Raw genomic sequence first — 112,909 nt, forward strand, 5'->3', positions numbered from 1 at the left:
GGGGTGTCTGTCCATCATAGCCAGGGTTCACCATTTGGGTCGTGGCTCTCAGCCCCCCCACCCCATATTGTTCCAGCCCCTCTGCCAGGCTGTGTGTCAGTCTCTTCCGTGGGATCAGGTGTTTTTTGGGGCGGTACCCCCAGATCTATCCTCACCCCCCTATTCTCCCTTCCACTCCACAGATACTCTTGCTGCCAGCTGCTACTGTGCATTGTTGGAACACACACACACACACACACCCCGGCCTGGGCCAGCGGGGTCCCTCATATCCAGTGAATTTGGGGGGGCAAGGGGTTCTGTGGAAGCATCTCCCCTTTTTTAAGGTGGAATTTTTTTCCTCTCTGCCTGCTTTCAGCAAGATCTAAAATCCCGCAGTGGGGCAGGCGGTTCTCTTTTCCGTCCCCGAGAACAAGACCCGTCCCCTGCTGCCTTAACCTTCACCCCCCTTGCGCCCCACTTTCTGGTCGTCTGTGCCATGTGCCACAAGTCAGGCCTCCTCTCCCCCTCCCCCAGCCTGCCTCCGGCTAGGCCCAGCTCCCAGACATCTGCTCACGGATGCCGCCTGGCTCCTTGCGAACAATGAGATCACTGGCAGGTTCTCAGCTGCCGTGTGGGGCTGCCGGCTGAGACTGATGGGGGCACAGGGAGGACACAGGGCCCTGTGCGGTGCTGAGCACCGGAGAGTGGCTTTTCCTGGCTTCTTTGCTCTCCACCCGCCCCCACCCTCCCCGGCCGCAGGCTTCTCTTGCTCAAGCCGGTGGCATCCGCCTGATGACTTCACCAGGCCTATTCTTGTGCCTACTCTGCTGCCCACCATCTCTACTCATCCGCCAGCCTCTGAGCATGTCTCAGCATAGTAACCCCACCAGGCATAGTAACCTGGCATCAGCCCTGCGTGCCTGGCAGGTTTGCCCTCCTGCAGGACAACTTCCTGCCCTGTCTTGGCCTTCCCCTTTCAGGCATCACCTGGGCCCTCCGAGGTCAGCAGAGGGGCAGCGAGGGGGAAGGTTCTGTCCAAAGGACAGTGACAAGAGCTGCCCCTTCTCCTCCAGCAAGTTGTGAGTCAGTGGTAGAGCCAGGACAAGCAGCCCTCCCTGCCTGCTGATGTCCAGCCCCTGTGGCCCTCCGAGTGGTTAGATCGTGTGAGCCCCGCTCCCCTCCCCGCCCGGCAGAAATACAGTCCCTGGGTTTTGAAGACGAGAGACCTGGGCCATTTTGTGATCAGTGACAAGAAGGGCGGAGAATTGTGTGTCTGTGTGTGTCTGTAGCTGGGATCTACTCAGCCCACCCGGGGCTGGGGTGTTCTCCACACAAACGCAAGGGTAACGTGTGTGGAACATACCAGCTCTTTTCTCTCTCCCGCAAGGCTCTGCTCCGAGCACCCCACACTGGGGACAGGAGAGAGGGGCAGTAGACCCAGCTCCCAAGGGCGAGTAGGCACCTAATTCACTGATGCCTGAGTTCCGATCACCTCCACCTCACCCTGGGCTGTTCTGAGCGGTGGCTGCCCTGGTAGTTAAACTGGCAGGGCTGCGGGGCTTAGGGGGGGCGGATTTTTCACACACCCACATGACAGAGCTATATTGATCTCAGCTGGAAGTGCAGCCAGGCCTCTGAAACCCTATCAAAAAGTGGAGTCGCCCCCTATCCGCAGCCTGTCCAAGGCCTGGTATCTATTTGAAGACACCCCAGCAGAATTCGGTGCTTTTTTGTGGAGAAAGCCACATCTGGGTTCTTCCCCAAGCGAAATCGCCCAGTGGCATGCTGATACATCCCACCACTGCCTCCAGAAGCCATTGGGAGGCTACGGGCGCAGGGGAGCATGGAGGCCACGTCCTAATTGCCAGGTGGGGGGAAATTCAGGGGGTGAACGACTAAGAGGCAGGACCACGCCCCCCGCCACTCCAAACGAGAGGCGGATTCTCTGGTTTGACGCAGCCCCGGGCGGAGGACGTGTCTTACAAGCGTCACTGCCCCCAGTGCCAAGCAAAGGGCTGATTTACAGCGCTGACGAGCCATTTAGTCCCATCCGTCAAAGCCAAGGGAATTAAAATGCACCAGAGCCCCTTGTCTTGCTTCAGTCATCGCCGAGACAGGAGGCTTTTTACGAGACGTCCCTGGCAGGCGTTGGTTAGATTCTCAGCCTCCAGCTGCTCCTGCTGGTCTCAGGGGCGCGGGGGATTCTACAGCCTGGGCCCTGGAAGCCTTGGACAGGCCAGTCCTGGGGGGTCGCAGCGAGCGCTGCAGGATTCGGACACTCTGGGACACGCAGCGTGCTGGGAATCTGACCCCTTGGGCCCCAATCTGCTCCCCTCTCCCTATGTGGAGTAGCACCCTACTCCAGCAGCCGGCCCAGGAGAATGGACTGAATGGAGCTCCCCCCTCCCATGTGTAGATTTCAGGGCTCTAAATCTCCTTAGCCCCAGGATAAACTGGGGAGAAAATTCTTCTGGCTTGAGCTCCAGCCCAACGTTCCGGGAGAGCCATGTGGCCTGGAGCAAGAGACTCCGCCATGTCCTTGGAGGCGAGCGCCCCCGGCTGCCAGGAATTTGCCATGTCTCCACTGCCTGCATTGGTCACACACTGGACAAGGCGCAGCTGGATTCAGGGTCAGAGCGGAGCAAGGCCTCCTGCAGTGGAAATATTGGGGGGAGGGAGGGGCTATGTTCCCACCCTGAACATGTCACACGGTCTTTAACTGCTGCTGGCGCCAGCTGGGCAACCGGCCAAGCCAGGGCCCAAGAGAGAGACCCCACCATGTCCCAGGCAAGGCAGCTTTGGCTGGAGTCGGGCTCCATTGCTCCTCCATCGTGCTCTGCTCCTGGGCTCCAAATGCAGCAGCCTCCCTTGGAGGGAAAAGCTCAGGCAGCGGGTGTGACGGCGCGTTGGGGGTCCCCCGTCTCCTGCACCCCGAAATGGCACAAACAGACTGAACCAGCCGGTGGAATAGAGGAAGTTTATTGCCTCTCCAGGATACAGCACAGCACAGATGTAGTCTGGTCACAGAGCTGGGCTAGGATGCCTCAGGCCCCCTTGAGATGGGGGAGACCGGGCCCCTAAACTCCAGCCCCTTCTCCTAGGCTGTCTCCTCCATGCTCCCAGACAGCAACTAACCAACACCCTTTCAGCCCTGCCCCCCAGCCAGGGCAGCATTCCACCTTCCTTTGTTCCTCTCCATGGGGGGTGTCTGGCCATACTGGTTTGCATAGTGACTCATCCTGTTTTGCTGGGTCGTGGTACCCACGGCAGCCAGTGGGGGTTACCCCAGAGCCAGCAGCATAGAAACCAGCCAGGTACCCCCACTACGTCACAGCGGGTTAACAGCCCCCGGAGTTCGACCCATTTGGTCCCTCGTCTCTCGCGCGCTCTCTGCTCGCTCTCCCTGCCGGCGAGCGTCAGCCGAGGGGCCACCAGAGCTCAGGCTTCGCTCACAGCTCGTCCGTCTCTTCCCGCCGCTCCCCGGCATCCCACGGCCTGGCCGGCAGACCCCGTTCCCAGGCCCCTCGCAGAGAGATGGGCACAGGCAGCAGCTGCATCTGGCTTTGGAGCCGAGAGGCGTTTTCTTTCCTGGCGACGGGGGAGGCCGAAGGTCTCCATCCGAGCCGGGTAAATCCTATAGAGATGCCCCCATGGGCAGGTTGTTCTATGATTGTCCACTGGGGGGGGGGGGCGGGTCTTGCCCCTTCCTCTGGTGCTGGGGGCTGATACAGGCTGGCTGTAGAGTTGCCACCCAACCAGATTTTCCCAGGACTGACCCTTTTTTAGGCAGCTGCACTGGGCAATCAAGTCGGCTTCCCAGGCCCTTAAAAGGCCCAGGCTCTGTCAGCCACACCCCTGCTGGCTCCCCCAGCTCCTCCTGGCCTGGGGAGCATCAGCTTGGAGGCAGGCAGGCCCCTCCCCGCCAGCCCCTTCCTTGGTGGCTCTGCTGCGAGCCAGCGGCGGGTGTGGGGCTATGGGGCAGGGCCTGTGGGTTGCAGACAGGGGCAGTGCAAGGGGGGTGTACTGCCCCAGCTCGGGCCCAGATGCACCCCGCCCCCCGCTCCCAATGGAGGGCGCCCTTCCGCCGCAGGAGGCGAGCGGGCCGGTCCCAGCCATAAACTCCTGGGGGAGGAGACATCCCCGCGCCCAGCTCCAGCAGGGGCGTCTGAGCCAGACTCCCCGGGGGGGGGGGGGGGGTTCTCCCCCAGCCGGGCTGCAAGCGGGTCACCAGCGCCGCGTTTGCTGCATCAGCACCCGGCTGGCGTCACAGGCCCGGCAGGTGTCAGCGGAAGCGGCCCCCGCCTGGCTACACGGAGCCGCTGCCCGAGTTATACCCGCGGCTTGGCAACTGCAGTGCAGCCTCCCGCAGACAGCGGCCGAGCAGGGCCGGGGGGACTTCGGGGGCGGGGGCGGTGCAGCCCAACCCCCCCCCCCCCCGGGTGCAATGGGCATCGGTCATAACACGGGCACGTCCAGCTCCTTCCAGCCACGGCCCCCCACGCAGAGACAAAGGGGCGGAGTCCCGCTCGCAGCATCTCCTGCAGGATAACAGCTGGGCTGCCCAACCCCAGCACCCCTGAGCGACCCTACCATAACAAACCGGACCCCCCGTCTGCAGCACCCGCGAGCGACCCTACCATAACAAACCGGACCCCCGTCTGCAGCACCCGCGAGCGACCCTACCATAACAAATCGGACCCCCGTCTGCAGCACCCGCGAGCGACCCTACCATAACAAACCGGACCCCCCGTCTGCAGCACCCGCGAGCGACCCTACCATAACAAACCGGACCCCTCGTCTGCAGCACCCCCGAGCGACCCTACAATAACAAACCACAGCCCATCCAGCACTGGTGGACTGTCTGCACTGGAAGCTTTTGGAAAAGGGGAGCTGCTCTGTGGAGACGGAGGACGAGTTGGGAGCGGGGAGGAGCCCCGCCAGGCCAGCGGTTTGAACTCAGCCCCGGCTGGCAGCAAACAGTGCTGCCCCCTGGTGGCAGGAATCAGGGCCCTGTGCATGGGGGGGGGGGAGCAGCATTGCCCCCTGCTGGCGGGAATCAGGGCCCTGTGCATGGGGGAAGGGGGGACGACAGCGCTGCCCCCTGCTGGCGGGAATCAGGGCCCTGTGCATGGGGGGGAGGAGCGCACAGCGCTGCCCCCTGCTGGCGGGAATCAGGACCCTGTGTGTGTGGGTGTTAAATGAGGTGGCAGCCAAACCCAGAATATCTACACCAGGCTCAGGAAAACCCCATCCCCTCCCTCCTCCTCCTCTTGCTCTTCCTCCTCCCCCCCATCCTCTGGTTGAGAGCAGGGGCCCATTATTCCAGGGGCCACAAGGCAATTCCCTGCTCCAGGGGCTGAGCTCTAAATAGGCAGGAGAGCAGGGGACAGACTTGCCTCCCTGGGTCAGAGGCCAGGCTGGGAACAGAGCCCTGGTCTCTGTCTCCCCGGCCATGCTGCCAGTTACGGTACCCCTGCCAGCTCTCCAGTCACCCACAGAGCCCTCCAGGGGCAGCAGGCCCAGCATTCCTCATGTAGAATCCCCTCCCTTCCTTGGGAGGGCGAACGGGGCTCCCAGGCGCTGCCGGTGTGGGGCTGGCCGGGGCCTGGCGGGCACAGCTTAGCCATCTGAAGCCAGAGAGGTGCTGGCTTGATGCCCCCTCCCAGCAGGCCAGAGAGAGCGGGGTGGGCACTCTGCAGCCCCAGGGGTCACAGCCACAAGAGTAGCCCCTCGGTGGGGCAGTCCAGGGGGCCCAGAGACCCAGCTGAGCCCAGAGTCCAGTCCCGCTGGGCTGACACAGCTGGGGAGCGTGGGGAGCCTCCATGGAGCCACATAATCCAGCACAGCCTGGGAGCCAGAGGGAACCACTGGGCCTGTTTGCAGCTGAAGCCCCTTGTGCATCCAGAGCAGCCCCAGCGTCCTCTCCTGCAGGGAACACCCCGAAATCAGCCTTGGGGCTCCAGGCTCTTATGGAGTCTCCAGCTTGGCTCCGGGCTGCCCCCCACGCACACACACCCTGCCTGGCTCCAGGCTGCCCCCCACGCACACCCACACCCTGCCTGGCTCCAGGCTGCCCCCCACGCACACCCAGCCCCTGCCTGGCTCCAGGCTGCCCCCCACGCACACACACACCCTGCCTGGCTCCAGGCTGCCCCCCACGCACACCCAGCCCCTGCCTGGCTCCAGGCTGCCCCCCACGCACACACACACCCTGCCTGGCTCCAGGCTGCCCCCCACGCACACACACCCTGCCTGGCTCCAGGCTGCCCCCCACACACACCCAGCCCCTGCCTGGCTCCAGGCTGCCCCCCACGCACACCCAGCCCCTGCCTGGCTCCAGGCTGCCCCCCACGCACACACACACCCTGCCTGGCTCCAGGCTGCCCCCCACGAACACACACCCTGCCTGGCTCCAGGCTGCCCCCCACGCACACACACCCTGCCTGGCTCCAGGCTGCCCCCCACGCACACACACCCTGCCTGGCTCCAGGCTGCCCCCCACGCACACCCACACCCTGCCTGGCTCCAGGCTGCCCCCCACGCACACACACACCCTGCCTGGCTCCAGGCTGCCCCCCACGCACACCCAGCCCCTGCCTGGCTCCAGGCTGCCCCCCACGCACACACACACCCTGCCTGGCTCCAGGCTGCCCCCCACGAACACACACCCTGCCTGGCTCCAGGCTGCCCCCCACGCACACACACCCTGCCTGGCTCCAGGCTGCCCCCCACGCACACACACCCTGCCTGGCTCCAGGCTGCCCCCCACGCACACCCACACCCTGCCTGGCTCCAGGCTGCCCCCCACGCACACACACACCCTGCCTGGCTCCAGGCTGCCCCCCACGCACACCCGGCCCCTGCCTGGCTCACCTCTATGGGCTACTCCCTGCTTGTGGGGCAGAGGACTGTCAGTCTGGCTGCTTTGGGGGAGACGAGTGTGCCGGCCTCAGCTGCATTCTCTCCCTTCCTGGGGGGGGGGGCTTCCAGCTGTGCAGGCCTCCCCTGAAGGATGCAGGGAACCCAGAACCCTCCCCCCAGATCATGGCTAGGGCTCGTGTTTACTGGAAACAGGGCTTGTGTACAGCAAACATTGCGGGGGGGGGGGAGGAGTGAGATCTGCTGCCCTTCTGGGCCCAACCCCTAGCTAGGGGCAGGGAGGCTTAGAGGTGGGGCTGTGGGGGAAGGGAGATGCCCCCACCCATGTTTGAAGTGGGCAGAACCAACTCTGCAGGGGACGGGAGAGGGGGGATCTGGCCTGTGGTTGGCAAAGGAGAAGTGGGGGGAAGGGAGCAGGGCAGGAGGGCTAGAGCTGTGGGGGAGAGAGCTGAAGACATCCCCCCCCCCATGCTGGAGGAGAAGGAGCCAATGGTCTGGGCAGGGGTGGGGTGGGCTATGGGGAGCACTGGCAACTCCCTCCTGGTTGCTGCCACGGGGGGGGGAGCGAGGGGGCCTGACGGGGTCTCCCACCCCCAGGATTCTGGGCTCCAATCCCTGGCAAGCCTGTCGTCAGCCCCGATTGTGAAAAGGAGCCGGGGCACCAAGACAAGCCCCACCCCCCGCAGGGGGATCCTTAGCAGGGTGGAGAACCCCCCGTCCCCCCCATGGGCTGAGACCTGGGACCGGGGGGGGGTCTCAGAGCCACCGAGCCCCGCGCCACCCAGTGATCGAGGGACACACAGCGTGGGCGGCGGAAATCCACCACCCACTGCCCCCCTGCAACCGCCCTGCCCTCCAGGCCACCTCCAGTGGGACCCCCCTGCCCAGGCCCTGCTCACAGCCTGCGACCCGCCAGCCCTGCCGGAGCTGAAACGAAGGGTTCTGCACCCGGGGCAAGCTCCTGAACTGGGCCCCCTCCCCCGCCCCCCAATGATACATTCGTAATTGTTGGTGTTAATTGTGTTCGCGGCGCTTGTGCCGAGATGGCGACTAGACGGTTCGGATAGAAATGACCGAATAGTTCAACTTTCTAATTTTGCGCCCCTAAAAGTGCTGCCCCAGGGCCGAGGGCCCCACTTGCCCCACCCTTGTTACGGCTCCGCGCCCTGCCCTCCGGGGAGCTGGCTGAGGGGTCTCCTCTCTGCTTGGGGGGCCGCTGGCTGGTCTGAGCCCTCCAGCTGGCGCACAGCCGAGCGCAGGCCCTCTCCCCCGAGTCGGCCCTGTCCGGGGCCCGGGCTACTTGAGCCCCGCCCCCTGGAAATGTGGGGGGCGGACGGAGTTGTACTGAGCCCCCCTCTGCTCCATGTGTGGCTGTGTCAGGGGCCCTGCACTGCCGTGTCTCAGAGAGGAGAGCCGCAGCCCGGGCTGTCCTGCACCAACTTGGATCACGAGCTGCCCCGGTGCAGGGCTTCGTCTCCCCTCAGTGCCCTGGGCATCGGGGGAGCTGGTTCCCGGGGAGACAGGACTCCCCACAGTAGCAGGTAGGGCCGGTGGGTCACTGCAATGGGAGGCGCTGCCCCCTCCAGCCCCCCACCCCGCCGCTCTGCAGTGGACCAGCATGGGGCCAATTAGCCAGGTACCTCCCCCCCAGCCCTCTGCTCTACCGGATCAGCCCAATGGATCCCAGCCCCCCGAAGTCCCTCTGGCCCCTGGGCCCCCCAGAGAGCGCACCCCAGCTGCACCCTCCTGATTTTGTCTCCCCCCCCCTTCAGCGAGCGCCGTCTATTTTGACACCAAACAGGCGCGTCTCTGCGGGTTTCTGGGACAGCGTGTTACCGCGGGGGCTGTGTCGTGTAAACACGGGCGCGGGGAGAGGCGGGGAGCAGGCGGCTTGCCCCCAGCCAACCGGCAACACGCCCCCGGGTTTGTGCATGAACACCGCGCGGGCCGGGGGGGGGGCGGTAACAGGGCCGGGGCCTCGCCGGAGCCAGCTCACGCCCAGCTGGCTGGAACGGATCCCTGGGACCAAAAGGACGAAGACGAAGCATCCGATGGAGGGGGCCGGGGGCTCATCAGTGGTCTCTGGCTCATTGGCCGGTGCCAAGGGGGGGCCCGAAAACCTTGGCACAGGGGCCCCCAGATTTGATTTCCCTGGCTCTGGGATCCCCCCATATCGGAGACTTGTGGGGCAGGGTGGCGGGGGGCAGGCGGACAGGGCCGCTCTCACCATCAGCAGGGGCCGAAAGGGCCGCGGACTGTGCTGGGGCTGGGGGTGCAGGGCCGGACGCAAGGGGGGACTCAGCCCCGCCCGTTCCCCTCGCCAGGCTCCCGCAGGCAGCCACCGCCGCTTGGCGTTAGCCTGGTGCTCCCCCCACACTCCTGCCCCTGCTCCCCCTCCCCCCTCCCCGGCCCCAGCCCCTGGGCCAGCCACATCTCCCAGCCCCGGGGGAGACAGGCATTGCCCCAGCTCAGCCACGTAACGGGGCGGGGGGGGGGGGGGTAGCCCGGGCTCCGCCTGTTTTCACAACAAACCCCTGCAAAGTGTTTGCTGTAAACCGGCCCTGCCCCACCCCCAGCTGCGGGGGGGCGGGGGGGGGCAGTGGCTCTTCCCAGCCCCCTCCCTGGGGCAACCCTGGGCTCTCATTCAACCCCTCCCCCCCACTTTGCCATGTAACCCCCGACAGCTCCAGCCAGGCCAGGCCCACGGCTGCGGGCGCAGCGACACCTGCCCAGGGTGGGAAAAGACGAGGCCCCGGGGGCTGGTGGCGCTGGGAACTGGGCCCCCGGAGCGCACACGGAGCTGAAAGCCGGCGGCTTTGGGGGGGGGGGGCGGTGGTAAAAGCCCCGCGGCAGCCCAGAACGCGGCCCCGCTAGACGGTGCCCACAAGGATCCCCTCGGGTCCCCCTGGAGAGCCCGGGCCGAGAACCTTCCCCCCGCGATTCCCAGGTCTGGCCCGAGGCTCCCAGCAGCTCACCCCAGTGCCAAGGACCGAGTCAAATAACCTCCGATTCCTGCGTCCGCCCCCCGGGATGGTAGGAGCAGCAGCGCTCCGGGACCCCCCGCGCCCCGACACTGGGGAAAGGCGCCGAACATCGCTTACGGGTCCGGTCCTAGCACAACGGCGCCCTGCCCGGCTCTTTCAAGAGCTCCCTGCCGGCTTTGGCTGCGCACCAAGGAGCCCCCGCTCCCTTTCGCCTCTGCCCCCCGATCTCAGTCGGCACCACCGCTCCCCAGGCTGGACCGCCCCAGCCTGCCTAGACACCCGCCCCGGGCAGCAACGCGCGTAGGTTTCGGGTCGGTGTCGCTGCTCCTGCCCCGACCCATGGGCCGCTGCCTGGCGTCCCCACTCCACCCGGTCGGTTTCAGACGCAGGCCGGTCCAGGTCAAGTTCGGTCCTGACTCTGCGCCTCGGAGAGGAGACAGCCCAAGGAAAAGCCGTTTAGGCAGGGAGCAGGTGGGAACCCGGCCGTTCCCATGCGAGCCAGTCTGCGTCCCAGCTTTGCCAGGCATGTGCTGCCTGATGACCCAGGGCCAGGGGGGAACGGGCTACAAACCGCAGCATCCGGCAGGCACAAGGCCCGGGGGCCGATGGCGTGTCCGAGGCTCTAGTGCCCCCGCACAGCCTGTGGGGGGCAAATCCCCCCGCTAGAGACACTTGTCCCTGCTAGCGGCTTGGCCGTGGGATCGCCTGTTCCCTGCACCTCCAAAGCAGGCATGGGGGGGAGGGCACAATGCGGCTGCAAGGAGAACCCCAGGGATGGCTGGACACGGCTGCGCTTTCCTACGTGGGTTCTTGCCACGCCCCACCCGGGCCTTGCTGCCTCCTAACGCTGCTCCCCTGCTCCCGCCCCTCCGGGGTGTGTCCACCTGCACAGAGCCAGCTGGACCCCGGCCAACCCTTCAGCGCGTCCCCCCCGCACCTCCCCTCCCGGCGAGCCCAGGGCATAAAGGCAGGTGCCAGGAGCAGGCGCCGTCTCTCTGGACAGCAGCTGCCCCGGAGCGCCCCGCGCTCAGACCTGGGCCCCTCTCCATCCAGCCGCGCGCCCGCACCATGCTGTTTTGGCACAGCCAGCCTGAGCACTACTGGCCCGGGCCCGGGGAGATGTACCCCTGCTCCGGCGGCAGCCTGCTCAGGTAAGCGGCCTCTTCGCTCCCCTCCCCCCGCACTGCCTCCGTGCCTCAGTTTCCCCCCGCCAAAGGGGGAGCTTGAGTTTTGCTGGCGCTCCTGGCCTGTGACGGCAGCGGCTGTGCAGGCTGATGGGGCGGGGGGGGGGGGTGCGAAACGGGCGCACAGGAGAGGTGGGGGCTGGCCTGGGGGCTGCGGAAATGCAAGTGAGCGAGGGCGGGGAGCAGTCCCGTGTCCGTGCTCTCTGCAGGTGCGAGGTGCTTGGAAGAGACCCAGGCGAAGCAGTGGGCAGGCTCCACGCCCGGGCCGGGGGAAGGCCACTCGGGTGGGGTGTCTCCGCTCCTCCCATCAAACCTTAGAGTTGCTTGCTGGCCGGGTCCGGCGGTGCTGGGCTGCCTCACACGGTCCACACGCGCCCTGAGGGGAGACAACCGGCCTGACTGGCTGGGACCCCGCGCCCGGCAGGCCCTGGGGTGGGGAGGCCTCGGGTTCCCCGGGCCCTGGGGTGGGGAGGCCTCGGATTCCAACAGCAGGCTTCCAGCGGGGATCGAACCCAGGGCTAAAAGGCCAGGCTGGCAGCCCCCACCCCCAATCAACCTCCACCCTCTGTTTAGCCCCTGGCTGGGAGGAAACTGCCCCCGGGGTTAATGCTGGCACCTGCCCAGCGTTTCCAAGCACTGGCCCCCAGCCCCCTCCCCTGCGCCCAGGCAGGATTCCTCCTTGGCTGTCCCAGCTGGACATCCCAAGAGACCATTCCGGGGGCGGGGCTGCTTCCCTGCCGTTGGGCCCAACTAGTCCTGCCCCGGCCTCCTAACCCCAAAGAATCCCCCGCGCCCCGCTCCCTCCAGGGCGAAGCATTAGCACGTGGGCCCAGGATCATGCTGCTGAGGGGAAACTGAGGCCCAGGCGTTCTGTACCCAGGTGGGAGGAGCTGGGAGGAGCATCCTGGCTCCCAGCCTGTGCTCAGCGCGGGAAGGGGGGCAGGAAAACTCCACTCCCGTCGGTGCAGGGTTGGGCGATGGGAAGGGGTCACCCCCTTCCCGCAGGGCAAGCTGCCCCCACCGTCCCGTGCTCTGCTCTGCTCTGCGGCAGGGAGTCCCTGGGGCCGCCCTTCCTGAAGCAGGAGGAGCAGAACATCTCGACGTCGGGCGAGCTGCCCGGCCCAGCCTTCCAGGCCGTGCTCTGCACCCCCACCTCGCCCGCCACCAAGCAGCACGAGGAGACGCTCACCTACCTGAACCAAGGTGAGGGGGGGGGGGGGGGAGAGGAGGGCTCCGTGCAGCGCCCGGGTCCCTGCCCACGTTGCGATCTCCCAGATCCAGCCGGCGAGGGGCTGCCCACGGCAGGGCACCGAGAACTCTGCCCACGGCCCGGCCGCGCCAGCCCCCGCGGTCACGCCCGCTCTCTTCCAGGCCAGTCCTATGAGATCCGGATGCTGTGCAGTCCCAAGCTGGGCGACGTGGCCGAGGGCCGGAAGCTGCTGAAGGTGAGGGGAGGGCGGAGAACGGGGGAGCCCCAGCTCAGGGGCTGTGTGGGCAGCCCTGGCCTGAGACCGCGCCCGGTGCCCTTCTCTCCTGCAGAGCGTGGCCAGGGTGGTGTTCCATGACCGGCGGCTGCAGTACACGGAGCACCAGCAGCTGGAGGGATGGAGGTGGAACCGCCCAGGCGACCGCATCCTGGACATTGGTGAGCCCGGGGGTGGCCCGCTGCACCCAAGAGACAGGGCGTGAGGAGGGCGGGGTGGGTACCAGGGCCACACCCCTAAGATCCATCACACACTCGGGGCGCAGCGCCCCCCCCCCCCAGCCCGGCCGCAGGGAGAGTCCCAGCCCGGTGGGCAAGGAACCCAAGAGTAGCACGGCCAAGTGGGGGGTGGGGCCGGTGCTCCCGGGGTCACAGCCCCCCGGGGTCTGGAGCAGAGAGGAACCGGAACCGGACGCGAGGCCCTGCCCAGAAGGGACTCGCGGGGCAAAAGGAACCCGAGCTGGACCTCGGTGCTAAGCCAGGCTGTGCCCTCCTACCTCCACCGCGGGGCACGTGGCACCCCACAAATGGGATCCCAGGCCTGGCAATGAGCGGAGAGTTTTAGGGGAACCCCAGGCTCCCCCGTGCTGGGCCTGGGCCAGCTCCGGCTGCCCCCCCAAGGCCATGGAGAGGGAGGAAGCCGAGGATGCGCACAGGGCTGGGAGCCTGGATGTGGGTCCTATTCTCACCCTTGGGCGGAAGCACGGTCCAGTGGTCAGAGCAGGCGGGGGGGGGGGTGGCTGCCGTGTTCCAGCACAGCTCTGCCACCCTCTCGCTGCAGGGCCGTGGAGGCCTCATGTTCCCACTGGAGCTGGGAAGCTGAATTCACTGGGGGGGCCGAGGGCTCTGTGACCTGGGTGCACGGGCGAGGCAGCCAGCAGGATGCCTGTGGGGCTGGGCAGAGACTCCTGCCCCTGGACCACTCAGCTCCTTCTCCTCTGCTGGGCCCATCCCCCTGGTGTCTGGGCACCTGCTGCCCCCCCCCCCGGATGCATGGCCCTGGCCCCTACCTGATGCCTCTGTGCCCCGCCTGCAGACGTGCCCCTGTCCGTCGGGGTGCTGGAGCCGCGCATCCACCCCACCCTGCTGAACACAGTGGAGTTCCTCTGGGACCCCAGCAAGAGGACGTCCATCTTCGTGCAGGTCTGTGCGGGGGGCGGGGGCAGGGTGGGTGGAGGCGGAGCGGGGGAGCCCCCCCCTCACCCTCTCTCCCACTCCCGGCAGGTTCACTGCATCAGCACCGAGTTCACGCTGCGCAAGAACGGGGGGGAGAAAGGGGTCCCCTTCCGCATCCAGATCGACACCTACAAGGCCGGCGAGCCCGCGGAGCACCTGCACTCGGCCAGCTGCCTCGTCAAAGTCTTCAAGGTGCCGGCGCCCTCCCCTTGCCCCCGCTTTGCCTTCCTGCCTGGGCTGGGGGGAGGCAGGGGAGACGCAGCATCGAAGCAGGCAGGAGCGGTAACGCTCCTCCAGTGCCAGGGCCTGGCCCCCCGGATCCCGTCGGGGGCGCGGACGCCAGGAGCCGGAGGCGCCCTCCCCAGCCTCGCTGTCAGGCAGGGAACCCAAGAGTCCTGCGCCACTGTCCCCTGCTCTAGCCACTAGGCACCGCTCCCTCCTCTCCATCACGGGCCCTCGGGCTGCTGCTCCAGCTCTTGCCCTGCGGGCGGGGAGCAGCCCGGGGGCCGAAGCTCAGCTCTCCTGTGCTACCCCGGGTCTTGGCTTCAGGGTCCCTCTGCCTCCCACCCTCAGCTTGGCAGGCAGCACAGAGTGTCCGGTGGGGGAGGGGGCTCCCACAGGCGAACAGAGGCCGAAGGGGAGCCAGGGGCCCGCGTTCAGTTATTTATATTTTCTCAGCACTACTGTACGGGAGGCAGTGTGGTCTAGTGGTTAAGACACTGGTGTAGAGGTTCTAGGCCCTGTTCTGACCTGCCACTCCTGTGCCTCAGTTTCCCCACCGGGAAAATGGGACTGCGCTCCATCCTGACGGATCTGTTGCTGGGACTTTGTCAGGCAGCCTCCTGTCCGCACGGCCTGGGGGAGGATCCCTCTCTGGGGGGCCGGCTGGACTCAGCGGGGGGTGATTTTTTTCTTCTTTCAGCCTAAAGGAGCAGACAGGAAACAAAAAACTGACCGGGAGAAAATCGAGAAGCAGTCGCCCCAGGAGCGAGAGAAGTACCAGCCATCCTACGACAGCACGGTGCTGACAGAGGTGGGCCCGGGGTGGGGCCACCCCACACCGCCAGGCTGCCGGTGTTCGAGCTGCACCTTGGATGCCCCAGCAGCCCAGCTGTGGGGCGTGGCACTCCCAGGGGAGCACAGCTGGCATGAGAACCAGGGACTTTGTCCCTGGCTGGGATGGGCATGAACATCCAACCCCGTGTGTGGGGTGGGGGTGGGAGTGGGAGGGGCAGTGGCTGGGTCCCACCCTCCTCCCCAGAGGTGGCTGCATTAAGGTGGTGGTGGGGGGGGAAACAACTAGAGAAGTGGAAACTAGCCTCCGCCTAACCCTCTGCCCCGTTTCCAGTGTGCCCCCTGGCCAGAAGCCTCCAGCAACCCCCACAGCCCCCCAGCCACCCCCGGGCTCCCCTCTCCTCACGCCTTCAAACTGCTGACCCCCGAAAGGTGAGCTGGAGAGACCCCCTGCTCTGATCAACCCCTGTAGCCCCCCCTCCCGCCCTGCCTCAGGCTAATCTTGTCCCTTCTCCACGGCAGGGCTTGCGCCTCGCCCAGCTGCGCCTCCGACAGCCTGGCCGAGAGCACGGCGGAGGTAGGAGCCTGCCCAGCACCTCCCTGTGCCACCCCCACCCGGTGCCATGCCCGGCTGCCCTCGGGTGGCAGGAGGGGACCGTGGCACGGCCCGGGGGTGCATCTCCGGGTGCTGCGGGGTGGGTGTTCTTGCACTAAGGGGGCAGAGAGATTGAGTGCCGGGAGCAGACGCCCCGCAGCAAGGCCGGGGTAGAGCTTGGCCCCGAAGCCAGGAGTCCAACTCCCCGGCTCCTGCTCTAACCGCCCTGCTGGATTTGCTGGGCTGGCGCGGAGGAGGCTGCGGGGAGTGTGGTCGGACCCCTGCAGCAGGAAGAGGCCGTGGAGGTACCCACGCTCCGGCCAGCCGGGGGGCACCAGGGTCAGGAACCCAGGGTTGACCCTGCCTTGTTCCTGGCTGGGCCAGGGGCTGGCCAGAGATTGCCCGGCCCAGCTCTGCAGCAGGACGGGCGAGCTGCAGCGGTTAGATCCCACGCCAGGCTGGGACACGGCTGCATTTAGTGCCGGGCCAGGCCTGGGGATCTGGGCCCAGGAGGAGCAGAGCCTGCAGGCATTCGGGTTCCTGGTGGGTACCAGCGTCCCTTGGCTGCCCACGCAGTAGCTGTGCTGGTGGTGGGCTCCGAGCAGGCAGCCTGACGGTCCCCGGAGGAGCCCTGGACTGAGGCCTGCTGAGTCCTTGCAAACTCGTGACTGGTGTCTCCAGCCCATCTGTCCTGCCAGCCCCTGACTTCCCTCTCCGCCCCTCCCTCTGCCCCAGGCGCTCAGTCCTTGTGCCTCCATCCTGGAGACCCAGCAGTGGCTGCACAGGAACCGTTTCTCCAGCTACAGCAGGATGCTGGCTAATTTCACAGGTGAGGCTGCTTCACCGCCCGGGCCAAGGACTCCGGGGCGCAGGGCTGGGGAGCGGTAGCGGGGGTGCTGGGCTGTGGGCCAGGCTCGCCAGCGCTGGCCTGTCTCTGGCCGCGCTCACAAAGCAATTCCCCTCCTAGGCGCTGGAGCCGGGCTGAGATGTCTGGCTAGTGGCTTGGGCGATGGAGAGGCTGGTGGGGGGGCGGGGAGCCCAGAACAGGAGTTTTGACTTACAAAGGGACATAGCCCAGGTGACCGGTACCGGCTCTACCAGCTGAGCTCCGGACTCGTCCGACGACCCCCGCTGATCCAGGGGATGGAGCCGCCGGCTCTCCGCCGGTCCATGCTGCTGGATGTGCTGGTCTGGCGCGGAGGCGGCTGCCTCCATCCCCTGCTGACCCTAACGCTCCTCCGCGGGGAGCCGGGCTGGTGAGAGACAGACAGGAGCCGGGCCTGGCTCAGTCCCACACCGGGGATGCTTCCCTTCCCGGGGCAGGGCCCCACAGGGAGCGGCTGCATCCTGGGATGGTCACACCAGCCACCTCTCTCTCCAGGAGCCGACCTGCTGAAGCTGTCCCGCAGCGACCTCATCCAGATCTGTGGCGCCGCAGATGGAATCCGGCTCTCCAATGCGCTGAAAGCCAGGTGCGAATGGGAGCCCTGCAGCCAGGGCGGGCAAGTGGGGGGAGAACATGGGGTCCTCTCCTGCAGTTTTCAGGCCGACACGGAGCCCACTGATTGCAGTAGCTCCTGGCAGCCCCGGGTTCCACTGCGCTAGGTGCTGTACAAACAGAAGGAAAAGCCCCACCAGCTTTACAATGTAAGTGCTCCCTTTGCTGCACCAAGTCACAGCTCTGCCTCCTCCAGCAACAGCTTAGAGGGAGGGTCCCTGTCTCCTCTGTCCGTCGCTGGAGCCTGGGGCAAGATCCTCCGCCCTCCTGGGGGGCAGGATGCCGGGGTCTCGACAGCCTGGCTTGCAGGGGAGACGAGCGAGATGGGGGCCAAGTGTTGGCAGCCAGGGAGCGATGGGATCCCTGCACGTGAGTTCAGGACACGGGGCGTGGGAGTGCCACGAAGAGTCACACCCAGCCCCCCTCCCAGCCTGGGCAGGAGCCTTCCTTCGGGCCCACGGAGCCTGGTCTGGGCGAGCTAATCGGAGCGGCGCTAAGCTCCCCAGTTACCATCCTTCCGCCTGCTCTTGGGACGGGCTCAGCCGGCGCCGCAACCCCTCGGTTCATCCCCGGGCCCTGGCTGCTCCGAGGGGCGTGATCCCGGCCCACCCCCCTCCCTCTGCTAGGCCAGCCCTCTTCAACCTGCGGGGCCTGGCCTGCTCTTTGAAAACCGCTGGGCGAGTCCCCGGTGGCTCTGACACCGCGGGAAGCCCAACAGCCGGTCCAGCTCCTAGATGGCGGAGCCGGGGGGCTCTACACACTGGCTCCGCCCCAATCACCAGCTCCACACATCCATTGGACAGGAACTGGCCAATGGGAGCTGGGGAGCATGCCTGTGGGTGAGAGCCGCATGGAGCTGCTTGGGCACCAGCACCTTGGCGTCAGACCTGCTGCCGGCTGCTTGTGGGGCGCAGCCTGGTCTGCGGTGTTGGGAGAGGCAGGAAGCTGCCTTAGACCCCCCTGCTGCACCGCTGCCCGGGAGCTGCCGGAGGTAACTCCGCACCCCAATCCCCTGCCCTGAGCCCCCCAAAGCCCAGAGCCCCCCTCCTGCGCTCCAGGGCCAAGAGCCTGAACCCCCAGCCTGGAGCCCTGACCCCCCCACCCCTCAATCTTGTGCTGTAGCACCTTCCATACCCTGTGCCCCTCAGCCCCAACCCTCTTCCTCCTCCCAGCTCCCACCCCCAAACTCCTCACCCCAGCTCCACTGGGTCGTGGCCATCAACTATTTTCTTCAACTGGGTTGCCAGAAAGTTTGAAAACACTGACCTAGGCAACGTTCCCACTACCCCACCCAGCCCCCAAGAGCCCAGCATGGACCCGGTTAGCTCGGTTCATGCAGCGCCACGTCCCACCGGCGCACCCACAATGCCTAGCAGGAGGCGAAGACGTCACTCTCCCGTTGGCAGGCCCCCCTCCCGCCCCTGGGCCCAGCAACACAAATCTGGACGGCTCACTCCGAGCCGCAGGGGTGGCCTGGACAGGGCTGTCCCTGAATTCCTACAGGAGGAGAAGGGAGGGGCGCTGTTTGATGCACGTTAGGCCACAGGTCCACTACACTCCGTAGGCAGCTACCACTGCATCACACGCCTTGTGCCTCGGTTTCCCCACTTGTAAAAGGTGCGTATATGTGCCCATGCAGGCCTCATTCGGTCGCTTCTGTGGCCCCTTGGGCTTAGTGCAGTACACGTTGGGGGAGCACATCTCTTGCAGCCCTGCTGCTTATCAACACTCGGAGCCCCATGCCGATACTCCAGTTCACACGCTCTCCTCCCCGGCAGGTGCGTCCGCCCTCGGCTCACCCTCTATGTATCCAGGGAGCCCCAAGCCACCGGCAGAGAGAGCCCCGAGGACTCTCGCCCAGGTAAAACCAGCGGCTCCTCTTCGCTAGGAACGCTTCCACGGCAATGGGCAGCCAGGTCCAGGGATCCAGGCCAGGTCTCCTGTGGCCAGGACTCTGGGCACAGCGTGTCCTGGAGGCACAAGAGCCTGCCCCAGGCTCCAGCTCTGCATTTCTGTGCACCCAGCCGTGCAAAGCTGCCCCAGGCCAGCCACCTGGCTCAGGAGGGGCTGGAGCTGGGTTGGGGGGGAGGGTGTTGGTCTTCACTGCAGTGCCAGGGGCCCTGGAGGTTGTTTCGTCGCCCCACAGAGTGGGGAGGGAGGGACATCCCGGCGCTGACTCATCGGCCTTTTCTGGGGGGTTTCTTGGGAAGCCACGTACCAGGAGGTCTACCTGGGAGAGCTCACGGCTGCGGAACTGACCAATAAACTGGCCGAGCTGCTCAGCCTCCCGGCCAACCAGATCCAGCAGCTTTCCAAGCAGGGACCGACCGGGATTCAGATTATCATCAGTGACCTGGTAAGTGGCTTCCGTGCGGGAGAAGCTGCCCCTCCGCCAGCCACACCATCGCCTCCCCTAGCCCGGCAGAGCCCGCTGGGTGCCAGACTCGCTCATAAAAGATCCCTGGGGTTGGTGAAGGGGGAGGACAGGAGATGGGCTGGCAGGCCAGGAACAAGCTAGGGGGGGAATCAACTGGGGTCACCCATCCCCAAACCCGAGTCTTCTGCTCCTTTTAGCTGGGGGTGAACGTTGCACCGAATGACTCACCATTATGTGCCCATCCCACCTTGTGAGACCTGGTGGGGAGTGCACTGGCCTGGGACTTTGGAGAACTGTGTTCTAACCCCAGCTCTGCCACTGCTCAGCTGGGTGACCTTGGGCATGTCACTTTCCCTCTGCCTGCCCCATTTCCCCCAGCTGTCATATGGGGCCAATGAGGGGGATTGTGCTTTGAGAGCACTTGTCAGTGGTAGATATCTAAGAGCTGGATATTCTACAATCGCTCCTGCATGGCGACTGAGCACTACCCCAGCAATTCTCACCTCGCCTCATCCCAGCCTGCCGCAGCCGCGCTGAAGAATGAGCAGCTGACTCACGCTGCAACCTACCCCCGCGCTAACCTTGTCTCTTTCCTCTCTGGGGCATTGCAGATGGTCAGGAACCTGCCAGATGAATCCTGTTTCATAGCAGCTGTTACCAAAGGTACACGGCTTCCCTGGGAAAAGGAAAGGGTTGGGAAAATGAGAAGCAGCCAAAAAAAAAAACCCACCTATGACGGGAACCTCCAGGCAGCAGCTGTGATGGCCTTGGCTCCTTCCAGAATGGGGGAAATGACTCATATGAACATCAGCCATAAAAGAATAGGGAGAAAAAATAAGCGATGCAGGAGGTGGGAAGAGGGGCTTTTCGATCCTACTCACTCTGATCCCCAAGCGTTGTAACTTACAAACTACCTCCTCTGTAAGGCAACTTCCTTGGGGGAGGGGAGAGGCCGCTGAGGTGCACCCAACACAGTCACTGGAGGGGGAGGGTAATTTGGACGACTGATCCTAACCGTTCAGCTGGTTCGTTGCTACCAGTGTAGCCGCACAGCCGCCTGTGACGGTGTAGTCGGGCAGGTGTGCGGGGGAAGCTTTATTCTCACACGTTGCTGCCGCCACGTTCCTGTATTGTGCCATAACAAAGCATGGTCCTAAGCCTTTTTGGATGCACTGAGACGCCCCTCTCAGGCCGAATCGGAGAAGCGTTGGGACCTCCTGCCTGACCGGGGAAGTGACGGGTGCGTCTTTCTCTCTCAGGCCAGACTCCAGAAGGCTACCACCTAATTTTGAGATAGTACAGGACGGCGCCGAGCTGTGCAATGCGAAAAGTGATGCCAAATCGCTGTCCGGAGCCAGGGGAGGTGTTTCCCCACAAAGCAGCGGGTGAAGAGGAAGCTTTCCCAGAGAGGCAGACCCGCCGCAGGACTGGAGTGGACGTAGGCCAAGACAGCCCTGGCGTGAGACATGCCCACGCGCCACTTTCTGAACACACGGTCCGCTTAGACTGCACGCGTTGTTTACACCGCTGCTCCACGGTGGCACTGACATGCCCCAGCCAGCGGGCTCCGGCCCACAGGGGCGTGGGTTCAAATCCAGCCTAAGTCAGGAAGGAGATCCTGCCACCCGGAGGCCTCTATGTCATGAGGCTGGTGGGGGTGTGTGGGGGTAAATATGTGCACAGAGGACTTCTGGGCAGAATTTCCAAAGCACCCAACTCCCAGTAAGCTGGGCACCCAAACCCCTTGGGAGGCGTGGCAAATCCCTGCCTGCCCAGCTGCCCCGTCGCAGACCTGCTGTGGAAGTGAAAGCAAACCTCAGGCAGAGGCCTGCAGATGCCTTTCATCATCGTCTCACCTGCCTGAGTGTGAACACGGGACCCCAGCTGCCATGTTTCGATCTCTCGTTCCATGTGGGTGTTGTATTGTCCAATCCCTTTTCTATTAAAACCAGCAGAGTGGAAGGTTCAGTCTATTGCTGCCATCTGCTAGGTGGGGGGTGTTAATGGGATTTCAAATCCCGCTCTGCCCCTGCACCGTTTGGTGCGTAAACAAACCCCTGGCAGCCGGTTTGACGGGCGTGTGCGCGGATGGACCAGGCCCCTGGCTGGCGCAGATGCAGTCCTGGGCCATAGTGCACACGGCCCCGCCCAGGGCAGAGCCAGCCGAGTGGGCAAGCAAAGCGACGCTGCAGCGCCACGCTCTGGCCCTGCATTTGGATCCACACTGGCCGAGCCTTGCACAAGCGCACTTGTCAGTGGTACAACTGCAGACATGCCCCCCCAGCCAGCCTCGGGGGCTCAGACAGGGCCGTCCCTCGATGTTTCGGTGCCCTATGCAGCAGCACCTCTGCGGGGGGCAGGAGCAGGGAGGCAGCCCCAGCCCACCCCACGTTGCTCCAGGGAGGGGGCGCGCCCCCCCAACTCACTGGGAGCCAGTGGAGCAGGCTGGGGCTGAGTCACTCCACTTCCCACCGCCTGCTGGCACCAGCCCCCCACACCAATTCCTCACGCCACTCGGGGGAAAGGGAGGAGCAGGAAGGGGTCAGCATCTCCCCAGGGATGGCCCAGCTGGGCAGAGCCCGCAGGGGAGCCGGCTGAGGGATGAGCACGTCACGTACTGGTAGCCATGGCCCTGGGACCCAAGGCCCGGCAGCTTCAAACGCCTCCCCCAAACCCTCGGTTCTGCTACTTGCATCCAGAAAGGGAGCGTCAGATGCGCATTTGAGGCTCTGCTGCCGAGACGGGGCTAGGATTGAAATGCCTAAGCCCCCCTCGGGTTAAACGGCCACATTAGGCTCAAAGCAAAGCGCCCCCATTGCAATGCCCAGACCGGGGGGGGGGGGGAATATTTCACAAATTTCGGAAGGGGCCGTGGGCTAACCCAGGAGGGGCAGGGCCTCAGGAGGAAGGGTCAATAGCTACTCTACTGGGAGCTTTGCTTAGCCTGGAGCAGAGGGGATGGTTCTGAGGGCCAGCCTCTTCCCCGAGTTGTCTGGGATGGAAGCTTAGATTTCATATAACAGGGCTGGCTGCTTCTACCCTATTGTCTGGCAGCCGCCCGGCAGGCACAAGCCCTTTGAATAGAAGCAGCTGCAAGGGCTTGCACCTCCTGGGCAGCTCCCAGGCACCGGGCCAGTGGCAGTGGGAGAAGGGGAGGACAGGGCGTACCTCCAAGTGGCAGCGCCGTGTGGAGCCTGGGGCCAGCTGGGGTGTCCCCAGGCTGCATGCGGCATTTCAAAGCGGCAGTGTCGCATGGAGCCTGGGAGCAGCTGGGGACTCCGCCGCTGACCCGGGCTCCGTATGGTGCTGCCGCTTTGAAACACCACGCGAAGCCTGACACCGGGCTCCCTGGGGCGTTTCAAAGCGGCAACGCTGCATGGAGCCCGGGGTCAGCGGAGGAGTCCCCAGCTGCTCCCGGGCTCCATGCGGTGCTTTCACCTTTGAAATACAGCAACAGCCCCGGGACTGGTGCGCCACTTCAAAGGCGGGGGCGCCCTATCGACTAATCAATGCAAAATGCATCGACTATTTGATCAGTCAATTACTCGATATTTAACATCCTTAGTTAAGGGCTGGTGCCTGCCAGGCAACACAGCCACCCCAGCAGGCGAGCCCTTTGAATAGAAGCAGTTGCAAGGGCCACGTCTCTGGCTCCCTAGCAACACGCTAGAGGCACCGGGAGCTGTGAGCCCTTTTAAGTGCTTCTATTTAAAGGGCTGGCGCCTTCCTCGCGCCTGTCAGGCAGCGTTGCCTAGCAGCCGCAGGGCACACAAGAGCCCTTTTATAGAAACAGCTGGAAGGGCTTGCAGCTCTCGGCGCCTCTAGTGCATTGCTGGAGACAGCGCAAGCCCTTCCAGCTGTTTCTATTTAAAGGGCTCTCATGTTCCCTGCGGCTGCTAGGCAGGGGCGGGGACGACATGAGTCTGTGCCCCTCTCCCACTCCACGGCAACATGCTAGGGGTGGGGCCTGGGACTGCCTCGCGGGCCACATCCAGCCTGCTGAAAAGCTGCTGCCCACCCCTGCCCCAGACTCTGTTTCATGCACCTGAATCGGGACAGAGGAAAAGCAGCTGAGGAGCTTGGGTGCCTTTGCTTTCTGCATAGGAAAAAACGATTCTCAGAATGAATGTGCAGTCATGTTCAGGGACAGCCCTGCAGCCCAACCCGTGCCACCCCCCCCCATTTTTACACAGGCACATCTCAGTTCCCAGAGAGAGAATGAGTGTATGTGTGTGTTGCATAGCTCCCCCTCCCCGCACACGTAGTCACCTCCTTGGTGTAGCTTGGTGGGCACTCTGCTGATCAGCTGGGCGGCATTTGAATCTCTCCTGGGTGTTGACACAAGAGCTCAGCTTACAGGGAACCTTGATCCCTTATAATACCGATGAAAACAGACCCAAGGTGACACCATGTTATCTGCAGCACAAAACATCTTGCGTAGGACACCGAGTTCTCGCTGTATCGAGGCTCTAACAATGATCTCTCACTTTCAAGGGCGCCTCTCACCCAGCTGAGGAATGAAAACCTAAGCGGGAACCCAGGTTTCTTTAACGAGGTGCCCGTTATCCACCCCTTCCACAGGCAGGTGAGAAGCGGCATTAATGGACCAGAGATATTTCACTTGCCATAATTATGGGTGAAACTTTCAGAAGAATCGACACAACGTGGGACACGTCTCCCACTAAAGATGACCAGAAGTCCTGATTTTGTAGGGTCACTCACTCATTACTTGAGGCTTTCTCTTCCATAGGCACTGATCACCCTCCCCCCATCCCCATTTTTCTCACTTGCTATCTGGTCACCCTACTAGCTTAGCTACAATCTCATCTTAACAGGCTGGTTCTCTTTTCTGAGCATCCGTCTCTTTTTTAGTCACAGACAAACCCAAACCCGACTATGGATTGGGGAGGAAAGCTGGTAGTGAATGAAATACAAATGAAGCTATTTTTGTGACGACGCTGGGTCTTGTCTGTCGCTCTCACTCCATTTCTTGTGAGGACGTCTCACCCGGGGGATGCATGTTTTCTCCTTCACAGGCTTTCACTAGAGGGGCTCCAAAGTCCTGCAGATTACAATGTTAGGATGCTTTGAGTAGGCACTGCATACTTAACAAGAACAGTATGGGGACTCCCCACCACAAGCCATGGGAGTATGAAAGGGGGAAGACCTTTTGGGCCTTTTGTTAGTGACATCCAGCTGTTACTAAATACATTAACTCTTGGCCCTTTAGTAAAGTGTCTTCCACACAAGCAGCTCAAAGCATTTTACAACTTAAGCCTCAACATCCCAGAAGATTAGATCAGTATCAACCCCATTTTACAGATGGGAAAAACAGGCACAGAGCAGTGACTTGCTCAAAGTCACACCGTGCATCAGTGACCAAGCCAGGGCTAGAACATAAATCCCCCAGATTCTGAGTCTGCTCTCTGGAAAAAAGAAAGTGAGCCATTGCCTTGAAAAATAATGAGATTCAACAAATGCATTAACCAAGCAGCAATAACAAGGACTGAGGACCAGCCAGGACATGTAATCCTCCCCGCAAACAAGTAAGAACCTCTAAGTTTCATTAATGGGATTTCAAAAGCATTCAGAGCTGGCCTCCCTCTGCTCCTGAAGAAGGCAACCTTGAAAACCCCCCACCTTGAAAGCCGTATCCCAGTGTTTCCCAACCAGGGTTCCGTGGAACCCTGGGGTTCCGCAGACTATCGTCAGGGGTTCCGTGAGAAATCGTGGAATAAAACATTGAAGATGTCTTGTCTGAAATACTAAAAAATACTAACTTTGCTCTCCAAGTCGACGAGTCAACAGACATAACAAGTAAAACCCAGCTGTTGGCATTCGTACGATTTGAAAACGCAGGTGAAATTATGGACCGTTTTCTTAGGTCCTTGGGATATGAACAATTATTTTAGGGGTTCCTCCATGGGAACAAGGTTGGGAATCACTGCCCTAGCCTATGTGTTTAAGAAACAGAGCCTTTGGCAGACGATCCCTAGGTATTTTGTGTACCCTCAAAATTCAATATTTGTAGGCATTCCTTCACACTAGCATCACAACAGTGCAACCTCAGTGTTAGTATTATGGTATATCACACAGACAAAAAAAAAGTACAATTTAGCTACATATATATATTTTTACTTTTCATTAATTGGCATTATTATATCCACACTTAGTGTCCAGGAGAGGGAAAGCACAGATTACAATATCATTAAAATAATATTTTACAGATCTCTCTATATAATATATATAATTAAGGGAGTGTATGACAAGGTTCTAACTTGTGTGTCCAGTAATTTAGTCTAATGGACATGATACATCCATCAAAGTTAAAAACCAATTAAAAAATACTAAAAGAAACCTTTCCAATACATACTAGTACACTCAACAAATCCAAAACTGCAGCTATTTGGACTGGATCAAGGTAAGAGGTGGTTGGGGGAGGAGGGAAGGAAAGGAACGGTAAGTCAAGGACATTAGCCCAACCCTGAATGCTAAAAAGCAAAAAACGAACAAAACAGTCTTCTCATCACAACAAAAACGCCGCGTTCAAAATGACGAGCCTCGCCCTCTGGAAAGTCACATCAGGTTTACACTACAAAGTTATGCCAGCGTCACTATGCTGGTGAGGAGTGTGTGTGTGTGGGGGGGGGGAATCACACCCCTTAGCCAACATAGCTGTGCTTGCAAAGTACCCAGTGTAAATGCAATGATGCCGACAGAGCCACGTGTCAAAGCGGCGACGGAACTCCTCCTTCTGTCTGCATATGTGCGTCTAGACTCCGAATCACGAATGGGCTACTCTGGCATAGGCGTGGAGTGTAGACAGGGCCTTCGATCAGGAATTTGCTCCGCTGCAGGAATCCACAGAGGTTAAAGAATTGAGTGTGGCGGGAAGGGCCTCGCTGCTGGGGGTGATGATGCAGCAGGGATCGTCATGTCTCCAAGAGCCTATCTACAGCCAACGTAAGCACCTTGCCTCAGCGCACAAGCCGATGATGGTTGGACAGAATGGTTGAGGCCAAGCTCAAGTATCAGCTGCTACACACAAGCTAAGGAACGGTGCAGGATGAGGGGAAGAACAGCGTCCATGTGGCTGGGGAAGGGGATGCACGTCCAAAGGGCCACGAGGCAGATTGTCTGTGGGGACAGTAAACAGAGGGGTGCTGGCGGATGCCAGCAATTTCACATACCTTGGCTGGTTCTTTCAAAATCACGGTCCAAGTGAAAAGGAAGAAAAGCCAGCTCATGGTGTGGAAAGCTAGACCCACTGGATGGCCGCAATGACATGGCAATATGTGCTACCCTTCTCCCTCCCACCTCCCTGCCTGCTGGGGTGGGTGGGAAGGAACCAGGGGAGAGTTATGCCCTGTCGCAGAGACAGGCGCCCCCATTGGGGAATCCAGACGCTGTTCCCTGCAGCGGTAAACGGCAAGGGAACCGAAGTTACGGCAGGCGGAGTGTAAACAAGAGGAGAAGCGTTTAAAAAACCCAGCAGACTTCATGGGAGACATGGGATTGTGCTGAGGAATCCGCTCTATACCTGGGCTACTGCAAGTGACCCCCATTGTGCAAGCATGAGGGTTTTGGCGTGGAATCCAGGGACAGGCTCTCCCCGACGGCAGGAGCAGAGTGGGAAATGATGGGCTGGGAAGGCAAGAGACCAGATTTTTGAATGTGGACTGTGAACATTTTGGCCTGCAGCTTTGAGAGATAAGCACAGTTTTGGGGTGTGCCTGGGAAGCCCTTCCGAGGGCAGACATGGCAGTGGGGAGCCCAGAGTTACAGAACAGGACAGTGAGTTGTCTGGTTAACCTTGCAGCATTGCTGGCAAAGCAGAACCGAGAGGGAGTTGTGCAGTTTGGTCAAGTTGTGTGGATGCTCCATATAAAACAAACATAAATGTACACTAAGCCACACGCTTTGTGGACAACGGATCACACACAGTCAGTTCAACCTCTTCTCTGCCCCCCCGCCCCCCCACTAATAGGACACTGTAGTGAAGAACCTTGTCATACTGGTCTCCGCTGCACCCCCCTCCCAAAAAACCAAAACAGAACACCATGGGCCAGCCATGAACAACACATCCCGATTAAAATTAAAAAAAGGAAGAAAGGAAGAATACAATGATGTTTAGAAAACAGGGATTTTCTTTAGGGTTTTTTTTTTTTTAAATATCATGACAGCTTGCTGCACCTTTTTGTCTCCACCCCGTCAGGAACAGCTCGAGAATCATGATTGAAAGTACTGCCGACTTCACTCTTATTTTTGGTTGTGTGAGACCTCCTCGCGGCACTCCTCCTGGACGATCTCAAATTCCATTAGTCCAAAGGTTCTCTCTCTGCCTAGTCTCTGAACCACATTGTACGAGACGCAGTTTCTTTACCGTCTGGTCGGTTCTGAAGGTTGCCCCACTCTGCCTCCCCAAAAGTGCACAGACTGGTGCAGTTTTAAGAGCCACTGCCCAATCTCTGGACAATGCCCAGCTGCACAGACCGCGTGTTGACAAGACAGACACAGATTACGCAGAGCATTTCCTCTCAAGGAATTGAAACATGGCTCAACCTACACCACTACCATTGTGAATCACCAGGATTTCCATGGAATCAAACCAGCAATTCAGGCTGTGTAGGTGGACTTTGAGTGCGTGGGTAAGGAAGGAGCCAATAAGTAAATTCAACAGTCAATGGTCTTATACATCACTAAGACCTGCTCTTCCAGTTGCCGAAAACAACGCTAACTGAAAGAAATCTGGTGTTCTTAATTTAGCTGACGTATTTGGCACAAGTAGAAGTCCTCCAATCAGACTGGACATTCAGCGCAGGCCTTGCTCCTCGCTGAACCTCTAAGAAGTCCCGTTACTCCCCCCTCAAAAACCTCCACACTTCTAAAGGATGATCCCTTCCATCTCAATCCATGATACCTCCTGTGGGCATCAGGTCAATCCATGGTGCTGAAGTCTATTACCATGTCTGCATCAGCAGCACTTAGGCTGAGACATAACCCTGCCCCCATGCCTAGGGACCCCATTTCTCTGACCGATGGCTAACCAAGACAAAGTGGGAATGCACCTGGAACCTCGTCTCAAATTCCAAACCCAGGGCCTGCCCGATACACCAAACTGCTGAAGGTCTTGCCCACCAAAGGAATTCTTCTGACAAGACAAAGCTTGGGAAGTGGTTATTTGTGGGTATTTATAAAAATACAAAACATACAAAAGAAACCATGTAAAGGGATTCTTGACAAACGGACTCTGTCAAGTAGTTTGGGATACCACAAACTGTTACCCTGTTGAAGAAAATGCATTGGATTCTAAATTCTTAAATTTGTCCTCCAAAACCAAACAACACATTGCCAAGAAATTAAACAGCCACTCTGTAGCTGGACTTAACCCCGCCCCCCAAAACCCGTTTTTTCTCCTCTTGCCCTAGCAGAAATTAACTAAAAGATTATCCCCAGAGCTGTGCTAATACTGACCATTTCTTGTGCCCAAACTGACTTACATCTGATTTGTCCAGGAAGTCAAAAAGCTGCAACAATATAAACCAGTAGCCAGACACATTCTGCCACACTGAAATCAAGGGAAAATAGAAAGTTTTGCAAATGGAATTTGAGCACTGCTGTTGAAGGAGAAAACTATTTCAGCTTCTAAAAAGGGTTTAATTAATATGACATAAAAAAATTAAAATCTATGGGGAACCAGTTGTCAGTATCCTTTTAAACAATGCACACTTGGTTTCTTCTACATGCCTTTCCAGCAGATTCACAAACATATACGGATAGGTTGATGAAATGAATAGCAGATGAATCAACATAGCTTATACAGTGCTAAAAATGACCCCTTTAATTGCCTGAATTATTCAGGTTGTGATGACAGTCTGGGGAAGGTAAAACTGCCTTCCACATAAATGTGCAGGCAAAAAAGCCCCCAAACTCTCAGAGCTCTGACATCTATTGCTAGTGCTTTATAAAACCCTCTCTTCTTCCCCGTCTCCTGTAATTCTTCTCCATAAAGGTAGAATGCCGCTTCTACCTTCTGGGTCTCTGACAATTATGATGATTAAGCACGCTCATTCCTCTGTGTCTCAGTCAGCTGGGAACAATTCGCAGAACGTGTGCTTTCTCTTCCATCCCAGAATGCTGACAGCAGGGAAAGAGCATTTACTTACACCTGGGCTCTCCTGCCGTGAACCTGTTACAGTCTGACGGCAGCCCCAGAAAGTCCACAGAGCCAGCCCATCTGTTAGCATCTCTCCTGCTGGGCAATCTGGACTCCTGGTATCAAAGGATCAATGATTACCTGGAGGCTGGCTCAGGCTCTTTACATTCCCAAGAAACAGCAGGATTAAGCTTGCCTGAATCACTCACAACACAGCTGCTACATAGCTGGACCACGTCAATGTGCCAGAATACACCCTTTTGAGGAGCTGGGAGGAACTGGAAGCAAGACATATCCTTGTGATGTAGAAGACGCTCCCATTTCACTCAAATGGATGCTTCTCGAGCACAAGACTTACCTGTGGCAAATGCAAACGTCAGCGAAGTTGCTGAGAATTCACAAACTCAATAGACAACAACGTGGCGACACTCAGGGACAGATTTTCAGGTCTGCTGACCCTTCTACTTCAGAGGAGTCATTCCTGGACCAGAGCAACAAGCAGTAATGCAATTCCGATTTCCCTTTTTTTTTTGTTTTGGATGGGGGGGCGGGCGCCAAGGAATCAATATTAGTTAGACTGCAGCTGTGCCCCCTGTATTGTGAGCTATGTTCTCTTTACTAGGGGAAAACTTGAAATGCAAAAAAGAGTTGAGACCCAACCATTGGTAAAAATGGGCAAATAAACTCTAGCTTACGCCTCAATCTATTTAAGATCTTTCCATCAGCCAGGCAGTTTCAGGCGCAGCCTTCTAATGGTAAAAAGTGTCTTATTTTTATTGATAAATAACTTATGTTCAATAATCTCAAAAAAATACTAAATTAGAAATCTGTAAAAAAAAAAAAAAAAGAGGGGTGGGTGGGGTAAAAAATTGAGCCTCACGTTACAGATTTCAAGCTATATCATCACAACAATCTAGGAAGCCTCTGAGCCGAATGCTACAAAACACAGAAGAAACTGATGAACCTTCAAGTGAGCATGCTCAGTGTGTTAGCATGGAAACAAGGAAGTACCGAAGCACAGGAAATCAAGTCTCACAATGGCTGCTGTTTTCATTCTCTTACTGAAGAACAGAAAACAAAACCTCTTTGTTTTTTTGGACAGTGGATGCAAGGATAAAGCATGTTCGTTTCTCTCCCTCCCCTAACTCTGAAGGATTTTGGTGCTGTTCCAACATTAAAAAACAAAACAAAACAAAACAAAAAAACCAAAAAACCAGCAGCAGTCGCTTTGGGTTTGCACAACCCCCTCCCCTGTAGTTTCTTCTGAGCATGCCCAGTAGGAATGGTTCAGAAATATACCAATCCACCTACAGCAAAAGACAACACACATCCAGCTCCCACGTCACAGAGTTCATCAGCTGGCTGGAACAGGTGGTGCGTGTGTATGTGCGTGTGTACGGGTGGCTACAGGGGCCCGGTGCCACAGCCCTTTTCACTGGCCCTTGCAAATGACACTGGGATCGCATTCGTTGAAGATACAGGTGTCCGCTGTAATTCTAGAAGTGTAATTAAATACTCAGTTTGCAAGGATGACCAATTCCAATGTCATAGGATGATGCAACATCTGCAGAAGCGCTGTCTGCTGCCCCCTACTGATGGAGGTGGAGTCACAGGAGCGAAGTAGGCATGGACTTTAATATTGGGTAAATGGGTCTGAAAAGATAAACACAGTATTTAAAGAACGAACTGCTGTGACAGTGCAAGTCGCAGGCACACACAGGCAAGCAAGTGAAAAGCGTGCGGACACTGAAAGGCCTGCTATTTTTTCTGAACTTGGCCACCTAAATAAAAGCAGGCTTCCTCTTTCACAAAATATCAAGCCTTTAAACGATTGGAGTGGAAGGTTGGAATTTTATTTTCCTGGATTGTTACTGAGTTCTTTCTCTCAAGTACAATTTCTTTTTTCTGCCTAACAAGGGTGGCCTGGAAACCTCTCCTACTCCAGCCGAATTCACCGAAACCACATTTCCTCACCCAACAAAACCCTTATTGGATGAGCTATGGTGCAGCAGCTATTGTACTAAATCAGGGTTTCTCAAACTGTGCTCCGCAGAGCTCCAGGGCTCCGCGAGGTTGACAAACTGGAAACATCGATAGGTACAACACATACAATCAGAGGACCGCTAGGGCTCTGTATAAATTTTTATACATGTAAAGGGCTCCGGGGCCCAAAAAGTTTGAGAACCGCTGTACTAAATAATAGTTTAAGCCCTTCTTTGGTCCAAGATGCTATAGTTTACTTATGCCAAGCTACTGATGTAAAACTGTGTCATGAAATAACAGGCAAACTGCACATTTGTACTGTGATTTGGGGACAAACTGCAGATTACCAAATTCTCTGAACGAGCCAATAGCTTACAAAAGCAAACTGTAAAGAGTAAGGTATCAAGAGATGCTCTTCTTTTCATGTATTCCCCAAGTGCAAGAGATTAGACTGCATTTACTAGCACATGAGGAAGGATCGCTATGAAGTGCTCTGTCATCTATTTCCGCAGATTATTCGATCTGAGCGGTCGATCTAACACAGGCTCAAGTTATTTCTTTGCTGAGAAGTGAGGCAAGACTCCCAGGTTTCGAGGGGGCATCCTCAAGCTTGTGGATCTGTGAAGTGAGCATTAGTGAGTGGGTGTCTCCTGGCCTCCTTTTCGGGTGCAATTACTGTTCCCGCTGAACAGATCTTACATGGAGGGAAGGGAGCGTTCCTTCCCAGCTATCCCTTTCACAGATGCTGTCATAGTAGCGCTCTCTCTCAGGCACCTTAAGGACTTGGCCTAGATTATAGTGAGTCTGGATCCTCACTACCACCCGCTCCCCATCCAGCCGTTTAGTAACGGGTAAGTAAAAGCCTTAGGGCTTGTTGTTTTTACCCTGAGTCTCTTGATCCCTGCCCGCGTGATCTGTTGACAGTCATACAGTTCTATCCTCTCCAGGCTATGGCAGCTCTTCAGGTGTTCCAAGGAGGCATCTGTGATCAAAGGGCAGTTGTCCAGCTCGATCACTTCCAGACGGTCATGCGCACACGCGCCGTTCCCCAAGTGACGGATCCCATCATCGGTGATCAACTCGCAGTGGGACAAACTCTGCAGCCAAACAGAGGTGGTTAGTGGTGCCTGGAAACACAACGGTCCAGCCATCGAGCACAGCCAGCTAGGAAGCTTTCTGGAAAGGTGACGGGATGAACTGGGACAAAGCCCTAGAAGAACAAACCACACTGGAGCAAACTTGCTACATCCCAGTTCCGGGCAAGTGTGCTGTTGTCACATGACTGTGGAGAGAGTTGAGAGCCATGATGGGAGCCCGTGTGCCTCTCTCTAAGTAGCCAATACTTCCATCGGCCACAGGGGAAGTTCATAAAATGTAGATGTCATGGGGATGGAAGCCAGTCAAATTACAGAATCACAGAAATGCAGGGATGGAGGGGACCTCAAGATGTGATCAAACCCGGCCCCCTGTATTGAGGTAAGAGCAAGAAAACATTGATCATTCCCAGGTGTTTGTCTAGCCTAATCTTAAAAAGTTTCCCATGCCAGGAATTCCACAACCTCCCATGGTAACTTATTCCAGGGCTCAACTATCCATACAGTTAGACTGTTATTCCTAGTATCTAACTGAAATCACCGTTGCTGCAAATGAAGCCCATTACTTCTCGTCCTACCCTTCAGTTGCCATGGAAAACAACTGATCACCGTCCTCTTTACAACGATCCTTAACACATCTGAAAACTGTTCTCAGGAACCCCCTGCATGTCGTCTCTTCTCAAGACTAAAGATGCCCAGTTTGCTATTAGCCTTTCCTCGCAGGCCAGCCATTTTTTCTAAATTTCTGATCATTCTGCTGTTCTTCCCTGGAGTTCCCATCTGCCCACCTCTTTCTCAAAGTTTGGTGCTTAAAACTAGACACACAACTCAGACCTCACCAGGGCAGAGGCAGGGTGGAAAAAAAACCCCTGCCTTGTCTCACATACTATATTCCGCAAAATGAAATCATGGGAGATAGAAACGTAGCCGCGTAATGTCAAAAGAAAAGACAACAATGGTACCATTTACCTGCTCTCAAGTACTGCAGAATTCTACAGTACCCCAGTCCCAGTGGCTATACTACTGTGAGCTACTGGAACTGTTAGGCAGACAGACTTTCACACCATTTGCCGGCTGCCCTTCTATTTAGCTATTTCCTAATTTTAAAAATGTGGAACTGAGCTGTGCCGCGACCTGGGAGACCTCACCATTGCACCAGCGTGAGTATGTCAGTCCAGTCCCCGGGCACTGGCATAGCTCATGTATCATTTAGCTGGCAGAGGAGCTAGGAACAAGAGCTGGTGTACAGACCGCTGTGGAAGAGAGCGGAACGGGCGAGCATGCAAGAGACAGAAACGTTGCAGCTAAGACAATGAAGCCCTGTGCAAAGCAACACCCTAAGCTGTGGGATTTTCCTGCCCAAAGGATGTGAGGGAGCACAGCAGGCAGGCCCGAACACTTCAAACCCAGAGTGCCAGCAGTGAGGGAACTGCCATTTTAGGAACCAGGCAGGGTCAGCGCAAACTGCCTCAGTGAGCGCTCCCTTCTGCAGTGGCCTTTGCCGTCTCTCCCCTCGCAGACGGAAACATTCTGTTCAGAAGTGAGAAAATGTGATTTGAAGTGAGACTCCCACTCAATGTGAAACCCAATTCAGTGGGGACTGCTCCCGGGCCTCTCGGCTTGTCATGCTTGGATTCAACAGGTTGCAGGCCAGAAGCATCCATGCTCCAGACAAGGGAAGAGAAGCCATGTAAACGCTCTCGTTTGTGCCCGTTATTCTACACATACGACCTTGCAGGATGGCCGCCAAGGCTGTTAAACGCAAACCCACAGGACAAACTTCCCATATGAGAGTGGCAAGGCACATTTCACACCCGGCGTATGTCAGGTTCAGGGGGAAGTGCGGTTGAACTATCCATCAACACAGACAGCTTCAGGGGTGCAGTGTGTGAAGAAAGGAAGCAAGGGCAACTGCAGTCCCCCTCGGTGAGGATTTATCTGGCCCACAGCACTGCAGTATCTGACTAGGGATATTAAAAAGCGGGTAATTGGGTAACTGTGTAGCCAAATAAAATCTTAGCGGTTACATAGCTACACGCTGCGGGCTCTGTGGTATAAAGCTTATACTGCAGAACCTGCAGCGTAGCTGGCTCCCCGGGAGCAGAGCCGGCTGGTCCCTCCCTGCAGAATAAGCTTTATACTGCTGCATCTGGCTCCCCGGGAACCAGAGTGTGCCAGGAGCTAGCTTAAAAGCTGGCTGCCAAGCACGCTGGTTCCCACTTGCAGCCTCTGATACAGAGACAGCAGCGTGGGGTGGCAGCTGGCTCCCTTGGCACTGGGTGAGAGCCTGCATGTAACTGTTCACGGAAATCGATAAGCCCAGGCTTATTGGTTAACCGTTTACGTAGTTATCCTATTACATTTCTATATTCAACCTGTCTCTTCACAGCATCTGTGTGAGGCAGGGCAATGCTGGAACCCCCATTGCACAGATGGAGAATGGAGGCACAGAGGATAAGAGATTTGCTCAAAGTCACACCGAAAATCAGTGGTGAAACAGGGACTCAAATGGGGCTCTCCCAAACCTCAGACCCATCTCTGTTCTTCCTCCCAGGATGGACTGATAGCCCAACCCCTTTATGAAATATATAGATGTCTATGATCTAGGGTTGTACTGAACACAATTAAACCATGCACCAGGATAATTACTTTCCAAGTTATATAAAGTCTGAACAGATTAACGCCATCATAGATCAAACATCTTGCTTTAAAAACACAAATAAAAATCCAAACAGCATATATATTACTATTTTTATTAGTATTTTTGTAGGGATAACTGGCAAAACCGCTAAACTTAATCCTGGATCAAGACCTCTTGCTTTCAGGCCCCAAAGTGTGGGATCACCTAAACAGCCTTCAAAAGAGCAGACAACTGCAATGCAGTAAGGAGATGTGGAAGAATTTCTTTCTGGATGATCTAAAGTGCGATCAGAGCTGTGGAATCAGAAACGAGCAGCAAGCTCACTGAATGGAAGAGAGGATAAAATGCCACGGGAAAAGGAAAGGTGTGTGAAGGGTTGTGGCAGGGAAGCCAAGTATGAAAGCGAATTACAACAGTGCACTGGGATATCCATAGAACCGACTACGCTGTGGTCCAACAGTTGCATTCAGAGACTGCCTACGTGCCTCTCCCCCCAGCAACTGGACCCAGGACAGCATGTTGAATTCTGGAACTGCATTCTTGTCTCCACCGGTCATAGCGACATGGGGCTGCGCACTGCTCCATGTTCTGCAAACTAGATGCAACAATCACATGGCTGTCAAACGGCAGAGGCAATCTTTATTTGGGCAAAACCTGGAGGCTCTCATTTCAAAAAGTAAGAACATGGAAAACTGTTGCCCAAACAACACTTACCAACACCTGAAGCCGTGGACAGTGTATGGAAAGCTGGATTAATGTACTGTCTGTAATCTGGAAGAGATGCAAAGCCATTTAGAATTGAAATCTTTTTACTGCAATGGCATCCTAGCCAAAGCATGATCGCAATTTAGTATCTTAAGCATTCAATATGTTTCTTCCCCCTCCGAAACGGCAATTGCTCTCTTGAACATTGCCAGAACAGGTCTGAGACCACACTTTAGCCAAAGGTTCCTATTCATTCTTAGGTGGTGACCAACAAAAGGATTTTTAAGAAGCCTGGTCTGTGTTTTTTGTTTCGTTATGATGGGTGGGCTAAAAGGTGCTTCTTTCCCCCCCTCTTCTCATTTAAAACATAAGGAATGTCTGGTCGTCCCAGGTTTTGCAGGAGTGAGCAGAATACTTAGATTCATTTCTCCAAAATTTGTCCATTTATCCCTTAGATTTTGGTCTCCAGCTCCTGAAACATCCTCACTTCACTAGTTTTCTAGTCATTAGAGACTAGGACGGGGTGTTCCAACTCAATTTACCTTTGGGCCAAGTGCCAGTCCTCAAATCCTCCTAGTAGGCCAGCAGACACCCCCGTCAGGGCTCAGAGGGGGAGGGGTGTCTTCCGGCTTCACCTGCTGGCCTGCACATCCCCTAGCTCTGCCTGCCACCCCAGGGACACCCATTGCCACTACTGACAGCATAGCGGGGCTAGAGCAGCTTCCAGCTGCTAGCTCTGCGCTGCTGGTGGCAGGTCCCTGTGGTCTGGGGGAGGTGTGTGCAGAGCTGTCCTGTCCATAGGACGGTTTGGGGCAGCCACCCCAGACCCATGCTTTGAAGGGTCATTCCAACCATCCTATGGACTGGGCAGGCCCAACAGGGCCCTGGGGTGGCCTGGGGCTGATAGCAGGAATCAGGACCTCCGCACTCCTGCAGCGGCAGGAGCCACGGGGAATCGAAGTGACACAGCAGTTTGCTCTGCTCCACTGCCATCTCCCAGGCCAGCCCGGTCACTCTGCTCCCTTGCGGCTCCTGCCGCCGTAGTGAGTGCGTGGGGAGCCCCTACAGCCGCCTCCCGCCATGGCCTCGTCCCTCGGGGAAGGGGCCTTGAGGGAAGGGGCGGAATGGGGGAGGGACAGGGGAGAGCAAGGGCTGGGCTTGGGGAAAGGATATGGACACACTCTACCCCCCTCTGCAGGACCTAATGTGCCAGCAGCCTCATGTGGACTGGACTGTGGAACTGCTTAGACCATAGATGACCCATGGGCCACGAGTTTGACACCCCGGGTCTGGGTCAGCTGACTGGGGTTTGCAGGGCTCAAAATTGCAGTGCAGCAATTTGGGCTTGGGCTGGATTCTGGGTTCTGAACGCTGCCCCCTCATCACAGGGTTTCAGAGCCTGGGGACCAGCCCACATCCGAATGTTTCCACTGCACATTTTAGCCCTGTAAACCCAAGTCAACTGACCCAGGCACCGAGTCCCAGTGCCCCAGTTTTTATTGCAATGCAGATAAACCCTCCAAGGTGAAACAAGACATGAATTTCTAATCTAAGAAACATTAGCATTAACATTTTGTTTCCAGATCATGTTTGTACAGAGCAGCAACACCGGACACAGCTTTAAATCACTTCCTGTCTGGACTACTGTAATTTCCTTTTCTGTGGCCTTCCTAATTGTCAGCATGCTGAGTCCAGTCTATTTTCTTATTGCAGGAGGGGAGACCCTATTACCTTTATGGTCTTCCTATCCATTCTGAATTCAAAAACTGCTCTGCTCTTACAGTTTTCAGTCTCTTCAAAGGCTTCCTTATTTCGTACCCATTTAATGCAGTCTCTCACGTTCTCTTTAAATCTTACCACTCTTACAACCTATGTGCTAAAGGATCGTGTTCAGTCATACATGAAGGGCATAAAACAAAGCCGCTGAAGAAGTCTGTGGCACCAAGTTATTAGGAAAGCCAGGGAACAGACTCAAAATCTGGTGTAGAATTACAGCCCACTGACTTTTGCGGAGATATCTGGTTGGAAGGCATCTCATCTTTATTTGTAGTTACTTCTCTCCAGCTTCGCATACAAGATCACAGTTGTTCAAACACTTCAGCTGCAGCAACATTTAATATCTGGAAATTACCTTTCCTGATCTCTATCAGTTTATGTACCAGAGATCTTTCCATGTATTGGCAGCAAAGATCTCACCCCTGGCGCCTGTATTTCTTACAACTGCCAGGTTTTTTCAAAGGTGCATAGATTTGAAGAACTATGCCTGGTCTTTATAGACAAACACACAGTCTTAATTTGATGGAATCCTCAGATTATTTTAACTTTTTCGATATTCTTTCACTATAATCCTCTGTTGAAAATTGGAATGGAGGTGATCAAATAAATGCAAGTAATTCACCCTGTCCAAACTTATCAGCTCCTTTTCTTGATCAAGGGTTCTGGAACAATCTGTCTTCATTTAAAAAAATGGATTTGGGATTCTGTGCTCTGAGCCTTTCAGTGTTACTATTAAAACCTAGACACATTTGTCACAGACGATGTTTCCGCACTGCGTGCCTTCCTGCATGAAACCCCCACAATCACAAAGTTGTACTCTTACCTGAACACATTCTTCCAGGTCCATTTTTTCAAGCTCATGACAGTTCTGTATAATGCAGACAGGAAATAAAAGCACAAGCAAATGAGATAAAAACACAGGCAGTACACGTACCCTCCTTTCTCAACACAGATGAAGTGCATCTGAAAAGGAAGTCTTCCATCCAAAGCTGGTCATGTTTACAGATAATTTGTTGCTCCCTGGAGGCCAATGCTACTGAAAATAAGTGTAATACTGACTATCCATCAAGCCTCCCCACTGAAACACATTTATAAAATATCTACTAACTTGTTTTCCTTTCTGTAGATAAAAGGAAAAGATAAACAGTGTTAATTCAGTGATACTGATATAAGTGCAGGCTGATCCGTCTGAGGCACAAAATTGTACAGGGATTTGCATCCAGCTAAATGTTAACAGTTTCACTAACTTTAGATGCATATTACTCATTACAGTAATTGGGTGTTGTGTGGCTAAATACAACGTTTACAATTTAAGGAGTAATGAACAATTTAGAGATCTACTCAGCCTCTCATTTCCACGCCACTTCCAAGCCAAAAAGAGATATTTTGAAAACTATGAATTCATGGGAGAGAGTTGCTCTTACTTTGTGCTCCCAAGAAACTGAGATGTGCCACAAAGAGGAATGCAGAACTTACCTTGGCCAGAGTGGTAAAGCCCACATCTGTTAGCTGCGAACACCTTGCAACTTCTAATATTCTGTGCAGAAAGAATTAAGAATGTGCTAACGATGGTGTAATCATTTTGCTTTATACAGCCTGTTTTATTAAAAGGGGTGGGGTAGGGAGAGACTCAGGTCTACACTAAAGACATTACTTTCTGCGAGGACTATTTCCATGGAAAAACTTAAACAACAAATAGTGTAGCAGCACCTTAAAGACTAACAATACATGTAGATGGTATCATGAGCTTTCGTGGGCTTTTCGTGCTGCAAGACTATTTGTGGTTTACGTTTTTCTAGGTACACACTAACTTGGCTACCCCTCTGAAGCTTTTACTTCCATGGAGTATTCCATTCCAAGGACACTGAATGGAGTTCTCCCTCTATTCCATTTGATAGTCTCACCACAATGTAATGTGTTACATGAAATAGCATTTCATAAGGCAGCACAAGTCCTGTAAGAATAAAGTACTTAATGCCATCAAATATGGATTTAAACTTTTCTGGATAGCAAATTGCTCATTCCCAGTTGAGATGACTACCAGAAAATTCTTTGCTTCTGCTACTGCAGTTTCTTGATGCCTCCTTCACTTTCCTTATTTGTTTTATAAGGTTTTATGTTTCAATGCTATAATACTGCAAGAGAGAGCACTATTTCCATTTCCAAAAATGGAAGATCAGGACTTTCCTTAAATATAAGTGATACTTTTGTTTATGGCATTTTATGCATTTGATTTGCAGGCAGAGCTGAACCTAAACATGGGATCCGCAGTAATTTATCTTCTTTCAAAGTTCAAACTGCATATATGTGAAAACTGACAATGTATCCATAATCTTTTACTTTATTTTTGAGATTACAGAAATTCCATTACATTTGTCTAAAGTAAGAATGGAAAAGCAGGGCACATAGGTGTAACAGATGCCAGATTATACTCATTTTATTTCCTTTTCTCTTTTCCTAACTATGCTTTCACATTTTTATTTGAGATGCTTTTCCTAATAAAATATGTATTAAAACAATTTGGAGAGATGGCACTTGAAGCCCATTCTCTGCCCGAAATAGATTTTTTTGTAAATTTTCACTATCTGTTGCTTCACCTGCTCCATAACTATCCTCAACACACACTGGTAACTAGGCATCGAGGCAGGGAATAACAGAGTTTAAATCTTACTTCCAGTTCCGAGCACAAAAAGTGGTGGACTAATTGAAATAAGCTAATACGCTGACTGAAAAATGCAGTTGTCACCAATGCTACATAAGCCCATCAGAGCAGCACACAACACTGCTGCACCAAGATATCCTGCAGGATTATGTTTTGTGGAATCTTCTCACTGAACAGTGGAAATAACTTCAGCAGTAAACAAATGAACTTCCAAATCGGACTAGGAATCCTGATCTCTAGCATAAAAAATGCCTGGAGTCCCCTCATCACCTATATCTTTACTCAGTCCCCATTGTATGACTCCAGACTGAAACTCACCTAAGCCGTGGGCAGTTTTGTCCCAGGGCATTCAAGATGGCATCTGTAATGTTAGAGCAGCCTGAGGCACACAAAGATTGCAATTTATGGCATCCTCTGCATATTGTTATGAGACCATCATCTGTGATTTGCTACAAGAAAAAACAAAACATCAGGACTATTAGTAGTGATGATTGAGATCCAATGCATTGCCCAATTCTACCCTTTGAGACAAGCAAGGAGGCAAGTTACACTAACCAGCAAGACATTTGTTCCAATATTTTTATGCGATAGCTGAAGCAGCACAAAGCACCCTGAAATGGCTTATAAATAGTCTGCAGCTGATTCCCACAGACATGAAAATATTTTAGGGGCTGCTGGCGCTACAGAATCTGCTGGCTAACGCCGCAGCATGATGCCTCAGCTTTTCAGCAAGGCCGACAAAGTGACACTTCGCTGAAAGATTAATTATGGAAGTCTGATAGAGGTCACAACACCACCTCCCATAATATAAATGCTTTTTATTTTAGTCACAGTTTGGCTTTACAAACAACTTCTAAAAACCTCAATCTGCTCAAGAGAGAAGTGCTCAGACACAGGTCTGAATTCTCGTCCAATTCAGTACCCGTGTAACTTCCCTGAGTTCAATAGAGCTGCACCCCCTTTGGCCAGGGACACATTTGGCTCTTGGTCTGACTCCAGGAACCATTTTGGGATGGCATCACCTGAGGCAGAATCTGTCAGAAGAGCGATGTGCTGGCTGACAGAGGCAGAAGTAACAGGGCTCTGGAGCTCAGTTTCGCCTGCCGGCGTGATGACAAGAGCAAGATATCCAGTGGGAGGAGAGAAAAGACGGGTCAAAGGAAAGGCACAGAAACAAGCTGGGCCTCATTGATTTTGTGACTTGACCAGACTTGAGTTCCTACATGGAAAGCATCAGCCTGGAGACTGGCAATAGCCCCAACTGCTCAAATGGGGAAAAAATGTATGGTACAGGGGGTCCAGATCCCAGGTATGCAATGTCAATACTGAAAAGTTATTGTTGACACCATCCTTGTGCCAATCATGCACACTTCTCCCGTCAGCATGTAAATACTATTCCAGCGGTGAGGGACCTTAGGCCCACGGGCTGGATGCGGCCCCCAGCTTGCCTGGATCCATCCCCCAAAGCTCAGCCTGCCCGCCCCCCACCACTAGGGAGCCCGCACAGGCATTCCAGCCTCCCACTACCCCACCACAGGGCTGGAGCACACAAAATCTACTAGCCTGGGCCCCCTAGGCTCTGGTGTGTGAGGGGAATGTGGGGGGGAGCATCTTTCTCATTCTCTGTTGGGGGCCACATCAGCGAGGCTTGTTTGTTTGCTTCTCCATAGTCTGCGGCCCCCGAGTGATTTTTCTGTGGGTTAGCAGTATAGAATGAGTCACAGATCTGCAAATCTCCAAGCCTCTTACAACTTTAGTGGAAAGGGCAGGGACAGTCTGTTAATGCTGTCCTGTCAGGATGATGTACACAAAGAACTCTGCCCAGTTCCTCTTTTGGTTCAAAAACACATTTTTGGCATTGCTGATACTTGGTTCTTTTTGTAGAGGAAAAAATGCGCTGCTTGATTCCGTTTTAAAGGCTACTGTCAAAGTCTGGATGCAAACAAACTTGCATTCTCGCCCAAAGGAAAGAATTTTTCCACCAAGTCCTGCAGATGCACTTAGGAGCCCCATGGGCAGAGCAGAGAGACACAAATAGTCTTGTCAAACCAAAGCTAACACAGCTATTTTGAGGGCTTGTACAACTCCATCAAATGCCACCACAAAAAAAGTTAATTTGTTTTTAGAACTTGCCAAAGTACGATTTTCCAGTTCGCAAAGATGACGTTCCAAAGGTGGAGTAGGTCTTACATGATCCTGTTTAGAGATGCCCTTTATAGCTACATTGCATGTAAAATGGGAATCACAGGAAAGATTACTTACTAAGCAGGTTTGCAGGTTTAATGTCACTAGTTCAGGACAGTGTGCTCCAATGTATTTGAGAGCTTCATCCTCCAGCTGGAAAGAATAATTTATAGACTGAAACAATCTGTTATATGCCAAGTGGTCTCTATGTGAAAATATGAATGATCACTCTCTGAATTTTCACTGGGGCAAGGGGAGAGAGCCACTCAGTTCTCAAAATGTGTGTATTGGCAGACTATAAACACTCACTTCTTATCTTCCACTGTCTCACAGACTGAGAAATCGATAGATTTGCAAGGTTAGTTTATTGATCGCAATCAATTATGCTCAGGTCAAAAATACACAATTAACAGAATGGAAGAAATTACTATGTTTTAATTTTGATATACTTTGTTTCTAATAAATTGATGCTTCATAGAGTTCCTCTAGGTCACTATTTCCCCTCCTCTTTATCACTTGTGAAGTGCTCTTTAAAAACTTTTTTTTTTTCCCCAGTGTAGGAGCCACAAAAGCACCCAAGTTGCTTTTGGCTTCTAAAAAAAGGCATCGTCAGTCTTCCATCCAGCAGAGCAGATGGCAAATAACTGATAACAAGGATGTACTCCCATCAATATTTCACAGGAGTCCATAAATAACCAGAAGTTCAAGCTGTTTTTTAGTGAGTTAAATTCTGAAAATAGACTTGGATTGTTAAACCTCTTACTAGTCATGTATGTCTCTCCTAGGCTATTAAAAACCACAGTAACATAAGCTTAGGAAACTATTGGCAATGGTCCCAATATTTGGGTTTGTTTTGCATGTAGTGATACATGTACTATTTCTTTGCTCAACATACTAAATGTTTATCGCTTTCTATGTCCATGTACTATGGGACTCATCTTTGGGAAAGTAAACATTATTGAAATTTACATATCAGCAAGTAGGTAAATACTGACCTCATTTCAGAGGGGGGGAAAAAACAAACTAACACCAACCCCTCTATGAGCTACAATTGCAAGATTTAGGCAAAAGCGAACCAAGTATGTCCAAGAAGATGGCTTAATGGTTTAATCTTTGGATTTTAATCGTGTAAATTTCCTGGAACCACAGATTGGAAACACAGCAGGGACAAGTCAGCAATTCACCATCCCAAGGCAGAAAAGCTAAGCTCCACATGCCTGTTGCTCTTTCATTCCTTCCTGCCTGGTCTGCATGTGCATTCAAGATACGACAGCTCCCGGATTTTTTTTTTTTTTTAAATAAGGAGCAAGGGGATTTGTTCTCATGTTCTTAGGCAAAATTTCTTTAGACACCATTGTTCTTCAGCAAGCAGGGTGCTAGTTTTCTGCCTAAGTACCATTCTCTCACCCCAGAATTGGGAGCTCAAACATTATATCAGGTTCAACAGTGTCATTCTGACTTAGACAGGAGCATGTCTGTCTGCACAAGACAATCAGACATTCAGTCTGACACCGGAGCTTGGTTCAGCTCTAATGCTACAACCAAGAGTACTACAGAAGCTACTGTCTTTTGGATGATGTTACACTGGGGTCCCTCTAGCTTGTTTCTGGTTAGCAAGCATGAGGACCTGTAACCTGGGTATGAACCTCTCTCACATTACAGAGAGTAAGAAAGGAGCTATGTGACTTTCAATCTAGTTTGAAGCATGGGTACTTTAATGGCTGAGCATGTAAAATAGGAAAGTTAAAGAAAGTTAACCTCAAACAACAAACTTTAATGTAACACTGTATATTCTAAAAGTGTCGGGGTTAAAGATCCATGTAGTATCTTCAGAACCTCTTACTCCTTGGTTTGGACACCATCCAAAGAACACCATGGTACATCTCTGAAAGGATGCTACTAAGTATCTAATTTGTTATGGGAAAAGCTTTGAAATGAGACAATTACAGTTCCAATTTTACATTAGCCAGCTGGAAGATTCCAGAGAGTCGATAACTTTTATCGTGTGAGGCCAGATGCAACTCAACTGGGCTTTCTACTACTGTCCGACCCTTCTAAAAAAGCCAAAATAAGTCTAAGGACATAGCCAGGATGTTTTATCCCTCGTTAATACAAATGTTAACATGAGCATGGTTTTGCTTAGTATATCCTTGAAAAAGGGGAAAAGAGGGGGGAAGATTCCACTATTAGATAGTTTTTATTATTCAGCGATTCATGCTGGACTCAAAGCAAGTAAAGACCACATTTAACGTCTAGTTGGTAGATCCTGAATAGTCATTTGAATAAGGTAATGCTTGGAAATACGAGATCTGCAATACTTCACACTCACTGCTGTACCTAAGTTGAATACATAAGCAACTCATTGTTGTGGTTAGTTTAATGAACATATTCTCCACAGTCATACCTGTGTGCAGCCTTTCAGAAACAGGGCTTTGAGTCCTCCACAACCTCTCACCAGAGCCTGAATGCCATCCTTAGTCACTTGGTCGCACCAGGAGATATTCAGCTGTTCCAGCAGTGGGCATCCCTCACTTGGGAGGCAAAAGGAGAAGTGGGTGGAAACTTAAAAGATCCTGCTTCATGCCCGATCACAGGAAATTCCCATTTCTGGACTCCAACTGAGCACAGGAAGCAGCACCCACACCCCACACCCACACGGAACATTCCTTTATTAAACACAAAAATCTCCAGATGAGAGCAGCTCTCCAGTGGCAGGCTCCAAAACCAGTAACTCAGTCTTGTGGCACTCTGAGAAAAGAAAGCTGATCTACTGCAGCCAAAGTCCATCCCAGGGCTGAGTCCCACCTTCTTGTCCAGAGACTGGGAGCACTCACAGCGTTAGTGGAGGAGAGGCCTAGATACAGCCAGAGCAACAGAGTCGAAGGGCTTCATTTTCAAAAACACACCCTCTGATTTGTCAGGCACCAATGTGTGCTTGAAAATTTCCACCAAAGTGGAAATGCTATCAATTGTGATTGCAAATAATTGCAGGCACAAAATTGAGCCTATACAATTCGAGGCCAGGTTGAAGTCCTTCACAAAAAAATTGGGCTGAAATTGCTGAAAGCTAGCTACAAAAACAAGCCTCTCTGTTTTCTGATACCTCAATCTAGCCTCTTCACTACTTTGTTTTCCTTTAGATTCGCCTTTCTATATTTTTATCTTCTTTAGATAGATCAATTTATTAGGATTTAAAATTCACTTTACTCAAGTTTTGTTTTCATATTTTAGGCTTTACTCCCTACCATTACCGTCAGTGTTCTTTTTTGCCTCATTTCCTCTGTCCAGATATCTTGCCACCATTGCCTGTCATTCCCTTCCGTTTCCAGATTACTTGGCAATTACATTTAGTAGGGTTAAGTAGTCACCATGTCACCTAATCAGTTTAAGACAAGTAATCATGTACTTGCCTTTATTTTGCAACTGCGGGACACTTGTTAGCTATGCAGTAGGAGTTATGTCATTCACAAGTCAAACATTAACAAAAAGGTATTTACAAGGCATGTGAACTGAAAACTCTGCCAGTCACTTAAATAAAAATCAACCATCAGTTTGCAATCCAATTATTTTTACTGCGGCTAAACATCATGTGGACAAGACACCTTCCATTTCTGTCTCTTTGCAGACCAGGAGACATTACCCAGAAGAGCTCAGTATTCATACACAGTAAAGTGCTGTTATCCAGCGTTCAATTCACCAGAAAGCTCAATTCACCAGCATTTTTGATGTCACCCAATACAAATCTTCAACTGAGTAATCTAGCGACTAGTATATTGCCCAGCACATCAGGAAGTTGCGTATTCTACACGCTCCTTTATCGCAGAGGAGGCAGAAGATAAGCAAGCTGAAATCAGGAATTTAGTCATAAAGTAACTTCCAGAATGGGTCACAGGGTCACTGAGAATTCAACCCAATCTCCTATACCTTCTATATCTACTGATAATTGAGGCAGATAATCATGGCCTTGAGGCACTGTAAGATCCTAACGTGCCTTCTGAATCATCAAAGAAAGATTACAGTATGCTCAGTATTATTTTAGTATTAAGTGTATTTTTAGTGATCTGGGTGTACGCCTTGCACTGCCCATAGTGATATGTAGTGACATAAGATAACCTACGGTATAGCAAACCTTACTTGCATATACCTAAGTGCTTCAAGAAACCAACCACACTGAAGTGCCGCACTACTGCTGGATCAGAGGGTGCCTGGGCACTATTTTATACTTGATTCTTGTTATTGCAATCTAACTCTTTGAATAACTGGCATTCCATTGGTAAAGTATAACGCTCACGTTACCCAGAATATCCCCACATTCCCCCCAACAGGCCAGACAACAGAGCTTTTACTGTATTAGGGTTGGATTGCAATCATAGTAACCTACCCACTCATTTCCAACTCGGCCTGGGAAGTTCAGAGAACAGTGAACATAAAAGAGAAAGCTATTGAGAATGAAATTGGTGCACAGGGTCTCTGTGATGCCAGGTCCTACCTCAGTGCTTTTAGAGACAGGTTGGTTATGGAAGTGCAGGAAGCCAAATCAAGGTGCCTGAGTTTAGAGCAGAACTTACTAAGGCTGGTGCATGTCCTGAAAAAGAATATATAGAAAAAATATTTCAGGCAATACGGTTAGCTATCCAAGACAGACACAGATACGGTCATGGATATTAGCCCATCACACACTACGTGCACAAGTATATTCACATAAGCCCCCACTTAAAAACATACAAGGATGGAGAATACAAGATGGGGCAGGTATTGGAGGTGGGTTGGGGGTGAAGAGGACAGAGAAAATGCTCTTAGTAAGCAGCCTATAGGTGTGTGAAGATGAAAGAGCTCTTTTTCACATTTTGAATCATGCAGCCTTTTACTCAGAATCCAATGCTGAAGACCATTCTATACAGGTGCATCTACACAGCACCCTAAACTTGAAATAAGATACTCAATTTGTGCTACGCAAATCTGACTGAATTTCCAAATAACGTGTTATTTCGAGACATCCCTTATCCTTTGTGGGACAAGGGTTACCAGGATGGTGAAATAGCATGCCCATTATTTCAAAAATATTTTGAAATAACGGGCAGCTTGTGTAGACGCAGGGTAGCTATTTCGGGATACTGCTGGTATCCTGAAATAGCCGTGCAGTGTAGACGTACCCTAGGATATTTCTAACCTATGCTATCCAAGTGGACAAAATGACTCTTTGGTCTGCATCCTCTACCTTATTTTCCCAGCTTGCTTCCCAAGATTTTTCTGACAGTACTGAGAAACACCTATAGATGAACAAAGTACCAAGCCTCACATGCCCAAGTGCGCATACTGCAAACTAGAAATAAGTAGTGTGTGCTGGCGGCAGTCTAGAGTAGATGGAGCACGTCCAAAGGGCTTGCTGTTTAGCTGTGACTTCAAAACCCCTGTACCCTAAAGGCTGAGTGTCACTTGCCTAAGGATTCATTTCTGAAGGAATAGCAACAAAATAAGGTTTTGTGTAGCGAGTGCCAACCGCAGGCCACCACGCACTGGAGAAACCAGCTGCTTCCTTTGTCATAGAATCATAGAGCTGGAAGAGATCATCAAGTCCAGCCCCCGGCCCAAGACAGGACCAATCCTAAAACCTACAAAATGATTGTTCAGAACATGGTGTAGCCTTAAACAAATGACAGTGCAGAAAGCCCACAAGTGCCTGAAAAATACCGTGAGTGATAGCCAGCAATAACCCCTTAAAAAAATCTTACAAGTAAGGCTCACCTGGAGACCAGCTGAGAAACCCAGCTTCTTGGGGACATGTTGACATTCCACATTAGGCATGTGTGCTTGTCACATGCACCAGTGCCAGAAGATTTTCCCTCAGCAGTATCCATAAGGGAGCTGCTCTACCACCCTCTGGAGTGGCACTGGATGGCGCAATGTAAGAGGTACCACCAGCTCCTGCCACCCTCGGTTCCTTTTAGCTGGAAACTCTGGCAGTGGGAAAGGAGGGCAGGTTGTGAAATAGATACGAGCAACGCATGGTGAAGAATACCAGCTACAGAACAGGTAGCTGTATCTTTTCTTTTCTGAGTGCTTACTGTGAACATATGGACCGAAGACCATCTCGTGGCTCTACAGATGTCTTGAAATGGCTAGAGAAGATGCCTGCGCTCTAATCGAATGGATTCGGATGATCAGTGGCAGCGGTGAATCATAGAACCGGAAGGGACCTTAAGAGGTCATTAAGTCCAGTCCCCTGCCCTTACGGCAGGACCAAGCTGGCAGTGGGCCAAACCCACCATGAAATGAAGAAAGCATCCTGTACCTACATGAAAATGTGTCTCTTTCAGGTCGAAGGCAGCATACCAATCTCCTGGATCCAGTGAGGGGATCATGGAGGCCAGGGAGATTATGAGAAACTTCAGTTTCTTTAAGTAATTGTTAAGTCCAAAATAGGACACAGACTGCCCTTGGCATCAAATAATACCGGGGCAGAGAGAAGGGTCTTGCCACAAGGCACTGGTTATTTTTGGCATTCCTTCATGGAGGGAAAGGCTACCCTAGCAGAGGCTGGGGAGGAGAGGACATTGAATAGGGATTCTACCTACTCCTCCATCTCCTCTGTCTGCCAGCCGATGTTGGACATGACCCGCCTTAGCATCATCCTGAGGAACAGGATGAGGAACCCCAGCAATGACTAGGAGGAGGCTGGCACCGTGGGTTCCACGGTGCCCATTGGTGGTCCAGCAAGTTGACCCCCTTTGTCCACATGGACATGTGGGTCTTGTCTCCCTGAGGCCTCAAGCCTCGAAGAGGACTGAGTCGACATGGCTCCTGACACTGAGCAGGCAGGTTGGGAGGGCTGGGTGAACCTCCACGGGGTCCCAGGATACCACGGAGCCAGCCAGTGGGCAAGTTTCAGTGCTGGTGATCTGGACAGCACCAAAGGTCAAGGAGGCTGCCCCACCTATACGGAGTCCTGCTCCATCATGGAGCCATATCCTGAGTGGTTGGTAGCCAGTGACAAGGATCTACTGGAGCTGTGGCTCCACGTCTGGTGGTTTCTGTGCGGGTGTCTGTAGGAGGGTTGGTCCGAGCTGGACGTGTGCCTTTGTGGGACCACGGTGACCAGTTGTGCTCAGAAGACCGGTGATCCATGCCTCTTACTTCAAGACTGGTACCAGGATGAAGAAAGGGATGTAGATGTATTGAGGGCCAGTCGCTGGGGGAATCCCCCAAACACAGTGATATCCGTCTCCGGAACTGATGGGGACGGGGGCGCACAGTTCCTGTCTTCCGAATGCTTCCGGGCTCTGTAATGGTGACCTGGCAATGTGATGGGTCGGTCCTGATGTTCTACACGCTTCAGTGCCAAGTAACCAGTGAGGGCCACCTCAAATCCTGCTGACGGTGCCAAGCATCCAATGATTGAAGAGAGCTCCGCAGAAACTGCCTCCCAAGCCCCAAGATGTGCTGGCTACTAGGAAGTGAATGCTGATGGGACGTGCCCTGCAATGGACGATAGTGACACTGGTCTGAGGGAGGACGAAAAGGTCCCGGGGTGGGCTTAGTCCAAGGTCCAGGCACTGCTAGGGTCAGTTTGGGCAGGGCCGGCAGAACCTGCATTTCCTGCACAGCCTGGAGAGCTTCAGGCACTGACGACACCGGACGGTGAGGAGGCCCACTATGTCCAGGCTTCTATGCCAGGAACGGGATGGGCTGCACCGCCTGACGTGAGCCAAATGGGGAGATGAGCTGCCCTATGTGGATCTTAGCTCGCCCCCAGCCGTGTCCTTTCCCTGGTGGGGAGCAGGAGATCATCCGCTACCGGCCTTCTGGGCCAGGACCATGGACCGGTGCTAGCTTGTTGACAGCGTATGCAGGGCACTAGGCATTGATGCCGCGATGCTGGGTGCCAACTCGGACCTCTGCTCCAGGGCCAGAGTGGATGCCAGCGCCATCAGGAGCACGGCAAGTCTGATCTCGTGCGCACTCCCGGTCTTAGGCGTAAAGGACTTACAGATGAGCCCTTCACTGAGACACCTCAGACAGCTATTACGGGGATTGCAGACAGGCCTAGGACATTTATTGCGATCGCAGGGCTTAAAGCCTGGGGCATACCTGTCCCCCAGATGCGTAGCAGATGGAACTAACAAAGCTCACTGCTGCTAAGGGGTAGCTCACTGTTTTGCTAATATCTACACTAACTTTACAAGAACTCTGCTTCGTATGGCGGAAGCCTAAAGCAACACTAGTAAGAGCAGCGAGTGTTCGGTGCACCAGGACTGGGAACAAGAAGGAACTGAGATCAGGAAGTCCCAGCTAAGTTTCTTCCACTGCGCCGTGCAGGTGCTATCCTTGAGGGCACCAGAGACACTCCCCAGTGGATACCGCCGAGGGAAAACCTTCTGGCACGGGTGCATCTAAACCTAATGTGGAACAGACACGAGTGAGCATTGGAAACAGAAGGAGTTCCTAAGCATCTTTGCAGAATGTGTTAACTCCAGGGCAGGCTACATGCAATGTGACTGGTGACTAGCCTGCATCATCTCACCCCATGAATTGTTTTTAAAAACTGTTGTAACACTGATGCATAGAAATTAATCACGTCAAAAATTAATCACTGTGAAGTGAAGCTATTTTTTAATAATAGTTGCTATTTGCACCAGAAAAATACATAAAGTCTCTTTTTAATGGTTCCTTCAGCTGACAGATCCTTTTTGTCCAAGGATGCAAGTTAATTTAGTGAATTTCACCACTATTCTGAGGAAGGCTATTTTCGACTGTCTGTGACAGGCTGAACAGACCTCACACTGGGGCAGAAGGGGTTAATCCAGAGCTCTTAGTTGTGGAATCTCTACCCACCCAACACTGCCGGGCATGCGCCAACTACCATCATAGAAAAGGTGGTAGACCAGCTCGCTCTGGGCTGACTGCTGAGGAGGAAGGATGTGGATCAGCTGGGAGCCTGGACCACAGGAGCTGGAGAGTCTGATACCCAGACAGGTACTTTGACCCCTGCTGACACCAAGTGAGAGCCCAGCTGACACCAGACGAGCTCCCAGACCCTGGAGACACCCCACCAGCAAAAGGCCTGGTAGGAAGTGACCCAGAAAGGGTGTATGAATGGTAGCTCCTACCCACCTGAGTCAGTGTGTTTTGAAGGGATTTCCTGCCGACCCAGTGGTAGGCCACTCAGCCACTGGGCCACACTGCCCCAAGGTTAGGGGCTGATACCTACTGACTCTGGCCAGTGGACAGTACTGCCCTGAGACTAGGGGCTGATGTATTCAGACTCCGGTGATTGGGTTGCTGCGCATGACCTCACTGATGCAACCACAGAGGCTACTGCAATACTGCCCCACTCTCAGAAGGTGAGGGTGAACAGACCCCGCAACAAGATCACGCTTTCATTTTGAGACTGAGCTACACTTTTGGATACAGAATCTATAGGTCATCAGTGTAGCAAGAGCACACACATAACATGGTTCTGCCCTATCTCCGCCCCTCATGCACAGCTACTCTAAGAAACAGAGGGATCTTACAATTTAGTAACTGATGGTACTATAAGGAGTTACAAAGAGCATTTGAGCAGGAAGACAGTAAAGTGACAGAGAAACTATGTAAAACTTTGCACCTAGCTTGTTTTGAAATAGGTATGTATCAATCTAAAGCATAACTACCAGCTGTCCCTGGGAAAAACCTCAAAACTATGTGTAATGAATGGAAAAGCACAAGAACTCCCCCAACTCTTAGCAGTCTGTGCTCGGCAGTGTAGAAGGATGTCTTGACGTGAATCACCACCACAACTCTCTCACAATTTTACTGATGACATTTGAGGCCCTTGGATAATAACAGATTCACCAAATCATACGACACATACTCATCGCATTTATTAAAGAAAGTCAGAGTCTATGTACAGGCAGGTTGATTCTTGCCAGCTCTTTTAGGAAGGCTCCTGTACAAAGATATACACCCCCTAACAACTTCCTGGTCAGGGCTATTGTAGATAACTATATGTGGGGAACTCCCCCCCACTCCTGGAGCTATCCCTTCTCAGCAATGGCTTCAAAAAGAGACACCTCCCTTCCACCAAGACAGGTAGTCACTTCATACTCAGGTTCCTCAAAGACCCCCTTTTTTCATCACAGAAATGAGACTAAAATTGCAATGCTTCGGAGTGAAGCCATACCCCCACCCAGAATGAAAAAGGGGAAAAAAACTATAGACATTGGAATGTCACAGACAGAATCCCTCTAAGGGGAATCAGAACTGCTTGAAATATACAAGAGATGGCCTGTGAGCACAAGCACCATAAACTCAACAACTGGAGCTGTTCAATGTGCAGAGAATTTGCAGTCTCCACAAATTCTGGCCTGGAAGAACAAGGAGAACATTCTTATTTTGTTCCATTACAGAGTGAGTCTTACTGTTCTGAGGGGGACATGATAGCAGCCTTTGCTGCATCTGAAAACACAAGTCATTCATGCCTAAAAAGAATGATTTCCCCCGCTATCTTTTCCCTTTACTGCCAACAACCTGATATGAAATAACGAGTGAGCCGCTTAACAGAAGAGGTTTCCTGATGTCTTCACATTTTTATCAGACCATAACAAGTCATTCCATCTGGAAGCAGATAACTTACTCATACCACATTTAGAAAACAAATGATACTAAGATAATGAGGTGGGACAATGAGGCTATGTCTAGACTGCCGGCTTCTTGCGCAAACAGCTTTTTTCGGAAGAGATCTTCCCAAAAAACTTCTTGCAAAAGAGAGCGTCCACACTACAAAAGTGCATAGAAAAAGTGATGCACTTTTCCGAAAGAGAGCGTCCAGACTGCCTGGACACTATTTCGCATGTAAGCAGAGCTCTTTCACAAAAAGGCATTCCTTCTCGTAGAATGAGGATTACCAATACTGTAAAAACCCCTCTGTTTTTTGATTTACTTGCGAAAGAACGCATTTGCAGTGTGGACATTCCTCAAGTTGTGTCAGAAAAACAGCCGTTTTTCTGACAAAACTCTGTAGTGTAGACATACCCCAGAAGAGAAATCTGCAACCACTATCTTCCATTAAGTTGAGACAGAGTTCATGTACATTAATAATGACCAGGGTTGACATTCCAACATTCCTCCTAATAAACACACGTTACTTACGTATCTGTGATCTTGGTGCAACCATTTAGGTTCAGTACTTCAATATTTCTGCAGTTCTGTGCAAATGTCCTTCATGGAAAAAAAGAGAAAACACAACTATGTTTTTGAAACAGATGCGTTAGCCTCAATTCTACAGAAATAAAAATAACAGGCACTGCTTATCTTGGGCAAAATGCTGATTCTTCCCGCCAGCTTTTTACATGGGTGCATTCAGATAGACTACTGAATGCTGGACTTAAAGGCAGTGCAGTGCACTAGTGAGTGAGCTGTTATGCGTATCTTGTCTTTGAAGTTCTCTCAGCCCAGGCCCAAGGGAGAGAGGTTCAAGTTTTCAGTGCCAATTCCTCCAATATTGCAATACCATGAGGTCGACTCTATACTGCTATTTTTTAAGAAGGGCTAGAGAGAAAGGCTCATTTTGGACACACAAAAATGCTATGCATATCATTCATCATTTGCTTAAGCAAATATTCTGGCTGCATATTGTTATTGGTTTCACTTGAGCACGTTCATGAGTGGATTCAACATTCCACCCTTCTGTGGATGAGGAAGAACCATTCTTTGCTTCATAGTTAAGAGCGGGCAGAAGCCATACCACTACCTTAATGCATTGTCTCCCACTCCTAGACAACCACGCAGGCTTAGCTTTCGCAAGAAACCCCCACATCTTTTAGAAATATTCTCCACTACTCGACCCTGTGAAAAGACAGAAAAAGATTTCCTCTGATCACTTTCACATTCTCTTGTTTTAAGTTAAATGTAAAACTTTGTAAATTAAGGGCACTGAGCAAACACAATTACCATCAAGGCACCAATATAAAACTGAAGGTGACTGATTCAACTTCTAAAGATGGACAAAAACAATTACCCAAAACTGAAGGAAGAAAGCTGAGACTAAACAGCAGAAAAATCCTCAACAGTCAGAGCAATTGGGCAGTGTAAAAGGCTTTTCAAGAAACGGCTGAAGCATTATTACTGAAGAAACACAACTGATCACAGAAACAACACATCCGACGAGGATGTCACATGTGATGTACAGATTTTTGTTTTGGGAGATAGAGTGGAGATTAATAGTACAGAGGAGTTCTCTTCTCACAGAGAAAGCATTTCATTTTTCCTCTCAAAGACACATAGAAAATGCAGTTTATTGTCCTATTTTACATAAGAGTACCTCCCAGGACAAGTGTGAATTTTCCACAAGGACCCTTTTGGATGATGACCAAGGAGAGGACAGAAAAATAATACAACTCTATCAGCACACATTAGTTTTAGAGTCCAGTAACATTTTATTCTCCTCTTCTACTCATTGGAGAATGGAAACATCAATCATTTTTAAGTGTTACCTACAAACAGTTTTGTATTAAGACATTTTTAATCCCTCCCTCCCAAACCAAAATACATTTGAGCATTAGAGTAGCTGCAAAGTATAGTATGATCTAAAAGGGCTACCAACCTGATGAGGCCCCTAACATTTACCTTCCTTAAAACCTACTCTCTGAAATAAAACCACTCTTGGAATGCCAACTGCAGCTAGGATGTGTTGCCAAAGGGTTGCAATGGCTAACAGGGGCAAAGGAAGATAAATCCCATGCTGCATTTCAGAAGAAGGAGGTTAAAGAATTTAAACCATGCATATGTTAGTGTAGGCCCTCTGGGGCCTCATCATGGCTATGAATAGGTTTGGGATTACCAAGGATTCAAATACATTTTAAGGAAACCTTGCAGCTGTTAGGAGTTTCTTCCCCCCAAAGCATATAGCATTTAGGACTTAGGCAGCTTGAGAATGTCCTTTTAGGTTAAGGGATGGCAACGTTTTGCATCATTTCTTATTAAAATAAAAGTCAGTGCTAATGGACAAATATATATTTAGCACACAGGGATCAGAGAGAGAAGAGGAGCCTGTAAAGCCGTGCAAAACTGCTCAAGCAGGGAAAAGTCTAGTTTAAATTCACAACTTTACTCTCTCCTTTTTACACAGTCTCAGGCCTACGGACATAGGGGAGGGGCAACTTCTCCTGGGGCCCAGGGCTCCTGGCTGCTGCCACTACTACCATAGGAGCAGAGGAGACCAGAAAAGGCCAGCTCCTCTGCGTCTATATGAGATGCTTAGACATGTCTGGCAGAGAGAGCACTTAACCCTTCTTTCCACAAAGGCTGTGTAACTTGCAACTTCCACCAGGACCTCAAACAAGCCCATCTCAGGCTGACGATTTTCAGTGTGTGCTGGGCTACATTGCTGCTCTCTTCACCCCATCTCCAAAAACGCTGCTTCTTTTTTAAATGAGCATGTAACACTCTGATAAGGGGTTTAAAGTTTTGTGGGGGGAAGAGTTATTTTTAAATGCAGCCAGGAAGACTATAGGGACTTCAGTTTTCAGAACAGTAAGACAACATGAGTTACAAAGTTCTCATTTCCTACATGGGCTCCATGCCTCCCTTGGAACAGATTTAGCCAGACGTACATCTTTTAGAATGAACTCAAACTGGAAATCTCTGTCATCTTCCTGGTTGATGCTTCCATTTCCAACAAAGGAAAACCAACACTACTGGCTACGAGAGAGCAGATCAATGTCTTAATGGCTTAAATCCAAGTATACTAGTCAAAAGACATACTGGATTATGTTGAGTGGGATAGAAAAATCTAGACCAATACTTACCAGCAATCTCTTTCACTAAAAGAACATATTTACTCCAGTTATTTCCACTCTCTCAGTAAACAAAAACCAGCTTCTTTAAAATAAGCATACACGTGCACACACAAACAACAGTCTTGGTACGGTTACTCTGTCCGTTTTCCAAAGCTGAATGAATTGCCAAGCCTGTAAAGGTTCCCTGAAGCTAAGAAGGCCTGCAATGAATGATTTCTATCTCCAGGGAAAGTGGAAAGGGTTATGCTGGGAGTATTAATCTATTCCACACTGTAATTACATTTTAAACAAGAAAATGGGTTTGTATGTCACTTAATTATACCTCAATATCCCTCTGGAAATCAAACAGGTCAATTCGCTGCCAGTTACTGCCATCCAGGGCCAGGACATTCCATGCCTTTATTGGGGAAAAAAATGTCAGTGCATGATTAATATGAAAAAAGGCTGGTGGGAATCTAGTTACAATTTTTTCCTTTCAGAAACAACATTGTGTCAAGTGAACAAGAACAAAATAATTACTGCAACTGATGAAAAACTCTAAGGTCAACAACATCAGATCAGACAAGACCTACCACAACTACATACTGTGCTCTTAATTCTCCTTATACCACGGAACACTTATGCACACAAGTCCCAACGTCTCATCGATACTATCTGCACACAAATGACATTTCCATTTATGGACCACTCAGCCTGGATTTTTTTATTTTGCGCTTTAGACAGGAGCTTTCCGACTGAAGAACGTAAACAGAGGTAGTAAATAGGCTCAAGAACAGAGGTTACACATCATACATGCTACAATAACCCAATAACAAAGAGGCAGGTCAAGACAGGGCCCTTAACTTTGCATTTCCTTACCTCTGTAAATTTTAAAATCAGAAGCCTAATTTTTTTCATGTTATGGTTTATTTTTATACCAGAAATCCTACTTTAGGAATGAAAACAATTTTCAGAGCACACATGATTTTCAGTCAGGTCAGTTACTTACTTGTAACCATAGTATTTAAAAATGAGCTTCTGCACATTCACATTTGTGACATCAAGGCTCCAGCGCTGCAAACTTCCAGAACCTTTTGGAAAGCAGTGTCCAATAGGGCTACTCCCTCCCCCCAAGGTTTCCATGGGTTTGAAAGGGCCCAACCCACCCATGCCTGGCTGTTCATTCCACTAATTCAGGACTCCTAATCTAAGACTCAAAGGTCGGCAGGAAGTGTGAATATGCAGAGTCTGATGTGAAAGATCTAAGTAAGGAACCTTCATTTCTTCTTCCAGTGGCTTCTACATATCCCAACTGCGGGAGTTCTGCATGCAGAATGACCCTAGAAGGGGGCTGCTGAGTTGTAGATATACCAGGAAAGGAGATCTCAGCTCTGGATGTGAGGGCAAGAGAAGCAACTAGTCTTGCTCTCCCACAACAAACCTAAAGGAAGGGACATTTTTGCTCAGCACACGTATAGCTCCAGTGGAAGTAATGCAGCATGATGCTTCGAAGACAGAGTGAGGGCATTCAACAGCCACTCCCTTTGTTCAGGATGAGGTGTGACAATTCCAGGAAGTCAAAGCCCTGTGAAGTCATAATTGTGACACAGTGCAACAGATGAGCAACCTTTGGACCTAAGCAGACTGGCTCCTATTGTTGGTTCCTTTTCTCCAAGGGATTGGGAAACATGTAGATAAGCTGTGGCCCCAGACGATAACACGTTCTCTGAATATGCAGTCACACAGTACATTCAGGGAGGCAGGTAAAGGAGGTCCAGAGACAGACATTCTAGTGGTTTGAAAGAAAGGAAAATCACAGACATCTTAGACTGTTGTCTATACACAGATACCCAAGCATTCATGGACAGTGGTCACGACAGCAAGGCGTTTAATGGAACACTTGCTGCCATAGCTTGGCCAATTCATAATGTACATTTTTACTGAAAGAGGTGTTCTTTTACTCCAGTCAAAGCTATGTATAAAGGGACAGGTGTATGACTGTGACCCAGAAAGAGGTGTAGCACTCGCACTCCCCTGAAATAGGAGGAGTTCTGTTCTGGAACCCCGAGGTGAACATAAGGAATCTCATAGAGTTAGCATTTTTTCCCATGCAACACAACCTTACTGTCCACGTTATGAGATAGATGGTAAGTCTTGTTCACTCTGTGGTCAGGAAACAAATCTCACATTCCTCTACCTGAGGTGATGGAAGACTCAACTCTTAGCTGCAGCTGTTCCTTCCAAGAGGAGAGGAATCAAAGCTCTGTTTACTGAGAGTTCTGAAATTGCTGCTTCGTTAGACTCCCGATCTATTGCTTCCAAGGAAGGTTGCTCCCCACCAGCACTGGCTCCTGCTCCCCCTCTTGCTGTGAGGGGGGGAGCGACTAGTCAAGGGCCCAGACGACTATCCGATAAGCTTTTGCTTATCGGATAGTCAACTAGTTGCTTAGATCCCAATTAAGGACCCAAGCAACACCAGATATATCTTCTAGTAAATTAATAAATGTGAGGATGGCTGGGACTAAGCAGATTCTATGGGAGAGAATGGGTTTGAGTACAATTAAGCATCCAAGTGGGTACAATCTGGAGCTCATGGAATAATCAAATCGCCACAGCCAGCCCTACCACTGCAGGCTCCTGGCTGCTCGCCCTGCCGCCATGGGCTCCTAGCCACCAGCAGGATCCTGACCACTGGCCCTGCTCCTGGAGTCTCTTGGATTCCAGTGGGGTCCCAGCAGGTGAGTTTTATCGTTATAGTAACCAATAAGCATCAGCTTATTGGTTAAACTCTACCATTCCTAGTCAACACTAAAAATTAACTTGGAAAAAAAAATAATTAAGGGATTTCAGGGAGATTTGGACATTTCTCCTTAGTAAGTCCAATCCAAAACATCATTAGATATCAATATTTCTCCACATGCTTAGGTTACGGGAGCGGAAAAGGGTGACCATGCCCCCAGCTGAAGCCCTGAAGCTTCCTATTCACCCCTGCTCCTTCACACACTTACCTCCCTCCAGTCATACCTGTCATGATTGACACAGGAGTGCATTCCCTCTTCTCCTGGCTTTTACCCTGACAGATGCTGCATGGACTTGCAATGCAGAGAAAGAGAGACACATGATTGCTCGGAGATTGGTCAGGAATCGGGGCTGAGGAGGATAACTGTACCGAATAAGCATGATATGCCAAGACCAGCACTTCCTCTGTCATCACCATGGCTATGGAGGCCTCAATATGTACTGCAGGTTTGGTCTTCGTTGCCTGTTTTGATTTTGCTGGCATTGGTGGGTGCTAGGAATGGATTCCAGCACAAGGCTGAGGAGTTGCAGCCTTTGAGGCGGATAGGACAGGTGGTGCCAAAGTTGGAGCAGCAAAATGAACTGTGGGGACTGTGCAGAGGACTTTGGCACGGAGACGAGTTCCAGTACCCACAATGAGCCCAGAGTATCCGGTGTAGGCCTGGAGAAGTCAGACGAGCCCAAAGCCTGAAGTTTCTCTCTTCTAGTGCCAGGAGTAATAATGGCACAGCAAACTGCACACGGGGATACTGAGACATTCTCACGCAGACAGAGAAGGCACTGACCACAGGAATCTAGTATGACTGCGAAGCAGGAGGTGCATTTCTTGAAGCCCTTATGAGGGTTCATGTTCCAAGAGGGCCCAACCAGGACAAGGATTAGATGTGTGATAGCTAAACTATCCTAGGCTACCGTAACCACAAGAAAAATAAGCCAAACCAAGGAAACAAAGCTGAGTTCTGTTTACACTGGGCTGCAGAGGAACTGAGGCAGCTGGGACATGCACTCCCTTATGGAGAGTAGGACAAGTCCATCATTTTCATGAGAGCTCTCCTGTTTCCCCAGAGGAAAAGGTTTTACAAAGCAGTTCCACGCTCAGTATCAGGGGTGCCATATCGCTCCAGAGGGAATACACAGAATCCCACAAAGAACCACCCATTGTTAAAATTTCTCCTCCTTAAGAAAATGCACTTGGCAAAATATTTCTGTAGTGCCATTTTTGCTCACTTGAAAAAGTGATTTTTTAAGAGAAGAAATTGACAGGCTTTTAAAAATATGTATTACTTACTCTATGAGTGAGACCAAGTAATTGGAGGTTTATAGCTTGTGTTTATTAAACACAAAATGGTATATTAAAGTAATGTCATAATTGCCATTTTAAACACACAAGAGTCAGGAAATATAAGGCTATATTCTCATAACATCAGCAACTCTACCATCATTCTATTTATAATACGTAAGCCATGCACTGAAGTTAGCATTGCAGTACGATGAAATACTTCTTGTTGTATGCACAAAAGAACAGAGTTTACAGCAGTTGATGGAACCACAACAGAGTTCTCTAATTCCTGTGCATTTAACATTTCAATCATGATACTGCTTTCACGTCCAGTTTTTCATTTCATTACTTTTTTTCCTTCTTTGGGAAAATAGGAAGTGGAAATAAATATTCCAGGGGTCTTAGTTCATGGCACACAATCAAATGATGCACATCGTACTTTGTGATCCAGTGAGAGTACTATACATTTACATATGAGTTAGATGAGGGGCAGGCAAAATACAGCCCGTGGGCCAGATCCAGCCTGCCCTGATACTCTGGGTCACCAACGTTCCACAGGATCCTCAGGCAGGCTCCCTGCTGCCATGCACCGACACGCTGCTTAAAGCAGCTGGCTGCAGGAGCCAGAGTGTGCGTCTCTGTGCCATGCGTCCAATGGGAAGGAAGCTCCGTGTGCTGCCCCTGCCCCAGCACAATCCTTGCAGCTTCCATTGGCTAGAAACTGGCCAATGGGAGCTGCCTGAGCTGTGATTCTGGTATAGGCAGGAGGAGGTTGACACCTGGGGCAGATGTGCAGGAGGGAATGCAGAGAGTTGGGTTGTGACCTGGGGCAGGGAGTTGGGGCATGGGAGGAAGTGGGGTGCCAGGCACAGGCTCTGACCAGGAGGCGCTTACTGTAGCAGGTAGATCCCTATCCTCAAAACCCCGACCCCAAGGGGCGAGCTGGCAAACACATGTGCTGGCCCCAGGAGCCAGCCACTTTGAGCAGTGCATGGGGATGCAGCAAGCAGGGAGCTTCTCCAAGGGTCCCTCTAGGTAGTAGGCAGGGAGGCGCCTTCTACAGTAAGCGCCTCCTGGTAAGAGCCTGCAACTGGCACCCCACTGTCTCACCCCCCAATTCCTGCCCCAGGTCACAACCCAAACCCTCTGCACCCCCTCTTGCACCTCTCCTCTAGGTCAGAATCCTCTCCTGCACCCAGACCCCCTCCCAGACCCTGCACCCCCCATCTATACCTCCAATCCCCTGCTTCAGGTCTCAACTCCGTCCTTCACTTAAACTCCCTCCCAGGCCTCACGCCGCCTCCTGCACCCCAATCCGCTACCAAGAGTTCCCTCATGCACCCAACCTCCATTACAAATCTAGTAGGGCCCATGACTATGACCATCATGCTTGGGAGTTGGGTGGTGTGTTCAATTGCAAGTAAAAACATTTATGCTACAGCTTTTGTATTATATAGGACTACTGAGAATAACAGCAAATCCATGGAAAGTGTATCATCAAGTGGACCCAAAACTATCCAGCTTTGTCTTAAAGAGTCAGCAGATACTGGGATTGACCAATAAGGTAATTCCAATGTACTAGCGACTCCACGGACAAAAGAATTTTTATATAAGCATTTAGAACATGACTAATTTATGTGATTCATTATGGTCATTTTTCTGTGAACAAGGTATGTGTCTTGTTAGATGATAGCAAGATAAAAAGCAGAAATTCTGGTCAAGAGCCCATAAAACAGGTCTAGTAGCTATGGTTGAGTTGGCATTTGGGTTAGTGGGAGTTGCACACCCATCTTCCCTCCAGGAGTCTCCAGCTGAAGTATGTTTGCAGAATTGCATCAAGTTACAAATTACTTTAGCAGTTAAACACTGAATGAAATACTCAGTTCTCCTTCCATCTCTATTTGCATTGGCTATTGGAACAGATTAACTGTTCACTGAGCTCTCTTCATGGTGTTCCAGTTAATTAATGAACATGGTACATCTGCATTAAACCCCCCAGATGTTAGCACAATTCATTAAAAAACATTATTAGCTAACGTGAATTGAATACATTTGCTCCTATTGAGAGCAGCCTTTCTATACCCAGCCAAAATGTTTAGAAAACTTTTTAAAATTGATTTTAACTGACTTTTCTTCAATGGGACCTTAGCAGCCACCAAAGGGATATTGGATATTAAACCACCTTCATGGCTGTGGTAAATATTGGGGATATTAAAATTCAGGTTTTTTGGTTTATATGGGGGGGGGGGAGCGCTTGTCACTTCCTCACCCCATCCTATGCTGCTGCCTCTGTATCAGGAATGCAGGGAGACTTTGTGTGCAACTGTTTAAATGTGTACTTTACCATATCCCTAGTAAATATCAGAAACTCCTGGCATCACTAGATTAATCACAGAGAAAGAGGACTATATACACACAGCTGAGACATTCTGTGACCAGAGTTTTCTGGTATGTCCTTCCCAATCTGAGATAAAAAGGGCAATCTGGAAATATCAGTCAGAATAAGAGGAAAAAGTGCTGATAGATTTTAAGTGACACATATCGATTCTTACCCTGGAAACCTGAGCACAACGACACAGAGTGACCACATCCAGAAAAGAGAATATTCTGTAAAAAAAAGAGAGACAAACTTTCTTTATAAAAAGGTATTTTGGTTGTTTGCATCTAAAATAAAATGAATGTAGAAAGCTTAAAAAAACCCTTGAAGATACAAAACTACTTTGCAATCCAGATGAAAGCTTGACGATAAATAAAAGTGCAGACCAAGCAGTTAATAAATGAAAGAGTGGCCCAGATACTGGACTGCTATGAAATATTTAATCTTGTACCTTTTAGTGTTTGCTGACAGAGCGAAACAAACAATTATATATCAAAACAGATGCTTACTGCTAACCTTGTATCTCAGCAGCCAGAATTGTTCAATTAGCCACGGAAATAGCAGGATAAACTGTTACAGTTCAACACAAGAGAACAGTTGTACACATTTTGTATACTAGTGAAAAATCCCTTCACCCTTAACACAAGAAATGACTAAAAGCCCTGTTGTGCTCAAGCCCAAGGATGCGATGGAAGGCGTATCTTGCTTTGAAACAGCAAGGCAAGTGCAATTTGCATAAAGTCCGATGAGTTCATTAGTGCACCTGTGTAACTAAATTGTGTAAGGAGTGAGCAGGCTACATGGAATGCTGTCCCTTTGCATTAGGGCACTCCTAAGGATTAAGACCAGCTTGGTGCACAGCAGTCCATCTTGCCCTATTTATCAGAAACCTACAAGCAGATTGTTGTGCTCTTATTTTTCATTTGGCTCAGCTTTTCTACTCTTCAGTCATTTAGGCATCTATATACCTATATCTATATATTACAGTGTGTGTGTGTGTGTGTTCTGTCTGTGAGTCCATTTGTTTAAGAACTCCTCCTAACCATGAAGAGCTAGGATCACTACATTTCGTATACAGCTTTCTTTTATCTTGACTTAAAACAAGGTCAGAGTTTGCCAGTGTGTGGCAGGAAAACAGGAAGTGCCTGGAATGGGATTGTTTTCCATAATGTGGAAAGGGAGGGGGCTGATTGGAGAGACAGCGATACTGCCGAGTGACCACTGGGGGCAGCTGCACCAGCAGGAGATTGTCAAGCTGGGGACAGCGTTTCACTTTGCTGACCACAAGACTGAGTAAGTGTCCCCATGCCTCACACAGTGCCGGACCACAGTTGGGCAACATAGCTCCACGCCACCAGAGAGGCTGGACGCCAGGAATCACAGCCTGCCCCCGCTCTGGAGGAGACACCAGGAACCACAGCTCGACCCCGGACCAGCTGCTGGCTGTCAGGGGGACCCTGCTTTGCCTCCCGGACCAACTGCAGGGCAGAAGAAGGGGGGCATGGGAGGGAGGGGGCAGCCCTCAGAGCCCCCTGGACCAGTTGCAGGGTGGGGGACAGCTAGAGGACAGGGTGGGCCCGTAAAACCCTGGCCTCCCCCCTGGACAATTTGAAAGCCTGGTCAGCCCCCATAGCTCTGGCCCTCCGGGAGAAGCTGCTGCAGAAGCAGAGCCACCCTCACCGATATGGGCAGCCCTGGCAAACTCCACTCCTCCTCTCCAGTCTCCCAGTCCCTTGCCCTGACTCCTGCACCCCCACCACCTGCATTGAGTCCTCCCCACACCCAACTCCCTGCTCTGAATCCTTTCATCTCCCAAACTCCTTCCTATTCAATCATTTAAACAACAAACATTAATACAGTTAAGGACCTGAGCAATGCCAGGTATTTCTGCTAGTATACAAAAAAAAGTTCCAAATCCACTTAAACTCTCGAGGAAATAAGCAGTTTATCAACATTGTTTGGGAGCTAGAATAAGTCAGATGAACAGCAAAATTAGGAAGGAAATCAAAATAGTAAATACTTATGATAGCAACAATGAAATTGAATTGATCACAAGTTCAATCGTTTATTGCAAAAATAATATTTAGTTAAGAGCAAAGAGAGAATACATACTCATGCATATATGAAATTTGTGTGTTAATATTTAAAGTTTGAGATTTTAGAAAAAAGGAAACTTATTAATACTTGCATTGTAAGTGTTCAAGGGATAAGCTATTTTGTTCCATTACTTGAACGGGTAACTATTTACAAGGTATGTTCAGTTTACTTTCATTCAAGGTGTCTTTGTTATTAGAGTAAGAGTTAATACAAGATTAGACACATCTTTGACTAACTTAACCCTATTCACCCTCAGATTTTCTCTACTGCACAGGAATCTGTAGGTCAACTGAAATATTAAATTGCAGACATTTTTGCACACAATTCATCTATTTTTTCTTGTTACCAAACGGGATTGGTTTTATTGTGGAAATATCTAAAGAATATTTTAAATCTTGTGATTCCAGTTCTAGTGTTCTATGACTATGATTATGATGCAGGCTTTACTAGGCAGGAATATGGTTAGAAAATGTAACCGTTTCAAAGTGCATTAAGAAGACTCGGAGCTTCATAAACATACGTATTTCAGCACATTAAGCTAACCCAGGAAATTAAGGTTGTCTAGAGGATCCACTGACATGTATGGCACAACTAGATGGGGCACCTAAAGACTGAATGTACCCCAATGCAGCTGGAAGCTATTGCTATACTGTTGAGAGACTCGCACCGGGAGGGACTTGGCACTGGAGCAGAGGGCATTGTCAGACTCGGACAAGGATTTGGAAACCCTCCAGCAAGCTACTTCCCTCCTTCACTCCTCTGAGTTTACTTCAGAATCCTCCTTTTCACCTCCAAACCTCACCAACTTCTGACCTGTCTCCAATCAGCTAAAGAGGAAGCTGAAAAGGAGCAGGAGTGAAGAGAAGGCAAAGACTGATACAGTACAACTCCACCAGGCTCCTATTTAGAGTAGATGCCTGACAAATCTCTGCCTATTGCTTGCTGGTGGTAGGCACAGACACTGCAACAGTTGGGACCACAGAGATTCTCAAATGAGCAGTCCTTTAACATAAACAGGAGGGGGCTGGTAGCACGACATTCTTGAGGGGGTATCCATTGCTCTAGATTTCCCTTACGTCCATTGTTTGACAGTCTGGAAGGCCCAGCGAAAGGAGTAGGGGGAAGGAAGGGGACAACTGTCCAAGGCCCAGGAGATTTTAAAAGGCCTATGGGTCCTCTGCCACCAGCGATAGTGCAGCAAACATAAGGCAGGCTTCTCGCCTGCCCTCGCTCCACACCACTCCTAGAAGCAGCTGGTACCATCCCTGCGGCCCTAAAGAGGGGACAAGGGTTTCCGCAGCTACTCCACTCCAATCGCCAACTCTGCAGCTCCCAATGGCCAACAGCGGCCAATGAGAGCTGCAAGGGTGATGTCTGTGGACAGCAGCATGTGGAGGCCCCTTGTTCCCCACCCCTCCCACCCCGGCCTAGGAGTTGCTGCTAGAGGATGTGCCAGTCACTTCTGGGAGCTGCCCACAGTAAGTGCCAATCCCCTGACTGCCTCCTGCACCCCAACTTCCTGCCCCAGCCAGCGCCTGCACCCAGCCTCCCTCCCAGAGCCCACACCTCTTCCCACAAGCAACCCCCCTCCCAACCCAATCTCCCTGCCAGAGAGCACCCTACACCCTAAAGCCTTGAGCCAGCCTAGGGAAAGTGAGCGAAGGTAGGCATAGGAGGGAGAGGAGGGAAGGAGCGACAGGGGGTGAGGCCTCAGAAAAGGGATTCATGGAAGCATGGCGCAGCAGGTAGGGCAAGAGTCTCTGCACCACTAGACAGTTGGCAACCCTACCAGGCAAGTGTGTACAAGACTGCCCTGGGTACCAGCATCACAGACACAGCCAGACCTTGTCCACGCAGGCACAGCTTGTCTCTCCATGGGGGCCCCCATGGACTGTTCTGTCCAGAACTGCTCTCAGAGGGCCCGAACCCTGGATATAGTGACCTTCACGGAGATCCTGCAAAACTCAGTTCTCCCCTGCCCAAGAGAGTCTTGGGTAACAGATGGGAAGACTGATGAGCTAACTGACGAGAAGAGCCACAGCACGGTTTGGGAGACATTTGGAGTTGACAAAATATTGCTGGCACTTTGTTTTTCTTTGGATGATTTATAAGCCCGGTGAGATCCCTGGGCTAATGTGTTACTGAAACGGTTTTATATTAATTGTGTAATGTATCCACAGTCTGGGATAGCTGTAGAGAATAAATACCACAAAGGCAGCGGTAAAGCTGGGGGGGAAGGCACTTAAAATAATGAACAAACGTGTACTGCTAACAAATTCCACTTTACACCATGGAAGGATTAGGAGGAGTTATCAAGGCCGCTGCTTCTGCCAACACGCCAGCTGGTCAACACAGTTTATGAACATTAATGTGCATACTTTGTATTCAAAGTAATCTGTAAGTAGCAAAGCCAGGGGGCTGCAATTTTTCAGAAGTGGAGACTGGCAAGGTAGAATGATATGGTACAGCAAAGAGCATTATCAAAACTTTGACATCATCATCATCATCAGTGGAAGCATGTCTGCTGACTTCCTCGAAAGGAAATAAGCTATTCATCACGTCCATGTCTCATAAAAACAAAAAGTAATTCCCAGACTTGGGCCTCGCTGGAGGTCTCATTTGCCAGCGTGCTGAAGGCCACCCTCATTAGCCATTTTGTTTAGCTTTGCTGTAGGAAATAGGATTGCAAGCCGTTGTTTTCATTAACCTTGTGACCTCTGGTGCTCAACAACTCTGTGCTAGCTGTTAAGTAGCTCTTTCCCAGAGGACGGAGAAGGGGAGCGTTGCAAGGATGTGGCAGAATCAGAAGAAGCCAACAGCAGAGCACTGAGTGTTTTTTAAACAAAGGGGGTAAGGCCTTGTCTGCAAGGGAAAGGGTTTTCAGTGTGTTTTCCCCTGCTAACACTACAGCAAAGGAGGGTTTCCACACAGCTTTATTTATGCTGGCTACAGCTACTTCCCTTGTGAATCAGTGCATCCACAGTTCTGCGTGCTTTTTTTTCTTTTAATAACCACCCAACATTCTGGGCGTATATCCCATGGTGCAATGTGCTGCCACTGGATTCTACATCTTCGATGACTTTTCTCCACGCACTGTGAAATGCTGACTGGAATTCAGTGGCTTGGGGGGGTCAAACAAACTCCCATCATGCCCCTCCTGACATCCCATAATTCATCTGTTTTCTGCAAGCCAGTACCATTTTCACACAGCGTGAAGGAAACACTGCTGAACACAGCGATCTGCACCAGAATAAGGAGGGTGAAGAAGGACTGCTTATTACAAAACTGGTCTAGAAGAGGAATTTGAAGCTCGAAAAGAGAAACAACAAATCAGACTCTCTTACTAACATAGGCAGTCAGAGGAAAGTGAGGGAGGTTTGCGGCTACTTCATCCTCTCACCCATGGAGTGACACAGGGCAATGTACTCTGCTAATCAGAACATTTCAATCTCCTGTGCACAGGGCACACGCACACCTGCAGCTCTGGTCCTAATGTGGTTTTCATTATTACACACAGCTCTGGCTCCAGAATACCTTGTTTGAAAACTTTTAATAAATCCTCAGCATACAAATATCTTCCCTCAAATGAAGTGCTATTTTATAGTATGACATCAGTCAATGTATCGGCTCTCAGGGAAGACTATGGAAAAGAGGAAGTTCTCTTCTTGTCTCTGGGTTCATGAAGCACTAGTATCTGTATCTACAGGGACACAACTAAATCACCAGGCAAGCTCACGATCCACAAACTATAATTCTTCCTCTAAAGAAAGGCCAAGCCACTAATACACATTCTGTAACAGAATTGTTAGATATCTGTTAAAGTCGTACCATGTCCCTCTCCTTCCCTTCCCCAAGACAGAATAAAGGACGCTGACAATTGCCCTTCTTTCCCCTTGAGGATACACATCTGAGGCCAGAATACACACAAAAGCACGTGAAAAATTCTCCTGTTCCTAAAAGTCCATGTCTATATGATCCAATATACTTAAGATTACAGGGCTCTTAATCTTACTTTTCATCTCTCCTGCCACACCTCCCTCAATAGCCTTCCTGCACTCTTGTAAGATTTGTGACGGCCCTAGCTAAACTGGTTGCTTGGGAGTGGTTGCCTGACAATGACTTCATGGGCAACAAACAATGAATTTAAAATCATGCTCTTAAATAGCAAATAAGATTACTTCTAAAAAAAGGAAGAAGAAGAAAAAGACTTCTCGAGGCTGTCTGCAGTACTCTTCCCCTAGTCTTTTCCCCTACTCACTGATACCAAAGAATAACTCAGCAGAATCAAGCTATTACAAATACTGTTTCAGCAACAGGCTCTACTATGCTGTGCACTTTGGCTGTTTCAAGACTTGGTTCCAGCCTGTAGCACCTCATCATTAATGGAGAGAACACTGGAGCCCACAATTTCCTGTGGGTGACCTGAAGTTATTTTACCACGGTAAATCCAAGGACAGTCTTTTCTCCTCAAAGAGAATGCTAGAGGGAATAAATCAGGTTGCCCTGCATGGCTAGGCAATGACAAAACAGGTTTCCTCCAATATACACACAGTATGGGTCATATTTAAATACTGGTCTCTCTCTTCACCCCTGTCTGAATTATGCAGTCTGCACAGTACAGGCAGCACAAAAAAAATCCACGGGCAGATAATCCAACACTCCTCAAAAATGTAATAAACATTTCTGTTAATATTGCATGACTGGTTTGAAAAGAGTACAACAGAAAAACAATCAGTGCAGTCAAAAATTTGGACGAGACCTATCTAGGCCCTTCCTAGATATACTGCAATATTCGTATATTAAAAAGAGCCACCTCTTGGTGTTGATCCAAATTATTTTGGAGGATATGCATCAGAGCATGAAAGTGTTACACAAAGCATCCTTCTAGTTCCCTATATAGCTCTAAATTGTTATTTACCAAGCTAATAAAGATAGTTATTAGTTGGAATCAAACTCTGAGAAGCTGCCAAAAAGTTAGCAGGTTATTTAATAGTGTATCTGCATGAAGACTCTCCTCGTTTTTGCCTTATTGGATGAGTAAAATCAGCTATAATTTCAAACCGTCATGAAAATACTCATTTTGTTTTTAAGTTCTACACAGCATATTTATTTTGATGAAATACATCTGCTGACATTTGACTATTCTGTTGTCACACTTGGCTTTTTCCCTCCTCACAGAGGAGTGGCAGCAAGAAAATAATCCATGCTTCCGCTCAAACAGTCATTGGAAGAGGGAGGCAGATGCTTATTCAGATATTATCAGCATTAAACTAAATCAAATCTGTTGGTTATGACAGAGATTAAGTAATTCTATTGAGAAACAACAAATTAAAACTATTCTTCAAAAACAGTAAGGACGGTGAGTGATACCGTGCCCCCATATTTTTATGGAAATGTGTTCTTGAAAATTAATACGCATGACTCTAATATGCTTTATGCAGAACAGGGCAAGTAATTTATTATTCAAGAGCTTGTGATTGCCTGTGTATTCTATTTGTGCGCATGTATCTTCTTGTATGTCAAGTTAGAAATATGAAGTGTAAACCTGTTTATTAATCTAGGTCTTTTAGCGAAAGTCAGTAGTGGTACTTATGGAACTTAATGGTATGGCACTCAAGGCAAGGATATGTTTTTTTCCTGAAACCTGGATTGTGGTTGACCTTATAAAGACAGGTGACCATGCCACATGGGGCTGGACTCCATCTTGAATTTTGTGTTCTTGCAGGGGAGGGATTGGGGAGAATGAACAAAGACTTCCAGTCCTGGGGAAATTCTATTTAAAGCATGGGAGTCAAACATGAAGAGTCTTGAAGAGTTTAAAATTATAGCTGATTTTCTCATTCAATAAGTCAAAAAGAGAAGATTCTTCAGCTGGCCTCACAAACTATTCCCACTACAAGAGGATACATGGAGAGACCTGGAAACAAATAACTTTAATAAGGGGAGAAGCCATTAGGCCCAGGTCAGAAAAAAGTTTAGCTCTGGCCTGAAGAAATCTACTTGAAATAAGGACTAGGGTGTGAAATTATGATTTGTAAAATTTCTCTTAGTGTATTAGGCTTAGCTGGAGTGTTTTGTTTATTTTAGTTTAGTATCTGTCTATCATCACTTGCAACCACTTAAGTCCTATTTTAATACTTAATAAAATCACTTTTATTATCAAACCCAGTGTAAATAATTGTTACCTGAGGGAAGCGGGGGGGACACAACTGTGCATGTCTCTCTTTCATTGATCAAGAGAGCAAACTTTATATAAAACTTTGTATAAAACTTGTATACAGCCTAAGATAAATTTATTTGGGGTTTTGGTCCCTTTGGGGCTAGACTCTTGGGAGCTATCAAGTCCTCCCAGAGCTGAACTACTATCAATGTCTGTGTTACTCTACTGGAGGGCTGTTACTCCAACTCTGTGCCTTTGCAGAGGGGAGACCAGAACTTGTGGCCCAGCAGGACAAGGTAGTGGGGCACCCCAGAAGGTACGTAGGTAGCTCAGTGGTATGATCAGCACATTCACTGACAGTCTCAAGAATCACACCCCATCACAAAGAGGGATTCAGAAGAACTGTGAAAAGACAGGATACTGCCTGCTCCAGATGTCCTAGCACAGTCTACAGCAAGGCAAATAGCCACAATATATTCCATGAAGACATGTCCAACACATTTCTATAGTTCCAACTTCTTCAAATCCATTCAGGATTTTTTAAAGAGATTCTTTATTCTTTCTCATCACCACCATCATTGCCTTTTACTTTAAAGTATGCTGGATGAAGCCTCTTTAAAGATATACACCGGCAAAAGACTACCATCTGATTTATGGCCTTGGCCTGCAATCCTGTGAAATACTATTCAAGCAATAAGAACAGCCACGCTGGGTCAGACTAAAGGTCCATCTAGCCCAGTAGCCTGTCTTCAGACAGTGGCAGATACCAGGTGCCTCAGAGGGAATAAACAGAACATGTAATCATTGGGTGATCCATTCCCTTCCTATTTATTTGGTTCCTGTCGGCACAGACTATAGTTCGCTGCATCTCTCATTGGTAAACCATTCAATTGTGTTTCAGTCCTTCACTCTTTTGGAGCAGAATTAAAGCTACAGAAGGAGAAATTAACATGGAAGCACATACAAAACTGCCGTGCAATGTGCTGAGGGAAGGCAGGAGATAACGGGGCACAGAGGTGGCACAGAACCAGAAGATGAGAGGACTTCAAAGATGACTGACTTTATTGGTGAACCAATTTTGAAAAAGCAAACCTTAGGGCCCGGGAGACCAGTCCAAAGAAAGGTATATCTGAGAAATAAAAACTCCTTAGGAAATGAGTACATACCATTATTTCTCTAGGAAAAAAAAACCTCCTTCAGACTTCTAGATGGAATTTGGCCTATATTCAAAAGTCAATTGGCAGGTTGCCTTAACGTATAAATGCCCCCTTCTCAATGGACCATCGATACCATCATGTTAGATAGATAGTACAGATAGTCCTACTGGAACATAGCTAGTCTGCCAAAACAGATGTCTAAATCAACCACAACTAGTGCCAAAATGAAACATGAAATCACCTTTCAGAGTCAATAAGCCAGCTGTTGGCCTGTCTCAGGGAAGGAGTTTCTAAATTCTTGCTACACAAACCAAGCAGCTAAGCACCGTCCAAGTACAAGTTGGCAACGCTGCAGGAATGAGAAGAGGATGAACTGAATTCCATCTTTTGATGCTTTGACTCTTTTAAAAATGTACTTTGTTAAAAAAAGGTGCAAGCCTCTAAAAATTCAGCTGGCAATGGCAGAGAGAAGCAGCTGCATCAGGTATAGCAATATCATATGGAGGAGAGGGGAGGTGCAGAGACCCAGTCTGAGTACCTCAACCCTAATGCTCCATGGACTCAGATCTGTGCAGAACCCCTATGCTCTTTTGGTGCAGCAGGGCCCGGCTCATCCCACCCCACTCCAGCCATAGAAACTTGGGGGCAAAAACTGCCAAAAGTTGCCAGAGACTAGAGCAGAAACAGACAAGCAATTGATGCAGGGACATACAGACTCTGCTATCAACAGAATGGGGGTTAGGGTGGGAGAGTTAATATTTTTTAAATAGCTTTTGTTGTGGACATTCTTCCCCTTTTGCTGATTGGCTGTTCACTCCACTTTTTTCTGCCCCTTCCTTTGCAATCTCTTTACTCCAGCTTTACTTCCCATCTTCCATGTACCCCTTATTTCCTACTAGGGATGTCAAAATGCATTTATTAAGGTAAACATGTATCAGAGGCAGCAGTAAAGGAAGTTGGGAGGGGAGGGCGGCTCCCCAGGAGCCGGTGCGTGCTGGGAGCTGTCTTAAAAGCCGGCTCCCACCTGCCTTCTCCCTGCACTGCTGCCACGCTGATACCGAGATAGCAGTGCAGGGATTGGGGGGGACTGCATGTAACTGTGAAGGTTAACCATTTATACATATATACGTTTACACCCCTATTTCTACTATCCCCCCTTTTAATGTGACTCTACCTTCCTTGTCTTTTAAAATAATCCTCTCCCAACAAAACTCCACCCTGCAAAATTCAAAAAATTGGACTTAACATGGCTTCACAGTGTTCACCTGCTTGTATGTCACATCTCTCCCCTCAACCCTGTGTCTATATCTTGTTTATTTATATGGCAAATTCTTCAGGACAGCTCTATCTCTTAGGATATTTTGCAAAGTGCCTGGCACAATGGGTCCATAGGCACTACCATAATACAAAAATATTTGGGACAAACCTTAGAATTTGAAGGGAGATCGCAATAGCAAGCTCATATAGACTGATAATTACATAGTACAACTGGTTTCTCTTAAGAGGGATATACTCACAGAATGCTAGAGTCAAGTCACTATATTGTGGGCTTAGTCACTGGTTTAACATCTCCCCCTCAGGATTCAAAGGACATTGGCATTTAACAGATTTGTTCCCATAAAAGTTCAAATTAAGCATAGCTTTTTGGATTAAACAGGGGGCTGGAAATCACAGATTCTAAACCCAGAAGAGACCATTGTGATTATCTAGACTGACCTGTATAACAGGCCCCGAACTTCCTCCAAAAAGTTCTTAGCGCATGTGTCATGAATAGAAGCTGCTAAGGAGAATCTGACTTACCTGGAGAGTGAGAAAAAGGTTAAGCAACTGTGGGGATGCACCTAAGGGAGGGGGCTTCAGGCATTCAGCCAATGAAACGCAGACAGGAATTTCAAAACGAGGGAGGGTTTTTTTCCCCTCTCTTCCTTTGTTTTGAGATCAGAGCAGTTTTCCCTCAGGTAACAAGGGAGTCGGGTTCTCCCAGGAATGGATTCTTTGAAATGTGTAAGTAAGGAAAAGTTTAGATAGTCCATCAGATTTTATTGTTTTCCTTGTCTGGGGGTTTGGAAATCATGTCTGAGCTGGTTAATTGTTTTTCTCTTTTGTAACTAAGGATTACAACCTAGGGATTTCCCGAGTCTATTTCGCTCCATGACTTTTTAACACTCAGTCATTTACTATGCTTGCAACAGTAGTCTTGTTTTAATAATAAAAGTGTTTTCTTTTTGTTCTGATTAACCCATATTGGTTAATTTTTGTATCCTTAAACCTATGTGCCTAAGTTACCCGGGAGAAGCACAGCCCCATGGTTCTCCATGGATTACCTCTGTTTGTTTTCCCAACTCTAAGCAAAATGGAGATTTGGGTAGGGAGGTTCAAGTGACCTCTTCTCTGGAAAAGGTCTTATTTTATGTTTTTTATTTACACTTGATGCTGGCAGCAAACCAACTGTCATTCTTTTGGGTCTCAGAGAAACTGAGACCGGACAAGTTTGTCTCTGGGAGTTACAGAGACAGGATCTTACAGAGTTTATTCTGCTGGCCGGCCCCAAGTGCTAGGTTGGGGAATTGAGCCGTGACAGAATGTTTTTTAGAAAAAAAATCCCATATAGATTTAAAAATTAACCTTGGTAAATTGTTCCAATGGTTAATTACTCACTGTTCAATTTAACTTTTAATCTCTGCCTCCATTTCCTTATCTGTAAAAAGGGCAACGAATTCATTTCTATGTATTGAAAAAACTGTTTGGGTAAAGACCATCTGAAAGATGTAAAGTGCTGTAAGTCTTCACCCAAAACCTCAGCAACCAGGCAGGATGAGAGAATAAGAACAAAGTCATGCAGATTTCTACACTGTGTGGATGACAAGGCCCATTGTCTGCCCATTTTGCACCCTCCCACAACTGAAAGGGCTCAAGTGTAGTTTTTCACTTCAGAACCACATACAGTACATGAGACGTCAATACCATCCCCAGAACGGCCAAACTGGGAACAAGAAATTACTCAGCAGAGATTCTTACACACACCCGTCTTTGTCTTGTAGACACTGACATTCATTTACAAGAGATCCCCCTAGATAAATGCATCCAAATCTCTTTCAAAGGTTGCAGTGTCAATCTGCACTAATTAATCTTCACAGAATGCAAACAGTGGATTCCAGCTCTCCAAACCCTTACTTATGAACTTTTAACGTGCATAAACCAGGGATGTGTCAGTGTACATGTTTAAACAGTTAACTGATAAGCCTGGGCTTATCGGTTAACATTCACGGTCACACAAAAGCCCCCTCCCTCCCTGCTGCCACTAAATCAGAGGCAGAAGCAGTGGGGGAAGGAGAGAGCAGGCAGAAGCTAGTGCTTGGGGAGAGCTGGCTTTTAAATAGGCTCCCCATGAAGTGCCTGATAGAGGCAGCAGTGTGGAGGGACAGCAAAAGCCAGTATGTGCGGGAAGCCAACTTTTAAGCTGGCTCCCTGCATGCACCAGCTCCCATGGAGCCGCCTCTCCCATGCGTGTAAATGTGTAACCACTGAAAATTTCAGCAGTTGTACATTTACAACCCCTCCCACACACACATTTTTTAACATCCCTATTATAAACTCATGCTTTTTCATTTTAAAAACCAAGTTTAGCATAACCCTGAACACAAACACAATTTACTGGCAGGTACGAAGGACAAATGACATTGGATGAACTACTAGTATCCTTTCCATACTAAAAACGCATCCAGCCCTGGGCCCTTTGTCTGAACTATTGATTCTATTTACTAACACAAGTGGAAATGTTTTTGTGAGTGTGAAATACCCTAGCAGACATGATCATAGAGAGAAAAGGAGGAACATCTAGGAGGAACTTCCAGTCGCAACCACTTCCCTAGATTCGGAAAGGGCCTATTGACCCCTCTGAGACCTTTCCAGTCTGACCACTGTGTCAGAAATCTCAACCCAACTCCTTACTAGCCCTGATGCCTGCAACTTTCCCCTCCTCAAGGCCATTCAAATGCTGCTCCTAACATCTTTCTAGCTTATCACTGTGTCATCCCTTGTAACTTCCTCCACTGGAACAACTTCTCTTACAGTGAAGCAGACAAAATTCTTGCCTTATTAAAATCCTTTGCAAACTGGCCCCAACTTACTATACAGCCACTTATTTTATTGTGAGGGTAACTTCCTGCCCTCGCTATACCAATGATGCCACACTCACTCCTCCCATGCCACAGCTACACGTGGTAATTGGCTAAGAACCATTCACACAGCTAGTCTGTGCTAAGACATACTATATTTGTTACCCCAACCTCCTCATTTTCCTTTCCGGCTTAGCTCATCCACCCGTTGTGGTTGCCTTTTATACTGTAAGTTCTTTGGGACAGCAACTGCCATTTGCTAAGTGCATACACTGCTGATTCAAAAACAAATATCCACAACAGCAAGGAGAACGGAAAGTGTCAGCAGTGACCCACCCATCTGATAGAATATTCAGTTATTTCAGTTCAAGATTTACTCCCATATTAAGGCAGGTTTGCGATGCCAGTGGAGATGGTTGTGGAGAAAGTGATTCCCGATACAAGACACCTATGAAAACTCAAAGTTGGTGCTTTGAATGGTGGGTGCACCCCAATCTGTGGCCAGTAAACAACCAGAAATCACCTTTCAGAGGTGGCTAGTGAATGACACACTCACTACGTGATGAGGATGATATCAGTACATTTTTCCGGAGTGACTAAGTGACTTAAGAGTCCAAGTCCCATTGACTTTCATTAAAATCTCATAGGTGTTTTTTAAAGCTTTACCCCTCAGCTAATGGGATATCATGAGAAGTAATGAACATCCCAGATATTACATAACCTTTATTCATTTTATTTTAAGTAGGCTAGTGCTTTTTTCAGAGTCCAGGGCTCACCTCCAAAGACTTTAAACTACCATTAAATCTTGAATATCACTGAGCAATACTTACACGCATTTGAAGAAGTTTGCTCACTTTAATAATTCAGATCCTCAGCACAGACTGCCAGCTGCTATTCTCTACAAGCTATGCTCTAGCCTGAGCAAAGCAAGAGATGAAAAAGGGGAGACAAAAATTGTATTTTTTTCCAGATTTGAAAAATACCTGCCACTTAGGCTGCTCTAAGCTTGCAGTCCAGTAGTAAACCTGAAGGTGATCCTCACAGTGTAAGGAATAGATTGAGATACTAAACACAAGCTAGATTCCACAATACCATAACAAGAGTCCCATCTCATTAGATGCTGAGCATTCAACTCCTATTTACAGCAGCTGCAACTAAAAGTGTTCAAGTGGAATCCTGGGCATCTTCCAATAGTGTCTCACATTTTAAGTCTTTGGGAGAAACAAGTTGTGTAGGTTTTTTCAGGTGGAACATTTCACATTAACAAAATGAATATAGGCAGAGGGTTCTATTTTAGACTTTACTGATATTAGTTTTCATTGAAGGCCTTTCTACCTATGTGTTTTTCATCTATGAAAACAGGCAACCAGCACATTCATCAAACATTGTACAAAGACATGAAAAACAACAACAAAATATTTACCATAAATTATTGCTAATTCAGGCCTTTGATCAGCTTAGTGTGTGTTTATGGCTTGATAATTGAAGCAATCCATGTTCATAACTTATGAATGAATCAGCTAAATTAGCTATTGCTTGTAAACAGACACAAAGAAATTCTCCAGTTTCACAAATTGGAAGATAGCTTACCGAAGTAGCAGTTCTTTTGGAAGTTTTTTGTTGATTACTGCTTCGTCATTATTTGAGAACATCTGCAAACAAAAATAAACAGCTTAAACCACTTGGCCACCCTGTATGTTCAAAATAAATCATTACTTCTGGGAGCACAACTGCTGCTTAACAAGACAATTACAACTGAATCGACAGAGCCAATAAACTCTCGAACTTTGCTTAAGTTCTCAAATTCTAAGATTGAGCACCAGTGTGTGAGTGGCATTTTACAGGTTGGATATATTTTTGCTCAATTTGGTCAAAAATGCTTTGTGGGTTGATAAGGAGGGATTAATTATAAACTGTTTTGGGAAAATAAGGGTTGTTGGGTGCTGTAGGATGAAACTTACTGTATGAAGGAGCATCTGATCACATACAGTGCTAACAGTAGGATCAACCGGAATGTCCAATCAAAAAGCACTGCTGACCAGACTGTTAAAAGTTTAGTTGGCATGGGTCTGGCAGTCACCCTACTTCACACTTTGCACAGATTCCCCAGAAGCAGTGACATGTCTGTCAGCTCCTAAGTGGAGGGACGACCAGGGGTTTTGCGTGCTGTCCCAACCCCAAGTGCTGTCTCCACACCTCCCATTGGCTGAGAATTACAGTCAATGGGAACTGCAGGGGCAGTGCCTGTGGGCAGAGGCAGTGAGCACACACCTCAAATAACCATTCACATTCCTAGAGCCAGGTTTAACTGGTAAACATCACCCTTAGTGGATGATCCTTACAGGTTACAGGCCCAACCTGGCCAGAGCAGTATGCTGCGGGTAGGGGCACTCTAGCCTGGCTGGAGGGGCCCTCCTGCCCGCCCCCCTTTAGCCAGTTAGCCAACTAAATATAATGTTTAACCAGTTAACAGATTAACCCAGATTTTACACCCCATGACTAGTAGCCGATGGACATGTCACCACTTCCAAGGAACCCCCCGACGGTAAATGCCACCCAGAGCCTGCATCCCAAACCTTTCCACAGTCCTGAACCCCCTCCCACACCAAAATCCCTCCCAGACCTCGCATCCTGCTATCCCTCCCACATCCCTGTCCCAGCCTGGAGTCACCGCCTGTACTCCGAACAACTTAGCTCCATTCTCCCAGCCCAGACCCTCCCTATTAAACCCCAACCTCTATCCCAACCTGGTGAAAATGAGCAAGTGAGTGAAGAGAGGATGGAGTGCGCAGCAGTGGGGCCTCAGATATGGAGTGGGGCCAGGCCAGGACCTTAGGGGAAGGGCGAGGCAACGGCATTTGGTTTTGTGTGATTAGAAAGTTGGCACCCCTGGCTAACAGAGACCTTGAATCCATGGCACTGTGCTGTGAAGATGCATCAAAGCACAGGCATTTCCATGCAAGGAGAAAAATGGAACATTACACCAAACAATCTTGGGACACTAGTTCTGGGGACAGAGGACAAGAATAATTAGAAAGAAAAGTAACAGGGCACTCAGGGAGCCACAACGTACAGGCAATGGCAACTGAGGAAGAGGGTGTGCTGCCTCTTGTTTCCTTGACAAAAAATGAGGAAAAAAGGAAGGAGAACAGATAAAGGAGGAGTATTAACTGCTGCCCAGGAGCCTAACTAAAAGGACTTGCACAATTACAGTGAAAGGATAAAGGAACAATTTTTGCAAGCTTTGAAGAAAATCACCCCTTTGTTCCCCCACACAATCGTGACCACAACTATGGCTTGAAGTTCCTCTCCACTGTCACTTAAGCAAGGGTTTGTACATGCGTACATACACACACGTGCGCTAAAGATTATTCAATCACATAGCAGTCCACTAATTTACAGAAAGGGCTCTCTGATCAGCTGATTAAGGTTTAAAACCACCTCACCAGCTGAATGAAAAACAAACTACCTGGGCTTCAGTGTTCTAGTTACCAACAAGACTTATAAAGAAGGCAGGAGGGCAGAATCTCATGTGTTCCCAGGGATGAGCTACATGTATTTAAAGGCTTAGCACTTCCTTACATTGAAAAGGGCACTTGAACCTGGGGGAGGGGCAATACGTATCATGAATACAGTACACACATCACTGATGTGTACAGCCCTGTTATTCTGTATTCTTGTGTCAAGCATTTAAGTTTCCCATACCTATTATACAGTGATGCTGTGGCAAATTTCCAACTGACAATGAAAAGGTCTCTCACACCGACAAACAAACAAGTCTAAAAACGAGTTACATTCATTAAGAAGGTTTCTAACCTTTCTCCATAGGCAAGAACAGTTGTGTATGTGTAAGTTACATTCCACAAATGCAAAGCCTAGCAAGATTAATAAGCAGTGAAGTTACACTCTAAAAAGATTCTTATCCGCTGATTAAGTGGGCTTCGCTAAACCAATCTGTCTATATAGATGCAAAGCAAATAAACCCAGCATTAACACACCACCAGGTAGGTCACTCTCCTATTGACAGAGGATCAGATTAAGAGTTAAAAAAGGATAGTAAAAATCTCCCACGTTTTAATATTGGCTACATCTATTTTTCTGAAATACAAAAGGCAAAGGAAAGACTTCTGAATGTTAAAAGTGCTACAGTGGAGCAGAAAAACTCCAAGCCATCCTTACACATACCATACTTTACCACAATAAACCACCACGTTGCATATATGTGGGCTCTTATATAAGTATCCACATGCAGATAGAAGTAATGAAGGTGGGGGTCTATAAGCCCTGGTCTACAAACGGAGCATCCACACTACTGAGACTATTATTTTGAAATAAATGGCTGGTTATTTCAAAATCTGAACTCGAGCTTTCCTCGGGGAATAAGCTTATTTTGAAAGTTATTTCTGGAGTTATTATTCCAAATTTAGTTATTTTGAAATAATTTCCTAGTGTAGACATGCCCTAAATGAAAGCCCTCAGAATATGGGTTTCTTTTCATATATAAGTAACACATGTTCTGCTATCCCAAGCACACATCAGAACTGCTCTTTGGAAATAAGGGTAAAATTTTCAATAGCTCTTCCTGATTTATAAGCCCAAGTTCTGTTTTTCCTACCAGTAATATTACCGGATGCCTTTGCAGGTAACAAGTGTGGCTCATGGGTTTGTCAAGCTGACGATTACCAGACTGTTGAAGTAGCATTGTCAACATTCTGGGAGCTGAGATGCCTACAACAAACCCCATTTGCTCAGTAAGGAAATGAGATTCTAGATAAGTCCTATTGGCAGAGTCGGACAGTGGTACAGGGCCTATTTATGGAAAAGCAGAAGAGGATGTGATTTTTTTAGGCAGCCTCAGAGGTGCATATGTGTATCTGACCTCTCTCCCCATAACGGCCTGTGCCAGGATTGTATGTTTGAACCAAGATCTCCACACTCTGTTGGGGTGGGGAAAGAGAAGCCAGATACCAGTAGAACAGCAGTTAGAAAGGTTCATGCTCAAAGAAATTATCCGGGACACACAAAGTCCTGAAATAGAGATGACACCTAGAAGTGGTCAAGAGAACTTCCCCTTCGTCCCCACTTCTCAAGCCAATCCAAACATGGCTATTAAGTTACAACGGGTTCTTCTGGATTCTGACAACCAGAGTTACCCATGCATTGCACTAATTACCTCAAGTCACTAGTTAAGGTTAGACTCCCAGGCTACTTGGAAACCAGTCACTGTAGAATGCAGCTGCCAGCTTTGAGTTTTCCACAGGCAGTATATTATACCTGACCACTTGCTTCAATACATCCCAGGGTACTGACCCAAATTATAAAGCCCTTTCCATTGTTTGGGTCCTGACTACTACAGAAACTGTCCTTCACCTTGTGCAATACTGAGGAAGTTGCAAAAGGTTTATGGTAACAGCTTGTACAGTTAAGGCAAGGGTTTGGGGACAGGACAGTCTCAGTGAATGGCCCTCATTCTGCTCTGAGTTTGGTGACACTCAGGATATAGCGCAGGTCCCACCTCTTTCAAATGGGTATGCATAAGGGGAGAACAAGACCAGCAAGAAATAACCTTTAATGTTTTGGCAGTGTATCAATGATAAACCAAACAGAAGAATTTAAATTCCTCAGAGTAAAAGATCCTTGCCTATCTGCTCCATGTGCAACTGAGACAGAAAGGAAGAAAAAGAGCGAAGAAAGAAACAATAAACTGTAAATCTGTAGAGCCCTTTAGGAATACAAAATTTGTATCTGCTTCCACATCTGTATCCACAAAAACGAGTCATGGATATCCACATTGATACCCACGGATGCAGATGCACGTGGAGATCAAGTGGATAACCACAAATTTGCAGTTTCCAGCTATAAAATTGGTATCTGCATCCACATCCATATCCACAAAAATGAGCTGCAGATATCTGCATCCACATTTGTGAATGCAGATACTGGCAGATATCCGCAGATTTCCAGGGCTCTATAAATCTATAGTCTTCCATATTTATCAGTCTGCTTTCCAAGTAAAGATTGTGCTTACATGCACAGACCCTGAAAAAGACTAGTTTTACTGGGGAGTGAGGACTCGGCAGCAAGTCTGCACCAAGAATACACCTAACGTCTGAAATGTTAGAAGTTAACCAAGACTTCAAATCTTTTGACTTTATTTCCAAAAGTAATTTTTAATGACCTTGGTTTTGCTTTTCTTAACATCCCTCCAACACCAGACGTTTTTCTGTTGAGTGGGTTTTCTTGCCAGAAACTATAAGAAAACAAACGCATTTATTGTGTGTTAATTTTGCTGCTCATATCAAATGTAAAATTTGTCCCAAACCTCTGCCCCACAAAGCAGGAAATCCACCCACCATGTAAAACCCCGGATAATGGAGCAGGACAAAGACCAAGAATGAATGGATAGAAGGGGAGTATGGAATTTACACACACACCTCTACATGAAAGCAAACCATGGCACAGTAATGCAGCCTCTCCCCAAGGACTATTCCAGTTTATCTGTTAAAAGTTCCTGCCTCGTCCAGCTGCCTCTCTACTACACATGTCGCCACCAAAACAGCCCCTTTCGGAGACACTCCTGATGCACTCAGGAACCTCTACAACAGAGGTGGGGAATCATTTTCAGGTCGGGAGGCACTGACCCACAGAAGTTGGGGGCCACACACAAGTAAGCAGCAACACCCGCCAAACAAAACAAACAAAAACCAAAACCCAACCCTCACTGACCTGGACCCAAGTGAGAAGGAGAAAGAAAAAAACTCTCATAGTTGTGGCCCCCAACTGAGAAGCAGGAAGAAGACAGACTCTCCCCCCCACAAGCTGCAGCCCCGGGAAGGGGGAAGGTGCTAAGGGTCAGGACTCGCCCCTAGGTCTGGATTACCTCCTCTGGGGGGACAGGGCTAGTAGATTTTTGCAGTAGTGGGCTGGAGTGGGGGGTCTGGGTAGGAGGTGGGGTGCAGGAGCAGGCTGGGGGTGAGGGTGCGGGGTCTGGGTGGGAGGGGACAGGGGATGGAGCGCTTACCTGGCTTTCCAGGGGAGTGAGGGTGTCACAGGTAGCTCTGTGTGCTGCAGGGAAGTAGTTCTTCTTGATTGCGATTCCCGGACAATGGGAGGGACAGGAGCCTGCAGAGAATGCTTCCCTGCAGCACACAGAGTCTCTTCCTCCCCGTGCCAGGCAGAGCCCTGTGGGCCGGATCTGGATGCTGGCTTGTCTTGATCGGGCCCATGAGGCTTGGAGTCTCCTCCTGCCCCCTCAGTGGGCAGCCAACACTGGCGCTCCAGCCATGGCACCCCTTCGTGGCTGGAGTGCCAGTACCAGCTCACACTACTGGGGAGGAAAAGGGAGCCCCAAACTGTAGCAAGGCAAGCCGCAGGCTCGATCTGGCCCACAGCCACCAGCTATGGATTCCCTGCCCCTACTCTATAGTATCACAGCTCTCGTAGTTCACCACTGAAGCCCTGTGTAAGCTATCCAGTGTGGGCGGGCTCTGTAGAGGTCTTCCACATTTGGATGACTATAACCCAAAGAGTAGAGCTTCACGGCAATCAGTGTTTCAATGTCACAAGCCAAAGGAGTAGAAATCTCTCCTGAAGACACGAGGTAACACACTGCACACACCATGGAAATGGAGCGAAATCCCTGTTCATGGCGAGGGAAAACGTGTGGTGTTTTGGTAAGATATATGCATCGAGTAAAATAAGCAGAAAAGGGTAAGAGAGAGAAGAGTAAGGCTGTCCTGTTTTAATAATGTTATTCTCTTATTAGCCTTTCAGGACAACACCTACTTATATTTTGAAATGATTCCTTTGTTACCAAGGCCAGGATGTGGACAACATGCCAACGTCACAATACCTAAAGGAGTTGGTCATTAGTAGGTTAGAATGGCTTGTGTTTCCCATAAATATATTTCAGCTCATGTGCCAAAGCTGGAAAATTGGCAGAACCTGTGGAATTTTCCAGGGCATATGTCAGCTAGAAGTTTTACATTTCACACACAGGCATTGAACTGCTCTGGAAAGATTTCCCGAGCTATTGTGCTCATGCAGTTCAGCAGTATTTCTACATGGAATTACCTCCCTTATTAGAGAGACAGGAAGGAAAAGGGAGAACACACAGGATTCATTTAATTGGAACTATGCGTTAGATAGTATGACTTTGTAACCCCAAAGAAATCATACAGCTGCTGGATTTTATCCTAAAATCAACTTTTAACAATGTATTAAGGTATTAATTGGGCTACAAGCTACATTTATTTCCAAATAAGAGGAAAAATGCTAAACCCATTTGACTCATGGCTAGAATAATCTTTTTTCCAGTGTTTTGATGAGGGTGCTCATATGCATACAGGGTTCGCATTTTCATAAGAACACTGTTAGATTAATGCCACAGGTGACAGCTGTAAGGAAAAGATCTTGCAGGCTCAATCACCTGACATAAGTTACAAGATGCCCCTTTAATTTACAAAGTTTTCTTTGTACACATAGTTAATGAGAAAGAAGCCCAAACACAACAATTTTGTATTGGTTATAGACTGATGCCTGTACAGAGATTTCTGTCATTATGTACCCATTTAAGAATACAATAATACTTCTCTCCAGAATATAAAACCACCACTGTGACCCAAACCACGCAGAAATCTAACTGAATGGACTCTATGTCCATGGGAAAAAGTATCTGAAAGACTCAAATAAGTACAAATCTTACAGCCTAGCTCAAACGGGGGCGGAGGGGGCTTCTTTTATACTGATTCACTCAGCAGAAAGGAAAAATGGTCAGTTTTCTAAATTGTCTAGTTCATTTTGTCCCTTTTTGTCCTCCAGTGAACACTATGCTACAACCACCCCTTCTAGTTCTTCATATTAGTTTTTGCAAACTGACAATGTATCTTGTCTGACACTATTGTAACTTTTAAGAAGTCATACCTATGTAATCACCTTTTAATGATACTGAAGATGCTACTTGTGCATTTGGTATTCTAGCCATTCATTAGAGGGCACAGTGATTACAACCGGGCAATGGCGTCTAAAGTGGCAAAGGTGTCTGCATAAAGTGGCAAAATGCACTGTCAACACTGTAGATGAACTAGGCCTACTTGTGCGTAAGTGACCCTGAGTATGTTTTTAGAATGATGAATATTTTTGCATATGCAATAGTTGTGTATGTACTATGTACATGTGCAAAAAAGGGATATTTGAATAGAATAAATGTAAAGTTGTACAAATGAAACAATTTTTAGAGTACAGTATGTGTACTACATAAAGAAGTTACAATACACACTAGAGTATTACCTCATCATACTATTGCAGCAGTTATTTCAGGGCTCTTCCGACAGTGCTTACACGATCAGAGACAAAGGCTCAAAAAGTGTGGGTGCAATGAGACTGCGGGTTCTGCAACTTCAGTCTGACACACTAGAGCGTGGGTGAATATATTTAGTTTGGTGCCAGGCTGTGCCTCCCACCAAGCCTTACTTCAGCATATAATATTTTGCCTTTAAGTGAGATTTCCGCTTGCTGAACATACTGGAAAGTTTGCTGTTAAAATCAAAATATACAACTGGAGAAAACATCTCTCTCTCTTTATTCATCTCTCTCAGGGATCCACATGCTGATTTGCCCATGTGACGCTGGGGAGTACAAAATTTACTTTAATGAGAAGGACACTTAGAATTTAGTTAATGCAGAATTTAAGAAAACAGTTAACGTCTAGTCCTCTCTGTTGCAAAGAAATAGTTTATGAATATAAACCAGTGCAGTGTTGTCTCCCTGAATCAGCTCACAGTCTGAAACAAGGAATATTAACTGCCTAGGACTCCAATTTTAACCAGGCTCTGTGCTGCAAAAGCCTTCCTGGGCTGGTAAAATCTTAAGATTTTTTTTGTAAATGTCACCTCTGGCACAGCAGAGGACTGTGCATGGGGAAAACAGGAGGCAGCTGAACCTAAGAAGAAAAACTAAACATCCTTGTTAAGTTCTCAGATTTATATTCTGCTATTTTTATTAAAAATATCTTAAAAATGAGTTGTCATTTTAAGACCTATTCTTTTTACAAAAACTATTTGGGAACATTAAAGTAATAGGGAATTTGTTGTATAGCTTACTTTATCAACCTTGAAAACTTAAAGCAAATTTCTGAATATTGGCCTCACCCTCTAGTCTATGACACATGACTACAGTGACGTACTAAAATCTTTCCTTTTAAAAGAAATTCTGCTGCTTCCAAAAGGCAAGTAGTTAATGCACTATGGATAGTACAGCAATCAGATTCTCTTCTCTCCTACATGCAAGAAAACGACAGCTAGCATCTAAGCTGTCAAATTCAGGATGTTACCAGAGGGAGAAACTGAAACCCTATGTTGTCTCTACTTTATCAAAAATTGCAATTTTTATACAAACAATTTCAAGGTTAAATTTATATTCCCTCTCACCAGAAGTTTAAGGAGACATATAGCAAATACCACCACATACAAGGAAGAGGCATCCATATCGTGTACCAACATCAAAGGGCGGAATTGCCTTTTGACAGACATCAGTTAATGGCTACACGTTCGTGGTCAAAAATCTTATTTTTCTCAAATAAAATGGGCATTAAATGCTAGTTACAATGGTAGCTGTTCATGGGGTTAAACACCAAGTACTGTAGTTAGAAGTATGGATAGTTGGGTGTGTGTATTATCAAGGTCAGGAATGTTTACTGCGCTGCTGACAAAGTCAGCTGGTTCTCAGCAGAGATTGCATCTGGCTTTAGCGTCAATGAGGGTTTTGTTGGTTTGTTTTTTAAATCAAATCACAGAGAACTTTAAGAGAAACGATGCCAAACCCAACAATCAAAAACCGTTAGCCTAGATGTGGACCCTAAACCCAAAAACTGTTCTTCTAAAGCATGAATTCAAGCACTCCCGCAAAAAAAGAGATGCAGTTTATCTGGAGTTTTCCAAGCTAACAGCTGACAGACACAAGTTCCTCCTCTAGCCTATGTTGTCACGTTGAGACCTGTGGTTATTCATCTTAATGTTCATCCAACTGAGAGACAATACGGTGGATGCCTGCCAAATCCCAGTCCTTTGACAATAACTCCACTATGTGCGCATGTGTGTGAGACAGAAACTAAAACAGACCAACAGAAGCTAGACTAAAATGCAATGCTATTCCAACTGCAAACACTCAAGTGTTCAGTCAAGTGTGGGCTGGCATCTACAGAGAAATAGGCAGTTGGCAAAAATGAAAAAGGAAATTTTAGCTCTCAGGGTTTAACAATAAGGGAGAGCGGGAGAGTAAGAGCAGCATCTAAACAGATGGCCTGACATGATAAGGTGACTTCAGATATTTCCATCAACGTGTAATTGTTCATTTTGAAACTAGTTTCCCATAGGGATGTTAAATTTAGATTAATCGGCTAATCGAATAGTCGATGTATTCGATAAGGGCGCCTCAGTCTTTCAAGTGTAGCAACAGCCCCAGGGGAAAGCGCTGTGAATTCCCCTGCTGGCCTCCTGCTCCCCACGACGTTTCAAAGCGGCAACGCCGCATGGAGCCTGGGGTCAGTCTTGGGCTCCAAGTGGCACTGCCGCTTTGAAGCACCCCTCTGCTTCCCACCCCCCGCTGCCTCTTTCTGATAGAGGCAGTGGAAGGGGGGGGGGGAGCAGCTAGTTGACTAGTATGTTAACTATCCGATAAGCATTTGCCTATCAGATAGTCAGCTAGTGTTCACATCCCTAGTTTCCCAGTTACATTTCAGATTAGGGATGTTAAATGGAGTTTAACCAGTGAATCAACTTGAAGAATTTCCATCGATGAGTCAATTAGTTGATAAAAGGGGGAACGTAATTCCCCCCCCTTATCTGTCCCGGGAACTAACCCCGCTGCGGCTCTGCCTTTTAAATGTATTAAGAGCCACCAGGCTCTTAATCCATTTAAAAGGCTGAAGCGCAGCAGGGGGGACTGGGCACAAGCAGGGAATCAGCTGTCCTAGCTCATGCCTGGTCCCCTAGCTGCGCTTGTGCTTTTAAAATATATTAAGAGCCGTTCTTAACCCATTTAAGCTGCTCTGGTGGCTCTTAATATATTTTAAAAGCACACACGCAACAGGGGGACTGGGAGCGAGCTGGGAATCAGCTGATTCCTGGCTCACACCCAGTCCCCTGCTACATCTCTGCCTCTCCTGCCCCGCTCCCCTCCCCCGCCGAGATGTGCTGAGGGGGAACTGGCTTTTAAGCCAACTCTCCCCAGCACCAGCTCCTGGTCACCCCCACTTTGCTGCCTCTCTTTCACAGAGGCAGCAAGGGGGAACGGAAGTGACTAGTCAAGTCACTAGTCAACTACCCAGTAAGAATATGCTTATCAGATAGTTGATTAGCGGCTTACATCTCTATTTTAGATGTCTAGACATGTGCTAGAGTAAGACAGTATGATTTATTAACAAGATAGAAATTAAAATAGAATAACAGAACTGGAAGAGACCTCGAGAGGTCATCCAGACCATTTCTTTGCCTTCATGGCAGGACCAAGCACTGTCTAGACCATCCCTGACAGGTGTCTGTCTAACCTACTCTTAAATATCTGCAGTGATGGCGATTCCACAACCTCCCTAGGCAATTTGGGAGATGAAATATAAATTCTCAGTTCAATTTAAAAATATTGTAGCTCTCAAATTCATTTTCTGAAAATGCAGTAAACAGAATACCAAAATTCTATTCAAGCCACATGACCAACTAAAAGAGAAAAAAACCTTCTCTGTGGATTATTTTGACACTTCTATATGATTTTTTTTTAATCTTGCAAGTTGTTAGCCTAGAATGCGAACTAAAATCAGGAATATTGAAACTATAGTCAATAAAAGCGGCGAGGAGTCCCGTGGCACCTTATAGACTAACCAAAGTGTTGGAGCATAAGCTTTCGTGGGCAAAGACCCACTTCGTCAGATGCATGAGTAGACTAACATGGCTACCCCTTTGTAGTCGATAAGTTTAGTATTGTTGTTGCCAATTCCCATTCCTATCTGAAATACTCCAGTGGCGGGGAACCTAAGACCCAGGGCTGCCTGGATCTGGCCCCTCTGGCTCAGGGTTCCCGCGCTTCAGCATCAGGGAGCCTGAGCTGGTGCTCCATCCCCCGCCGTGGGGCTGGAGCACACAAAATCTACTGGCCCGGGCTGCCTGCACTCTGGTGTGCAAGGGGAACGAACGTAGGGAGTGTCTTTCTCCTTCCTTCTCAGTCAGGGGCCACGTCAGTGAGGGTTTGTTTTCTCTTTTGTTTTTGGATTTGTTTGGTTTTTGCTTCACACTTGTGTGCAACCCCAGACAGATTATTCTGTTTGTCAGCGGCGCATGGCCCAAAAAAGGTTCCCCACCCCTTGTCTAGTCTGTCATAACATTATTGCCAAACAACAGAATTAGAATATAGATTAACAATAGTCTGTTTACAAGCACTAGATCTGGTAGGCCAAATGTGAATGTTTTGCCAAGGCTATAAAACAAAAGGAATATTATACTTTTTTGCTTTTATTTTATAGCTATTTCTGTGTAAACAGTCAATGAGTACAGTTTTCAATTCTAAAACACAAAACAGAGATCCTATGAGTCGCTCCTTGGCTATACAACAGCTGGCTCACATCCAAAATCTAGCATTAAATGGGACCCATAAATTCTAGAAAGTTACCTTTAATTTTTAGGGCCCTTGTGGAATAAATGAATAATTCTGGTACATGTTGCGAGAGAGTGAATGAACTATAGCTCACACGGAATACAACCAAGATGAAAAGGGGAGGGATAGTTTAGAATGCTGAATACAGTAATACATGTCAACGTCCTTAATCCAGGTGCCTGTGATCCAGGAACATCGTGGTTCGGGCCCCCTGCATGGCTGGAGTGCGAGCACCCACTCCCTGCTGCAGATGCAGGGACCCTGAGCCTCATGGGATGGATCCAAGCAAGCTGCAGGCCAGTTCTGGACCGCAGGCTTTGTCTGGCAGGGGGAGGAGGAAGCGGTTCTGCATGCTGCCACTGCCCCTCCCCTCCGGCTGGGGGAACAGCAACGCAGCAAAGTGCTTGTCAGGTGGCTTTTCCCCCGCCTCTCCCATTTGCTACAAATCATGGTCAACAGGAATGGCAGGGGGTGCAGAGCTACTGAGAGCGAGGTGCCAGGTAAGTACCCCATTGCCATCCCCCTCACGCGCAGATTCCCCAATCCTTCCCCATTCACACACCCTCCCTCCCAGACCCCACGCCTCCACCCAGTGGCAGTGTAAACACAGCGCACTATGGATTTAGCTTCTGACATGTTATACATGTAGGCTACGTCTACACTGGCCCCTTTTCCGAAAGGGGCATGCTAATTTTAAACTTCAGAATAGGGAAATCTGCGGGGGATTTAAATATCCCCCGCGGGATTTAAATAAAGATGTCTGCCGCTTTTTTCCGGCTTGTAGATAAGCCGGAAAAAAGCGTCTAGACTGGCCCGATCCTCCGGAATAAAGCCCTATTCCGGAGGATCTCTTATTCCTACTTCAAAGTACTTCAAAGTAGGAATAAGAGATCCTCCGGAATAGGGCTTTATTCTGGAGGATCGGGCCAGTCTAGACACTTTTTTCCGGCTTATCTACAAGCCGGAAAAAAGCGGCAGACATCTTTATTTAAATCCCGCGGGGGATATTTAAATCCCCCGCGGATTTCCCTATTCTGAAGTTTAAAATTAGCATGCCCCTTTCAGAAAAGGGGCCAGTGTAGACGTAGCCGTACAGTATACTATAATGGCTTCTACATACAAAAGCTTTACTAATAGATTTGGTTTAAACTTCACTATGGCAAAAACCCATAGCCCACAGAATTCCATCATCGGTCACAGCCTTCTTCCCAAGGCTGCTGGATTAAAGAGGTCCAAACATATTTTGCTGGGAAGAAAATACAAGCTATGACTTCTTGCCAATTAATACTCTCTCAAAGTGCAGCAGCAATACCTCATGTCTGGCTTTAGGGAATATACCATACATTTCCTGTAAAATAAACTCAACATTGTTTTTAATTAAGTGACATGCATACAGCATTAGGGATGTTAAATATTGGTTAATTGAACAGTCAATTAACCTAATGAACTTTTATTGGTTACTTGACTATTCTATAGTACCCAGGGTGGGGCCAGCAGCCAATGTGCTACACACCCACTCCCACAGAGCTCCCTACCACTCTGTGCTTCTGCTTCTATATCAGAGGCAGCAGTGTGGGGGCCAGGCAGGAGCTGGTCCAGGAGGGGAGCCAGTTTTAAAACCAGCTCCCCTTGCAGACCAGCTGCCTGATGCCCCAGTTGCAGAGTGGCAGCAGCCCCTGTTCAGGGGAGGTCTGAGCTCTCAGACCTGATGAGAGTCAGGACTGAGCCGGGCTGCCTGCCTGGCTCCTAATACACTTTAAATGCAGAGTCACAGTAGGGGTAGGTCCTGGACCCATCGAAAGCCAGGACTGAGTCAGGCTGCTGGCCAGCCTGCTAAAAAATTTACTGGCCGGGGGAGGGGGGGGGGCAATGCATGTGGTCTATAGCATTAACCCGTAAGTTTTTGCTTAGCAGTTAATCAACTACACTATTACATCCCTATACAAAATCCACCTTAATATCTTTATTCCAACGTTCTTTCTTCACAGCACTCACGGTAACTGGCGCTTCTATTTAACGGGCACATAACTGTGCTAGGGACAGTAGATGTCATTTAGTTCAATAACCGTGTAACCGCACCAAATATTATTGGTTACACAATTACTCAGTGGCCTCAGGGACGGGGTTGGCAGCCAGTGTGCTCCCAGCCCCACTCCTGAGGAGCCCCCTGCTATCCCACACTGTTGCCTCTGATACAGAGGCAGCAGAGCAGGGCGGCAGCAGCCTCTGTCCATGGGATCCCGCCTCCCCCATGCTGCTGCCTCTCTATCAGAGGCAGCAGTGCGGGGGGTGGGGAGGGAAGCGGCTCTGAGGGAGCTGATACACGAGGGGAGCTGGCTGAAAGTGTACCAGCTCCTGCCTACCCCCATCACCCTCCGCATTGCTGCCTTTCTATCAGAGACAGCAGTGGGACCAGGTGGCGGGGAAGTCAGCTCCGCAGGATCCAGTGCTCAGGGAGATACAGAGACAGCATGGGGGGGAGGGGGAGATGTAGTCATTTGGTTTAACCAATAAGCCCAGGCTTACTGGCTAATCATTTAAATGACTATATGCTAACATCCCTAAACTGTGCTGTCCCGTTTGCTGAAAGTTATTCTGGTAAGGGAAGCCAGATTTGACTCTTTGGGACTCTCTGAACAAGACATTGTTGTGAATGCTAATTTATAAAATAAACACAAGCAGTTCAGACTGGGTGAGCTTTTCATCTATGTTTTCCAGTTACCCAGGAACTTCTTTTTTCCACCCAGTTTAATCTGCATAAAATCTCTGTGGAAAATGATGGTCTACTGAATAAAGCAGCTGCTCTGCCGAGCTCTGGCATGAGCAGTCTAACTGTTTTGGCATCCTCTCTAAGCGTGTGTGTCATTAGGACCAGGGAATAGGAATCTGACTGTCAGCTACATAGAGAACTATCCTCATTCCACACTCCCCATGCTCACAGGCTCTTTAGATGCAGGTTACGTCTACTATGCAGCTGAACAGTTCAATTCACAGGAGGGTCAGACTAATCTGTAGTAGCTCTGCTTGAGCTAGTATGGAAAATGTAACAGTGTGGATACTGTGGCACGGACAGCAATTAGAGCTAGGCGCCCAGGCTTGGGATCAGGTGTCTAGCCCTTGCTACCATCCCTGCTGCAACACCCCATTGCTGTTTTCAGTGCTCTAGTTCAAGCAGAACTAGTGCACATGCCTAGTCAGACTGGGAGTCGCACCTCCCACCTGCAGTGGACATCCCCTCAGAAAGCAGCCTGGCTTAGAAGCAGGCCATAAAATGCCAAATCCAAAGTTGGCATTTCATACAATGAAGTCATATGAAACAGACCCTAGCCCTTGAGGCTTCTCATAACCTTATTATTCCTAAAAATAGCTTAATATGCAATTTACTCAACATGCAAGTGACAAGTTGATGAGGAAAAGTGATTTGACCGTCTATTCGGAAAGACTGATTTCCCTACAAAGATCATTGGTGATTAAAAGGATCAGAGAAAGATGCTTCATCCATGCCTGTATAGCCAGCCTGGAGTTAGTGATTTACCAAGTAAGTTAGAAAGAGGCTTCTTGGTCAAATTTGTAAGGGCTTGTCAACCCTACAGATTATGTTGGTAAAATATATGTCAATCAGGAGTGCAAATAAGGGCATGTCTTCACTACCAGCTGGATCAATGGGCAGCAATTGATCCAGTGGCAGTTGATTTATTGTGTCTAGTATAGACGTGATAAATCGACCACTAAGCACTCTCTCATTGACGCTGGTATACTACCAAAACAAGGAGAGTAGGCAGAGTCAGAAAGAGAGCATCAGATGTCGACTTACCGCAGTAAGCAGACCTAAGAACATCAACTTCAGCTATGTTATTCACCTAGCAGTAGTATAGATAAAGCCTAAGATACCTTCGTGTGACATGTTACTTCAACCTAAGGGCTGGTGTGGACAATGCTATGTTGGCAGGAGAGCTCCTGCCAACACAGCTACCACCTCCAAATAGGTGATTTTATAATGCTAACAGAAAAGCTTTCTACCATTGATAGAGTGTCTCGTCATAATAAGATGTGCTACAGCAGCACAGTGGGGTAGCTATCTGGCTATAGCACTTTTAGTGTAGACTAGCCCTAAGAGATAACAATGCCAAAAGCATTTGATTCCCTAAAGGGGGAAATAAATGCATTGTAAAGAACTTGCATATGTATCTGGGGGCGGGGGAAGCCAAATTTTTAACATGCCAGAATTCAAGATCATATCACTGTATTTAGAAAGCTGTTAATCCAAATTGTGGTATGCACTTGCCTGGTTTCAGAGAGGGAACGTGTTAGCCTGTTTCAGCAAAAACAACAAGGAGTCCTGTGGCACGTTAAAGATTAACACATTTTATTTGGGGCACAAGCTTTCGTGGGCTGGACTCCTCATTCTTTTTGCACTTGATGGGGAAAGAGAGGGTGTCTAGGGTGCTAGAAAGACCCTTATGATTAAATTTAAATAAAATATATTGTGCCAACACCATAGCTGGGCAGTTCCAGATGAAACAGCACTATTTATTAGAAAAAGTTGATAAGATACCCAATTGATCCCTTTATATGTGTGTTGCCAATTTAAATGTTCCCCCTCAACACACACTGTGGTTCCTAGCCCACCTTCCACAAGCAAAACATTCTATCAGATATACCGGCAATCTCAATGCAGCCATTTTAAGGCCGAGGTTATGAGAAAACACTGATGTTGAGTATTCTGATAGTCTTTAGTGATCCAGATTGTTTGCAGTTGATTCAAAGCTGGGGAAAAGGCATATCTGAACAATTTCCGGAGGACAGCCCTGGGAGAATACAGGTTGGAGTCCAAAGCAGCTTGTTGTCAGAAACCAGAGAAGCAGAAGCTTATAGCTTATCAACTTTGTCTTTATCAGAAGTTGTATCTGGTACTAAATGAAAATACTTAATTCAAAGTTCTCCATGCACAAAGATAACTAGCATATCCAAATGCCACAGAGGTCAAAAACCAGCTAGCATATTTTTCAGTACATTTTGGAGAAACATCGAGTACAGAAAATAACTCTTACACCCCTTCATTAAGGCCATTTTGGAGACAATTAACTAGCTCTTCATTAATTTTAAAAAACTCACAAGAGTGGTCACTACTTATGTGGGCAGTTACCTATTAATGTCTATTTCATTTTAAATGAAACCACTTATTTCTCACACAACACACACTCCTTTCAGCATTTTTACACACACACTGAAGAAGCCATAAATACAATATTCACAGATTTCCTTTTTATTCTTTCCCTCTCAGCTGACCAGACTTCCTGATCCTGACTTCACAGTCACAGGGAAAGCCCTGTCCAATACATTATGGATCATCCACTTCCATAGTGTTTGAGCCTACTATGTGTATTCCTATTACCATTTGTTTTTTCAAAACAATTGCAATAACATTCCAATGGCTCTCCATTAAATTCTGTATAATCAGATATTAAAACATATCTAAGAGAAAAGGTCCAGCATTTTCAGGCCAAAATGTCACCTGTCAAAGTTATTTGACTTTGGTAGGTCTCCAAGTTGTATACTACATAATGCATACAATTCAAACAATGATCCCTTTTGAGAAAGGCAAAACCCTATGGAATCTACTGCTATAAGGCCTAGTGCTTTATACTCTGCTATCAGAGAACCAGAAGAGGATCACAAATTCTCACTAATCCCATGACCCAAGATATGCTGATGTTGCTATGACTGGTGCATTTGATAGGAAGTAAAAGAAGTGTGGTGATATGGTCCCCTTATAATTAACATCGTTTACATGGGGTGCCAGGAGGAGACAGGCCTGGCAAGTTAGCCAAGTCTCTCAAATGTGGGCATTTGAAAGTGTACTTCCAACTGAAAGATCAACAGGTTAAGGTAAAAACATACAAGTGACCCAGCCACATGCAGATTTATGACACAGTGTATTACTACAATTAAATGCACCATACCACTTTCATATGGCAAAAACAGATATCAAGATCACTTACATAATGGGGTTAAATTAGTTTGAACAAATTAAGTAGCATGATAATCCAGCAGGGGAAAGGAAAACAAATTACCTGATAGGTCTTAGGCCTCAATTGAATACTGTAAGCATAATCCAAAACAAAATGAGCCCAGCATACAACGGAAGCCTGTTTCAGTAATAAGCAAGAAAAATGACCATTTACTTATGTGTCAAAGGCCCTAAACAGGAGAAGTAATATGCAACCACCAGGGAGAGGTCATTGCTGAATCTAAAAAGATGGTCAGTGAATAATCATGTAACATGACACTTGTAGTACATGCCTGTGCTTCACTTTACCTTTATCCAAGTAAAGGCCTTAATTCCAAACACACGGTTCCTCTTCCCGCATTCTCTCTCACCCCCTCACACCCCTACCAAAACAAAATTTAAAATAAAAAGCACACTAGCTTTTCCAGAACAGAAAATCTATTCTGGAATATTATCAATATCAACATCCACTATTTTTTTAAAACAGTGAACACATCTGTGCTGCAGTCAGAACAATTCTGGGAACCCCTGCATATACACGCTTACTGCTCAGCTGCCCGTATTTGTCCCCAAAAACATCATTTGCTAGTGTCTGCACTTTAGTTGTCAGCAGTCTGCAAGTATTTATTTTATTTAAAATATTTTCACCCCGCCTCTCTATTTAAAATATTCGAGGTGGCTTACAAAATTTTAAAACCACAATATATAAAAATGGAAATAAAAGACTGCAAAGCAAGGGCATAAAACCTACTAAGATACACTGAGAAGAAGGGCACGTGCACGCACACACCCACACCCAGAAGCACCAGTATAAGCACAGGTTAAAAGAGCGGCTTTAGCCTGGCGTTGAAACAATGCCAGCGTTGGCGCCAGGCGAATGTCCCAGGGGAGGGAGTTCCATAGCCTGGGAGCAAAAGCTGAGACGGCCCTGCTCCGTGTAGATGTCAGCCTTATCTCCATAAGTGGACGAACACAGAGCAGAGCCTCCCCAGCTGCCCTTAATCCCCAGGCAGGCTCATAGAGGAGAAGATAGCCCTTCAAGCACCCCGGTCCCAAACCATTTTGGGCTTTATAGGTCATAACCAGGACCCTGAATGGTGCCTGGAAGCCTACTGGAAGCAAGTGGAGCTGCCGGAGCACCAGCATGATGTGCTCTGTATAGCGTGTTAGTTAAACTCAAGCAGCCGCATTCTGGACCAGTTGAAGTTTCTGAAGACTCTTCAAAGGCAGCCCCACGTAGAGCGCATTGCAGTAGTCCGATCAGGATGTGACATGAGCATGAATCAGCGTGGCCAGGTCATTCTTACTCAGGAAGGTCATTCTTATGCAAATGGCGGATCTGCAGAAGCTGCCCAAAAGCACTTCTGGCCACTGAGGAAATCTGATTCTCAAATGATAGAAAAGGGTCCAGCAGGACTCCCAAGCTGCACACCTGCTCCTTCAGGGGGAGCCTGACCCTGTCTAAAACAGGTAACACACCACATTCCCAAGCAGATGGCTTCCTGATCCATAGGACCTCAGTCTTATCTGGATTCAGCTTGATCTTATTCAACCTCATCCAGTCCATCACCGCCTCCAGACACAGCTTCGGATTAGTCACCGCCACACCTGGATCCGATGTCACAGAGAAACAGAGTTGGGTGTCATCTGCATACTGATGGCACCATCATCCAAGTCTCCTCACAACCTCTCCCAGCAGTTTCATATAGATGTTAAACAACAGATGGAACCTTGCGGGACCCTGTTGCACAACTGCCACAGGGTTGAGCAGCTGCCCCCTAGCTCCAACTTCTGGAAGCGTTCCAACATATAAGACAGGAACCACCGCAAAACAGTGCCTCTGATACCCAACTCCACCAGGCACCCCAGAAGGATACCATGGGTAATGGCTTCGAAAGCCACTGAGAGATCCAAGAGAATCAACAGGGATGCACTCCCCCTGTCTCTCTCTTGGCATAGGTTGTCTACCAGGGCAACCAAGGCAGTTTCCGTTCCAAAACCAGGCCTGAAGCCAGACTGAAATGGATGCAAATAATCTGTTTCTTCCAAGAAAGAAGCACTTTTTTTGGTGGCAAAAGATGCTTGAGACATCTGAGGATGGACTCTGGGGCAAGAGGACTGAGGTCAATCAAGGTGCATGCTTTTTCTTGGTGCAACTCTCAGCTCCCTATCACCTTTAAAGCCCTTATAATCTGCATCTGGAAGGACAAGCAATAGTTTGCCATACTGCAGCAGGGATATATAAAGCATTGCACGTGGTCTCTAACAGCAACATGAGGACAAAGCTGATAGAGAGCAGGCTTTAAACCAATGGTAAACTGAAACCTGAGGAAAATTCAGTAAACCTCGAGCAAGATTCAAACATCTTTTGGGCGTGCACAAACTTTAGTAAAAATCCAGTTCACATGCAAAATACACAAGATTCTCAGGCTCTTGGCAAGTTGCCTATGTGACATCCAGTGGACACGACTGCACAAAGGTGATGAATAGGAGGCAATTCATGTTACTGCCTATTACCCCAGTCTTGCTAACAAAATGCCAAGACTTCCTAGTCCTCCCATAGCTCATCTAAACTCACTTTTGCTTCTGAATCTGGTTAAATTCCACTTAGCTCTTTGTTAGAGGATGTAGCGTGGTCACTGTATCTCAGCATCAGAGCCACATTTGAGTTATGCATAAACTCTCTACAGGTTAAATAACCTGTTGAGCTTCCACCAGACGCTTCACCTACCTATAAAACGTAAAAGGATTTTAACATGCGTCAGCCAACAAACTGAGTCCTAAGGTCCTCAAAACACTGAAGTTTTGTTTGTTTTTGTTGGGAAGGAGGGAGAGAGCGAGCATACAGACATCAAAAAGTCTATTTTGGTAATCTTAGCCAGCAGCATGGTGAGGCCTTACTCAGGACTGTTTACGTTTATGCTTTTGCCATTTACTCACCATTTTTGTAACTGTTTAATAACTTTGTTATTAACAGAGATCTGACAAAAGCCAATGCTGTTATATGACTCAGGAACACCACCTAATGACTGCAAACTTCTGCTCTACGGTTTAGCTTCCTTCAGCAGCATGCCAACAGTTGTTTCTCTTCTTTTTCTATTATGCGATACAACAGACAATAAATAGTAAATACACCATTGGCTATACATTAATTTATTTTTCTGGGTAGAGGAGCGAAGGGGGCAAACAATGAGATCCAAACATTTATTGGTATTCCTTTTTCAGTTTGTCTCTCTGCATTTCAGTAGACTGAATTACTCACGGTCTAAAGATTATTTCTGAGGTGTCCAAAACCTATTTGAGATTATAGAAATAATCCGTATTTTTTTTTCACTAGATACATCTCACCTGGAGGGAGAAAACTCTTCAGGCAATAGCTAATCAATTTAAAAAAATCAGGCCTGAAAATGACAGAAAGGCTGAGAGCCACGCAATAGTGACCAAAGAAAACTAGAGAAAGTGTTTGTTCTGGATTTCAGGAGGCCAACCAGAGCTCAGATTTGGAAACACCACTAGATGATGAAAGGATGATCTTAAGCAAGGAATACTGAAGAGAGAGTGACCTTAGAAGATTTGAGATGATGATGAAGTAGTAATAAAGTAAATTTAGATGATTCTGCTTGGAAGCAAGTTCTAGCTGCAGAATAAAATAGTTTGCAACTGTATTTTGAAACAGTTGAAATACTAGTTTTTATTTCCATTTGCACCATTTCATAGCAGATCTGACTCCAGACAAGGCCTAAAAGACGTGTGGGCCATTAAAACAGTTGGAAGGAAGAATAATATTCTGAATCTGAAATATTAATAGACGATGGACACTAAGAAGACAATTAAGTTGTACTTCTCCTGCTCTAGAATGAAGGGTTATTGTGGATGACCCGCTTATTGCCACAGATATCCAAGTTTAGAATCTTTCTTGGTACGGCCAGAAACAACTCCCACTATTTGGAGTGTCTGGACTCTCTTTGAGAAAGCTGGAAAGGCTGGCTATTATTTCGGAGGATCTATTGAAGACTAAGTACAATGCCATAGCATTTTCTCAGCCTATAATTATTTAAGTGTCAACAGTGTGGCTCATAGCTGCACAAAACTCAGAAGACACAGTCCTGCTTGGGAGCAGCTTAAACTGTTGTTTGTACTGAGAATTTTCCAGAGTTGAGCACCAATCCAGCTCAACCCCCCCTTCTATCTTCTAGCTCTGCCCTATGACAATACTTCTATCATTGCTTGCAGAAAAAGAGCTGCCTCCGTGAGCATTCATAAACAAATACATCACAAAACATGCCGTAAGAATCCGCTGCCTCAGATCACTGCCTTCCCATGTAATGTTTTGTGATGGTTAATGGCTGTATTTTTGCTAATATAGGTTTCAAGGAAGGAGCAAGTTGAGAGATGTAAAGGGGGAGCAGAGTGCCTAGAGCCCATTGGGCCCTCCAGTTAACTGGTTACCAGGTAAGTATCCAGGTAAGACTAATAGTTAGGAGGTAACTGGTTAACCTTTTACATCCCTACGTGGAATGCGACTATTTCATATCAAGTGAAAGGGAGGGGGCATGGTAGCAACTGGGAGAGTTATATTCGCACATGACCACAGAAGGACAGTAAGCACTGCAGTGATCAGTTGCTGGCTGCTATTACCTTTGCTGTCCTGGCCTGCCAGGCTAGCCTCGAGGAGAAGCTGGTAAGTGGTGGTGGGCGGCCTGTGCAGCCTCCACCTACCCCGGGCTAGAGCAGTCCCCACATTTAATTGGTAAACTGGTTAACTAATTAAATGGCATTGTAAATCCCTACTCCAGGCCAGTCCCAGGGAGCTTTCCTCCCTCCCTGCCAGGCTAGACCCGGACCATGCCGGGTAAGTCTCCTAGTCTATAACAAAAACACAGCCAAAAAAATGAGGAGTTAGTTTGGGCAATGTTTTCCTTTTTCAATTTGCTTTCCTACTGTAAGTTGTTATTTTCTTTGTGGCGGCTGCACCTCCCATAAGGAGCATATTTAGAATACGCTCTCATTCAGCTAGTCATGCCAAAGGGTTTGTTCTTTCATTTAAAATAAAGACTTTCATTCTTACTGGAATGAATAGCGAGCTACTTAATTGTGATGAACTATCCATCTGAAATGTACGGTTAGGAAATACAGCCAATATCTTATTAATATATGTTTTTACCAGCGTAAGAGACCATCCCCAAATATAGCCTAGATCGTATTTTAAAACTCACAGCAAATTCAAGATTTTGTTCGTACAGTTTAAGAAAAGATGTATATTAAGTCTGAATAACTGAGCAAACTCAACAATTCACTTTTTATTTAAAAGACGTTCATCATTAGTATTCACAGCTCTGTGACATACTGCCTTTCAGGATAGGGCTTCATTCTGTTAAGGGTCCCATTAACTCCCACTGAATTCCAAGTTCCGTCGTCATATTTACACTAGTGAACTTACAGCGGCACAGTTTTGTCACGTAGCCACTCTTTGCCAATGGAGAGAACTCGTCTGTCAACATAAAAAAAACTCACCTCAACAAGCAACAGTACAGTGCACACTATCACTTAAGCCAGTAACACTTACGTCACTTGAGGGGTGGTTTTTACACGTGACTGACACACACAAGTTTTGCTGACCTAAGTGTAAGTGTAGACATAGCCTAACTTTGAGGTACTCAGAGCTATGTAGCAGTAATCAAACATTCAAACCGATACAATCTTTGTTCATCTTGCAATATTCCATAATTGCTGTTTCCTCTTCAATTTCCAGCCTACATACTGTTTTGCAAGACTGCCCATTTTATACACATAGACACCCCCACACACCATTGTTGTAGCCATGGCAATCCCAGGATATTAGACAGACAAGGTAGGTGAGGTAATATCTTTTATTGACTCAACTTCTGTTGATGAGACAAGCTTTTGAGCTTAGAGCTCTTCTCCAGGTCTGCTTATATGATCTATTATATTAACATATTAAATATTAAAACATTTTCTTGTCAACAAATAGAAATTACACTCTTAAAGCAGCAAAATTGTTAAGGCCATGTCTACACTGAGAGATACGGTTGAATTTATTAAGGTCCATATCCCCATTGTGCACAAGAATTCAACGGCGTTCAGAGTAGCTGGTCCCCAGTAGGGTGGCTACTGTCGACTTTGAGAGCAAGGCAATCTGGGTAACTATCCCACAGCATCTGCACCCCTTTACATTCTGGGTTACACTCCTGGGGCACGCTGGGGCCAAAACTGTGCAGCAGGTGGTTCTGGGTATATGTTGCCAGCTGCCCATAATGCAGTTGTCTCTTCCCTCCTCCCACTTAAGACCAAGGGCAAACAGTTTTTTTGTTCCCCTTTTTCTCTTACGAGTTATTCTCACAGACACCATAGCAGCGTAAGCAAAGCATGGAATCCACTGTGGATCCCATTGAGCAACATGTTAACCTTGGTGCGCCTAATGCTGGAGTATGTCCAGAGCACATCCAGGGTCCACCGGAACGAGGAAGAATCTCAGGAGGCCATGAACATACTCTTCTGTGAGGCACCTACGTTGAGCAAATTTCAAACGCCACCAGCACTTGATTCCTTGGACACAGTGGCAGGCCAGTTCTGCTTCCTTCAGACACACACAGACTGGTGGGACTGCACTGTTATGCAGGTATGGGGCAATTATCAGAGGCTACAAAACTTTTGCACGTGTAAGGCCCCTTTCATGGAACACAGCAAATTGCTTTCCCCCACCATGAAGTGCAAGAACACCAGAAAAAGACCCGCTCTGACAGTGAAACAAGTGGTATTGCCCTGCGGAAGCTTGCAACACCAGACTGCTACTGGTCAGCTGGGAATCAATTTGGAGTGGGACAATCTACAGCGGGGGCTGCTGTGATTAGGGATGTTAAAAAGCGGGGGTTTTAAAAATATATAAATTTCAGTGTTTACATGTTTACACATGGGGGACGGCTCCATGGAAGCTGGTGCACGCGGGATCCAATGGAGCCGCCTCCTTTTCCCCCATGCTGCTGCCTCTGCTGTATCAGAGGCAGCAGTGCGGGGGGGAGCAGACATCTCCATGGGAGCCAGCACATGCAGGGAAATGGCTTAAAAGCCAGCTCCCTGGAAGCACTGGCTCCCACTTGCCTCTCCCCCCTCCCCACTGCTGCCTCTGATACAGAGGCAGAAGTGCAGAGATGGGGGGGACTGTGTGTAATCATGATGATTAACCGATGAGCCCAGGCTCCATGGTTAACCATTTAAACCTGTATATTAACACACCACTAGTTGTGATCCAAGTAGCCAAGGCAATCAATACTACTCTGCTACGGAGTATAGTGACTCTGGGAAAAGCGGACAATGTCATGGAGAGCTTTGCTGCGATGGGGTTCCCTAACTGTGGCGGGGGTAGAAAGATAGAATGCACATCTCCATCTTGGCACTGGGCCACCCTGCAGAGGAGTACATAAACCACAAGGGTTATTTCTCGATGGTGCTGCAGGTGCTGGAGGACCATAAAGGCCATTTCACCGACATCCATGTGGGATGGTTGGGAAAGGTGCACACTGCAAGCATCTTTAGGAACTCCTATCTCTTCAGCAAGCTGGAACTTTATTCCCAGACCAGAAAATTAGAGTCGGAAACATTAAAGTGCTGATAGTGGTTCTTGGTGACCCAGCCTCCCTCTTGGTCCTGTGGCTCATGGAGCCGTACACAGGCAGCCCAGACCACAGCAAGGAGCAGTTCAACTACAGGCTAAACAAGTGCAGAATGACGGTAGAACGTGCTTTTGGGCGTTCAAGGGAAGGCTCTGCCGTCTACTAGCTAGGTTAGAGCTCGGCAAATGCAACATTCCCATTGTGGTGGCAGCCTGCTGGGTGCTCCATAATATTTGTGAAATCAAGGAGGAAATGTATCTGTTAGGGCAGGATACTGAGGCACAGCCTAGTCAGGGATTTTGTACAGCCAGATATCAGGCCAATAAGGAAGGAGCATAAGCAGAGGCAGTGCAAACCAGAGAAGCTTTGAAAGAGTTTTATGAATGGCCATTTTTGAGAGTCATGCATGTTGCTCTCAACTAGGGATGTAAAATCCTGCGTCATTGGTTAAGGCGGGGGTGGGGATACTCAGGCCTGGAGGCCAAATGCAGCCTGCAGCTTGTCTGGATCTGGACCTCAAGGCTCAGCACTGGAGAGTCCCTGCTGGAGCTTCACCCCCTTTGCCACCCACCTGCTGGCCTAGAGCAAACAAAAATCCACTAGCCTGGGCCCCCCTAGGCTCTGGTGTGCGAGGGGAATGTGTGTGTGTGGGGGGGGGGGGGATCTCTCTTTTTCTCAGTAAGGGGCTTCTCACTTTGCTTCTCCCTTGTGTGCAGCCCCCAGCTGATTTTTCTATGGGACAGTGGGGTTAAGTGGTTAACCAATTACAAGGGGACAGGCTGGACAGCCCCTTGCGTGCAGCAAGCAGGGCCCGGGGCTGGAGCGGCTCCCCCTGGTGATTCAGAACCAGTAAACACCACCCATTATGGATGATGCTTTCTGGTTAACCAGTTAACCTTTCACATCCCTACTCTCAGCGAGGTGCTCCTGCATTCAGTGTGCCTGCCTGTACTCCCCCACCCCTTCCACACAAGCAATAAAGAGATGTTGTTCAGAAATCCGGCATTTTTATTTCAGGAACACAGCAAGGACAGAAGAGGAGTCCAAGGCGGGAGGTTTGGGTGTGTATGTGTGTGTGTGCACGCGTGCATGCACGCACAGCCTTTTGCTTCAGGACACATCCCTGGAGGTTGAGTGTGAGGCTGCCCTTGACTTCTCCGCCCCCCACCCCCTTCCTGCATCCCAAGGGCCCTGGGAGAGGAGGAGATGGAACTTGGTGAGGAGAGAATGTCAGTCTGCAAGGGGAGGGGGAGAGGTGCCTGTTCAGGTAGGTGTCCTGGAAAGCCGCCATGTGGTCCATCACAGCCATCATGGACAACACCTTCTCCTGGTGCTTCACTTCCAGTTCCCTGTATGCTCTCCTTTTCTGATGCGCTGCGCGTGTCTCCTCCAGCAGCACATTCCTCCACTCGCTTACACGCTCCCTGTCCAAGTTGGCAGATTGCATTTGCTCCTTGAACATCTCTTCCCTAGTCCGTTTTCACCTGCAGATTTGTGCCAGGCAGACAGCTGGTGGGGCTGGGGGAGCACACAGCATGCTGACTGCTGTTCCCACTGTAACGAAAAGCGAAGGGCAGACTTTGCAGGAGATCCCTTGTGGACTGTAAAATCAAATCTGTTCAAATAAAATGAAGGTCTGTCTAAAGGCAATAGGGATGTGTTCTGTATAAGGACACGGATATGCTTAAGTGGGCATCTTACGGCAGGTACACCATAGAGCAGCTTGATTCTATTTGGTGACAAGCATGGTAAGGGACAGGCCAAGGCATGAGCCTGCAGGGAAGGAGGAGAAAGGGGTCTGGGCATGGTGGCACGGCAGGGGTTACGTGGCACCCACGTGTGCAGCATCCCCTCTCCTCGTTTACCAGGAGAGTGCAACTTTCCCTTCCTGCAGAAGCAGGCAGGAGGGAGGAGGTCTGGGTCTCAAGCCATGCTTCTGGGATGAGCAAACGGAGGTTTTGTAGAGGCATCAGCTAATAGCCTTCCCTGCTTCATGTAGATTGCCATGCAATACATCTGCCGAATCACACATAGGGGCAGGGAACAGATACTGACTGAATGTGGCCAGAAACCTGGACTGTACGCTGCAATGCTTTGTTCTTCAATGACTCCAGGCCATTTACTACTGGCTTGGCGTGGAAAGGTGTCCTACCGTGGAGGACGGAATAAGGCAGGCCTCCCTAGAAAACTTGTGAGAAGGATTGAAGAATTCCTCTGAGGGCTTTATGGGGATGTGCAGGGGGGTAGTCCCACTCCATCTCCAGACACATTAACTAGCTATTCCAGGGATCTCTCCCCGTGTAGGCAAAGTGGTTGCTACAGATCACATCCAATTATTGCCGTAACCCACTTTTAGCAAGATAAAATAATAATTGGAACTCATAAGAAGTGTTCTCCCTGGGATCAGTGCTCAGCTGAGAAGGGGGACTATAAAAAGTTCTTGACTCTCAGTGACCTTGGTCACCCCGCTCACCTTTCTGCTCCTCCACCATGCTGTTCCTCCGTGCTGCTGCCAGAGGTTGCTTGCGTGTCCTGGGAGGAATCCATGGACTGGCTAGGGAAGCTGGTCGGGTTCCCCTCCCACACATATTGCATGCAACCGCTCATAGAAGTGGCATGTTTGTGGCAATGCTCCAGACCATCCATTTGCCTCCTTTGTCTTTTGGTTCAACAGCCTCAGTTCCTTTATTTTCCCTTTGCACCATTGGGCAGAGCCCTTTTCCTCCATGCCCTTTGTGATCTTGGCATAGATACTTGTGTTTCTTTTGCTGGTTCATAGTTCCGTGAGAACAGATTCCTCACCCCAATCAATAATGACGTCCATAATCTCCTGCATGCTCCATGCCCGTGCTCCTCTGCAACCCTGGGAACCCATGGACAGGTGTGCTGCCTGCTCTGAGGTCTGCCAGCCACACTGGCCACACAGGAAATTAAATTCAAGTTTTCCTGGAGTTTCGCTTGTTCACCTGGAGAGCCGTAGAGTTGAAAGGAGTTCCAGACACCTCTCAGAGGCCAAGAACATTGACTTTCACAGTGCTGTGTCTGCACTACCGTAAAGTCGACCATGTAGCAGTTACTCCTCATGAAAGCAGAACAGGAATCGATTTTAACAGCCCTTACATTTGACAAAACAGGCTTGGACTCATTGTTTAGGAAAAAAACCCTAATGCGGCTAGGTTCAACCTAAACTCCCAATGCTGACCAGGCTTTACTGCTACAAAGAACACTTTTATGATAGCACTGCCAATGTCTAATCCCCACTAACAAACCCACAACACTGCAACCATGCCCTGGTATTACTAACAAACTTAAAGCCATGAAAATACACAAAGAAACAATGTTTCAAGACACTTCTTTCAGCTCTGAAACTAATTAAAGTTTCGGATAGCATTTTTACTCTTTCCCCATCACCTTATTTGCTCCTAAACATTCTGCAGATTTCTCACCTGTACCTGGAAATACATGAATTTAAGTTTCAAATAGTCCTTTAACACTTGGCTTACTTTTAGCTTTTCCATTTCTTTCCTGCCCCCCCCTACAGTTTTGTGAATGCACACATTTTCAGGAACAGCATCACTCTTGCACTGAATCATTAATCTTGTTTTGATGCATCCATTATCAGCAGCTAATCCATAAGAACACCCAAAGGTGGGACAGAAAAGTATGAAAGTTCCCCGCAGCACCAAATAAATATTCCTCACAGGAGGTTCCTGCTAGCATGTACTTAACAGTACTTTTCAAAAACTTAAACAACTAATAGTCTTGCAGCACCATGAAGACTAACAAAATGTGTAGATGGTATCATGAGCTTTCGTGGGCACAACCCACTTCTTAAGATGAATGGGGTTATTAAAAGTCCAGTTTCTAATTAAACAGGGGATGGGAATAGGAGAGAAGTTAAAAGAAGGGAAAAAAAGGGGGGGAGGTGTCCATGCTACATGAAGTTGATAGAGAACAGTTTGCACCATCTCTATCAGCTTCATGTAGCATGGACACTATTTCTTCCCCCTTCCCCCCCCTATTTATTTAGAAACTGGACCTTTAATAACTTCAATCATTTGAAGAAGTGGTTTGTGCCCACGAAATCTCATGATACCATCTACACCTTTTGTTAGTCTTTAAGGTGCTGCAAGACTATTTGTTGGTTTTTAAGTTTTTCCCATTACAGACTAACTCAGCTACCCCTCTGGAGCTTACTTTTCAAGCTTCTCTGTGGTAAAGATGCACTATGCAACCAAGAGTGGACCAGAATGGTAAAAGCAATAACCACAGTCCTGAAACTATTTGTATTTGGGCTTATCTTTCTGAATGCGCATCAACAGACAAGGTTTCACACACAGACTAACCATACATCAGGCTTGACACAAGTTAAATCATACAACAGTTAAGGAAATCTGACTTTTACTAGGATATAATCTTAAATCACTAAACAGGGATGCTTAGCGTTCACTATGGTCTCTACATCAAACAGCATCAGCCACTATTAAAATAAAAGTTTCGATTTTTTTTATAATACTATTCAAGTTCTATACCTGTCTCAATCCACTGGTCAGTTTCTGGATCAACACACTGCTCTTCTTCATAGCCATTATCAAACACTCCAAGTTGTCAAGATTTTTGCTTGATGGTGTTTACTTTCTCTCTCAGCAAAGAGAGTGAGCCATATCCAATGTTGTTTCAGTCCCTTTATAGGTTGCTCCTCTGCCCCCTCCCCCTTCAAGCTGCTCTCCAACGCAAGATGATCAACAAGCTGCACAGTTGAAAAACTGAATTGGCAGATATTCCCCCTCTGCACATAACCTCCATAAAATAAGTAAACCCTGCAGTTGCTCTCATTTCTGTCACCAACATCGCCTCCTCCCCGCTTCAGAAAAGGACAGCTGTTTCAACAATGAAGTACTGGAAACAACCCTGACTAGATGGGGGCGCTTTGTGTTATCCCAGATCAGACTGATTATATGCCGGATCCTTTGAATAGATCTTATTGTTTACCCTCTGCTCCTTGTGCTCCTTCCGCCCTCTCCATCCCCCACCCCACGTAATCAAATTCTGCCTGTATATCATGTTGACTGCACAAAGCAATGCAAATGTTGCACCTCCTTCCTCTTTCCAAGCTTCCCCTCTCGCCCCCGCCCCCAAATATCGCTCATGCCACCCACAGCTGGGCTGTTTTTCAGAAGGTGTTTTCACATCTCTCACTCCGTCACCAACTCCCCATGAAACACAAACACAATAAGTCAGCCACGCACCAGCGACTCACCGGAGCCCCTAAAAGGAAGTGGACATCTAATAATTAAGCTAGCAGCAAAAATAAATACATACAAATGTAAAAAAAAAAAGCAGCCAAGCCACCCACCCTCCCGCCAGGCGATATTCCACACCCGGGGGGGCAAAAGGAAGCCCCACTGTAATAATCTCAGTACAATCACAAGACCCCCCCCTCTTCCCCCCCCCACCCGAGCTCAGCCAGCCCACCCGCACTGTGTGCGCTTACAGCCCCCCCCTTCCAACTGCAGGGGTCTCCCCCACTCCTGCCTGCCCCCCCCCAAAGCAGGGTTCCCCTTTCACAACGCCCCCCCCTTTTTTCCTACCCTCAGTCACAGGAACCCCCCCCCGCTCGTGCTCCCCCAGGTGGGGTGGACAGCCCCCCCCCCCCCGCAGCGCCTCTGGCAGCCTCCCCGACGCGGCCGGGTCCGTCCCCCGCCGACAGGGGGCCCCGTAGCGCCCCCCCGGGCCGGGCCTCACCTCGAACCTGCTCTTGGTGACCCCGTTCATCTCGCGCCTCATGGCGGGGCCGGGCTCCCCCCGGCTCTGCGCTCGCGGGGGGGGGGCGGGGGGTGTCCGGGCTCCGCGGCCTCCGCCCGCCGCCGCGTCTCCTCCGGCCTCAACTTCCACCCAAAACAAAAACACTCCGCACCTGCCAGCAACAGCGCCGCTCATTGGCCAGCGCCGGGCACGGGGGGCGGGGGAGCCCCGGCCGGCGGGGAGCACGCGCGGACCGAGCCCAGGGTCGCCACCCCGCCCGGAGCTGGGGGGGCATCCCTCCCCCCGGGAACCGCTCTCGTGGGCCAGGGCCCTGCAATTCCCAGGGGAGACTGCACCCCCCTAGGTGCACCCCCCGATCGAGCCCAGGGGAGACTGCTCCCCCCCCAGGTGCACCCCCCGATCGAGCCCAGGGGAGACTGCACCCCCCCAGTGCACCCCCCGATCGAGCCCAGGGGAGACTGCACCCCCCCCGGTGCACCCCCCGATCGAGCCCAGGGGAGACTGCACCCCCCCCGGTGCACCCCCCGATCGAGCCCAGGGGAGACTGCACCCCTCTCCAGAGCCCTGCACCCCCGTCCCCACTAGCCCAGGGGAGACTGCACCCCTCTCCAGAGCCCTGCACCCCCGTCCCCACTAGCCCAGGGGAGACTGCACCCCTCTCCAGAGCCCTGTACCCCCCTCCCCACTAGCCCAGGGGAGACTGCACCCCTCTCCAGAGCCCTGCACCCCCATCCCCACTAGCCCAGGGGAGACTGCACCCCTCTCCAGAGCCCTGCACCCCCGTCCCCACTAGCCCAGGGGAGACTGCACCCCTCTCCAGAGCCCTGCACCCCCGTCCCCACTAGCCCAGGGGAGACTGCACCCCTCTCCAGAGCCCTGTACCCCCCTCCCCACTAGCCCAGGGGAGACTGCAACCCTCTCCAGAGCCCGGTACCCCCCTCCCCACTAGCCCAGGGGAGACTGCACCCCTCTCCAGAGCCCTGCACCCCCGTCCCCACTAGCCCAGGGGAGACTGCATCCCTCTCCAGAGCCCTGTACCCTCCTCCCCACTAGCCCAGGGGAGACTGTACCCCTCTCCAGAGCCCTGTACCCTCCTCCCCACTAGCCCAGGGGAGACTGCACCCCTCTCCAGAGACCTGTAACCCCCTCCCCCCTAGCCCAGGGGAGACTGCATCCCTGTCTCAGGCCCTGCACACACACACCCCCCCCCCCGGGAAACTGCACCCCCACCTAGCCTAGAGAGGTGCTGCATCCTTCCCCAGGGCCTTGCAATAACCAAGGGAGACTGCACCCTTGCAGGGCTGACACCCCTCCCACCTAAGCTCGAGCAGACTGCATGCCTTCCGAGGGGACTGCACTTCCCCCCCCCAGCCTAGGGGGCACTACACTCCTCCCCAGCACCCTGCAAACCCCAAGGGAGACTGCAGTCCACCTTAGCAGCCAGCACCCCCCACCTAGGCTAGGGGGTTCCCCCAGACTCGGCTGACTGCACCCCCCCCCAGGAGACTGCACCTCTTCCTAGGCCCCTGCATTCATTCCTCAGGCCCTCTGCTCCCCAACCCTCCAGCGGCCTACACCGGGGCAGAGACTCGCACCACTTTCCCCCCCACCCCCACCCCTGAAATCCAGATATTACAATTTCTTGGCTTTATCCACACCTCTAATGGAGATCGCATCCCTACTGGGTGACTGATCACAGACTCTACATCCCCTTTACGTACCCCTAGGGATCGGCAAGGGCTGCCCGTGCCCTAGAGGAAAAGGCATCCATTCCTCCAGCGTCTAAACCCCCACCCCCAAAAAACCACCTACACCCCAGAGATCTGCATCTACCTAAGGAATTACACCTCTCCAGACCTGCCCCGTGGGAAATTGCAAGCGCCTTTCCCCAGAGCCCCCTTACCCCATTACCTAATCCTCAGAGACCCTACACCCCTCCTGCTCCCAGGGCCCCGAGCTGGGGCTGGTTGTGCGCCCCCTTAAACGCTCCCCGCCGTGCGCAGCCTGCGCCACCCGCAAGAGCTGGGGATCTCGAGCGACTGCAGGGCGCGTGTAGCCCTCGCGCATCTCGTACAGCTGGGGGCACGTTTGGCAACGCAACGCGGTGAGCGCGCAGGCGTAGGAAAGGTGCCCTCCCGTTCCGGCAAGAACAGCCCTTCCCTGGCTGCGCCCAATCCCAGCCCCGCTTGGTGAGGCTTGCGAGCGACGTAAGGGTGGCGGGAAAATCAAGCGTGGCTGGGGGAGGGATTTAAACAGCAGGAGGCCCGGGAGCGCCCAGCAATGGAGGGGGGTGTCTCGGGGGGAAGAAGGAGGGATGCACTCAGCCAGGCGTTGGCTGCAGCCAGAATCCCAGACGCGCTGGAGAATTCAGACCCAAATTCCGTCTGGAAGGGTGATTTGTATTAGAGAAAGACAGGCCACCCTCTACCCCTCCCGCGTTGGGGAGAAGAGATGCAACAGGAACAGCACGCTAGACTACACTGTTAACATCCAGGCTATGTCTAGACTGGCACCCTTTTCCGGAAATGCTGAAAACGGAAGGCTGTGTCTACATTGGCACCCTTTTCCGGAAAAGGGATGCTAATGAGACACTTCGGAATTGCAAATGCCGCGGGGGATTTAAATATCCCCCGCGGCATTTGCATGAACATGGCTGCCGCTTTTTTCCGGCTCGGGGCTTTGCTGGAGAAAAGCGCCAGTCTAGACGGGATCTTTCGGAAAATAAAGCCTTTTCCGGAAGATCCCTTATTCCTCTTAAAATCAGGATATTTAAATCCCCCGCGGCATTTGCAATTCCGAAGTGTCTCATTAGCATCCCTTTTCCGGAAAAGGGTGCCAATGTAGACACAGCCGAACAGTTTTCCATTATAAGTATTTCCGGAAAAAGCGCATTTACATTGGCAGGATGCTTTTCCAGAAAAGCACTTTTTCCGGAAAAGCGTCCGTGGCCAATCTAGATGTGCTTTTCCGCAAAAAGGCCCCGATCGTCATTTTCGCGATTGGGGCTTTTTTGCGGAAAACACTATTGTGCTGTCTACACTGGCCCTTTTCCGGAACAGTTTTCCAGAAAAAGGACTTTTGCCCGAACGGGAGCAGCATAGTATTTACGGAAAAGCGGCTAATTTCTTACAGTAGATCGTCAGTGCTTTTAATTTCTTACAGTAGATCGTCAGTGCTTTTCCAGAAATTCAAGGGGCCAGTGTAGACAGCTGGCAAGTTATTCCGAAAAAGCGGCTGATTTTCCGGAATAAGTGGCCAGTGTAGACACAGCTCCAGAGTCCAAACACACGGAAAAGCACCAGAGCAGGGCTGGGGAATCTCTTTTTGGGTCAGGGGCCGCACACGACGACATGAAAAATAATAATAAAAAAAAAGCCCCTCACTGATGTGGCCCCTCCCACATTCCCCTCACACACCAGAGCCTAGGGGGGTCCAGGCTAGTAGGTTTTATGTGCAGCTGCCCGACGGGGGGAATGTTGTAGGGGGGGCACCCCTGAGCTTCAGGGGCTGGAGCTAGGCAAGCCAAGGGCTGCATTTGGCCCCTGAGCCTGGGGCTCCCCACCCCTGCACTAGAGTGACACAAGATCAGACCATATGTATCCTGTTCAAGTGTGCAGATTTTAACCCAGGGGTAGGCAAGAGAGCTTCCACGAACAAGATCTGGCCTGCCACGCGGGTTGATCCTGCCCATAGGTGCCCTGCTGCTCCTCCAATGCCAGGCCAATCAGGGCCTGGGTAGCACATGAAGTC

General features: G+C 49.4%; 2 protein-coding genes across 4 annotated transcripts; one reads left to right on the forward strand and one right to left on the reverse strand.

The window, feature by feature from the left end:
• The first annotated feature begins 10,542 nt into the window (after positions 1-10,542).
• LOC102445504 (transcription factor CP2-like protein 1) lies at positions 10,543-21,120 on the forward strand. Its single transcript, XM_075911315.2, has 15 exons — positions 10,543-10,993; positions 12,078-12,229; positions 12,398-12,471; positions 12,566-12,671; positions 13,546-13,652; positions 13,734-13,877; positions 14,608-14,718; positions 15,034-15,131; positions 15,222-15,276; positions 16,030-16,123; positions 16,676-16,766; positions 18,571-18,653; positions 19,003-19,148; positions 19,781-19,832; positions 20,429-21,120. Exons 1-15 carry the CDS (start codon positions 10,617-10,619, stop codon positions 20,464-20,466), a joined length of 1,728 nt encoding a protein of 575 aa, XP_075767430.2. The 5' UTR covers positions 10,543-10,616; the 3' UTR covers positions 20,467-21,120.
• A 4,157-nt stretch (positions 21,121-25,277) lies between these two features.
• On the reverse strand, positions 25,278-109,317 carry FBXL20 (F-box and leucine rich repeat protein 20). Of its 3 annotated transcripts, XM_075911392.2 has the most exons (16): positions 109,139-109,317; positions 82,290-82,361; positions 77,702-77,763; positions 62,755-62,809; positions 56,468-56,542; positions 54,099-54,193; positions 53,498-53,566; positions 46,860-46,955; positions 44,775-44,901; positions 42,449-42,523; positions 40,505-40,635; positions 39,001-39,061; positions 38,348-38,392; positions 35,758-35,814; positions 32,193-32,405; positions 25,278-30,978 (listed from the first exon to the last, which is right to left on the reverse strand). In XM_075911392.2, the coding sequence occupies exons 1-16, from the start codon at positions 109,178-109,180 to the stop codon at positions 30,871-30,873; spliced, it is 1,383 nt and encodes a 460-aa protein (XP_075767507.1). In that variant the 5' UTR covers positions 109,181-109,317; the 3' UTR covers positions 25,278-30,870. The 3 variants fall into 3 exon arrangements, with proteins under 3 accessions (XP_075767507.1, XP_075767508.1, XP_006126276.1); XM_075911393.2 differs by lacking the exon at positions 82,290-82,361 and having other exon boundaries at positions 109,139-109,316; XM_006126214.5 differs by lacking the exons at positions 82,290-82,361; positions 109,139-109,317 and adding an exon at positions 107,926-108,796.
• Positions 109,318-112,909: the final 3,592 nt, after the last annotated feature.

This window comes from Pelodiscus sinensis, chromosome 29, assembly GCF_052426305.1.
Source record: "Pelodiscus sinensis isolate ZL-2025 chromosome 29, ASM5242630v1, whole genome shotgun sequence".
NCBI lineage: Eukaryota > Metazoa > Chordata > Testudines > Trionychidae > Pelodiscus > Pelodiscus sinensis.

Coding starts and splice junctions, on each gene's coding strand:
- LOC102445504 (XM_075911315.2), top strand. CDS start 10,617: ATGGCTGGACACGGCTGCGCTTTCCTACGTGGGTTCTTGCCACGCCCC. Junction 12,472..12,565: donor AGGGCCGGAAGCTGCTGAAG/GTGAGGGGAGGG, acceptor TCTCTCCTGCAG/AGCGTGGCCAGGGTGGTGTT. Junction 14,719..15,033: donor ACAGCACGGTGCTGACAGAG/GTGGGCCCGGGG, acceptor CCCCGTTTCCAG/TGTGCCCCCTGGCCAGAAGC.
- FBXL20 (XM_075911392.2), bottom strand. CDS start 109,180: ATGAGGCGCGAGATGAACGGGGTCACCAAGAGCAGGTTCGAG. Junction 44,902..46,859: donor CTGTCTCTAAAAGCACTGAG/GTAGGACCTGGC, acceptor TTGCCTCCCAAG/TGAGGGATGCCCACTGCTGG. Junction 42,524..44,774: donor TTCTGAAAGGCTGCACACAG/GTATGACTGTGG, acceptor TATTCTTTCCAG/CTGGAGGATGAAGCTCTCAA.